General features: G+C 41.4%; 2 long non-coding RNA genes across 2 annotated transcripts; one reads left to right on the top strand and one right to left on the bottom strand.

Annotated features, from left to right (window-relative positions):
* Nucleotides 1–61889: 61889 nt before the first annotated feature.
* Nucleotides 61890–70054, bottom strand: LOC142873794 (uncharacterized). Its single transcript, XR_012921769.1, has 7 exons — nucleotides 69910–70054; nucleotides 66674–66753; nucleotides 65932–66016; nucleotides 64158–64211; nucleotides 63122–63288; nucleotides 62351–62479; nucleotides 61890–61985 (listed from the first exon to the last, which is right to left on the bottom strand). It is a non-coding gene; the product is annotated as an uncharacterized LOC142873794 (long non-coding RNA).
* Nucleotides 70055–73932: 3878 nt separating this feature from the next.
* Nucleotides 73933–143796, top strand: LOC142873793 (uncharacterized). The gene is made up of 3 exons (XR_012921768.1): nucleotides 73933–74303; nucleotides 75010–75209; nucleotides 143605–143796. It is a non-coding gene; the product is annotated as an uncharacterized LOC142873793 (long non-coding RNA).
* Nucleotides 143797–144179: the final 383 nt, after the last annotated feature.

Here is a 144179-nt window from a genome sequence, read left to right as displayed (position 1 = left end):
AGCTATACATATTGTAATTGGTATAATATGACAAATGCTAAAGGACTTCCCTAAGCAAAAATATCTCACTCATGAGCCCTGCTATCATGTTTAAAACTCCTCCAGTATTAAATCTTTGACTAGGCTTCTTAGGTCTCTGCAAAATCATAAATATGGCTTGGAAAGGATAACACAATAGGCCATTTTTAATCACTAATGCATTAGCCCAAATTTTCTTATTTTTATGGTCCAAATTATTACATTTAAAAACTATCTGGGTTAGTCCCTGCATACTATAGGTGCTCAATTTTTTCTGATTAAATAAATACTTTTCCTGGGCTCAGAAAGTATGGTCCATGAGTACTTAAAGGCATAAACTATTTTATAGAAAGACTCCAGTAAGTTGTAAGAAAACTCTCCTTCCAAAGCACAAATTACTTCCTGGGTAGAGACTAGCTACCTGCTCTAAAAATCAAATACCTGTCTGTGTTCAGAGCACGTTTAGCACTGGAGGAGGTGGTAAGGAACACACAGCAGGATTAGGCACTGTGCATTCAAGAAGGTTGTAATCTAATTAATCAAAATTAACAACAAACTCAGAGAAAATTACAGTGTGTACATAATTGAATGTGAAGTAATGTGGCACCTATTTAAAGTGATGTAGGAGTTCAGCAAAAGAGTCATCCAGAAAGGACTTCCCATGGCCAAGAAGGCTCCTTAGAAGTTTAAGACAAAAAAGGACCTGGCCCTTCCATGCAATGTGTTCAATGTGCTCTAGATGCAGTCCAAGAACAGCCGTAGATTCTGTGAAAGAATACACAGGACCTAGAGGAAGGCCACCTTGTGGAAAAGATAATTAAGCATAATCACTGTTTGGGTTATAAAGGAAAATGATTGTGCTGACTCCTCCCTTGGCTGTTACCAAAACCAAATTCTTTGGGACCGTCATGGTCGGAAGGGATTCGTTTATGTAGTTTGATTACCTCGTCTCTTTGTCCTACCTGTTTCCAGAAAAGGGTTTGAAGCTCCACAGCATCATTAATACCACTTCTATATTATGGCTGACAGACTTTCTAAAATCTAGGTCTGCAGACATTTCCCTGCTTGAAGTCCATGAGAAATTCCAGTGCCTTCTCTTGGCATGCAAGGATTCCACAGCCCAGCCCTGCTGCCTCAGCCTTCTGCCTTGCCGCAGCTGTTTATGCCCTGGGCTCTGGCCACACAGCTGTTTTCTGAAGCTCCCTTTCTATAGCCATGTTGGGCCCACAGTGTTTTTCCCTTCTATCTAGATCAGACTTCTACCTGTACCAGAATCAGCTCAAGCATCAACTCTCTAATTATACATTTGTGTTTAACTTCCAGAAGGAATACATTTATTGTACTCTTCTTTGAGTCCTCACTGCACTTATAAAAACTCGGTATTCTAGATCGCTTTGTTTGCCCCCAGGCTCATGGTTCACCTCCTATAATACATTCTCCTCTGTGCCCAGGAAGCTGACCTAGATGGACTTTTGGTTCTCTTGTCCTCCAGCTCCTGGTGGGGTTCGGCTGGTAGGAGACATCAGCAGGAGATCAGAAAGGAAGAGGGGAGAGTGGGGGTATTGATTGTCCACCTCCCACCCTCCCTGGTGGCTTTGGTTTGTCTGGACCTTGCTACCAAGAGCTACATCTCCCTCAAGGCATCTGTGTCCCTGTGGCTACCCACTCCTGTTCTGGTATCCTTGCTCCTTCTTGCTAAGCAGCAGTTCTCAGGTGCTGCTGGCATGGAGTATCTCACTGCCCTTATTTGTTTCCTGAAACCCTGGCCATGCCTTTGTCAATAGCATCTAATTTGTTTCCTGAATTAGCCAATATGAGTGGACCATCTGTATCCTATACTATTCTGACAGATACACCGAGTTTGCAGAATAGATCAAGAAGTTTATGTAGCATTTATAATCAGATAATTTGGTGTCTTTCTTCCAACATGCCATCTGCACTGCTGCTCTGAGCTGTCTAGTGGGTAGACCAAGCCTGATAACAACCCCATAAAACATTATTCTAAGCCTCCTATCACTGTACTCAGATGGGGAGTTTGGATGCCATGTCCATTCACCGAATCTATAGAGACAAACCTAATCGATTCAGCTCAGGAAAACTCTAATGTTAGACCTTTCGTGGCTGGGTGTACTCCCCCTTCCACAGCAGATGAAACATTTATGTGGCAAATGTGAGGCAGATATAGAGAACCAATCCTAATCATCCAGTCCCACCATAGGGTAAGAAGGCACCCATTCAATTAAGTAATAGGTGTTTGGATTAATTATCTATGGCAACCCAAATTACAAAGTGGATGCTCAATAAATGCTTGTAAAATGCAATTAAATTAAATGATTGCTTAAGCCACAAGCATTGTGGGGCACTGACTTGAAACCAGAACTGAATTCCTGTTTGAACGAGCCAGACTTTCTGAAGGCACCATGTCCTTCCTTGGATGTTGGTGGCAGAGCTGACATCATGATCCATCTGTGGGGTGCCTTGAGTGGGGAAGGCCACCCAGTAGTCTCTCAATTGCAAACCAAGAGGAGCAATGCACTGTAAAGTATATTCATCCCTAAGTATTCAAGGGGGATCGGTTCCAGGACTCCCACAGATTCCAAAATCCTTGATGCTCAAGTCACTGATGTAAAATAGTATAGTATTTGCATACCAGTACTGTCCAGAAAGTATCCAGCCATTGTTAACATAATGAGAACAGTTTACATGGTTGGATACTTTCTGGACAGCCCTCGTATAACCTATACACAGCTGCCCGTGTACTTTAAATCATCTCTAGGTTACTTATAATACCTAATACAATGTAAATGCTATGTTGTTGTACTGTATTATTCAGACATTTAGATAATAATGACCCAAACAAGTCTGAACATGTTCAATACAGATGCAATTCTTTTCTGAATATTTTCCACCTGCAGTTAGTTGAATCCATGGCTGCAGAACCCACAGATACAAAGGGCCAACAGTTTTTTGCCAAATGATAATGGTAACCAAACATAAACTTCAGTGTATGGAAAATTACATGTCTGAGCCAGAAACAGTTGTACATTTAAAGGTTAAGATCAGTAAGGAATCTCTCTAGCTTTCCTCTCCCACACATCCCCAGGTTCACACAGGCAAATGCATCTGAGCCTCTAGGCCGGGGGTCTGGAGAGGCAGGCATGCCGCAGAGAAGGAGTTTTTCATGAGTGATGCTTGTGGATGAAAGCAAAACCCCTGACTTGTGTGCCCAGGGGCTAAGATCTGAACTCCTGGCTTGAAAGAGGGGCTCTGTTGAAAGAACAGTAGGCCTCCCTATGCTGAAATTGGTCAGTGGGATTTTTTCAATTTGCACCTGGTGTTGGGCGGGAGTTCATGAAAATCCACAGAAAGGAATGTTTCCGAGTCGAATGATGGAAGGGAAAAAAAAAAAAAGTTGAACGGTAGTCCTTTGGAATCATGAAAAACACTGATTCAATTTGTGAAACGGAGACTTAAGTCTTTGCTGGGGAGAGTGTTTCTAGGCCAGACTTGGAGGTCTGGACTCTGTTCTCCACAAACATATGCAATGGAGTATTCGCTGTCACCTCATCAGTCAGCCTTTGAAGGGAAGCTGAGATGCTCAAAGCCACCCAGTGAGAGCCAGAAAGGCTACCCTTTTCTAACCAGAAGTCTTTCTCATCTTCTCTTTCCTGTACAGAAGGCTCTTCCCAACCCACTAAATATTTAAAACTAATATTCAGTGACAGCTATTTCTTTACTAAGTTGAAGATTTTTGGCATTTTCTAAACCTAGTTTTTATTTTCAAGAGGGCCAGAATCTTTTTGTAAAACATGCATTTTATTTCACCTAAAATTTTTTCTTTCAGTAGTATGAAAAGAATAAATGATGTTCATTACCCAAATTTTGAATGGCAATAAAGAGAATAATGCAAAAATATGTCACCCTTAATTTTACCCAGAAATGACCACTATCAAAAGATTAGAAGACATTCTTTTAGACTCTATTTTTCATGCATTTAGCAATATGCAAGGCATGCATGCGTCTTAAACATCATAATAAAGAAATGTCAAAACAAAGTTATGTAGTGAATTCTCTACTTCTATGCAAGGGAATGAACTGCTTTTCTGATAAGTATAAATGATCTAAATGATCTCATTCTTGGCACATTGCTAGTTTTTGAGAAAGCTAGTTTGGGAAACTTTCAAATGACTTGTCCTAAAAATATTCAACAGGACACATAGTAGGGAACTTTGGAGTGAAGTGATTGGGGCAAGGTACAGAGAGAGTGATTCAGGTTAGAACTTTTTTTCTAGGGCTGAGTCCACACTAATGATGGAGAAAGATGGTACTGTTAATCCAAGCGATGTAGAAAAAGCTTCACTCTGTTTCACTGAAGTGTCCCGTAATGTTTTACAGAAAGGGTGGTTCTGATATTGCAAGCTCCTGGTTGCCTTGTCAGATGAGGCTGCTACACTCAGCACTCTGATTTTAATTCCTATTAAAATACTTAATTTGCTCCCAGGTTGACTCACCTCAGCCTCAGTCTTGTTTCTTTGGAGCTCTGCCTAAATGTGCTTGAATTCATCGATGTGCTGGGTGAAGGCAGTGGTTCAGAGTTACAGTAATTTGCTGATAAATTCAAAAACTCCAGAAATGCACATTGTACTTTCCCATGCCTTTATGAAGAATGGAAAATTTTGGACATAGAGAGATAATGATAATGAAAAAAATTTGAGCCCTGACCCTATACCACACATTGTACCAAGTGCTTTGTATGCTTTATCTCATTTAATTCTCCACTGACCTTATGAGGAAACTAAATTAATTATCCCCAGTCTACAGATGTGTAAACAACAGCTCAGCAAGGTTAATTATCCCCAATTTACAGATGTGTAAACAGAGGCTCAGAGAGGTTAAGTCACTTGTCCAACATCACCCTGCAGATAACGTGAAGGGCCTACTCCAGAACCTTAACTGTTGTATGTCCCAGCTTCCCCTTGCTATGGGGCATTTCTCATTGATTTAACCCTGTGATGACATTTCAGGCTAGCAGGGGATTTCAACCCTGGATGCTCATCAGACTCACTGGGGATCTTGTAAAATATACTAATCCCAAGCCCAGCCCCAGAGATTTGGATTTAATTGGAGTTGAGGCTAAAACCGAACTCTTCAATTAGGTAGAAGACAGTGTTGGTCTTTTGAATAAGTGATTCTAAGGCACTGGCAAGCCCTGGATTAGAGACATGTTGCTCTGGCAAATGGGTACATAAACTGGGAGCTTCATGGCCTCCCATTATTCTTTTCGCCTTGCTTTGAATGCTCATGACACATCGCCCACTGACACGCCCGCCCAGCGAGCATCAGCTCCTCTAGAAGTTTTCTAATCACTCCCTTCCTTCCTACTCCCTAACCAATTTCATATTCAGATACTGGTGTGGTGAATGCCTTGTGGTTAGATTTTGATCCATTTATGCAGCTGCATCTTCCCATCCAGGTAATTTGGCTAGTCCGGAAGGGCAGAGCTAAGCCTCTACAAGTTCTATTTTCCTTAAAACACCCTGACAGTGCTGAAAGTGCTAATATAACAAAAATGCTGGCTGAGTTAGTGGCAAAAGTGCTGTGGGATTTCAAACCTGTGAGAGGGAGTGCAAGGGGTGAAGAAGAAAAAGAAATCAAGTAATGGCACTCTTGTTGTTATAATAAGCCCATTTTATTTCATTTATGTATTCAATATTTATTGGGCACTGCCTGAGCGACAATCTTGTTTAGTTTGCTGCAGATGCCAGACAGTCCTTGCTCTCATGTTGCTTATATTTTAGTGATAGAGACATAGAATCAGCACGTAAATAAATGTACAAACAAGTCACTTCAGATACCATACATATCTTGAAGGAAATAAAAGAAGTTACAGACTGAGAGAGAAAGGGGCTGTCGGGCAAGCTGGGGAGGGAAGGCCTTGGTAAGAGCAGAAATGTTTGAGGCTGAAATCAGAGAAGTCAGCCATGGAAATTCTGGAGAACGTTCCAGACAGAGGCCCTGGAAGTAGGCATAAGATTGGTCTGTGTGCTTGAGGAACAGAAAGAAGGTCAGTGTGGGGCAAACATACTGAACAAAGAGGCCAGAGACAAAGGCTGTGCCAGATTCCACAGGCCTTGTAAGTCACGGTAAGAAGTGTGGGTTTCACTGTGGGCAGAATGAGATTTCGAAAATTACATGTAACTCAACTGCAAATCAGTCAATTGTTGATGCAAATGCAGACATCTATAGGCTGCCCTAATTATTTCATACATTTGGATGGGGGGCTTAAGAAATTCTAATAGTGACCTTTAGGGTAGGGAAAGGGTTATGCATTGGGTTCCATTTGTTTTAACAAAACATGTCCCTTGATGCAGTATCTTAATGCCTGAGGGACAGATGATAACTCGCTGTGTTTTTTTTCTGACTATGCTGAAAGAATGAAAAGGCACACGTACCCTTGATTAAATGTTTCTCGTTTTGTCCTGGTGGTAACTCAACACTAGTGAAGTTGTGGCTCATTGTACCACTTAATAACAACATCAGTTGACTGTAGAACTCTGCTTTCTTTTTCACTAGTTCAATATGAAACTTGTAAGTAGGAGAAACAGTTCTGATAGACACATGGTGTTAGTTATCTATTGCTGCATAACAAATTACCACAAATGTAGCAGCTTAAAATAATACACATTTGTTACCTCAGGGATCCTGTGATTCAGGAGTCCAGGCACCACTTAACTGAATCCTCTGCTCAAGGTCCCCACAAGGTCACAATCAGAGCATCTGCTGGGCCATATTCTCATTTGGAGGCTTAACTGGGGAAGAATCTGCTTCCAAGATCACTCAAGTTGTTCATCTTTTTGCAGTTGGAACATTGAGGCCCCAGCTACTTGCTGGCTGTCAATTGGGGGCCACCCTCAGTCCCTTGTCATGTGGGCCAGTCTCACATAACACAACATAGACAAGGAAGTGACAGCCTTTGCCATATTCTGTTGAATTAGAAGCAGGTCATAGGTCCTGCCCATATTCAAGGCAAGCAATTACACCAGGGCGTGAACACCAAGCATGGAAATCATGGGTCCACACTTCGTTTTATTTAAAAAAAAAAAAAAAAAAAGACATTTGTCTTTGGAAGTTAAAGCCTACTAATGTAATAAAATTCAGTGGTTGTTGATAAGCAGGTATCTCAAACATTTTTCTTTTATACATTTAATCTTTGTTCTCCAAGGGTATCTTCTAGAGGTAGAGAGGGAGGTGCATGTTTTAAAACATTAGTTTGAAGCTGGTTTTTAAACTCATAAATGACTGCACAGTTATTGATTTTTATCAGTCCAAGACTACCTCCTATCTTTCTGAGGTAAGATCGCTCCAACCTGTCACATACGGACAAAATAAATCTACTGGATGTTTCAACCAAACTTTCTAGGAGATGGCCTTCCCTGGATATTTGCAGCGTGAATGTCCTCTAAACACACACACAAGATGCTCTGTCATCTTTGGGAAGAAAGCCAACATTATAAAACATTGCCAGGAAAAAAAATGGATCATAGCAAAACAACCTGGGCATTTAACCAGCCTGTGAGTTTGGCGTGCTGGAGGGCCATCCCTTCCTAGCAAAGATTTGTCTTTCATTGTCACCCTTTGCCTAGCTAGTGCTTTAGTGGTTCCTGCTGCTTCAGAAGACTTCGGTCCTCGAGATATTAGCTCCCAAGTGTGGTGTTGTCAAGTCAGAAGCAGTAAGGAGTGGCTGTCGAGCTTCCCCTTACCACCATATCCCTCCCCCTCCACACTTCACTCTCCATTGACCCTGGCCCTGCCTTGACATGGGTGTTTTCTCAGTCCTATGTGATTTGCTGTGTCAACAGGGCTCCAGGACAAGACACCTTCATCCACATTCTTCCACCCAGGTGGCTGCCCCCAAGGCTCTCCTGTTTAAAATACTGGGGCTGCTCCCATTTCAGGTGAGCTCCATGAAGAGAGATTTGGAAATGCTTCTTTTTCTTCACCTTTGATAATTCAAAGGTGGAAAATATCATTTTAAATTCTGTCTAAGTGAAAGATGCAAACACACTACTTCCCAGACTCAGACAACCGGTTTGGTTTGGTTTCTTCTGTCAGGGGTGGCAACTGCCAACATCTCCAGGTTTCCTGGGTTGAAGAAACAGAATTTAGAACCTGTAAGTGTCGACTAAGACAAACGCCACAACTTTGATCAGCTAAGTGTGAATAAATCAGAAATTCATGGCTTAAATTCCCTTTGAAATACATACACACTTGGAGGTTAAGGAGAGAAAGCATTTGGCAGAATTCATCTGAGCAGTTGCCAACGATATAATGCTCGGAAAATAGCCAGGTATAGTTTGCCAAACCTGAAAGTGGCCAGGTTTGCTGATCTCCACATTAAAGAAACATTAAAGTTTTTATCTATTGACCTGAACCTACTAAAGAAAAGGGATTTTCAGAGTTGAGACTAAAGTTTTTTTTCCCCAAAATCACCTTTCACTGCCTTATTACTGCTGAGATCTCAGTGTGATATTGCATATTTAATGTATGATTTCCAATAATACACCCTTGTAGAGTTCGTAAATAAGTAGAGGGCAGGGACCAGTTAGCTTCATTAGGTCGAGCAAATATAAGAAGTAACAGCCTCTGATGGCAATAGGCAAAAGGTAGACAAAATGTTAGATAGAGATGACCTCATATAACAAGCAAGGCCACAGCTGCCTCAGGACATGAAACGGCATATGAAGTATGATATGGAAACAGCCTAAAGTTCTCAGATAAAAAGTATTCAAATAATGATTAATATGATGATAATTTATGTATTCATTTATTATTACCATTATTATTATAGCTACCATGTATTAGATTCATAGTATGAGCTTAAGACTAGGCTAGTTTTTGTGCTAACCCCTTTACATATACTATTTATATATTTTCCCACAGCCCTTCAGCATAAGTATTTAGTTTGTGCAAAGACATCTATAAAATTCCTGACCAGAATCTAGAAGACAGGTCGTTGTCCATCTGAACCTTAACCTTAAGCCTCTATGGAAAGCTGGAATGCCTTATACTTAGAGGTCCTTGCAGATTTCCAACCATTCAAACATAGTGTTTTGCCCATCTGACTCAAAGTGATTATATGAAGCCTATCATTGGACCCCGTAGTCATTATGAGGGATGGGTAGCTCAGATAGTGTTCAAATTTGCTAAAAACGTGTAAATATTATTTCTTCAAGTTAATGGAACAAGTGGGTTTCTTGGATCTACCCAACTGGCCAATTCTGCACATATGATATGCAAGATAATATTTATCAAGAGCTTATTATATACCAGACACTGTTCTAATACTCTCTTTATATAGTAACTCATTTAATCTTCACTACAACCCTAAGATACAGTTTTTCGTCAAGAGTGACTCATACTTTGAAATAGTATTAGAGTTGGCTAACATCTGTAACAAACATCCCCCAAATCTTAGTGCCTTCACACAATAAAAGATTTGTTTCTTGCTGACATCACAATGTGATGATTAGAAGACAAATTTTTACACCACACTTCAGGGAGGCAGCAACAGCTTCATGGGCCTCTGAACCCTCTCCTGAATCTTCTGCAACTGGCCAGCAGACAGTGAGTGGAGGGAAAGGGCATGGAGGATCTTGCGGGAGGTTTTTAGGGTCAACTAAGTAGTGTTGTAACCACTTCTGTCCACATTCCAATGGGCAGAGCTAGTCATGTGGCCCCACCCAGAAGCAGAAAGGGAGCAGGAAATGTAGTTTTCCTTTGTTCCTAGGAAGGAAAAGAAACAGGATGGTAGGCATGTAACAATGTTTCTGTCACAGATGGGTACTATTATTATCCCTGCTTTATAGCTGAGGAAATTAAGGCATCGCTACTCAAGATCACACAGTTTGATACCCCATATCATACAATCAGTAAGTAGGAGAGGGATTCAAACACAAGCAGTCTTATTCCTAAACCCATGCTTATAACCATGACTCTCTTGCCCCTCAATTATAAGTCAGGGTCAGAAACATCATTCTCAAGTCATCACTATCATGTGGTTTGATAGTTTCACCACAGATCTAGCCCAAGACTGTTATTTTTATATTTTTATGGTTGGGTAAGTGTGTCACTTATAGAGTCTCAATCGCAGAGCATATGGAAGCCATGCTCTGGCTTCAGTCAAACGGAACAAGATTCTAAACTCTGTAGGAACATTGTACATTAGCTTTCTACCCCCATGCCCCATGTTCTTTCCCAATCACAGACCCACCCTCCTACTTACTATCCACCACTACCACACCCCTGGAAAAAAAGGATGAAAAAGAAAAGAAAAAGAAAAGTTCTGAAAAAGCTTTCATAGCATTTGAGAAGGTCAAAGAGAGTTGAGTGAGTGAATATCTGCCTGCAGCTGGAATTAACCAGACATTTGGCTCTTTTCCTATAATGGATGGCTAAGAATATCAAACTATGAGCTATGACTGAATTCAGCCCAAACTTCAACCTTGTGCTCAATAGCAAGATGCTCCATTACTTTCCTTACCCACCACTGCTATGTCTCATGTGTCCAAAGACGTTTGAAACCATATCACTGTGGCTCCCCTGTGTTGCCTTTCCCTGAAGTCTTGCAGACAACCTCAGACTGGCCTGGTCAGACTGTTGGAAAGCTTCAGAATCCTGGCCGTCAGATGTGCACATGTCAACACACCACCTGTTCTGGCAGGAAACCAACTTTCTTTTCTATTTCTTCTTCCCTTGGGAAATGGACCTGTGTCTGGCATCTGTCCCCACTGATCCTGCATCTTACACTGAAACAAAGAAGTCATTTAATTTCTTAAGTCATCTCTCCTGCTTTTTGAAAGTTTACTTGAGTTTTCTCTCAATTGTTGATGCCTTCAGCTTCCTACTCTTTATATATTAGAACTATTCTTGTTTTCTTCTATAATCTTCTTTCTCATTTCCTTTAGACTTCTCCTAGTTTGTTTCTGTTTAGGGTCTTAATTATATCTCTTCTTACGACTTTTGATTATATAAAAGAACCTCTCTAAATAATAGAAGATGTCTTCATTTGAATTGGCTGTTGATCTGCTATTTTGGAATCTTTTGCCATTTCTCTTTCAACAAATTTAACTATTTTCTTTTCTCCTACTATCTATACCTTAGCATAGATAGTACAAGTGGGAAACTGTGACAATATTAAAATATGGGCTTTACCTGAGTGAGGTGGCATGCACTTGTAATCCTAGCTACTTGGGAGGCTGAAGCAGAAGGCTCTCTTGAGCACAGGAGTTCCAGGCTAAGTGAGCTATGATCGTACCACTGCACTCCAGCCTGGGTGACAGAGTGAGCCCCCATCAATCAATCAATCAATCAATCAATCAATAAAATATGGGCTTACACTATTTATCTGTACTTTCAGAAACACTGCTTTCTAGCTTTTTGAAAAAAGATTGGGCTTTCACTTTTTTCCAAAATCCTGCCATCTCATTTGTTTCAAACTTTTGGTTTTCTTTGGAGAATGAAAAGAAATAGGTTTCAAGAAGGTTGCCTCACTAAAGTGTAGGCAGGTCAGATGGAATTTCTTCTTCCTACAGAATCATCCTGTGATCTTGAAAAAGTGAAGCTGCAGGAAAAAAGTATATTTAAAGAAAGATATTATGGGACCGGAAGCTTGGAGAATTTAACTTTACTTTGGTGACTCAGATGCCTCCCATTTTAAGCAAGTCATCTGAACACTGTGTACTTTGGTCTTGCCTTTTTATAAAAAGGAAACCAATAAAAGTATAGCACCCCAAATATAGGCCCCTAACCAACTTACAATAAATGGCTCATTAAAACCCTCTTCAAAGTAGTGTGGGTGAAAAATTAATGAACTTACCAGCAGGTTTGTTTCCTAGGAATTGATATTTTGTAAACATTCCATGCTTTCCTCCTCCTTCTGCCAAACTTTCAGCCAGTTCTTTGTGGAACATTCTTTCAGTGAGAAATACTTGGATTTACCTGATATGTTTCAAGGGGCATACCTTCTTGGACATGATATGGATTTCCTTGTCCACATTCCTCTGTATTTTCTATAAGAAGACAACATAGAACAAGTCCGTACACTTATAAGTTGTCTTCACTCTTACAAGGCCAAGTTGAATATATGGGCTCAAATCCTGGCTGCATGCCTAATTAGTTGTGTGATTTTTAGCAAGACCTATAATCTCTCTAAGCCTTAGTGTCCTCATAAGTGAAGACCTAAAAGCATGATAATCCCTTAACATAGTGCCTGGCATACAGTTAACATATAACAACTTGCTCTCCCATAAGCTCAATGGATAATATTTTTTTAAATGTTCAATTAGTCACTCTTATTCCTCCCTTCAAATATTATTCCCTAGAAAGTCCTGTTTACCTGGATTTCTTTGGCCTTTACAGTTGATTGCCACAGGGAAAACAGAGGGTAGGCACACAGAAACATGGAGGTCATCATTTAGTTCTGAGTGAGCCAAAAAGCTGATTTTTAAGCCCATAGTGTGACGAGCTTTTGAAAAGGACAAGAACCTTCTATGTGGTAAAGCTTCCCTTTACTTACTAAGAGTCAAGCCTTAACCACATTAACAGAATGAAGGATAAAAATCACATGATCATCTCAATAGATGCAGAAAAAGTATTTGACAGACTTCAATATCCTTTCATAGTAAAAAACTCTTAACAAACTGGGTATAGAAGGATGGTACTTCAACATATTAAAGGTCATATACTGTAAGCTCACAGCTAACATCATACTCAATGGCTTTTCATTTAAAATAAGGAATAAGGCAAGGATGCCCATTCTTGCCACTTCTATTCCACATAGTCCTGGAAGTCCTAGCCAGAGCAATTAGGTAAGAAAAAGAAATAAAAGATATCTAAATTGGAAAGGAAGAAGTAAAATCATCTCTGTTCACAGAAGATATTTTATGTAGAAAACTCTAAAGACTCCACAACATACTGTTGGGACTAATAAACGAATTCAGTAAAGCTACAAGATATAAAATCTGCTGGTCTTTGGAAATGAAGAACTTAAGAACAAGATATGGTTTGAGAGAGAAAATAAAGAATCTATATTTGCTTTTGCACATCTAAATGTAATATATAAATTGTTGACCCTTACACAAAGGTAATTGAGAACTAGCCTCTTATCAAAGCTTACTTTTAGTTTGTTCATGTATAAAGGGGCAGGGAGGTGGGTAGTATTTTGTATAGGATATCTAACTACCTCACAGAGCCGTGGTGAACAGAGAAAGCCACATTTTAAAAAGTAAAATTTGAAACTCCACAGGATAGAGGTGGTAATCTGTTACAATAACATATTATTGTTTTTTTCATATGAGAGTGGGTTAGTTAAGGGCATCCACCAAAATACCCACACCTGTAGACACACCGGCTACTTAGCCATAGGTGTAGTCCTAAACAAAGTTTATGAGCCTAATCAGATGTACCTCACTGCTTACTGCCTGAAGCACTCCCTGTTTGGGGTTGAAGTAATCTGACTAAAAATATACCTACCAATCAACACCTCCTTGTTGTTTCTAGCTGCACGGATGCTAAGGGTAGAAAAAAAAAGTCTCCAAATATACTTCAAAGAGCCCACAGTTCTTCAGGACAGTAATTCACACTAGTATTGTGTAAAGCAGAATAGATGTGTAGCCCAGTTACCAATAATGTCAACACATTCAAGGTGTTAGCGTGTGAAGTGAGATTGTTATTTTGATGACAGTGATTATATCAACTGTTCTTCCTTACAATCACAGGGTACTTTTAGATCATGGATGCTAAAATTACCAACCAGTAATTTGAAGATCACATTTACAGCAACCGTGACCATTCAAAATAAATTGGTCATTTCAACTCAGTGGCATTAGGCAATAGAAGGAAAATAAGAAGTTGTCAAATTGGTTTGTACCACATCTTTGCAGGCCAGGGTGATACAGTTCTGGATGGATGGTTCTTTCAGACATTGCTCAACTAGGGAGTGATCTCTGCTGTTGTCAGAATGGAAATCCGAAACACATATTTTTGAGTCCATGGGCCGCGTGCATAGTGCATTCCAATAACTCCAAAAGCTTCACTGTTAGAAAATTCCTTATTTTGTAACCCAAGCTCTCCAACCCCCTGAGGAGTCACTATATCCTTGAATGTCCATCAATCTTTGTTCAGATCTCCATTTTGGATATAACAAGTCCTTTCTCCTACTCCCTGGATGGCTTACATTCTTTTTGGCTGCTTATTGTATTGTTAGGAATTGAGTCCAGCTACATGTAACAGAAATTCAACTGTCATGGTTTGACAAAACAGGAGGAGGGGTGTTTTTCTTACATACTCAGAGTCTGGAGGTAGGCAGTCCAAGGGCACTGTAAAGTCTCCAGTGTTCCATTCCCCTCTCTTTTCCTCTATCCTCAACACATGGTTTTAGCCTCATGCATAGTGCCTCATGGTCACAAAATGGCTGCCCCTTTTCCAAGCTCATGTCCTTGCTCTCAGCAGAAAGAGGAAAGGTCAAAGGACTAAAGGAAAACACCTGAAGCAGGAAGGCAAAACTTTCCCAAAAATCCCTAGCAGATTTTAATTACATCTCAATGTCCTGAAGTGCCTTTCCTGAAGCCCTGGAAAGCAATGATTGCAGTAAGGAACATTCGTTTCTATAATGAAATATGAATATGGTTGGTAAGAAAAAGGCAGGGTAAGTACCAGGATGAGCACCCAGCAGTGTTCACCACTCTTCCCACTCCCCATCTTGAGCCACTCCAAACTAGCCATGTCTGGCCATCTCCTAATTGCTGGACAGGAGAAATCTAAAACTAGATCCCGGGTATGAATGCCTTGGTGGTGGCCTTACCTCTTCATGGCTGGGAGTAGCCTCCTGGTCAACTTCTTCCTGATCCTCCTGCCAGACAGCATATTGCTGAGACCACTTTTTTTTCTTTATTCATTCAATTAATTCAATTCATTCAATTTCTGAGCAACTTCTATATGTCAGGTACTGTTTTAGACATTGAGAATATGAAAGGCGCCAAGATTTCAAGACCCTTACCCTCCAGGGAACTCACATTCTAATGGGACAAACTGGATTTCAGCCCTCAATTATCCTGTCAGCTGGGCACCATGGTGGAGAGCACTGCCCGCATCACTGTTTATGTGATCCTGATCATTCTCCAGGATCAAGGCTCCAGCCTTTTCTCTCTCCACAGAAAGAAAAGAAAAGAGAAAGGGAAAGAAAAGAAAAGAAAAGAAAAGAATAAAGGAAAGGAAAGGAAGAAAGGAATAAAGAAAGAATCAGTCAGCAAACATTACTTTTGTAGAAATAAACCTATTCCAAGTCTTTTTCATTGTCAAACAGGATATTTATCATCTCAGTCTGAAGTACCTGCCTTTAGGTAATTTGTCTAGAGCTTCCTCAAGAAGAATGTTTTTACTTTCTTCCTGCATGAGAGATCTAGTTAAACACAAATTCCATTTTTTCACCTGGAAGCCACCAAGAGTTCAGAAAATGTGGGCCCTCATGCGTTGGAGCATCCCATCAAGCTCATGTATAATAAAGATTCTTCAAGGAACAACTCATGCCCATTGACAGTGACTTAATTTCCCTGCACATTTCAATTGAAGGTCTGTGTGCTTTCCAAAGCTCCTTTATAAAGCTCAAATTCAGTGTTTACTGGAATGTAGTTGATCTGCTGCTTTGAACCTCTACTTTGGTTAGGGAATGGGGGTGAAGAAATCTCAGTTCTGATGAGGTCTTTATCTCTCTCCCTTTCTGACAGAGGGTCCCCATATATACAGGGAATATGACAATGCTGGAGTCATATCCAAAGGTATTAGAAGTGGATGGAGGTCTTTGAGGTTCTGTGTACAGGTTATCAAGGGTAATGTGGTAGAATCTATGAGTTTCTAGACTTCTTAACATGTAATTCATTACCAAACTGCCTCATCTCCAGCTATCATACTCTGTCTTGTGTTCTCTCCTCCCACTACAAGTGGAATTTTCCTTCTCTCACCTCAGAACCTTCCCTCAGGTGCTTCTCCATACTCTCTGCCAAGCCAGCTTCTTCATACCATTTCCCAGGCTATTCCTCCTTCTTACACTTGCCACATACTATTCCACCCTACCTGCCCTCACTCTGTTCTGCCAGACTCTCCTTCAGCACTTGTATGCAGCACAGCCAAGTCCAACTGCCCATCATTCCACCCCTTTACTCTTGCCTGTTCTGGTTCTTCACGAAATGATAAACTCACAGAAGGGGCATCAGGGTCTTCTGTATTCTCAGGAACTCCCCACTAGACACTGTGTTACTCCTTGGCCAGAATAGACCATCTGTTAATGGGGCCGCTGCAGGTTTAAGACACAAAATTTCTCTTCAGCATGCTCAGGTTTTTAGGCAATTTATATTTGAGGCTGCAAGGCTGCGAGTATGTAACTGCTTCCAACCTTCTCTGGGTGGTGATGCAATCAAAGGGAGGCCATCTGTGTTTCCTCCATCTGTTGAGCTTCTCTGCACCTAATCAAGTGCAATGCACCTAATCAAGTGCAATGCACCAACTCAAGTCTCACCTTCACAACCAGCCTTTTCTGACTGAACAACCTCCTGCCTCCTTGGAAGTCCACCGAATGTGAGTCTCCAGATCAGTCGATATGCAGATGGGCCATAGCTCCATGCATGTGCTCAGAAAGGATTGCAGAACCTCTGAGAATCAGTTTCCTTATCAGTAAAATGGGATGATTATATATTCTTCATAAGTTTGATGTGAGGATGAAATGATAAAAATGTCAGATTAAACTCTCTGCAAATGGAAAGTGTTCAGCATATATTATCCTCTGCCCCCTGCCTGTCATGATTTCATACTGGGATAACGATTGTTTATTTGCACAAAGTATCATTTCCCTTCTATTATTATAAACTTCTTCAGGACAAATTCACATCTTATTTTTCTTTACATTAAAAGGGGTAGGGATATTAGAAAGAGCATTAGGAATAATGAAGCCACTGTCCTGGTGATCCATCTGCCATTTATTAACTGTGTGACTTTGGGCTGGTTCATACATCAGAAAACAAGGGGTTTTGTTTGGAGGATTGCTAAGATCTATGTGTCTAGTGAGTGATTGGGCACCCAGGAAGCATCATTCCCAAGACTCGTTCCTTGTTTAATAGGTGAACATGTCCAATGTCTTCAAGGCACTATTGTTCTCGCTGCATATTCCTTTCCAATGGGCTCATCCAAGTCCAGCAGACTGGAGCCGAATCATGCTGTAGCTCCTCAGGTCCACAGAGGGAAGGTGTCCCTTGGAAGTGAAGCCCCATCCCAGGCCAAATTCTATGCAAGCCAAGCAAGTCACATGGTTTCACACACTCCCCTAAACTACATCCATCCAACCACTCAGCAAGGGTGATATAAGGCCTGCTGGTGGGAGTGGTAGATTGAGGGATGGAAGTCTATATCCAGGCTTTGCAATTTCCCTTTTGTTTCACTCAGACACTGATGCTGGAAGCCAAGGTACACAACTGGGGAGCAAGTGTTTTGGTACCTTCCCTATCCACTGACAAAGTAATAAAGGTCAGTGTTGTTGCTTAGAATTTCTTTGAGATTATCAGGAAATAAATGCTGTATGGGTCAGATTATAAAATTTCCATGAATATCTATTACTATAAATATTTCTATAAAAGGAGACTCAAGGTTTTTTTTCCTGCTTTGGGCCATTTATTTAAAGTTATACCAAAAATGGTAAATTTGTGGTATAGCCAGTCAATTTAGATGGTACCTTTGAGGCTCCATTAAACAAAGCTAGGATGAAGGTCCCTGTTCTTGTCATCTTCCTGATACCATCACAAGAATATCTACCATATTTATTTCTAGTGAGCTAGTTTGGACACATACTTGCTGAGTACCTTCATGTGTACCATTCTTGTTAATACCCAGGGAGAAGGAAAGGGTGGGAGGGGAATAGCCCTGAGCCCCCTTTCGTGTGAGTACTGTGCTCAGTCCTGCCGTACTTTGTCTCATTAGATAGCCAAGGCTCAGAGAAGTTAAGGAACTTGACCCTGGTCACACAGCCTGTATATGGCACAGCCGAGATTCAAATCAAGACCTTAACTCCAGCATCCATGCTCTTAACCACTGCACCCCTGTGCCTCTCTGGGTTAGGAATTGGGTGAGATGTCAGCTAATCAAATATGCAAAAATGTAGACAACACAAACTATAGGGTCCCTCTAAAATTCTTTTTCTCTTTTCCTCCGTTACCTCTGTTCCATGCCAGGTGTACCTTGGTGATTAATGCTTCTGAAGCTCTGGGTGTGCCCAGATGATATGCTATCTACAGCACACAAATGGGAAATTTCAAGATGGTGTTCTCTAACAGGCTTGCCACCAAATGCTGTCAGAAAACTAAAATTGTTCAGGCTATTTTGAGATCAAACTCAAACTTTTATCCAGCTTCTGCCCGAAGTAAATTGATGTGCATGGATCTAAGAGCTGTTTGCCCAGAATTTAGGTGGGGGTCACATAGCTAGAGTTTTTGCTCATTCAAATTCATGTCCCTATGTTGACCTTAATCTTCTTGAAAAGCCCAGTGGAACTGCAGGGTCTCAGATAAAATCAGGGGTCTGCATTCCCTAGCTTCAAAGTAAAGAAAAGGCAAGAGCTGACTCAAGCATGAATACAGTATGAAGAATAAAATTAGAATTGACCATTTAGTGTTTACACATCTCATAGGCTGGGAGTGGGTGTAGTTTGTTTACTTTTTGAGCATAAATTGCTGAGTTTTCCCACCTTGAGATAAAAACCTGACCTGTGAGACAACATTTTCTTTCCTTCTCTCCTTTTATAACAAATAGGAATGGCTTGGTGAAATGTATGCTGGTTTTTATTCCAAGTGAGAAAGTAGAAGGGAGGCTGTAAATTCTAAGTAATGTATCTAAGAGGCATCTGAGTCTGGACCAGGCATTAATATAAATTGTAACAAAGGCTGGAAACTTTTTATCTCACCCATCCACCCATTATTGGCTCTTGATGTTTGGCCCTGGGTCCTGGAGTCCTTTGGCCATGGTGCAGCCTGGGAAGTAATGCAGGATGACACACGCGGAGAATCCTTTCCTGGAAATGGGTTTAGAGGATAGCCTATTATAAACAATAAGCCCTGTGTGTGGGATTGAAAATAAACTCAGATGGTGCATGAGGTTACGGTTATGTGTTGAAAGGCAAAAATCCACCACCTGTCCCCTGTCCACATGCCCTGATGGGAGCATTTGCCCCTGCCTGGAATCCCGTTCCAGAAACTCTGGCTTAATGAGCAGACTTATCCCAGTGACTTAGGCATAGACTCTCATGGTATGTAAACTTATTTTTAAAAACTCATTTTTTTAGTTCCTTTTAAGAAAAGAGGCAACGTTGTATTAGATGGTCACATGATCATGTTATCTGTCAACTCATTACTGGTTACCTAAATGTCACAGCCCAAGGGACTATTCTGGGTCAGCTCTCATATATGTCTCTCCATTAATTATAGGTGGTACTTTTTAGTCACAGCATGTTTGTTCGCCCCAAGCTGTATGAATGAAAAAAATGTCAAGCTCTGAAACTTCATCCCTCCAATACAGAAAAACCGCATAGTTTTCTATCACTGCTTTTGATTCTGTACTAAAGTTCTTGTTGAGCGAATGATATTTCTGCACCAGAAAACTGTATATATGGGTCAGGGTGTTATCTCCCCTTCCCCCATGATGTTCATTTCAGTTTAAATGTTTCCTCTCTCTGTCTTTCTTTCTCATGTTGCACAGCTATAGCTCTGGAGTTAACTATATAATTTCAAGAGGATATTTTTCTGTCAACTCAAAGCACTTAAGAGGACTCAGGGAAAAGTATTTTGGCAATTACTTAGGGGGAATTATTATGCTGGTTGCAATAACATTTTGGAAATAAAAAAGTGTCTTTAGTCTTGTGATTACATAAACTTCTACTTGGCAAACAAGGATTGTTCTGGCACTGGGGAATCTACAATTTAAGACATCATCTTTTTCACCTAAATTCCTTTTCCATGAATCTACATTGTTGGTGAGGACACAACCCAGGCAGATATTGGCTGAATTCCAGTCCTCAAGTCTATGGACAATCAAGGGTCTAGGAGAACCCAAATCTCTTAAATCATCTTTGGGGTAAAGGAGGACTAGTTGGCCCATATGCAGATACCAGAGGAAGCTTTAGGAAACATACAGAAAGTGTAGCTCCTGAGTTCCCATAACAGGCTCCCTAAAATGGGAACATCTCAGGTATTAAGAGTCCCTGTGACAGCTTAATTCTGTAAGAAGAGTTAGAACATTTATCCTAAGGGTAGGTTCCCAACCCATGGACTGTGGACCCCTAGCAGGCTGCAGCTTTGTAAAGGGTTGGGGACTTGGGGGTGGGTGGGGATTCACAGGTGGGCAGAAAACAGCCTGGATACTATGTCTCTCACAGGTGTGTCCTAGGCCATTTAACACATTGATTAAGGCTCTGGAGACTGACATTTAGGCTCAACTGCTGGCTATGCCTCTTACTAGCCACGTGGCTCAGAGCAAGTTATACCTCTGACTGCTTCAGTTTCATCATCAGTAAAATGGGGGTAATGGTCATAATACCCCCTCATAGGGCTGTTGTCTTAAATGAATTAATAGATGTAGAACAGTCCTGCTCACAAACTTAGGTCTCAGTACATTTTAGCTATATTGTTTGACGGAAATATTTCTAGCTGCTGTCATGACAAATTAAAATACATTCATTTAAATATGATTTCATTGTTACTCTTTGTCAATATATACTGTTTCAAATGATGGAAACCAAGATCAGAATTATCAGCATGTAGGAGGATCTCATTCTCAGAAAGGAATGAAGGAAAGAAACAAGTGTGGCTGACTTATCCAAAATTAGGGAAGAAAATATATCTGGCCAGCAAGGCTATCTTTTCCATTAGGCATAGCAGGCAGAGAGTCTAGGGTCCATGATACTTTTAGGGGCCCATTAAAATGTTTTAATTTTCTTTAGAATTAGAAGAAAAGATTAACTTTGAGGTAAAGTGTTTTAATATATACAAATATTAAGACATTTGCCTTTAGGCAGTATGTATAAATGTGAAATATAATTTTTAATATTTTTATGGAAGAAGGGGTGGATGGAGGCAAAGTATTAAGGCCTATAGAAGTCATAATGTGGCCAGACTGCAAGTACCCCTGTCATATTTGCTCATGGACTTTCCTTTCTGTGTTCCCAACTGAACAGGAAGCTCTTTGAGAGCGGAGATTGCATCTTGTTTGCCATTGTACATACAGAGCCTAGCACGGTGCCTGGCACATCATAGGCAACAGATAAATATTTGATGAAAGAAAGAAATGATTAGCATTTTAAGTCACATGCAACAAGCCCTGGAATGAGGGCTTTTGCTAAGTCTCTGAGCAAATCAATCTCTGTCAGCTTAGATGTAAGTGCATTTGAAAGTGGCATTCTGTGTTACATGGATGACAAATCAAAAGAATGAAAAAAAAAATCACTGAGCAGGGCAAAAGAGAGAGCCACATTCTGTTGTCTCTGGATTTGACTCTAAAGCAGATTTTGTATAAAAGGCTACAAATTTAGCTCCAGGGAGGGCCCGGCCACTGGGAAAGGAGCCCTCGAAGGTGAACCCTAAAAGAGTGAGGCTGTCCTGCAGCAGAAAGGCCAAATAGGGAGACTTAACCACAGAGATCTAAACAGGAACAAAGAACCCCCCACACACACACCTCCCCTCGAGCTCTCTGGGCCTTCTGCTGCCCTAGGCCACAAGAAGTATGGGGAGGAAAGGGAGAAAGGCCTCCCCGTGGGAGGGCCAACACCTCAGGGAAACCAAGGTGAATGTAGTGGCTGAGAACCAAATCCAGTGGGAGAAAAATCAAAATGCCAAATTTCTGCTGCCCAGAGCTCAACTGGAGCTGGATCCGCTTCACTGCCTGGGGGGTAGGATGGATTTATTCAGGAGGGAGCAGAACTGGGGAGAAGCATGAAAAAAAAAACTTGAGGTAACTGCAGTCAGTGGGGGAAAAGCAAAATATTGCTACATTGGGTTTTTAGGTCAATTAAAAATCTCCTTTTGCTTCAATTCTTGAAGTAAGAAATATTTCAAATAAACTGTGACCTATTTACAATAGGGAATATGATACAGAGATCAAAACACACAACAGGGATGAATTTTACCAATAAAATATTCAGTTTAAACAGTCCTAAAGTATTACATATAGTGTGATACTCTAACAATTTTTTTGTGAAAAGTTAAACACATATAAAATAGAATGTTGTATTTCCCCCATGTATCCTTTCCTCAGCTACTACCTTGGCCAATCTTATTTCATCCATGCATACCCCTTACCTGCTTCTCCCTCCCTTATTATTTTGAAGAAAATCTCAGACATCATAGAATAACATTTTTATATTATTAAAAACAGCTAAAACATTTTAAAATATTTTTCTTTAAACAAACACTACATGTACTTGCTATTAAATCAGAAGTAACCAATGAGCACACATGTGCACAGAGGGAAGTAAAACTCAGTGGAAATCAAGCAGGGGTTAGGGGGTAGGGGATGGGCAAAAACCTACCTAACTGGTACAATGAACACTATCCAGGTGATGAGCACACTTATAACCCTGACTCAAGCATAACAAAATTGATACATGTAACCAAAAACATTTGTACTCCCATAATATTTTGAAATACTAATTTAAAATTTTTTTATGAATACATAGATGCAGTAAAGCCAAATAACAAGACTTTTGAAAGGATGATAGTTATCGTAGATGTGGGGAGGGTTACATGTAGATTAGCATCTGATTCTGAGGTTTTATTTTGAGTGGATGGTTCTGGGCACTTATTACCTTGTTACAAATAATTGATGAAAGAACTAACTAAAAGGAGATGACTCAAAGACCAATATTAGAGTGTGCATGAACTAAGGATTGTAATTCATCCAATTAATTGTGTGTGTCTGAAGCCCCATTGGGCCCCTTTTCTGCCTGAGTAGTTACAGAATTACAGTCATCCCTGTCTTTCTTTTCAAAGGTGACTAGAACATGTGGGAAGGCAGTAGAGGTCACAGAACAAGACTTTGAATCCAGCTTGTTTGAGGTTCTGGTTAGAGCGGCTGCAGACTCGGAGTCCCTGTGTCCATGGGGACGTGCGCGTCCTACTTTGCTTTAACCCTCTTCACTTTGCCTGTTCCTGCCTGAATTCTGGGCCCCAGAACCACAGCTTGGTAGAGGAGGCTGCAGAATGATTGCATCCTACACAGGAGAGGCACATTCATTCCAGCCAAATGTGCTGTGGGGGCTCCAATAAGATGCCTGTGCAGCAAGTTTTATTTCTGGCAGGAGAGGTTCCAGAGCAAGGGGGAGGACAGGGAGAAAGAAAAGAGTGAGAGAGAGTAGAGAAAGGTGTACCAAAGTCAGAAAAAGAAAGAGTGGGGAGAGTTTGCTCCTAGCTATGGTATAGATTTTTTTTTCAATCCAAGATGTATTCAAATTGATTCATTTGAAAGACTGTTCCACTTTCAGCATATGTCCTGACTTGGGTTTTGAATTTCAATACAATTACTATAGGTTGAATTGCTTGATTTAATTAACTTCCCTGTTTTAGGCAACGAGGTGGGGCAGAATGCATTGAGTGCATTGAGTACATTGGGCAGAGTGCATTGAGACACCCTCTGTTAACCTTGGCTCTGACCTGTAGAGTGATCATGTAAACTCTCTGATCCTCAGTTTTTACATCTGTAAAAAGAAGAAGCTAGGACTAGAAGATCTCTAGGGTCCGTGTTTCAGATGTAACATTTTGTGATTTGAAGTCACTTGAACAGACCACAAATAGCACAGAAATGGGTATTTCACAGGGATTGAAAAGAACAGCAAATTTGGTCTCTGACTCCCCAGATAAGTGCTCAATTTCTACACATGCAGTTGCTTAGGTCTTGAATTCTCATGTATTTCCACATTTCCTTATGACCTGCATACCTTAAAAGAAAATTAAAGTTGCAAAAATCTTTTCCACAAAGTTCCACGTCAAATGGAGCAAAACTTTTCTTGAATAAGGAAGAGTTTTCTGAATGGAAACAGTTATGAAGATAGTCTCAGAGGATAGATACTCTCTCTATTCAGTAATACAAGTTACAGGTAGAAAATATCTCTCTGGTTTGGAGAATCACAGGGTACATAGAAATAGCTCTGGGACACACACACACATACACATGCACACACACACTCATAATTGAAGGAAGCATTTTTTTTTAGCTTATCCATTCTGATTTGGGACCCAGAATCCATGGCTCTTTTACCTAGATGGGCACAAGTGACAAGACATTCGGTGCTGTTTCAAGTCCCTGGGTGCCACAGGAGAGTGAGGCTGAGATAGATGTGGGTTCCACCCTTTAGCACCTGGGTGGTCATGGGGTACAAATGGGAGGAACCCATAACTGGAATCAACATTAACATATAAAAGGAAATGAATAGAAAGCCTGGAGTCAAATTCCAATCTCTGTAGTACTTAAAATATGATGAAGATCAAATTGGTGGAGAAAATGCATTATTTAATAAACTATGCTGGGGTAACTGTTTATGCATTTAAAAAACTTCAAGTTGAACCTTAGCTCACATCATACACTTACACACATTCCAGATAGATAAAATAATTAAATATTAAAGTAAAACTGTAAACTAGATTTAAAAGTCTACTATTTTGGATTGAGAAGGATTTTCTAAGGTGGAAACTATGAAGAAATAGGTTGATAAATTCAACAACATAAAAATTTTATATTTCTATACTTCCTAAAATTATAAACAAAGTTAAAGGCATAGGACTAACTGGAAAATAGATTTGCAAAATGTATAATAAAGAACCAATATCCCCTTATGGCAAGAGCTCTTATTAGTCAACTCAGATAAGATAACCACCCCCTGCCAAAATAAATAAATAAATAAATAAATAAAGTAGGTATTGACAACAAGTAAGAAAGAACTGGAAAAGATCATGGATAGTCAAAGTAGTATAAATTAAAACAAGAATATACTGTTTTGCTCATAGATTCAAAGAGTTTAAAGACTGATGATATCCTTAGTAATGGTGTGGTGAAATTGGCACTCTAAGATTAGGTTTACTCCTAATTCTGATTTTAATATAAAATCTTAGGAAAATCATTTAAACTTTATGAGCCTCAATTTTCTCATCTCTAAACTGGGGATTATAATAGTCTCACTTGCAGAGTTAGTTTGAGAATTAGATGAGCTAATGAATTTTAAATGAATAAAAGTCATATACACATATGTATAGATAACAATGGATCCTATGGGCAAAATGGACCTGTGCTGTGCCTCAAAGAACAAAGAGAAGACAAGGGGGTAGGTAAACCTACTTCCTTGATGCCATCTTTAAGACACTGCACTAAGCCATTGTATTAATAGCTTCGTTAAGCTGCAATCTAGAGGTAGCACTGAGAAGAACTGAGACACCTGGATATTGTTATAGGAGCAGCAGAAACTAAGAGGGCACTAAAACTGATGGTGGCAGGAGTGAATGCCCACCACTCATTGTCAGCAGCCATGACACGAGGTGAAAATGGAAGCCACTTCCAAAGGCAGAAACTATCCCAGTGAACCGCCTGCTGAGAAATGGTACCTGGAGGGGAACTACGTCCAAGCAGTGGAACTGCTATGAGTGATTTCAGTAAGCCTAGCAGGAATTACTCTCAGAAAGGCATAGATCAGAGATTCAACTGGGGAGATTTCAAAGGATGTGGAGACCACTGGACTTTAGTGTGGTGGTTAAAGCTTGTTGGATTCAGAACCATTCTTCTTGGGTTTAAATCCTGACTCCACCAATTGTGCAACCTCAGGCAAGACACTCTGTGTCTCAGATTTCTTATTTGCTTATGTAGATAAATCACATCTAATTCATATAGTAGTGTGAGAATTATATAAGTTAATACAAATAAAGCATTTAAAGATTTCTGGAACATAATACTACCTAGTTAATGTTAAGTATTACTATTGTGGTGGTGGTCTTTAGCAATAACACTACTACCACTTCCACAATCTTTCTTTCAAAAAGAATAACAGTTTCTTACTAGTGGAAACCTGGCATTGCTGGAGGCTTGAAAATTTTGATTAATACCTCCATGCAAGCCCTGGAGCTCAACCCCAAGTTTCCAAGGGAAGGAGGTGTAATAAAATAGAGTTTCAACCATAAGAGTAGGTTATTCCTCTTGCTACCTAGAGAAGTGTTTATCGATCATTTGTCTCCATCTTCTCCTTCCCATAGAAAGAAGAGAAATAAGAGTCTTCAGCTCACACTCTGGTGGTAGCGTACAGCATTCTCAATGATGCAGCTTCCTCTCACACCAAACAGAGACCTCGGTCAGGTTTACAGCCTCAAATCTACATTTGAAATAAGCACCCCCAGTCAGAAGGCTATTACTGTGCTCTGGCAAGAGAGAAGCCAAATATAACTTCTTGCTTCATGTATTCAAAAGGAAGTTCAAATATTTCAACCATGAATATTTCCTAGAGAATATTCCATGATGCTTTTGGAATTGATGAGTGTGGGTCAAACTCCACTTACCAAATTACTCTGTCTTGCACTTTCAGGTCAGAGTGCACTTCATTCCCTGATGTTGAAGGTGCTTTAAGCAAAACTTTCTCCCTATGTAATTTGTAAATAAAAACACTCAAGAAATAAATTTCTATTTTTTATTTCAGAATGTTATGGGGTACACACGTTTTAGTTCCATAATTTGCTTTTGTATAGTTTCAAAGTTATAAATGTGTCCTATACCCAGATAGTGTGTATTGTACCCATTATGTGTGAATTTACCCATCCCCTCTTCCATCCCCTACCTACTTGATTTCCATTGAGTTTTACTTCCATGTGTGCATATAAGTGTTAATCAATTAGTTTCAATTTAGTATTGAGTACATGTGGTGTTTGTCTTTCCATTCTTGCGATACTTCGTGTAGAAGAATGATCTCCAGTTCCATGCAGGTTAATACAGGAAGTATTAGTTCACCATTGTTTTTTATGGCAGAGTACTACTCCATGGCATACATATACCACATTTAATTAATCCATTCATGTATTGATGGGCACTTGAGTTGTTTCCACTCTTTGTTATTGTGAATTGTGCTGCTATAAACATTCGAGTGGAAGTGTCTTTTTTATAAAATGTCTTTTTTCTCTTTGGGTACATCCCTAATAGTGGGATTGCTGGATCGAGTGTTAGGTCTACTTTTAGATCTTTGAAGTATCTTCATACTACTTTCCATAGAGGTTGCACTAGTTTGCAGTCCCACCAATAGTGTATAAGTGTTCCTTTCTCTCCACATGCATGCCAGAGTCTTTTGTTTTCAGACTTTTTGATAAGAGCCATTCTCCTTGGAGTTAGGTGATATCTCACTGTGGTTTTGATTTGCATTTCCCTGATGATTAGAGAAGTTGAGCATTTTTCATGTGTTTATTGGTCATTAGTCTATCTTCTTTTGAAAAGCTTCTGTTCATGTGTTTGCCCACTTTTTTGTAAAGTTGTTTGATTTTTTTCTTGCTGATTTACTTGAGTTCTTTGTAGATTTTGGTTATCAGCCCTTTATTCAATGTACAGCATGCAAATATTTTCTCCCATTCTGTAAGTTGTCTGTTTGCTCTCTTGATAGTATCCTTGGCTGTGCAGAAGCTTTTTTATTTGTTCAGGTCCCATTTATTTATTTTCATTGTTGCCATGATAACTTTGGGGTCTTCTTCATAAATTCTTTTCCTAGCTGATATCTGTTAGAGTTTTTCTACCATTTTCTTCTAGAATTCTTATAGTTTCATGTCTTAGGTTTAAGTCTGCTATCCATTGTCAAGTAATTTTTGTGAGCGTCAGAGGTGCAGATCCTGTTTCAGTCTTCTACACATGGCTATCCAATTTTCCCAGCAAGCCATTTATTGACTAAGGATTCTTCCCCCACCCCCACCTATTTTTTTATCACCTTGTTACCAAATCCAGGTAAGGGCACACAATAAAAAAAGAAAACTACAGACCAATATCTATTATGAATATGAATACAAAAATTCTCAATAAAATCTTAGCAAACTGAATTCAGCTGCACATCAAAAAAAAAAAATTCATCATGACCAAGTGAGCTTCATCCCAGAGATGTAAGGACGGTTTAACATATGCAAATGTATAAATGTAATTCACCACACAAATAAAAGCAAAAACCAAGACCATATGATCCTTTCAATAGATCCAGAAAAAGCATTTGACAAAATCCAGCACCCTTTTATGATAATAATGCTGAACATAATATGCATAGTTGGGACTTACCTCAAAATGGTAAGAAGCCATATATGACAAACCCACAGTCAGTATCATACTGAATGTGGAAATATTGAAAGCATTCCCACTTAGAACTGGAGCCAGACAAGATTACCCACTACAACATAATGCTGGAAGTCCTATTCAACATAGTGCTGGAAGTCCTACCCAGAGCAATTAGACAAAAGAAGGAAACCAAGTGCATCCAAATGGGGAAAGAAGAGGTCAAACTATCACTCTTTGCTGACAATATGATCTTATACCTAAAAACCCTAAAGATTCTGCCAAGAGATTCCTGGAGTTGATAAATTCAGCAAGTCTTAGGTTATAACATCAATGTACACAAATCAGTGGCTTTCATATATACCAACAACAGTCAAGCTGAGAATCAAATCAAAGATGCAATACCTTTCACAATAGCAACAAAGAAAATAAAATGCCTAGGAATATATTTAACTAAGAAGGTGGAGGACCCCTATAGGGAGAATATGAAACACTGAGGAAAGAAATTCCAGAGAATATACTACACTTGATCTTAGCCAAAAGGCCAAGAAGCAAGAATATAAACAGATAGAAAAACATATCATGCCCATGGATCAGCATAACCAACATTGTTAAAATGTCTATACCACCCAAAGTGATTTACAGATTCAATGCAATCCCAAAAATAAAATACCAATGTCATTTTTTGCAGATCTAGAAGAAATAATTCTACACTTTGTGTGGAACCAGAAATGACCCCAAATAGCCAATGCAACCTTACATAAGAACAAATCAAGAGGCATCCTTTACCAGATCAAGCTATACATAGGCTATAGTAACCAAAATAGCATGGTATTGGCACAAAAATAGAGACATAGACTTATGGATCAGAACAGAGAATCCAGATATGAAGCCATTCTCATATTGCCATCTGATTTTTGACAAAACAAACAAAAAAAATCTTTAAATACAGCATTTGAGTGAGTGTGGTCAGTGGCAAGTACACAGTGAGCCTGTAGGCAGTGATGTCTGATCCTCCCTCTCCCCCCAAATCGGTGCTGTTTACCCTAAATACCATTCATAAGCATTCCCATTATAAAAGGACTCTCATTGAGGCATGTGTTTACAATGGTAATTGATTATTCATGTCATGAGAGAGATAGGTTTTTGTTTTGACTCATAGCTCTTGGTATGGAAAGAGTAGAGGCTCAAGAGGTGGTCTGGGTCTGCCCCTGCCATCAGCCACACTAGGTACCATCACCTCTGCTCTAGAGATAATATCAGCAAGGTTTCAGAGATTAAATGACTTGCCCAAGATTACTCCTCATCCATACTCTGTCTTCCCCTAGAGAGACCAAGGGTCACAGCTATCAATGGCTACAGAATATATACCAAGACATCTTCAATCATAAATTCTAAAATAGGCATCTAGAGGAAAAAAGAGTGGAAAAAGAAGCAAAATGCTTGGACACTCAAAATGGACAGAACACATGAAGCCTAGATGTTGAATAGGCAGGACCTTAGAAGGTGGCTGTTCTACCTGTGTTGTTAGGGATGAGTTGAGAGCTGAGAGAGGGTCCTAAGAGTTGATAATGCAATCCAGCGTGTTGACTTCTCTGAGAAGCCACTTGATTTTCCTCTCCTATCTCTAGCTAAAGAAATACTGTTAATTTTTGGGTTTCTTGGGTGATACCAAAAACATGTTTCTTTTTTCTCTGGGCAGTAGAAAAATCATCCTGTGGAATAATACAGGCCACTGGCTTGGCTGACTATCAGTGTGAGGACATGTTTGCTCATCTGTAAAATGGGAATAATAATGAGAGTAGCTATGTTGAAGAGCTATTACAAGAATTAAATGGGATAATATTTGTGAAGTAGTCAGCATCAAACCTGGCATATGATTCTTTCTTAACAAAGGTTAATTCTCTACATTTTTTTGGGGGGGTGGCAATAGAAGTGGGGGCAAAAATTGGCATCATACTCTCTATTTGCCTTTTTTTCTTTCCCTCTTCTCTCCTTTGAACTTGAAGTAGAGGGCCTGGACTTAATTATTTCCACTCCTGATGTAGTTTTTTTTTTTTTTTTTTTTTTTTTAATTTCTTGAATTGTGAGATATCACAGCAACCAACAAAATAAAATTTCAACTCATTACCCTTTTGCACCTATGCAAGCCTATGATCAGGTAAGACAGTGGTTACATATCCTTAGTGGCAAAGACTTATAAAAAATGGAATGCTATTACTGTAAACTTATCTAGATATTATATCAAACTGTATAAGCAAACCAAGAGATCAAGTTATGGTGTTAATGTGACCAAATACAAAGTAAAGACAGCAGAGTAGGAAAACACATTCTAAAGCAGGAATGACATTGAACATTTAACATATTTAACATCAACACCTCTGAGGTGCTGGGACTAGGAATAGCCTGTTGAGGTTTGCAGAGTGCCCCAAGTTGTGGGAGGCACATTTTGCCCTCTGTGGTTTGACTTGAACAATAGCTGATCCTGGGTGTTTAAAATGAGGAGGGTCAACAACCAGCCAACCCTGAGCTGAGACTTATAAGAAAAGTGCATTTTAATTATCGAATGGAAGGAAGAGGTAGGGCTAGATTAGTTAAAGTGCACTCACCACAGTGGAAGCACAGACATGCCAATGCTACAAAGCCTTGGCTGGGGCAGGGAGCTTGGAATCATGAGCTATTTCAGTGAAAGAGGGAGAAAAAAGAATCCAAAGTTTCCTATGGAGGGAAAACTTCAAAACACGGTATTTGTATTAGTTGGGTTTCTTAGTTGGAGACAAATTTTGGCCAAATTTATTCAAAACAACAATTTCTTGAAAAGATATTTAATAGATTCATAAATACCTGGAAGATGGAGAACCAGAAACCTAAATAGTCCAGGACCAAACCAAAACCATACCATGGGAGTTTTCTGATAAGGATGGTGTATTAGTCTGTTTGAGCTGCTGTAGCAAAATGCCACAGACTAGGAGGCTTAAACTGTGGAGACTTCTTATCTCACAGTTCCGGAGACTGGAAGTCCAAGATCAAGGTGTCAGCGGAGTGGGCTGTGAGGGAAGGATCTGCTTCAGCCTCTCTCCTTGGATTGTAGCTGGCCATGTTCATGTACACTTGGCATCCTCCCCGTCTCTTCTGGTTGTTGCTCCTCTATCCATGCCTCTGCTCACCAGAATGACCTCATTCTAACTAACATGATTATCTCTGCAAAGATCCTAGTGCCAAACGTGGTCTGCAACACTCTGAGATGCTTGGAGTTAAGTAGGTAGCATTAGAATTTAGGGGGAGGGATACAAAATTCAACTCATAACACTTAGCCCCACTGGATCCTCCTAAGAAGACATTGTTTCCTGCTGGTGTTGTTAACCCTACTACCTTGGGCACAGAGCAAAGAATGCTCCACTGTCCCAGGCAGGAACAGATAATTGGCTGGGCTTGGCCCCATGCACGCACCACCCTGCCAGTGAGGAGGAGGAAACCTAGAATCTGGCTTTTTCAGTTTCAAGAGTGGGAGGCAGGTTCTGCTTTGTACCAAGATTCATGCTGTGGGAGTACCCCAAATGGAGAAAGGAGGTTCAGTGGGTGAGCAATCAAAAACCTAATGGGGGGAAGAGGGGGGCAGGTGTACTGGCTCATGCCTATAATCCCAGCACTCTGGGAGGCCAAGTCAGGAGAATCATTTGAGGGCAGGGGTTCAAGACCAGCCTGGGCAACATAGTGAGATGCCTGTCTCTACAAAAGATAGAAAAATTAGCCAGGAGTGGTGGTGTGCACCTGTAGTTCCAGTTATTCAGGAGGCTGAGGCAGGAGGATTGCTTGAGCCTAGGAGTTCAAGGATACAGTGAGCTATAATCACGCCACTCAACTCCAGCCTGGGCAGCAGAGTGAGACCCTGTCTCTAAAAAAATAAAAATAATAAAAAATTTTGAAAAATCTGACAAGGAGCCACATCAGCACTTTTTAAACCAACTAGTATCTTCAAGGAGGCATGCTAATCTATAGAAAGAGGCCTAGAATAACATTTAAATAGAGCAGGGGTCCTCAAACTTTTTAAACAGGGGGCCAGTTCACTGTCTCTCAGACCGTTGGAGGGCTGGACTATAGTTTAAAAAAAACTATGAACAAATTCCCATGCACACTGCACATATCTTATTTTGTTTTTTAAAAAAACAAGTGGGCAAAAACACCCACATGTGGCCCGTGGGCCATAGTTTGAGAACACCTAAAATAGAGGGTCTAGAACCAAGCCAGGTGATGAAGGAACTCTAATGATTAATGGCAAAACCCATGAATTGTAGTCTCTATCTCATTCACATTGAGAGAGGCGGGATCATGTGGAGCCTTTCTACTGAAACGATTAATTTCCACCTAATAGTCCCAAAGGGAATCGAGGAAAGCACCCCAGACCTACATGTCCCTTGTCATCTCTGACCTGACCAGCAGTCATCTGTGATGAGACATCCCAGTGCCTGGGAAGGGAAGGCCAAAGCTGCTTCTGATTTGGAGAGAAGCAATGCTGCCAGAGCCCTTGGTCAGAATCAAGTGGAGCAATAGACATCTGAGCCAGGAGGGGTCGCTACAAAGACTTATCTAGAGAGAAGAATGTCAAGGAAAAGGGCAGTTCCTTCCCATGAGAAGGCAAGAGTTGACAGGATGAGCACCTGAGAACGAATAGCTGCTGCTGGGGTACAGTCTGTGGCTCACTACGCCTTCCGCAGAGCTCTCTTGCCTACTTGCAGGCTCATTTTCTACTGAGCACCTGTGGAGCCAGACACTGTGCAGGGGGATTGGTGCACTGAGGAAGGTTGGTCTTCGCCCTAAGGAGATCCCAGTGCAGTGGGGAAGACTGGCATGCACACAAAGAGATAGAAAGCAATGTTTTTAGAGCACATATCAGTATGTGGAATAGTGTATATTTTGATGTGTTTACTAATTCACTCTCTGTTCCCCATCACTAAAATGTGATGGGCTTTTTACATTCACTGCTGCATCTGCAGTGCTGCAGCACTTAGAGTCTAGGGAGTGTTAGGAATTCAGTAAATATTTCTGAGTGACTTTCATGATGGAAGTATATCAGAAAGAGTGCTCAAGTATGCTGGGAAGATCAGGGAAGGCTTCCCAGAGGAGGAAACCCACATCATCATTATTCAATCCCACTGTAGTGGATTGCTTCACTGTGGTGGATTGCTTGTGTTATTGGACATGGGTTTTGCATACATCCCTGCATTCATGCCCTTTGGCAGTGGGTTTGGCCACGTGACTTATGTGGGCAATGGGATGGTAGCAAATTTGATGCAAGCAGAAACTTAAAATGTGCTTACAGGTTTCTGATTTCTCTCCCAGAACCCTGCCACCACCAGAAACACAAGCTCAGACCAGCCTTCTGGGAACAGAGGAGTGGCCTCAGCTCGAGGCTGTCCTAGGCCACCTAGCCTCAGGTGAGTGGCCAGATGATTGCAGATCCATGGGTGAGCCCAGTCCAGATAGGCAGAACTTCCCAGCTGACCCACAGAGGAAGGAGAACACTAAATGGCTGTTTGAAGTCTCTAAGCTGTGAGGTGGTGTGTTACAGTGTTATCATGGCAGTAGATAGCTGATATGCCCGCTGTCTCACTCAACAACTGTGAAATAGTAGTTTTTATCTCCACTTCAAATATAAGAAAACTGAGGCTCAGAAACAAATTTATAGGAGGAAATAGAACTTCACTTGAGTCTCTTGAGTCTTTGGACTTCAAATCTAGTATTCTCTTCTTTAGACCATAGCTGCGTTTATGTCTGAAAACATGACCCTGATAGATATGGGAGCCTATGAATTAATTATGTCAAAAAGTTGAAAGAAAGGAGGGAGAGAGGAGGAGGAAGAGGGAGGAAGAGAGGGAGACAGAGGAAGGGAGGAATATGTTTGATTCCCAAGCCAGTGTTTGCTCCACAGGTTTAGCCCCACAGGTAGGGCTTAGGGAATTCTAAGTGATGTCTATGTACATCATAGGCTAACTTAAGAAATGGGTTAAAAAGAAAGTTTTAAGATGAAAAGGGGAAAGAGAGGTAGACAAGACAGGACAGGATGAAGGACGTGCATGTTTCTGGGAGACAGGTGAAATCATCCATCCTACTTTTGGCTGGGTGGTCAGGGAAGGACTCCCTGGGGAGGTGACATTAAATCTGAGATGTGAATAGTCAGAAAGAACCTGGGGCAGGAAGAACAATATTTCAAGGCAAGAAAACAGCTATGGAGAAGGGCCTGTGGCTCAACTAGGCTGGCAAGATCAAGGACCTGCAGGAGGGCTAAGGCACCTCAACTGATGTAGTAGGGGGTTCTCAATGACATCTGACATATGTTTTAAAAAGATGATTCTAGAGAATGGACTATGGGGAAAATGGGGTTTGCGGGCAAACCCCATTCCCATAGAAATGGGAAGTCAAGGTACGAGATTATCACAATTGTCTATAGAGGAGACAATGGTTGCCGTACTGAGCCCACGGCCTTACAGATGATAAACAGCGACTTTCTCTTGGAAGTAGATTCAACCAGATTTTCCAGTGGATTGGATATGAGGGGAAGGTAGGAATCAAGAATGACTCAAGTTTTTGACGTGAACAGTTTGGTAGATGGTAATGCCATCTACCAAACAGGGACAATCACAGAAAGAAAAGGAGTTTTTTTTGTTTGTTTTGTTTTCCAGAGTGGGGAGTAATAGGAAAAGGAGAATGAAGAGAAAAGAATAGAAATAAAGGTTTAAAGATACAGCGCCCATATTGGGGAGACACAGGGTGCCCCCCTCTAGAATACCACTCCAGCATCAGTGCCGCAGGCTGTGCCCCTGAGCTAGTGTTTTAACGTGTATGAATGATCTAGGAAGGTTTGATTGTTATAGAATAAAAACAAACAATTAAAAAATTAAAATAGAACCACAGCACTGCTGAGGAACAGCTTGTTAGTAAACAGCAACAGCAAAAGGCAGAGGGTGCAAAGTCTGTTTTTCCTCCCAACCTAAGCACAGCACACATGTGAGGCCAGCACTACTCAGTGGTGAGTCGTTGGGTAACCACCTCCCTTTCCACACACCCCCCTCCACTGCAATGAAACAAAGAGACTGTTGGGTCTGTTTTCTAATGTAGCTCACACTTTCATAGCACTTCAGATAGTTGCTGACAACAGCTCAGTGAGGTGAGCAGGAGAGGTGTCATTATTCCCAGTGCTTAACTGAGGAATCTGAAGCAACAACAGGGTCATATGATTGTAAGTGGTAGAGCTGGGAGTAGAACCTTGGTTTTCCAATGTGCTTCCAGGGCTTAAGGCCACCCTTCCTTCCCAAGCCCGACTTTGTATCACTGTTGGCCAGCCCTCTATATTTTCCATGCCTGTTCTCCCACCCCTTTGGAAACTTCTATTGTCAACTCCCTCCTTCTCCCTGTTTTCAGCACCCTCCTTTCCTCACTCCTTCTCTACCCACCATGGATTCCATGGTTCGCCCTTTCCATCATTCTCTTGCACACTTGACAATACCTCCTATAGTCATGCAAATGCAGCAGGCTGTGTTTGGTTGTCGGCTCCCACCTTCCATCCAGCCTCCATGCTCATTTCACTAACCTAGTTAGAACAAGGCTCTCCATTCTATGCAACTGAATTTTTAGATCCCATGCCTACGATTATGGTAGGATTTTGCTCTACCATCAACTTCTTTTTCCTGTGCTCTTCATCACATCTGGATGCCGACTGTCCATCTCTCAGGTTCAGCACCCAGGCTGCTGAGTGCTGTGGGAGGAGCTCACCAACCAGTCAGACTAGGCCAATTCAGCCTCTCCTGAGCCAAGGCACGGCTCTGCGATCCAGCACCACCTCTACTTTGCTTTTCTACACCCTGTGTCAAGTCTCTCTACTCTCTTCAAACTTCTGATCCTTCACTCTAAGGAGATAATGTGACTTCCTACTTCACAGATGTAAGAGAAACTGTTCTATGGAAACAACCTCAACTTTTGGCCATGAGATCTACAGACTTTCCCACATCAGTTCACTGGCTTTCCCTTCCTATCACAGTGGAGGAGGTCCTTCTCTATTCTAAGACCTCTCCATCCACCTGTGCTCTAGATCTCATCTTCTTCTGCCTTTTAGTTTGCCTATTTCCAACCTTCCTCTCAATAAATTCAACTCTCTCATCAAAAAAACAAAACAAAAAACCTTTCTAACACCCCCATTGCCTGCCCTAGCCATTATTTTGTCAGTCTTTCCCACTTAATAGCAAATTTCTAATGTTTGCCATATTTTCAACTCTTATTTATTCTTCAGCTGTCTACCAAACCTGGCTCCCTTCCCTACTACTCTACCTAACTTGTTGCACTGACTAAGGGATCTCCATGTTGCTATGTTCAAAGGATACTTCTGCATCTGACTTTATTTCTTGGAGGCATGGAATACAGTCAGCCATTCCATCCTCACCCTCAGGAGAGAGTCTTGACTTTGATGGCCCCTTTCCTACTAGGTTTCCTTCTAACTAGCTGACTAGACCTTTTTTTAAACTCTGCTCTGCAGCCTCCTCCTTTTCCTTTACTCAGATATTAAATTTCATCTTCTCATTTGACATACTTCTTAGATGACCTCATCCAGATCCTGTTCACTGATAGCTCCCAAACCTTGAACTACCCCCACCAAGAACTTTCTACTGAGTATCAGACCCAGGTATCCATCTGCCTACTTGACATCCCTGTGTAAAAGTTTAATAGGCCTCAAAAACAACATGTGCAAATCTGAATTTGTGATCTTTCCCCTAATACTCTACTCTTCCCTCAGTGAATGACTCCCCACCCACTCAGTCATGCCCATCAAGTCCTGGGAGCTACCTGTAATAAGGCCATTCTTTCCTGCTTATTATCCATTCACCATGATACTGGAAATAGCTCCTCAAATTTCCTTCCCTACTCTACGTGTATTTACTCCAGATGGGACTGATTCTACCCTTTAGCTCCAGGGATAAACATGTTACCCAGGACTAGCCAGTGATACACCTGTATTATTGAGGCTCAATTCTAGGACATTTCCTGAAAATATTGAGAGGTGCCCTCCTGCCAGAGTTGCTAACCTCTCAGGATGTGAGTCTAGAGCTGCTATCTTGCTACCACAAGGAAAGAGCTCTCTGGAAAGGATGAAACAAACATAGCAGATAAAGAGTTGGAAAGAGAGCTACTCCTAAAGACAGCATCTGAACTCCTGATGCTGCCATATCTGAAGTATCCAATCTACCTCCAGGACTTTTCCTGAACTGGAATCAATAAATTTCCATTTAGGCTTAAGCAAGTCTGAACTGGGCTGCAACCACTTGTCTGAAACTGTCCTAACAGCTTGTATCCTCCTTAGTGCCTCTCCTTCCCTCACCTCTCCTAACTCCTCCAGATCCAGTCAGTCCCCAAGTCCTTTTGCTTCCACTTCCTAATTAGCTAAATATCTCTAAAATCACTCCTCTTTAATCCATTCCAACCAGCACTTTGGGCCAGGCTATCATCTCTCGGCTGAGCAACGACAGTGGTCTTCTAACTGTTTCCCTGTACGCACTCCTGTGTACTCTTTACACACTAGTCAACATGACCTCAGTAAAACATAAATGTCATCATGTTTCTTTTCTACTTACAGCTCTTTGTTACTCGCTGTCACCCATGTAGTCAAGTCCAAAATTGTTCACATGGCCTGTAGCCTCTGAGCTGGCCTGTGCCTTACTTCCCAGCTTCATCTCGTTCCATTTCCCCCCTTATTCTGTTTATTCCAGCCACGCTAGAAACTACCCCTAAACCTCAGCACTTTGGCAAATGCTGTTTCCACTGCCTGAAACAGTCTCCTCATTCTCTTCCCCTTCACAAACTCCAATTTCAATGCCATTCCTTTGAAGAAGGCTTCCCTAATAAACCAGACAAAGAACCTTTCTTCCCTCGGCCCCCTCTCACACCTAGATACTTTGGATTCTATACCTTGCCTTCTCAGCATTTGTCTTTGTCATCATTTAATAAAGCATTTAACATCAGTGATTAACTTAAGGTTGAACTCACCCACTAAACTGTAAGCTCCATGAGCACAGGGACAGTGCCTTTTTTGTTTTACCACCATAGCTTATCACAGGGCCTGACACAGTTTTGACTGATTTTCCTTTGTTCTGGGTTGAAGGGACAGGCAGAGTGGAAACTTAAAGAAAAATAGAGATGTTTTCCAGGCTTTTAAGCAGGTTTACAGATTTCATTTTAGACTGAAAGTTTTACATTTCAGCAGTTGACCATCTGTTATACCATTAAGGCAGTATCTCTTGCAGGTGAAGATAAAGCAGAAAGTTGGGAAATTTTTTTAAAAATCTGGTTTATGTAAAGAACAAAACCTGAAAGAAAAAACAAAGAAAAACACACAAAATCTCAACCTTCCCTGTTTTTTTAAACAAGGAGTTTCATGAAAAAAACAATAATGGAAGGGAAGAAAGCATGCCAGATTAAAGAGCTTTAAGGGACAGTATACTAGATGCAATGCAGGGCCCTAGGTTTGAGTTTGGTTTGGATAAACCAACTGCAAAGGACATTTTGGGGACAAGCAGGGGAAATTTGAATACAGACTGGGTTTCAGATAAGATGAAAACTTATTGGCAAGGAAAGCTGGAGATCATTAACTAAAAAAAGCAGGTTACAAACAGCATGTACAACATGATCTCATTTTGGTAAAAATATGTATATGTATATTTATACACGCATAGAAAAAGCTTTACAGATATACACACAGGTGTTAACAGTGGTAATCTATGGGTGGTAGGAATATGGTCCTATCATTCTCTTATTTTTCCTTATCTGAATGTATAACTTTCTACAGGGCACAAATGCTGCTACACAAGCATAATAAAAATTAAAACATGAATTAATTTTTTAAAATCTTAAAGTAGGCTTAAGAAGACCCATATTTTTACTGAAAGCTGTGCAGAACATTTTTTCTAAGTCCTCTACCATAGAAATGAATAGCATGTCCCAACTTCTGAGTAGGTCTCAGCATGAAGGATTACAAATTTTAGCAGTGCTTGAACTGCAAGTGAATCGATCAGATATCGAGCATGCATACATTTTCCACTGGCAATGTCAGTAAAGGACCTCCCCATCAGTAGCAGAAAAGGTTGCAAGAAAGCAACCCTTACAAGGAGGTGCTCACACAATTACCAGGCAACGTCGAAGCAACCGTTTCCCCCTCTAATGGAAAAATCCACAGTTCCTCAACTGCTAAGGATAGTAAGTACATAGAGAATTTAAAAAATGCTGAGTTCCAAAGCTATCTGGGGAGGAGAAGGAAGAATTTTTTGAAGACAACTATAAAAGACTGGAAAGGTCTCACTACTGTTAAGATGAAGACCAAGAGACTTGTATTGAAGCCCCAGCCTTATCCCCAAGGAACTGGAAAAGTTCACAGCCTGACTGGTCCTCATATTCCTTATCTGTAAGATGAGGTCTAGATAAAATCTAAAATTGTAATTGCTTCACAACCATGATTCATTAAATAATAAAATATTATGTTAGACACTATGTCACAACATTAAATATACCAAGAGAATTTTGCTAACATCCCCTTTATGGATTCTTACACCGTGGAGGAAGTTGCCTGTAGAGGGCACTAGTCCATTAATTACATCTCTGAGTCAGTTTGACTCCAGAGCAGTAAGGGACCTTAAGGATCAGATACCAAACCCCTCTTATAGAGGAGGAAACAGAGGCCCAGAGAGATCAGGTGACTTGATCAAAATCACACAGGTAGCCCTGCAGAGAGGGATATTCTGTCTCAACAGAATAAAGAATTCTGATTCATGTTTAAAACAAAGAGTATGAAACAAACTTACAAAGGTCTGAAAAATTGAATTGCATTTAGTTGTTCATTTAATGAATCACCTTGCTTGAAAACCATAATATCCCTGTCACCATCAAAAAGGATACCATCCCAGAAAACCTACTCTTTAAGATACTTTTCTAGAAGACACTTAATTCCAATGTCACTCCTGTCTACAGTGTTATTCTGTGAAATTCCCCTGGCCTGGTATAATTTTGTTCATAGCCTTTGCTGTCTAAATAATATTCCTTTGCTAAATTTACATAGCCCTCAAATTGCACCAGGGATAGGATGGTGGGTGTGGGGGTGGGCTTATTCTTTTGCTCCCAGCCCCATCAATTTCAGTTACGTGTCAACTAGTGGATTGAATCTACTTCATTCATTCGTTAAGATTAAGCAAACCACTGGACTGGCAATGTGGTTTCCTGGAGTCCGTGTCTGGTTATTTCCGTCATCCTATGGTCAGATTAGATCTATCACTACAAGATTCTCCCTTCCTTGCCAACGTGCCACAAAGCACTCCATCTGTTCAAACACCCCACATGGACCCGGGCTCTGTAAAACCATGACTAGAATGTGATTGATGTGTTATCTCTGGGTTTTTCTGTTTGTTGGTATTGTGAGAAGCAGACGTGTAGGTGGCAACATGCTATGGTAGAGGAATAATCAACCTCAGAGCCGCTAGACAGAGGCTTACCTTCTGCCTCCACTTCTTTATCAGCTGTGTCTGTGTGTCACTAAATTCCTTTGACTCTCTGAGTATCACATTTCTCATCACAGTATTTATCTCACAGAGTGATGATTAAAGGAGAAAATTTATACCAAGTGTCTAGATCAGTGCCTGGCACAGTGTAAGTGAGTCTCCCACTGGAAGAATATGGCCAGTTTTCAGAATTAGGAGAGAGTAAGCTGCAGAATTCCACAGTGGAATGAATGCCAGGTCATGGCCATTAAAGCAAGGCATTGTTTTTAAAACGGCCCATGGAAAGTAGATTAAACATTCTAGTGGATGGGCTTCAGAAAAGTAGTTTTTAACCTACACCAAGCTAAGTACCATGGTGCTCTTATTGCTCCTCTCCTTTCACTAGCTGCGGCATTACTAACCTACAGCCCGAGTCATCAAACATTTCAGTGGAAATCCAAGAGCATGCTCAGTTAAGAATATGGGTAGAGGAACGTACAAGAGTTAGTCACCTCTCCCTCCACAACATTTCTAGGCTGCAGAGAGATTTCTGCTTCCTTTGGAACCCAGTATTTTTTTGGAGTTTATAGAAAGGAGACTGCGGGGAGTCCCCAGAAACATGCTAGTTTAAGCATATGTGCACCAGTGCAATGACATTTTTTCATAGTTTTGCACAGCTGATTTACACCCACTGTGAGCCTATTATGTCTAGGGCACTAGGTGTGCATTATTTCATTCAAACTCTACCACAGCCTGATGAGAGAGACACTATTATTAACCTCAATATATGAGTGGAAAAACTGAGATTTGGAGAAATGTGTTGCTGGCCCAGGCCACATGTAGTAATAGTGTGGTGAAGCCAGGATGGGGCCCCTGTGGGGATGCCTGAGCACCTGCTCCTTCCTGCTGCCTCTTTGGACTCTTGTGGACCTTACTGGCTTTTCTGAATGCACTAAGGCCCATAAGAGATGAAAATGGCAGGGGCAAAAAAAAAGCAAGGAATTTAAGGAATCTACTGAGATCCAAAATCGTTTATAGCCACACAGTCTATATTAACAATACTTTACTATTTCAGGGTCTTCATCAGCATAATTTTACTCTTCCAGAAAACTCTTGCTGAGGAAGGTTAACAGTGATAGCAATGACTTTATTGTTTATTCCAGGAATGTCCCAAAAGACCCATCAACTCATCAAAATATCCCATCAATTCATCAAAGCATCAAAGGAAAATTTTTAAATTTCAGCATTTTGGAGTCCTGACATCAAAGTCTGTACCTTGCTCTGTCCTCCAATCCTAAACTATTAAATTATCATCTGCACCCAATCCTAACCAGACCTGTCTGGTTCCCACTCAAAAAGATATACAATGAAGAAAAACCAGGCTTAAAAATCTCAAAAATATTCCCAACTTTGCCCTCGCCCTCAGAGTCTCCCATGACTCTTGCAAAGTAGTGTTCTCCATTACCTGTGAGGCATTGATTCTCAACTGGGGATGATTTCACCTCCTGGGGGACATTTGGCAATGTCTGGAGGCATTTCTGATCGTGGTGATGGGGGGTGCTGCTGGCATGTAGTGGGTGGAAGTCAGGAATGCTGCAAACATCCTGCAATGCACCAAGACGGCCTCCTCCCCAACAAAGACCTGTCTGGTATCAATACATTATTTTGATAACACTTTGTGGGAGCCAGCATTTGAACCGCTAATGAACAATGTCTCAATTAGTGCTGTAAAGAAGTTTCCCAAACTCTGAACCATCCGGCTACGTCCCTGTTCTCTGCTGCCCTTGATTTCCAGTGTCCTGGCCATTTGGTAAGCCCCAAATCCACGATACTCATTCTTAAGAAATTTTATCCTGAGAGTCTGGATTGAAGACATTTACCTGCCTTTCTTTTTATGGTTTTCTATCTTCAAAGAAAAGATCACCTAGTGGCTCAGTTATCTTTAATTTCTACACGTTGTATTGTGTTATGAGCTGTTTGAAGTAATGGAATGGAGACCACAGCTTTTTTTAGATGCTCTTAAATACCTTTAACAAAGGCAGAGTCCCCGAAGCTGTGAGGATGACATGACTTTAATGAACAGGCAGCATGTTTTCTTTGTAGACAAATGGCAGTAATTCATATCATTTATAACGTAATAGAGAATATATAATACTGTCTCTTGAAATTAGCACTTTTATTTTTACCTTTTCTTCTAGATATCTCCACTGATAACAAAATTTCCTTGGAAATCAGCATTTTGGGTTATAAGATCAATTTGTAATTCCAAAATATAAACAGTACACCTTTTTCCTGCCTGTGATGAATAAAAGGCAAAAGCAAAAAGAAAAATGAAACCTAATATTACTTAACTCTTGAAATATTGTGCAATGATTTCCTGAAGGTAAGTAAGAGGCTTTGGATCTTGGGGACTTGAAGTTAAACACCAATCCTCACGCTGGGCACAGAAGTCACGGCTTACATTGTTGGCCTGAGGCCCAGGATGATGTCAGCCTGTGCAGAGACCTGATCCATAACCCCACAGTGCATTTGTGTTAGGTAGAGAAGGGCTTCACTGAACCTTCCTGAAGCTCTCAAGCATGTTATAGAAATACTGCCTATCTCAAAACTTGCCCCGGGAAGGAACCAGGAGATTTTGCTTTTTAAAAGTTCTTGTGATAATACATGTCTTGGGTCTTATTAAAGTAAAAACATTTGCGCCAAAGAAGATACAAAAGAAATCTTATCCGAACTTTACTTACCTGACTTAAGCAGAGCTTCCAGAAATTACAGCTGCCATTTATCCCCACATGAGGGAGTTTCCTGGAATTCAGCCACTAGGGAGATAGAGTGCCCATTCCCATTAGTATCAAAAAGCTCAATAGAACCTTCAATACCTTCTTACTGAAGCCATAGCCCTTTACCCCTTTGTTAAGTTTGGTATATAAACCCTTTTATCTCAAGCTATTGAGTAAGTTATTCATTACTGAGGACTCCTGCATGTATGTGTAAATAAACGTGGTTTTTCTCCTGTTAATCTGTCATCAGTTAATTCATGGGCCCCCGACCACAGGACCCAAGTTGGAAGAGGAAAAGTTTTCCTAACAAAGGTTTTGGTGACAAGGAGGGGATGATTGGGACCCCATGCTCCTCCAGAAACTGCAGCTGAGATCTCAGTGTCTCTGACCATGCCCACAAAGATAAATTTCTTACCAGCCAGATTCCCGCGTCTCTGCTCGGGGGTCCAGTCGAATGAGAGTGGTAAGAGTCTCTGTTTGTGTTTTTTCCCCAAGATTTAGATTAGTAGGAGAAAACACTGTAGAAATGAATTCTTTATGTATTGTGCCTTGGTTGGAGTGCTCTTATTATAGATCCTTTCCTTCCCAGGGATAGCTGTGATGTCCTGTCTCATGTCGTGTCCTGACGGCTTGGCTCATATCCAGAGAAAGTGCTCAGGCTCTGACTTTCTGCATGCTGGGGGGCACAGATTGTCTAGTCTGTGCTCAGAAGCAGCCAACTGTCAAGTTGGGGGCTCAGAAGTTTTAGTAGCCTGGGTGGAAATGTGGGCATCCTGGGCACCCCATTTGTAGCTGGCATCATACAGGCTTTTGCCAACTCTCAGAGGGTTTGTCTTCTAAGTCTAAAGAAAGAGTCTCAACCCATAATAATCTTTATCATCTCCTTCCTGCTGCCTTGCTAGTGGTGGGGAATCCCATCTCAGTATTGCCTGCCCTGAGCCATGGATTAGTGGGTCTACGATTGGAAATGTATCACTTTCGTGGGAGACTAGAGATAGAAATTTTAATAAACACCATTCTTATTGCCAGTAGCAAAGGTGGTCTTTGCTTTCTTTCTCTTTGGCTATCTTTGGTAATGACATTGGATCATGTGATCTGCATGTTCTGTACCCCTTTGGGGGATGTCTCTTATGTCCATGGTTAAGCCATAAAAAGGCATATTGGTTTTGAGTCACGTTTTAAAACAGGCATACCTTTGAAGATACTAAATCATTAATAGCCAGACTATAGATTCTTTGATTTGGAATGCTTTTATATTTGAAAGTATTTTCATAGGCCTCTTACCCTAAACAAATGCTCCGTTATCAATATGGGAGGATGAGCATAGAAGAAAGACATTAAAAGAAAGTATCACAACTAGCCTAAAAGATTCCCTTAATGAAATTAAAGAACAGAAACCAGATTTAGAACAGAATTAAAATCCACACCCACCATAAACTCTCCTCTCACCACTTTCCTCCTGCAAATGGACAGTTGGAGACTGATTTTCAGGGCCTGATAGGAACTATTAAACAAGCCTTCCCTCTGAAAATTAATTGAGCTAAAGTGGAACAGTACACTCACAGGAAAGGAATACATCCTAAATCCTTTGTCCAGGGATTTACAAAAACATTCCAAAGGGACATGGCTCTAAATCCAAAAGCACCAGAACATAGGAATCTCTTGGTTTCCACCTTTGTTGGAAATCTTCTCTTTGATATAAAGTAGCAAATTAAAATGATATAGTTGGATAAACAGGCCAGCTTCTTGATGTTATTATTGAGGCTGCCTGCTTTGATCTGAATGTTCGTCCCTTCCAAAACTCATGTTGAAATTTAATTGCCACTGTAATAGTACTAAGAGGTGATTAGGCTGTAAAGACTCCACCCTTATGAGTGGGATTGGTGCTCTTATGAAAGGCAAGTTCAGTTCCCTCTTGTCCTCTCTCTCTCACCCTCTCTTGCCCTTCTGCCTTCCCCCCTCAGCCATGGGATAATGCACCAAGAAGGCCATTGCCAGATGCCAATAGCTTGATGCTGGACTTTCTAGTCTCTAGAACTGTGAGCCAGTGAATTTCTGTTTATTATAAATCACCCGGTTTCAGATATTCTGTTATAGCAGCACAAAATAGACTTTGAATTCTTTAAAAATTAAAACATACTGCCCTCTCCTTACTAATCAAGTCCTTACAAAAACAGTAATATGGCTCCAAGAATACCCCAAAGCCTACCCATATATCTTACCAATCTCAAAGCCTTTTTTATTTATCTAAGATGCTTGCAGATACTTTAAATCAGGGCATTGGAAAAAGGAAACATCATCAAATAAGAAGAGATACTTAACCTTCCCTGTGTTATATTTGTATGGGTAAATGTACTTCAGAAAGTACATTTGTGCATGAAGATCGTATAACTCTCATCAAATCTTCAACCACTGCCATTTTAAGTCTTTTGTCATTTCACAGATACTATTTTATTCTGGTGCTTTCCTGAAAGGTCTTGCAATCAGCCACAAGCCAGAATCCTTCATCTCCAACAAAAAGGATGTCTCAGAAACCCGTGGAAAGGACTGGTAATCTGAGTACAGGTTACTGATGGCATTGCATAAATGATGTTGAGATCACACCGCTAGACTGAGTAAGGATTTCTAAAACTCTAGTGTGAGGAGTTCATAAAACTGCTAACCCAAGATGAAGCAGAACAAGAATTAATTACATAGGACAGAATGAACAGATGAAGAATGAATATAACTTTTGTATATGTGTATATTTGGAATGTTGCCGGTGGTTTATTAATAATACTCCATTTTGTGTATATAAGGAAACTTTTTGTATTTTCTCTTAAGCTATCCATAATTCACAACAATTTAGTAGATTATATCTTATAAACAAAAAAGAAGCGTTTGTCTTTTTCTCTCTACTTCATCCCTCCAGAATTCAGAAATTCATATTGAATATTCTTATTTTCATGGCAATATAGTTTTTTTGCATAATATCAGTAAGAATCAATCTGTTCTCCTTGTAACAGGACATAGTTGGGGAAATTGGTTATATTACCAAGGCTTTAACTGAAATGTCATATTTGAGAATGATGTGTATAGAATCCAACATGATCAGACAGTTTTAAGGAACTGAGGTTGACTTTATAGAGTCAGTGCTTACAAAGCCCTCTTGGAAAAACTGGCCTGGTATCTAGTTTACAGGGTTCCCAGACTTACAGATGAGTAATGAATATCACTTCCTCCTAGGCCCAAGAACTTTAGATTATTTTGGGGACCACAAGAGGAGGGGACTTGACCCAAATCTATAGATACTGCAGATGAAGTATGATGACAACTTCTTGGCTCAGTTTCCTAGCTGCAAAAGGCTTTTAAAAATCTAATCTGAGATTCTTTATGAAAGTTCCAGCAAAGCAAACTTTAAAGGCCAATGTGGTCAATTACTATTCTTGCTGCATTTATGTAAATGATCATGACAAATTTAATGAGACTAGACTTATTTTGTGAGCAAGAGTGATCTTCCTTTGTGTATATTTAATGAAAATAAAGGTGATTATAGAGAGAAATTTAATGTTTCAATGGAAAACTATAACCCACCCTTGTGGATCATCAAATTCTAGTCCTGTCCATTGTCTCTGAGCTATTTTTCAACTCCTTGTCAACTGGATTCTGCCATCTTGCACATTTTGTCAGTAATTAACATTTTAAAGTTTTTCCCACTCTCCTGACTTGGCATCACTGAGAACTAAAACTAATTTTTTTTCTTATGGCCCTGGGTGCTAAAGCTGGACAACTTGATATAACTTCAAGTGTGGGGCACCCAGAGAGTTTACCCAAAACCTGCATGTTCCACGCTCTGCTCCAGCAAATAACCATTAATGTGATGTTACCACTACCATGTTCTCTAAAGAGGCTTCAAACTCAACCTCCAGAAAGTGGGTCCACTCTGCTCCAGCTTTTAATCTTTGTTCTTTCCCTTTGCAGATCTCTTACCTTGTAATTTCTAATCTAAATCTCTCTGCACAGCAATAAACCTAGTTTGTGTGTGTGTGTGTGTGTCTGTGTGTGTAAATGAAAATTCTAGAACATTTTCAATGGGGGGAAATGTGGGGAACCACTTGGACTCCAAGACTTGATATAAAGATAATTTTTAGAATGAAAACATTTGCGCTAAAGAAGATTCATAAAGAAATATGATCTCATATTCCCATATCTGATTAACTTAGAGCCTCTAGAAAATATAGCTGCTATTAACCCTCTTCTAAGGAAGCTTCCTACAAATCTAGCTGCCATGGAAATAGACTGTCCATTTGCATTAGCATCAAAAAGTCCTGTAGAATATTCCTTTCCTTCCCTAACTGCCCCCCACCCTTTGATAAGTTTGGTATATAATTTTTTTTATCTCTGGCTAATGAGTAATTTACTCATTGCCGAGCATTCCTGCCTGTAGGCATAAATAAACCTCATATTTTCTCCTCTCGATCTGCCTGTTGTCAGTTAATTCATGGGCCCTCAACCACTGGGCCCAAGTTAGAAGAGGGAAAGTTTTCCACCCCATAGTCTCTCCTGCTGCCTGTCAGCAGCATCCACTGCCACGACTCCAAAATCAGCTCTTCCTGTGCGTGTGTGTGCACAGGCTTGTGTGTGATTACAGGGATCTGGCAGCCCAGTGAGACGTGACTGGACGTCTTTAGGAATTGCCTTGGGGAATCGAGGCTTATTAAAGTGGAAACACTTCCCAGAAGATCAGAAATCTATCTTCAAACCAAGCTCATTCCCCGGCTTGTTGCCTCATCAGGCTAGGCAGCTTAAAATAAATAATCTATTAAAAGTGAACCAATTACAAAAGTCACCTTTCAACTCTCAGTTTTGGGAAATGGACTGGAAGGACTCCTTCAACGGTAACTTGACCATGCTCTGCCTGATGACATCGTCTTGGAATGTTGGTAAACTTCTTTTGGTATACTTCGGGGAGAAGACAGTTGTCTCAATTAATGACAATCCTTGACAGTTGTGATCTTTGGTGTCTGGTTCACTGGGATCAACTCCTAACTCAATTGCTTGTTAGTTTTGTGCCCTTGAGCAATCCTCTAGCCTTTCTGATGCTGCCTCAGTTTCTTCATTTGCAAAGTGGGAGAAATAATATTTAACTTGAGAGATTTGGGGGAGGATAATATGAGATAAATGTATATGCAAGTGCATCATTTTCTTTCTGGCTTCTTTCAAGAGCTTTTGAAATTCTTTGGGCCACAGAAATACTACTTTGTAGGCAACAATGACACAGCTATTCCCCACATTATGTTAATATATCCTATTCCAGTTGCTTAATATTCTTCACCTATTTTCCTGCTTTTCTTATTCCTGAGGAAAAAGATTGTATATGCTTTACATGGACAGAAAACACATTGAGTTTTTCCTGTGAAAACCAAATCAAAATAAAAAGAAAAGCAGAATATAATGTTTATTTTTGATCAATTTCTAAGTTAAAAAAAAATTTCCCTGTTTAAGTTCATGAGGATTTTCTAGCTTTCCCCCTAGCTTGGGTGAGGTGGGCACAAGCTGATATGGAGTCTGGATCTCTTTCTCTGTCCCTTTTCTTCATGTATAAATCTCATTATAGCTGGCTCTACCCACCATGACCTGAGCCACCCTGAGTCTGGACTGACTGCATTGGGCAGTAAGCAGGCCAAGATCTTTCTGGTCAGAGCTTGGCAGCATGAAGGGAGGAGGATGCCAACATTATTGCCAAATGGATGGCTCATATTTTCCATCTTTGTCTTTGTGGATGCCAGTCATGTGTTCCCCGTGGTGCCCAATTGTGCAACAGACGTCAGCGGCCCTGCGCCAGCATGAGGGCTTAGGATGGGTTGGGCATGGGCCTGAAGTGGGCTAGCAGATATGTGTTCAGCCTGAATAGTCAGCTAGGGTGGGCTAGACCGAGACTTGCTTATGTGTGGAGAATCAGTAACAAAGGCTAAGGGCGAGCTAGGCATGGCAAGATGGCATGGGTCAGAGGGCATCCTGGTTGGCCCAGACCATAAAAGTGGAGTATGGCCACCAGCCTGGGCTCAGCTTGAGAGAAGTTGAAGAATCAGGTAAAGCCACAGCTTGGACATAACTAAGATAGTGACTAAGATCTTTCCAGATGCTTCCCAAGGGACATGTGCTGGAGGCTTCCATTTACCAAAGTGTGGCTTAGAGTTTCTCTTGGTAGCTCCTCTGTGGGGCAGCTGGTCCATCTGTTTTCTGTAACACCTAGTTCATGGTGTGTCAGGACAAGGATGAAAGGAGGACATTGGTTCCACTGGAACAAAAGCTGAATATTCTTTGCATCAGGACTGCTGGGTCTGGGTAAGCAGTGCCCTCTCCTGAGCTGAAATCTGAGGCAAATCTGGATTTTTGTCCATTCACAGGGGTTGGAGAAAAGTTCCTGCCATGGGACATCTAACCAGAATCTCTATATGAGGAAATTAGTAATTTAGGAAAAGTGTTCTTCAATGTACATCTGTTTCCATGTGAGAGAGATATCTCTGGTGACTTTTAGGACTTGTACTACTATCTAAGAAACACATCTACTATACTGAACGCTCACCCTGTTTATAACAACTTGTACCCACAGTGCTCCAGAAGGCATGAAAATCTCTATCAATAAGAAGTAGGTATCACTGTTACAGAGTAGATCAGCAATTATAAAAACCCCTTGAGGTCCCTTACTCAACTTACCAGCTTCCAGACCTGGATCTTTTCTTGACCTGTGGTTGGTCCCTCAGCCTGGTTTACTGCTTACAAAACCCCGGGATTGGCATAAAGTGGGGGAGGGGCAGCAAGCAGGCAAATGATGAGGAGGCACTCTCATGGGACCTTCAGCCCTCTGCTGAAGGGGTATGTGTAGATCTCTGACACCTTCCAGAACTCTTCAGAACTTCTGCAGCTCTTCTGAGTCCTCTAAGCATCATCCCTGGGAAGGACCGTCCTGGTCTAGGCAGCAGGTAAGGTCCTTCCCCTGCTAGAGAGAGATGAGATCAGGAAGCTTCTATGACTTCTTTGGTAGTGAGGTCCACACAGAGAGTGAAATGAGGATGTGAGCTCGAAGGAGTCAGGGCTTGGATGTCCTGCATGAGTGCCACATCCTTCCCGAGAGCTGCCTTCTCTCCTGACACTGAGGTGGCCATCACTGGCCTGACACTATGTGACTCAACCTCATCCCAACCAAGTGTCATTCCAGAGGGAGAGGCAGCCTTCTTGAATGACCACAGACTAGTTCCTGGAGGCTGCCAGCCTAGCTGAGTTTTTCCTTCACTGACTTTCATGAGATTCTAGGACACATTACACATGCTAAGTACATGAATTAAAAGTCTCATGTGATAGTCTCTCAATTGGTAAATGTGCAATTTCTGTATCTGTCCCAGATACAGAAAAATTTGGCCTATAGTACAAGTGAAAAAAAACAAAGCTGAGACTAAAACAAATAAACAAACAAAAACCCTTGGCTTCCTCAAGCTTTGCATATAAACATGTGACTTTGCAATTCTCTGCAGAAATGTCTTATACACATCAAAGCATGATTTAGGTGCTGAAAGCTTGTAATGGATACTGGAATATCTTCTGAATATGAGGTTACCTGCAATGTAGGGTGAAGGGAAATTTTTAATATCTCTGGTCCATATGAAAATGAGCTCATCTCTCTGGATCATCTCCACCCATAAACCACTTCTTAGATTGAACTATCCAGGTGATTGTGTTATCTCTCCACCACACTTTCCATGGATAGAATTTTCTTAACACTAAATACTGTGCCATATTTTAAAATTGGACTTGAGCTCCTATAGCATTTTGTAGATCTATACTTTGACTTATATTTCCTGGAATTTATTTTTTGTAATGTTGTTTTTAAAAGAAATTCTCGGAGTGTTGATTTGTGAGGCTGAGCTCCCCCAGGAATAGGCTGACCTCCAACAACTCCTCATTCCACCCCCTGTAGGAGCTTGAATAATGACTGAGTGACAAAGTGTCCCATTCAGTTATTATTCAACTATATTAAATTGCTAAAGTTGGTAATTGGAGCATATCTTATTACAAAGGCAAAAGTTCAACATTTTTCCCCAGGCACAATAGGCTTGCACATTTGAAAACTTCTGGTCTGGTAAGGAATAGGATGTCAGGGCATGGAGCATGCAACAAATTAAACAGGGGAAAATACATTAACCAAACTCAGGCAAAATTATGAAGAATTACCTTGGAGGTATTTACCAATTTCAAGCTCTTATAATGGGGGCAGGAGAGAGAAGGTAGAAGGGAATCTTGGAAATACATCAGTAGTCACAAGCTCGATGAGGCTTATCAAAAAACTATCATTTAAAATATACTAGGGGATGATATTTAGACAGCAAATGCTAATGTTTATGACATACTGCTTATCCACTTTGGTTGGTACCTATGCAGTATCAATTATTAAATATTTTGAAATCTCACCTGATTATATGGAAACCAATTTGGATCCAAAGTTACAGGCTACTTACCAGAAGTATCATTTGAGTTATTGCTGAGAGGTCTGATTTTCTCTAAAATGGTACTACAGTGAAAATGTTTTACTGAGACAATAGGAATTTTGGGTACCTGCTGAGATGCAGTCCCCTAAGTTACTGCTTCAAAGAATAGTAAATATTGTGGGAACTACAAAGACCACACCCTATGGTGATATTCCCCAAATGGACCTCATCAGAAAACTCGCTTGGGGCATGTGTTTAATAATTTAGATTCCCTGGAGATTATGATTATTAGGTCTGGGACAGGGCTAGGAATCAGCATTTTTAATAAGGGTCCCAAAGATTCCTGTGATAAGGCAAATTTGGGCAACACTATTGAACTATTGACACTCATTCATGATACTCTTGTTCATTCATTCTTTTAATTATTTAGCAATAACTATGGTATTTTTCAAAGTATGAGCCTGGATGCCCAACGTCAAAATCACCAGGAGTGTTTGATTAAAATCCATATCTTGGCCAGGCATGGTGGATCACACCTGTAAATCCCAGCACTTTGGGAGGCCAAGTGGGAGGATCACTTGATTCCAGGAGTTTAAGACCAGCCTGGGCAACATAGTGAAACCTTACATCTACAAAAAAATGTTTAAAATTAGCCAGGTATGGTGGCATATACCTGTAGTCCCAGCTATTCAGGAGATTGAGGCAGGAGGATCACTTGAGCTCAGGAGTTTGAGGCTACAGTGAGCTATGATCATGCTACTGCACTCCAGCCCACATGACAGAGCGAGACCCCATCTCTAGAGATAAAATAACATCCAGATCTTAAGACCCATCCCAAACCTACTTACTAGATAGATCTCTAGAGATAGGATCCAGAAATCTGCATTGTAAATGGGCATCCTGAGTGATTCTTATGTAATAAAGTGTGGGAACATTTGCTATGTGTCAGGCACATAGCATGTCTCTTGGAGTTGTCCATTCCCAGTCAATGGGCAACAAACACTTATTTAAACACTTACTGAGACAGGAATCAGTGAATGATTTGTGTAGGGTGGTGTAAAGGGTGAGGAGAGAGAAGCAGCTCTTCCTGCTTTGAACTGGCAGTCCACAAAACTTGTGGGAGCAAGAAGGGAGGCTGCCCTGCAGATGGAGTGGCCAGATTTGGGGAGACATGGGAAAACTGAGTGAGGCCCAGGCCCTTTGAACCTCTGCAGTGTGTGGATGTGGCCAATCGCATGCCTGGCTGAAGATGGTCATGCAGAGGCTCCGTGACCTTAGGGTCAAGTGCGAGGGCACTGCTGAGAGCTCTCACTTGGAATTTCCTGCCAGAGCTCTAGCCCTGCAGCACATAAATATACTTTACTTTTCTTCTTTCTTCTCCCATTTCCTTAGTTTTGTTTGTGGAACAGTAATGGAACTTGCCCAGGCATTGTTTCATTTTGACACCATAACAAGGTCTGTGCTGAATTCGCTTTCTCAGTTAGAAGCCCATGGAGTGTTCATTGTTCCTGTGGACTTTTACTGATATGCAACTGTGTTTAAAATAACTTGTCCAAAATATGTCTGGAAAATAATAAGTAAATTTATTTTAAGCAAGTTTTGGCAGATAATTCCAATTCTGATTTCTTTGATTGCTCATATGAATGGAAGTTTAGGCAAATGCCTCTCTGGTTTTGAATGGTAAGTGTAATAATAACAATAATTAATACAGTTCTCAGGACCCTCGTGGTATTGTAATTCTAGCATAGGATTTTAAGTAAAAAATCTGAGGGCCTCGTTTTCCTTATCTGCAAAATGGGAATAATGAGACCTGCCCTTGTTATCTCACTGAGATGCTGAAAGTCCAATAAATTTTTAGCATTAAAACTTGATAAACTGTACACAAACTTTTTTACTTTATATATACACAGGTTGTAGGTTTTAATAATTGTTTTTTCTTCACACCTTGTCCCCTTCTAGCTTCAAATGTCAATGAAACATTTTTAGACTGTATGGGTCAACCTAAAATATAGTACTGAAAAAACACAAGAATTTGGGTAAAAGGTGCTTACCATTGCAACTCCCTCCACTATAGAGACAATTATTTGGACCAAGATATTTTATTTGCTAAGGTCTGGGAAGGCGGAAGTATGACCCAAATAGCAAAGGTCCCAGTGGCAAATGAAAGGCACTTGGAAACTGTGGTGCATTGTTCTGTTCTTCTGGAAGGCAAAACACTGCCAGGATGAAGAGGGAGCCATTCCAAGTGAGTGATGAAATTTACTTTATTGACATTATCAATAAGGATGTATTTATGGGAAACAAACGTGAAGCATAGCTCACACTTACGGGACTTGGCGGGTAGCAGAGGGAAGTGGGCTATCTGATTATGAAGTCCAAACCTTGGTGCTTATTTGGCATTGGTTTCAACTCTGGGTAGCTGAGTGATTTTTAGGTATTTTCCTTCTTGAAGCCTCAACTTTCTCATGCATAAAATGGACATAAAACTCTTGAGTACGTATTATAAGATCACAGAAGATAATATTTTTTATTCAAAGTGAAAGGTCATACATAGTTTATCCAATTGCCAGATAATGAATATTACTTCTTTCATGTGGCTTGAAATCCAGAAAGATATGTAATGGTGTTAGAAAGTTACAGAGTAGAACACAGGTCTCTGTTTAATATTTTGGCTTCTGCAATATAAATGTCTTACTTTTGCCTTTCTGGTTTGTCTTTTTAAGTAAGGCATATATATCTACCCTGCTGTTAGATCATCAAAAGGAAAAAACACACCCTCTTTAGGAATGTAGTTTGAAAAGGAGCTTTATCATTCCAAAGTACCCTCTCTTCCCACTTCCCAGAATTTCCTGAGAAGAAGGATGACTTTAGTACATTACATGCAAGTTCATAAAATAATTATGGCTGTCTCTTAAATTCATGCATATTATTACAAGTTGATGAATCATTGCTGGTTTCTGTAGAATTTTTTACTGGAAAAAAAGTTAATATATTGATTGTTAAAGTTGCCAGATTGACAAATCCAGAGAACAAAGACCTTTTCTTCTAGGAATAGGAGTAGGAGTCATAGCATGTTTACAGCCTGAAGGGACCTTCAAACCCATCTGTTTATAGATTAGAAAGCTGGTGCAAAAAGGTAAGTAGTGACAGTAATAATAATAATAAATATTTATCATGCCTTATGTACTAGATTTGTCCTCAATGATTTGCATACATTATTTCATTTAATCCTCCAAACAATCTTGGACATAGGTGCTCCTATTAATGCCATACTAGAGATAAGGAAACTGAGGTTTAAAGAGATTAAGCCACTTGCTCAAGGCTAAAGAGCTTGTTGATTCTCCTGAGCTGCCTTGATGAAAAAATTATTACTTAATTTACACAATTAACATTTATTGAGCACATATCATGTGCTTGGCACTGGGGACACAAAATTTACCAAAGAGGTTTGGTCCCGTCTTCGTGGTGTATACAGAGCAGTGGGGGAGACAGACATATGTCAACTGTCACATGAACACATGGTTACAAAGTAGAATCAGAGGTTTTTAAGGCAACGCACAGGATCTGTGAGCAAGCAGGGAAACTTTTCTAGTCTGAGAAGTCAGAGTGGCTTCTCAGAGGACGTAACCACTGTATTGAGATCTGAAGGATTAGCAAGAGTTAACTAAAGGAGGTGAGGGGCATGTAAGAGTGTTTCAGATTGGGAGATTCAAGAGCACAAAGGGCTAGTGGGTGGGAGGTGGTGGAGAGAGATGAGAGGTAGGCAGGGGCTGATTTTACAACCTTGAGATGCTTGTTTTTTATCATGAGAACAGTAGCTTCTACAATTATGTTCACAAAAGGTCACTCTGTGACCTGCTATTTACCTATCATTACAGCCTTTCCCAAGGTTCCTTCCTCCCCAAATGTCTGGAGCACCTGAAAGCAATAGCCTTGGGTCCTGTGGTCCCAAAGTTCCCGGGTTACCTATGGCAGCAGTCCCCAACCTTTTTGGCACTAGGGACTGGTTTCATGAAAGACCATTTTTTCCATGGGAAGGGATGGTAGCAGAGCTCTGCAGCCCAGTCTGTAACAGGCCACTGACCAGTACCGGTCCACAGCCCAGGGGTTGGGGACCACAGCTCTAACTCTAAGGTCCACCAAGAACCTCAGGGTCTTTCTCTGCCCCATTCTGCTTCTATCCCCTTAATGTAAGAATACAGTAAGCTCTTTAAAAGTATGCATGCGTTTATCTTCTCAATGTTCATTCTTGCTGATTTTCCCAAATGCCCAAATCTTATACTTTGTATTGACTTCATTTGGTGAGGCCACTGAGAGTCCTAGAATACTACCACTTTTTAGAAACAATATGCTTGTCAAACATGTAGTTTTATGTCATATTTATAGATATATTTTCATTAATAGCTTCAAAACTTCTATGCTATTACAATCTCACTTGGGTTGGGAAGACATACCCTCAGTACCACCATCCTTGCTAACAAAAACCATCTCTTACCTATAGTCTGGCTGTTGAAATTCCTGTTAGAGCTTCTTTCTTTATATGAAAGCATTATCCAGTCTGTTAAAACAAATGGATAATCTGAAAACATGTAAGACTTAAGTTATCAATCATTCATACCATTATGGAAATGACTTTCAGATCTTATCCAGTGGGCAAGTTTGGATAGAGAGAAACAGAGGGAAAGTGTAGAAGGTTGTTGAGCTGCTGGCTTAGGAGGGAGGAAGAAAGCTGGGGAAAAAGGTTTGGCTCTGTGAAGTTGACAACTTTTACAGTGTCACTCTTCTTTCTTTCTTATTCCTAAACACTGTATTTATTCTTTGGTAATTATCCATTACAGTGAGTAAATTTCTGGTTAAAATTTGTGCTGTGGTTTCCTTTAGGCTATAATTATTGGAAAACTTTTGATTAAAAATAGTCACTTGAAATACAAACACTTAACCCTGGCTATGTAACCAGCCACCCAAACAGACTTGCATCTATTCACATTTATTTTCTATTCAAATATAGCACAATATTTTAAAGGAATAATGTGCCAAAAGGTGTCATCTGGCTAAATGGGAGATACTACATTGGAAAAAAACATTAGTTAAATTCGACAGCAGCATGATTCAAGAGGATTGACACTTGAAAATGGGCATCCAAGTTCCTTTCATGAATAGCAGGGGGAGTTTGGCTTCAACTGAACATTTACTTATCAGTGTTTGTGCTACTGGTTTCTAGGCAGTGTATAAATTACTGCTCGCTTGCATGTGGTACAGAAAATCAAGGTAAATTCCTTCTTCTGGGAGGCAACCAGCTTATACCTGATTTGTTAGATAGGGTAACATTTGGCCAACTTGTGAGAGGGATCATATTGAGCCTTGACAAAAATGGCAGCTTTGTGCTAAATGAGGAAATCTCTGGAATTCTGCTGGTACATTGGGGCTCACTGCTCAGCTGGAAGGAAATATGCTGTAGTGGTTAGAAGGAAATGGTCTGTCTGTTCCAAACCTGTATCTCTGGCCACTTTGAAGTGGTTTGTAAAGTTATATTTCAGGCTATGCAGCTTCACACCAGGTGTTAACCCAGGGGTAACTATTCGTTAAGTTTCCTTCAAAGCCTGTTCAAGGACTTTGAACAAGTGGAAAGTGTCTGATGTTTGGGGACTGCCTGCATTGTTATGAACACAAAGTGATTCATTCCCCCTCAGGAACAACCACTTCTGGACAGAAAGAGGTAAAATGGGTCACTGTGTCAACGACAAGCTAGGAACGGAGAGAAACTCAAGACAGAGCTATGCAGATGGGGGGCAGCTGGAACACGAGGGTGGTAGGAAAGTGTCGCCCGAGCTCTGCTTGGCTGGTGCGCAGGGGGCCCGATGGAAGGTGGACAACGGTCATGGGAACGTGAGACATTAATCCTTCTGTCTTTCTGCTCCTTAAAGGGAGATGTTAGATCAAAGGAAAAAAAGTCCTTCCTATATGTGGAGAGCTGGCCAGTTGTCCCGTGTCCTGCCAAACGGAGCAAAGTGACAGCTAATTCGTGCGGTGCGGAGTGCGGTGGAGGTGGGATCGAGGGTGGTCTGATCAGATAATCACTCTTGAAGGGAAGCTTGCTCGGTACATTTGATCAAGATTGTACTGATTTTAAAATCATTTTCCCCTTCCCCCACACATCAGTCTCCTGTTTTGCAATCAAAGCCATGTGACCCAACCAGAAATTTTGCTTGAGAAGCATTTAAAGAGGCAAAGAGGCAAAGAGGCCCGAGGCGAACAGCAGGGGAGTGCCTGAAGGCCCCGGGCCTCCCAGAAGGCTTCCCTGTGCATTTTACGAAGCAGATCATCTCTGGAGGGGAATCAAATTCCTGTGAATCACCAATAACTGCCCTGACTTTGTTAATCATACTGCTCATTTGCTGGTGCTGGGCCGCAGCAGGCAGCACCGGCAGTGAGCGCGGGCGCGGAGCCCGAGCATCGGGAAGCCCCCGCGGTACACGCTGCGCAGGCGCAGAAGCCAGACTGAGCCGCACACAGGCCGCTCCTGGCGGGCGGCAGCACGTGGCGCTATCCACCGCTGGCTTGCCTGCCCTCCTGGCCTTCCTGTTACGGCTGCCTGCATGGCTTCACCCCTCCCTCGCGAAGAAGAAAAAGGAGCCGGAGCTTGTGAAGAGGTGGAAGTGGACCTTAATGGGAAGGGACTCAGTGAAGCGCCTCAATGAAGAGGAAGGAGGCAGGGGCAACACCGGGAGGGTCTTCACTGCTCCCAGTGACTCCCAATGCTCTTGAGCAATGTGCTCCAGGCTCGAAAGATCCTGCCTTCCTCCCATCGCCCCCCAGAAAGCTCCCATGGGTAGAATTTACCCTGTCTTCATAATTTAAAAAACCTCTAGTTACTGCTTGGAATGGGACAGTTGAAGTTCAACCTGCAGTTCCTACTGTTAGGGAATCAAAAGTCTAACCAGCAGAGACCTCTCTGCATCAATGTGGAAAGAAAGACAACTGGTTTACTGTTGAGTGCACACAACAGAGCACATGCATAGAGGTGGCTGGCAAGAGGCGACAAAGTCAGGATGAAATTTTGTATAATTTTATGCAGCGAAGCACAAGAAATAACAATAAAACATCTATCTCTTCAAGAGATGGTTACAGCTTGAGATAGGCTCCCAGGTTAACGCTAAAGGTTTGAGTTTGCATTTTGAGGGGTTATGAGGCCCATGACCTTGAAGACTTTGGCTGCATCTAAAACTGGAGACTGGGCTTATCTAGCCCCTGGAGAGACTCATTTACATTCCAAAAGCTTAGAGCAAGGCTTTAAGCTCTGATGTTTTCAAGGAGGTTCTTACTACGAAGAGCAGCAATACCAGGAGGGATCTTAACCACTTGGGTACAGCGCACACACCGGCTGCAAAGCTTTGCCCACAGCCGGCACTCATAGTCCGCATGATAGCTTGTGCTGTGCATTGACAATTAATCCGTTTTGCTCTTGTGTGATGAGGAAAGCTTGAAAGCACTGAAGGCTTGTTTTACTTTACAGGCAGCTTTACTTGTAATGTAAATCAGAATAGGTAACATATACGTATATGTTTTCATTACGTTATTTTTAAATGTTCATAATTTTATTTTGATACAGGAAAAATTAGAAAAGTCATATCATGGCTGTCGGCTAACGTCTCTGTGCCCATTCATCTGTGGCTATCGACTATAGTCAAGGCTCCTACTGAAGTGGTTAAGCATAGAATCCACTTCTACCCCTCTCATAACTAAAGGGTATCCTGTTTCTTTTCATATCTCCAGCCCTGAGGCTGCTTGTGGCCCTTCCTGGCTTTTCGGGTTTTTTTTCCATCAATGCAACCCTGTCTCTGAGAGCTTCTGTGTAGAGTGTGTGGTTGGGAGTGTGGTTTTCCCCGGTGACACCACCCTTTGACAGAAACAGCTCCTTTAGAGATCAAGAAGCCCATTTCCTGAGGGCCAGGGTCTCAGCAATCAGAAAGAGGAAAGCAATTTGAACAAAGAAAGCCACCCTAAACCATGGCTGATGGCAGCCCTTCACCCTGCTCACTAGAGCTTCCAATGCAAAGAGGTAGGGAAGATTCCTTTTAATCCCCTGAATCACATGTTAAATCAGCTCTAGAAACTTGGATACAGAGAAGTATGTGAGATCTTCTTCCTACCACTTGCTTGAATTTAACTCCAAACACCCACCCAGTGCATCTCAAACTTATTGGATGCTTGTGATGCCTATTTAAAATGCCCACTTCTGTCCCCCTTGTCCAATTCAGCAGCTTTGGGGAGGAGCCAAGGAACCCAGACTTTTATAAAGCATTCTCGCTGATTCTGATGCTAGTGGTACCCAGAAATATTGACCTTCATTGTGCTGATACCAACAGCTACACAGGAGTCCATCTGCCTAGCCAGGGGCTCATGGAAGGTTGAGGAACATGTGCCCACCATGACCAAAGCCCTCTTATTTTTTTTTTTTTTTTTTTTATTTTTAATGTGCAATTAGAGTTGCTAAAAGCCCTCTTAAATTGTACATCTTGGAAACGTTTCCCAAAGTGTACTTTGCACGCTAGGGATCTGATCCCATGAATACTAATAAGTATTAGAGGATATAACATGTCAGAAGCTGAGTTAAACCAAATTTTAGCAATTGTTTTTGCTGTGGTACTTCTCACACTCTTTAACATGTTAATACGTTATGATTCTCAAGGAGAAGTATATAACATGTAGAATGTTTCAAATTGCTATGGCCACAGAAACTTCTGCTAAATTTGGAGCACTTCCTGGGAAAGGGTGATCTATGCATCTTTAGAGATGCATCAGGGAAGCTTTCTGTTTTACATAAATGGCTTCTGGAATGCTTGGTTTTGCTGTATAAAATAATGTTAGATATGTAAATGTGTGTGGGCTGCATCATGTATAATGAGTGTCACATACACTATCTCATTTAATCTTCCCAATAACCCTCTGAGGTGGGCATTATTCTTCCTATCTGATGGTAATGAAACTGGGGTTGCATGAGCTTAAGTAACTTGTCCAAGATCACACAATTAATACACAACAAAGCTGAGGTTCATATTCAGGATTCAAACCCAGTTCAAAACTCACATTCTTTTCCTTATAATCCACTGCCTCCCTGGCAATCTAGTATTCATTATGGTGGAATCTCACTTTCTATGGGGTTAGGCTGGAAAGTCAGATGCGATCAAAGGTAAATTAGAAAGACTCTTAAGTCACTCATAAAGTACGATTATACAAGATTCGGGCATGTAACCCTGCCTGGTATTATGTTTTTATAAATAATGTGTATATGTACATAAAATATAATTTTACAGCATTTTTATTTTTAAGTATGTAAAAGAGACAGAACTTGTATAGTTGAATTCATGTAAGTTAAACACCTATATAATGTCTCTCTACATATGCACATCCCTAAATGTGTGCCAGATTAACAGTGGTAACATCTGATAGAGTTATACAACTTTAGAGCCAGAGGGAACTTCTGTGATCAACTGATTTGTTTTACATTTAAGGAAACTAAGGCCCAAAAAGGCTGTCCCTTGCCCAACTTCACATCTACTTTTATTGCCAATAAGTTTTGTGAGCCCGAATACCCACAGCTAGGAGGGAAGTAGAGGGAACACAGCCTTCCATACTTTTGCCTGTTGTGGCCCTGGCTGATGTGATAAATGAAACACAGGGAGCTGCAAGGTGGTTGAGGTCTGGGCGTTACGTCTTGCAGGGAGGCAGCTCCTTTCTGAGGGCAATTGGCTGCAGCTTCAGCTTTTTACCTCAGAGCTGTCTGCCCAAGGTGAGGAGGTCCACAGCCAGCTATCTCTTCTCCATGCAGTTCCTGGGATTGTCCAAACTCGGGGGGGGTGGGACTAGGAAAGGGCCCAAGAGGTATATAAAGGGCAGGGCATCTGTAGCTATAGAGCCCAACATGCCCCTTACACACACACACACACACACACACACTTGCCCTCATTCCTTTGAGACAGGAAGAAGCCAAACTATGTGATGTAGTCAGCTGTTTGGACTTTTAATTAGAGAGTGTTGAATCTAAGTAACGGGCAACTTGGCGGGAGGACAGGGACAGTTCCAGCTCTAATAGTAAGGATGAAGGGAGTAAGGATGGAGTGAGTGAGCAGACCTGGCCTTGGCATGTGAAACCACCATTGCCCGGGTGAGATTGCTGTGCGATCTCATTAACCCCTCCCCTCCCATTATCCAGGTGTTGCCTCCTTACCTGCCTGGATTCTCTCAGTCAGCTGCTGGGGTTCCTAATTCACTGCTAAGACAGCAGATGACAAAGTGGTCAAGGTGCACCCTCTCAGGGATTTAGTCCTTCAGCTGGGCAATCTCACAGTCCCCAGTGCTTCCAGAGCCAAAGGAAAGCCATAGAAAGATGAAGAGTCAGGCAGACTGGAAAGACTGGGCCACACACCTTTGCGATGCTTTTTAAATCATAACCCAGGCCATGTCTGTTACTTTTGTAAGGAGGAGGAAGTCTGGGTGGGAAACTAGTGAAAACACCTCACCATCTGTCCTGAAGAACCTTCCATGCCCAAACTTTGAGGTGTAAACTGCCTGTCTGAAACACAAATCCTTATTCTGTTCTCATTTTCCAAAACCTTTTTATGTATGAAAATCTTTAGTTTTGCAGAACCACTGGGCCCCCGACATATGGCCCAGGCCACTCAAACTTATATATTCTCCTCCTATGCTTTTCCTCAGGGTAATTCATGCCATCCTGGGTGTCCCCACCCCCAGAACCTTCACCTGAGGTTGTTGCAAGCAAACTTTCTAGTTCCTTTTCAAAAATAAAATGATAATCGTTAAAAGACACGGTGGCGAGCCAAGACACTAGGGTTGCTAGCTTTCATTTGACAAAGAGACTTTCAGCGTCAGCTCTTTTCATTTTATTTAGCTGGGATGGTGACCTACATCCCATAGTATGAAAGGCCCAAAGCAATGTTTCGGGAAGGATAATCCTAAGAATTACCGATATCAGAATCACCTGGGGATCTTGTAAGCATGCCAGTTCCTGGGCTGAGAATAGGATTTTATGGACACTGATGCTTTAGAACTTCTGGACTAAACGTTGCTTTTTCTCTTGAAGTGGCAGCTCCATTCCAGTGGCAGGTTATCCTGTCAGTCATTACCTAGAGATTATATATAAATTCCCTGCGTAGCAGGAAAGGCCACCACTCTGAGGACATTGAGGGAACAGGGTGGTGGCAAGCCTTTGTTCATTAGGAGGGCTCCTAACCCTGTGCAGTCTGAGGACCTCCCACCCACCCTTCTACTCAGCTAGGGACACGAAGCCTCATCCTGGCTGTAGGTAGGCCGGGGGGCGGCTTGGCTCTACAAGGGTGGAGCCAGCCTCTCCAAGAATTCCCCAACATCCCGCTGGTCTCTGCTCACCCCAGCGGCACATTAGGTTGACTGAGACACGCCTGAGAACATAAGGCATCCTCAACGGCCTAAGACTTACCATCATCATCATCAACTAGTTCTAAACAAGATCATACTAGGAGCCAGTATGGCCTGTGTACCAATTTCAAATCTGATATAAATAGCTGTGTAGTGTTAGGCAGATTATGCTACCTCTCTGTGCTTGTACTTCCTCATCTGTAAAAGAGGGGTAATGAAAGAACCTGTCTCTTAGTATTGATGTGAGAATTAAATGAGACAACGTGTACCAAAATCTTAACACACAGTGTGGCATATAAGTGCTCAGCAAACAGGGCTGCAACTAGTGTGCAGGATATCTTTGTGCTAGTTAGAAAAATGTGTCCTTTGGGAAGACACATTAGAAGAAGATGCCCCTTCCTCTGGGATGGTGCCTGGGCCCCTGTCTTGGGAAGCGGCGTACCCCGCCCCCAGCTGGCCAGGCTTTGGCTGGTAAGGGCCCACAAAACTGAAAGCAGAGGCCTGGTCAATAAATGGTCGCTATAGTAAGTACAGGTGAGGGTGGGACCCCCACCAGGACACAACACAGGGAGCTGGTGCCCTCTGACTGTGGGGCCCGGGAGGGGGTGGCTGACTCTCACTTCTCGGAACCGCAGTGGTGGGTGAGTTCAGCAGACGCTCATCTTGATAAACCTCTGCAAGCACAAAGACATGAAGACACATTGAATTTTCCTTTATCTGAGCTTGGTACCAGCTGATCATGCTTCCTGTTTCTCTAAGGGCTTCCCTGACATAGGCGACGCTTGCTTCTTTCAAATTTGGTCATGGACATCCTGCCTTCTTCCTGTGTGAGTCAATGTGGCCGCACTGATGCTGGCCGCCAGCTGGGCTGCTGTCTGCACTGTCTGTGCCCCGGCTGTGGCGGCAGGTGATCCCCCTGGGCCCGCCCCGGGGCGAGCGTCCCCGCCCACGTCCCCTGCCTGGAGACGTGCGCGCTGGGGCAGTGAGTCACAGCAGCCCGCCTGTCTCCTGCATCTGAAACTATTATTGGAATGCCTCTGCACGCAGCACACGCCTGCCTCCCCGATTTCACAGGCCTGTGCTCAGGATCGGCACACCACACTCGGGCGATCACGAGGTGCTTTGCCCTAAGCAGGAACGTTTCTAGGAAGCAGTATGCACGGTGTCTCCAGCCTGTGCCTAGCAGTGTGCCTGCCTTCGCGGCTGCACAAAAGAAATCATTCTGGAACTCTGGATTGAGAGTATGAGCAGTAAAAGGAATAGCAAGAATGAGCATAGCAAATAAGAGATGTGGCAGGGAAGAGCTCTCTGGGCCTGGGGAGTTAAACCTGGGAAAAGACGGGAAAAACAGAAGTCTGGGAGAAGGAGCATGGAGAGGCAAGCAGCTCGAACAAAGATGCAGAGTAGAGAATGAGTTGGACTTGTTTACAGGAACCTAAATGTTGAACTAAATTATAATTTTGAAGATCCTTCTCTTTTTCCATGCTAGAGTGTTTAATAGCTTCCATTGTCAAAGTGTTTACTGTTGCCAGACAGTAAACCTGCTATAAACCCTGCGAGGTGTACAATTCCTGTTTCCCTTTTACAGAAGAGGATAACTGAGGCACACAGAGGTGAAGTCCTGAGCTCACAGCCACGCAGCCAGCCAGTGGTGAAATGTACACATAGGCTGTCTGCCTTTTAAGCATCAAGCTCTGTGGCCTAGGGTATGAATATATTTTTCCCCCTCCAGGTGGAGATCTGAAGGGGAGGAGGTAAAAAGGTAAGCTTAGTTCATTGATCCTTCTGTGAAATCCTAAAGCAGATCACAGATCTTGCCTCTTGTATGCTAGATCTTGGTTTATGCCCAGCTGGCTGGAATCTCAGGAAAGTTCTGGTGCTTGTTTTAGGTTGGATAATCTTGTGGATAAAGCATAGGTCCTAAGTCCAGCCATCCTAATTCCATGTTGGTCTGGCACTAGCTGAGTTCTTGAGAGGGACAGCAATTAGCTTCTTCATTTTTCCTGTTTGACATGGACATGAGTACATGAGAATAATAAAATAAAAAATTTTGGCTACACCATTTTCAGATACTAAGAAAACCAAAAAGGGAAAAGTAGCTTCTGGGGCAAAATGGAAGCAGATCCTGGAAGAGGGTGCAGGTGGGTGTGTGTCACAAGTGCCTTAGCAGTAGAAGTGCAGAAAGAGAGAACACAGGAGAGCTAAGTCCCTCCTTAAGCTGCAAACACATAACGTCCCAGGATGCCTGGGAGCCCCCTCTGCCACTCCCCCCCATGACAATGGAAAGGAAAGAGAGCCTGTGACTCATTTCACCTGGCAAAGTGGTGCTGGTACAGGGCATTTCCATGCATCAAGACAGATTGATCTTATTCTATTCTTAGCTGCAAGTCTTACCCGGAGGCTCTCTCCTTCTGCAAGAGAGGCCACATCTTCAAAGTGAAGAGAGCGCTGTTGCTGGGAATGCACAAAGGTGCAGCTGCTGTGGAAAACAATATGGCAGTTCTTCCAGAAATTAAACAAAGGGTTACCTTAGATCCAGCAATTACACTTGTAGGTATATACCCGCAAGAACTGAAAACCAGGACTCGAGCAGATATTTGTACACCATGTTCATATACCAGCATTGTTCACAGTAGCCAAAAAGTAGAAGCGACCCAAGTGTCCATGGACAGATGAATGAATAAACAAAATGTGAAATACACATACAATGGAATATTATCCAGCCTTAAAAAGGAAGGAAATTCTGACATATGCTACAACAAATGAACTTGAGAATATTATTGTCAAGTGAAAAAGACTAGTCACAAAAAGACAGATACAGTATGATTCCATTAGTGAGATATCAAGAATAGTCAGACTTATAATGGAGAGGGAAATGGGGAGTGGTTGTTTGATGGGTACAGAGCTTCCGTTTTGCCAGATGAAAAAGTTCCGGAGATTGGTTGCATAATAATGTGAGCATAATTTACACTACTGAACTATAGACTTAAAAATGGCAAAGGTGGTAAATTTGATGTAATTTTGATTTGATGACTAAATTTCTTAAAATTTAAAAAGTGAAGAGAAACTTGGATTTTGTCTGCTACTTGAATGCAACTATTTGAGTTGACATGAAGGAGAAGGATTAAGTTTTCACCTTGAAGATGGGGCCAGTATGGAGCTTGGGACATAGGCAAAGGAGAAGTGGAGATTGGAAGTTCCTCTCTCTTTCTTCATCTGAAAGAGAAAACACATTTCCGTGGTTGTGACAAGCTGAGGGAGACTGGAAATTTCCCCAAGAGGGGGTGACTGAGTTCTCTCCCCACCTCCTCTCACAACTATAGGGTCCCCCTGCCCCGCCAGTCCAGCCAAGCCCTGGCCTAATGAACAAAAGGTGTCTGTCTGGTCCTATGATAGTCACATTGTTTGCTTACGGACATTTACTAAGGGCATTTTCCAGTCGTAATTCTCTCAGTCTCCTTTTAGGGAGGTCCTGTCACTATGCCCATTTTTTTTTTTTTTTTTGGTTGAGAAAACTGAGGCATAGATAGAAAAGCCTTTGGAATCCATTTTATTTAAAACCTACTTTAATAGGCCTCTAGTAAATCCACATCTTCAGAGATTAAATGAATTTTAACAAAGATGAAACAATTCAGTTAATTGTAATATCCAAATGACCAGCTCTATTGGGATGAAGACTGAAAGGAATGGGAAAATTCCCATTCAGTGCAGTGTGTGTGTGAGTGATGAAGAAAGGTGAGAACCAAAGGGAAGTGTTCATTTTCCAGGGCATTTCATCGAACTCTTTTGTGGTCTAGAAACAGTGAATTAGAGCTACTGAACCAAGTGGGGAAGAAACACTTAAAATTACCAGTAACATTTAAAGAGCTCAAAACCACCACACTGTTTTTGGCAAGGTAATATAATCCTCAAACTCTGCTAAAAATTAGCCATTTGGTGAGGGGTAGGGACACCCCTAAAACAGCTTTTCTGCTGGCACTTCTCCTTTGTGTTCTGCTCTTCGGTTTTATGTATCTCCAAGTTGCAGGAAAAGCTTTGCTCACATACTCCTGGATATTTCAGACTCTTCAATGTGACCTCCCTGAAAACCTCCCCCACCAATCCCTCCAAAACACAGAATGGGAAACTGTTTCTGCCATGTTAGTTCAAAGTTCACATCAGTTAAGTTTTCGAGGGTGAAATGGCGTGCTTTGTGCATTAAAAAACCATTGTAAAGGTGATGATTTTGAAAACTTTAAAAAAGGAGGATCTGGAATTTTTCATTCCAAAGTGGACTGACAAACATTCTTTCAGTTCATCTTGTTTAAATAATGAACATTAGAAGCCTATTGTTCGGTACTTTTCACACACACACACACAAAATGTAGCATTCCTGAGGTTTTTGTTTTTGTTTAACAGATCTACTTCACACTCCAAATATTCACAGACCTTCCCAAGGCCTCAACAAAACAAAACTATGAAAAAACCTTGACATGAACCCCAAATAAAACCAATCAGCAATATTTTTAATTGAATTTTGAAACAAATCAAAATGGGTTCCTCTCCAAAAATACGCCAATAAATAGCCAGAATCAGAACTGTATTGAATTAGAGTAAGTGAGAACACCTAAATATTTTCCAAATTCATGTTCCAGTTAGTCCAAGTTTCTTAGTTTCTCTCTGTTCCACATCAAACACGAAATTGTCTCCTGAGTCAGTAGCAAGAGCTTCAACATCTCTACCACTATTCACACTAACGGACGTGGCCAGAGCAGGGAAGGTGGCCATAAGGTGATGCTCCTCCAGCGGGTGCCCCCCCAGCAGGATGACCCCACGAATGCTGCAGCGTTATCCTCTCGACATTGGAAAGTTGAACCTTGGCTTGGATGATCACCTCTGCTCGCACACTATTGAGTAGTCACATATGACAAAAGGAGCTACTGACGATCATGGCTTTCTGGGCAAACTCTGGAAGCAGAAGTGGCTTTGGAACACAGCAGGGCAAGAGTCAAATGGTTTGGAAAAGAGTTTTAACTCTGAGGTGACCTCTCTTTGCTTCTGTCACTCTTCCACCCCCTCCATCCAAAAACAGGAGAACATAGCAAGTGAAGCCATAATGAGGATTCATATTTTAAACAGCCCTGTGAATGGGGCTTGAAGAATCAGAAGCCTTGGTTTTCAGGCCTCCTTCTGCTTCGCAGTGGTCTTAAAAGTTCAGGCAACTCAATTATCTCGCTGGGTCAGCATTAGTATCTGTAAAATGGGGATAGTAATATCTGGCTTACCTATACAGGGCTGTAAAATGAGAGATGGCATGGTGTTACTGTATGTCTCACCTTGGCTATTTTCAAACCTGGTTGATAGCGCAACGCTCTCTGCTTCCTCTTGAACTTTTCTGCAGAGAGGTCTTTTACACCAAGCATCATTCTCCCAATGAGAGAAAGTGCTAACTAGACAATGAGGAAGACAGGTTGTGTGTGTGTGTGTGTGTGTGGGTGGGGTGGAGGGGGCGGAGTGGCCAGGGGTGGGGGAGGGGTTGGAGCACAGCCAATGCAGAAGCCGTCATTTGATTCCTTTAGAAAGGTGAGCAGAGGCATTTTCAGGATTTCAGGGGACAGGATAGAGATATGCAGAAACCTTCTGAGTCAGTTCTTTATGGTGTGGTTTCATTATTTAGCACATGCACATTCTCCTCCAAGGTAAAATATATATATATATATATATATATATATATATATATATATATATATATCTGGGAATTTTCTAGTCTTTGGATTTCCAGGTCTCTGCTGGCCTCTGTCATCCCAATCATTAGGAGGTCATGGGATCGTAGGACATAGAGGCAGCCAGGGGCATGAGAGACTCTTTGTTTGAACCTTTTCATTTCACAGAGGAGGAACTGAGGCTCAAAGACTCAGGAGAAGGGCCCAGCTTAGGGAAACAGACTTCAGATCAGAAAAATCGAAAAGGAGTGTCTCCTCTGCTAAACAGCCTTGAAACTGCTTAGCAATATCCTAGTTTTTTTCCCCTCGAGTTTCAATAAGGGGAACTATCCAGTGCCTTCTGGCAGAAGCCCCAGATGCTGCTGCCTCAGAGCAGACGCTGCTCCCCTGCCTGCCAGGCCCAGGGGGAGCCCGGGAGGTGAGCTGGGGTGCTGCCTCCTAGCAGAGGAAGACAGCCAGAGTGCAGCCCCGGATTTGTTTGTGTGAAGGGGCAGAGATTGATGACCCATACTGCTCTAGCTTTTGCATTTGCTGGAGAAAAATATCTTGGGAAAAACAATAAGAACAGCAGCCTAAACACAAGGAACAAATAGCATCCAGTCAGAGACCGGTTCCCTTCCAACCCCCCCCCCCCCCACACACACACACACACACCATGCACATTTCATACCCAGGCTCTCGCCTGACACTCTGCCTCCAGTGCCTATTTCAGCAGACTGAGAGAGTTCCACAGGACGCTGGCGTGTAGGCACACTGTTCAGTCTTCCTTTTGAAGCTGAGGGGAGCCAGGCAGAAACTGTGTTAAATTAGACAAGATGAAGAAAGGGAGAGGCCCCCAGGCCTTCGCTCAGGCCCAGGAGGAATGCGTCACATCTGGCACAGGAATCACCCGGAAGGCAGGCCCCGGGCAGCCCACAGGCTTCCGAGGCCCTTGTCCCGTTATCAGCGTCTCCCTGGCTTCTGCCTGAGCTATCAAGAGGCCGCAGGCAGCCTGGACATCAGGGCTGTGCACACAGGAGCTTCAAATCCGATTAAAAAGGAAGTTGGGTGCCTTCTTCTTTTCTACTGGGGCCTGTTTGGAGACCATTCTGGCCAAGATATGAGTGTGATCACTATGGGTCACTTAAATCCTTCTGCCCTTGCTTACTGCTCCCCCTTCCACTTCCACACTCCCGCACACCTTGTGACAACTAGCTGGAAATAAGTTGGTACTCATAACTAAACAGAACACTTAAAAGTGCAATGTCCAATCTATTTTTTCTTCCACCTGATCCTTCCTGTGATGATTTGAGTTTTAGTTTTGTATGAGAAAAAGTTCCTGTGGTGTGCCCCAGAATTTCTTAGTATTTGTTAAGCAGATGGTCCCTTTCAGCTTGCAAACTAGAAGAACGCATTAGGTGCTTGCGTGGTTAAATGTCAAGGGCCAGCCTTTGGTGTAACAAAACCTACTAAGCACCTGCTATTTGCCAGTCCCTGGGGTACAACTCTGGAGACACAAAAATAAAGAGGCACACACCTGCCTTCTATAAGTTTAAATTATTTCCAAACTTCCACTCAATGAGAGAACACAAATAATTCTAATCAGTGTTTAATTCCCAAATGATTTTTTTAGAGGGATAAGGGTGCCTACGAATCTGTGTACAACTATACAAGCGTCAGGGATCTAAACGTGTAGCTGACAGCACTTACCTGAGAAGAACAAATCTGCTTTACCCAACTGTAAGCCCTAAGCTCTCACAATGCCCAGCTTTGAGTACGTGCTGTATATATTTCCTAAATACCTACTGTGAAGTGTGGAACAAAGCAAGCTGTATTAAATATATGAAAAATCCGCCCCCCAAGAAAATCCAAACAGTAGGAAGAGTATAAAAAGAGGGAGCAAGATCCCTGTGTCGCCTTGTGGGGAGGCAGAAGGGATTTGGGTAGGGAGTTACTGAGCAGACCCGGGAAAGCAATGAGGAGACTGAAATGGAAAGGCAGATTGGTGATTGCTACAGTGGCGTGTAAAAAAAGCAATATAAGATCTTCCGTTTATATTTATGCTTATTAAAAAGTAAAAAGCATTAAACTTGACTGATATTTAACAGAGCGTCAGTAGTACATGTGCATTTTATATATAAATATATACAAAACACAGTGGAGGAGCATGACTACCTGAGTTTGTGCTGTGCAGAAGCCTAAATTAGCCACGTGGGTGAACAGAAGCCACAGGATGAGCATCTGAGCCCCACACAGGTGTGCGAATCCGCCTTGGATCTTTCCGCCCAGCTAGCCACCACCTGAATGCAGCTGAGTGTGGGAAGCCGCCAACACCGTTGGGCAGAGAGCTGCCTGAGCCCTGCCTGAACTCACAGATTATGAAAAAATAGTCAATTATTGTTCTAAGCCACTAAGTTTTAGAGTGTAGTTTGTTTCACGATAAAAGATAATAAAACAGTTATATCTTACAGTTCAGGAATTAGCTCTGGAAACAAACATATTTATCAATAATTCTCTTTTTACACGTCGCTACCTTAGACAGGAAAAACAAAATTCTGATGGCCAAGAGTATGTAGTTAGTGAAATCTTAGGGACAGGCTGAGCCTAGAAGACAAGGGATAGCCACCACCAATTAACAAAGTACTGTTATACAAGAAAAATTGTAGACGGGTACAAAACCCTTACGGATTAAGGTATTTTACAATAACCAGGAATCCCTGCACTGGTGATCATTTTGCCTCTTCATTTAACAAAAGTTTTCTCCCTTTAAGCATTTGGGGTTGCTTCTTTAGCCATAAATGCAAGCTTGTCTGCTATGCTCTTTCCTTTTTTGTCGGGGGCTGGAAGCCTGGAAACTACATTTCCCAGCATCTTTGCCAATAGAGTTCCCAGTCATGCTGACATGAGATTTAAAAGGCACAAGAGAGGCAGAAGCCACATTATGCTCCATTACAAAAGAGGACAGATGTGTGGGTTTCAGCAGATACCAGATTTCATATTGGCTTCCAGACATTTCCCTGTGAATCATCCATGTCAGTGCTAGAAGCAGACGGTATCATCACCAACGGGTTCCTGAAGTCCCTGACAATTTCTGTCTCTGAAAGCTGGCAGGAAGTTTGAAAGCTTGTGACTTTCCCTGACCTTTCACAGCCCTTCTAGAAGTTTGGTCATATGAATCTTTGTATGAAATTGCTTCCCTGTCTGAAATATCTATAATGGTTTCTGTTTTTTTCCCCTGATTTCTGTAAGTCTAATTTAGACTTAATGAAAGTCAAAATAAGGTAGAATATCTCTTTACACACACACACACACACAGGTACACACGCATATTTTACAGACAGCTACAGATCTTTTCCATAAACTTTGGAACACAAACACACATAACACAGTATGGAGGGAGATGCATATGAAGGAATCATTGAATAGAAAGAAGGTCTAGTTGAGGTTCTAGTGCCAGGATAATTAGCATTTCTTTCTTCCAATTTATCAAAGAAAGTCTTATAGATAGGGTCTCCAGATTTAGCAAACAACAATAGGACAGCTGGTTAAATTTTAATTTTAGATAAACAATATTGTAGGCAGAATAATATCGCACAAAAGATGTTCTAATCGTGTTCTAATCCCTGGAACCTGTGAATATATCAACTTACTTGGCAAAAGGGACTTTCAGTTGCGATGAAAGATACAGACCTTGGCAAAGAATATCCTGGATTATCCAAAGGCCTGATCTAGTCAAATGAGTCCTTTAAAGTGTGGAACTTTTGCCATCTACAATCAGAGGGGGATGTGACCAAGGAGGAAGGGTCACAGAGATGTAACGTTGTGGCTTTGAAGATGAAGGAAGAGGCCACAAGCCAAGGAATGTGGATGGCCTCAGAAGCCAGAAAAGGCAAGCAAATGGATCATCCCCCGGTGCCTCTAGAAAGGAATGCAGCCCTGCTGGCACCTCACTGTTAGCCCAGTGAGATCCAAGTCAGACTTCTCAGCTACAGAACCGTAAGCCAGTAACTTTGTGTGGTTTTAAGGCAATAGGTTTGTGATAATTTGCTACAGCAGCAATAGAAAAGTAATACAGACCACAGATAACTTTTCAATGCAAGTTTGGCCCATGCAATCTTTGGGACATACTTATGCTAACAATTATTTCTATTTTGAAATTAAAGTTGAACTGAGTCCTGTATTTTACCTGACAACCCGTTTTGTGGGAAAGTAGGATCCCAGAGCTCTTTTACATCTTTATTCATTTACATCTTTATTCATTCATTTTTATATCAAGTTTAGGAACTAACTATATGTGCCAGGCAGTGAATATTTCCTCCATTTCATTGAATTCTCCCAACTCTTTGGTGTGGGCTTTATTATACCTAGTTTATAAACAAGCTAACTGAGTCTACGGAAAGTTAAATAAATTGTTCAATAATGACAGGCAGTGGAGGAGCTGGGGGGGCTCAGGCCTGTCTCGTTTGCTAGGCCGTCACTCATTTCTCAGCTTGTTTTCATTGCTGGGATGCCAAAAGGTAGCTTCCACTGTTGCTTCCACTTCCTCCCCACCCACTGTCCCCGCAGATCAGACATCTGATGTCTGCCCCCTCCCCTTCTGCACCGTGGAAACTGCTTCCTCAAAGGTCATTGATGGCTCTAATCTGTCATCAGTTCTTAGTCATCCTTGTCTTTACCTTCTCTGCAGCATGTGACTGTGTTGTCCCCCCTACACACACGCACACTGGGCTTTTAGGCTGTGCTATGGAACCTCCTCTGCTGCTCTGATCGCTGCCTGCGTCTCTTTAGCCCACTCTTCCTTTATGATTGTACCGGGCAGCCCCGGTTCTGTTCTTCCTCACTCTCGTTTTGTCATTTAAAACTCCCATGGAAATTGCATTCATGGTCACAGCTTCAACTTCCATCTCTGCTGATGATTCTCTGGTCTTTTCTTCAGCCCTGCTTTCTCTGTCCCCAGCTCTCATCTCACATCTCCACAACTGCTGGCTGGACGAGCGCGGGCCCAGCCCCCGGCCCCCGGCCCCATCTGGCTTTCCTGCCCTGCTTCCCTGGTGCACGAAGAGTGTAGAGCTCTCCAGACGCAAGGTGAGGCCTGCCTGTGTCCTTGACTCTTGCCTTTTCCCCTGCATGAAGTAGTGTTTTGTTCCTCGTGGCACCTTTTGTGTTCCTTTCTTCCTCTCCGTCACGCTGCTCCTGCTGGCCAAGCTCCTGTTGTGCACATTTGAAGTGGGGCCACCTCCTGTCTCAGAGGTCCTCGACCTAGTAGCACACCTGGCAGATGGTACAGAAGCCTGGGGCTCACCCTCGGAACAGATCCTGCCGCTCTGGGATGGGGCCCAGGCAGCGAATGTTTGCGAGTCTTCCCCAGGTGTGTTAGTTTCCTGTGGATGCTGTAATAAATTACCACCAATTTAGTGGCTTATAAAAAAGAACACAAAGTTATTCTCTTGCGGTTCTGTAGGCCAGAAGTCCAAAATGGGCTTCATTGGGCTGATATCAAGGTGTTGCTCCATCTGGAGGCTCTAGCAGAGAATCGGTTTCCTTACCCTCCCATCTAGAATCTGTCCAGTTCCTTCCTTCATGGCCCCATCACATCACCTTTTCTTCCACCTGCTTCCCTGGTCACACTGCCTTCTTCCTCTTCTGGAAGTCACATCTCCCTCTGCCTCCCTCCTCTCGGGACACCTGTGATTGCATTTAGGGCCCATCTGGATAACCCAGGCTGATCTCAACTCAGGGGCCTGAGCAGCATCAGCAAATGCTCTTTGGCCATGTTGGTTAATTTTCGCAGGTTCCCAGGATTAAGCCATGGATGTCCTTGGGAGCCACGGCCGCCTATCACACCAGGTGATTCTGGTTTGCAGTCACGCCTGACGACCACCCTTATAACCGAGCAACCTGCCCTCGGGCCCCTTCCTCCAACTCATCTCGCTCACCACCGTCCTCATAGCCCATCTCTCTGTGACGTGCCTCTGACTCCTCACAGACCAGGTATGTTCTGCCACTCTCCTGCGTGGACACTTTGCTTCAGGTCAACTGGTTTTCCCGGAATATGCCTGATGTTCAGGTTGACTTGTTTGTTCTGTTTTATTGGCTTGCAAGGCTTTCCTCATCCTCCTACCCTGGCATCAAGCTGCATGAGCGTCCTCGGGTTGCTGTCACACTACCACAGGCTGGATGGCTTCACAACAGAAGTCAGTTGTCTCACTGTTCTGGAAGCTAGAAGTCTGACACCAAGGTGCCCGCAGGGTTGGTTCCTTTTGAGGGCCGTGAGGGAAGGAAGTGTTCAAGCCCTCGCTCCTTGGCTTGCAGATGGCCGTCTTCTCCCTGTGTCTCTTCACATCACCTTCCTTCTAGGTGTGTCTGTCTCCAAATTTCCCCTTTTTATAAGAACATCAGTCCTGTGGGATTAGTGCCTACCCTCGTGAACTCATGTTAACGTGATCACCTCTGCAAGGACCCTATTTGCAACTAAGGTCACATTCTGAGGTCCTGGGGGACAGGACTTCCTCATGTGAATATGAGGGGAGGGGGACACAGCTGAACCCGGAACACTAGCCTGTCACAGTGCTATTTGGTCAGCCTCCTCTGCACCCTTGGCCGAAGGTCCCTCCCTCATCCAGATGATACAGCCATCCTTGTCCGTTCATTTGGAAAAAAAATAACAAACCAAAGCTCGATTGCATCTCCTCAGTTGTCATTAGACAATTACCTTGTGTGTGTGCGGAGGTGCACGTGTGTGTGCTCTCCCCAAATGGAGCTCCTTGAAGATAGCTGTTGTGTTTTATTAATCTCATCACACTCATGATACCTGTGATACATCAGTAAATGTTGACTTTTATTTCAGAAAACTTGAGAGAGTTTAGTTTGGGGCTGAGGCATGGGCAGAGGTTACCCCAATCATGGGAAATGATCTGGGATCGCAGGGCACTGGATGAGGGGTCTCTGCCATGCCTCCATTGGAGAGAACCTAGAGAGTGTTGTCAGTGGCCTGATGCTGCCAAGCCTTGAGCTGACCAGAGGGAAAGAGGAGGTAGATATTCAAACTGATTAACCTAAAACTGGGTGAGCCTGGGTTCGCAGCATTTGCATCAGCTGCCGCACCCGACCCCTCCAGCGCCAGCCCCCTCTCCGGTGGCAGTGCTGTGCTTGGGAGCCTTGCCTCGCTGACGCAGCCACCCTGAATCAGGCGCTCTGCCCACGCCTTGCTGGGGGGCCTTGCCTCTCCCGCCCCACCAGGCAGGGAAGCTCTGGTCAATTCTACAGAAACAGCATACAAATTAATGAGTGGTGACCACCAGGTGAGAAATGTATAGGGTTGCCAATGCGGGAAGTGTTTATCTTCTTAGCACGAGAGTCTGGAGCTCAAAACGGGGGAGTCTCCTGTACTAAAAAGAGGCACCAGAGCACACGTGTTGTCATCCCTGCAGAGAGGAATAAATGTGAGCCCCATTAAGAAAATGATAAAGCAGAGACTTGAAGCAATTACTATAAATAAACTCCCTTTACCTTGAAATAGCCCAGAACTGTGAACACCTGTATTTTACCTGTGTGATCTGGACAATTGCTTAGTCTTTCCACCTTGGTCTCCATTGGACCACATTTATTTGACATTCCTGGGCTCTAGTTCCTGCTGCTTTAGTCTCAGCTTTGTTTCTTGTTATCATGCCCAGGTCACACCAGCTGTCCCTCTTGGTGTTGATGCTGGGAGAGAAAGGAGCCTGCTCCAACTTCACCCCAATTTCCCCATAGGTGGGGGCTTTCCAGGGACGTTTTTAGCTCGATGCCCCTATCACTTTCATGCCCTCCCGAGCAGAGCCCGAGTGCCCAGGAATGGCTACCTCCTCTGCTGCCATTCCTATGTGTTTACCAAGACTTCTGCTGGCCTCCTCCTTTCTCGCTGCAGCTGCCGTACCCAGAGAGAAGAGAGGAATCTTCGGGCATCAGATGCTTGCTTGAGTGGGCTGCCTTTCCCTCGCAGAGCTGAGTGTGGGCTCAGGCTCTTCCCTGTGGCCTCTCACACTCCTGGAGCAGCTGGCAGTTATTTTTGCAGGAAGGGCATGAAAGGAACAAGGAGCGCAGCTGCCCAGGGCTTTCCTCCATGTGGGATTGCACAGGAGGTCAGAGGTTAGGGTGGAGAGGGGCAGGCTGAGCCAGCTCGGTGGAAAGTGAGCTGGGTTGTTGTCGGCCGGGTCCACATACTTTCTCAAATGCCCTTCCATCGACTCTTCCCTTTCAACCTCTAGGCTGATTCCCAGGAGGCCATGGGTCTGGATTACCTCATTTTAGCTCACCAAGCTGTTCAAACAATTCTTGACATTTGACCTTCAAGGGTTTATTTGAGCCGATGACCTTCCCTCGCCCTCTCTTATGTACATTTGGAACGTATTTCCATTCCTGTTGTCTATCTAAGGGATCTACCTGGCCTTAGCATGCATGTGCTATAAATTCTTTATCCATTGATAAATGTGATACCTCTTTTCATATATTAGTATATCTTTAGGTGATCATCTATATCACTGCTATAAGCCAGAAATCTAAAAATTTTGCTTCATACCAAATTGCATTCTGTAATTTTAGGTTTTTGTGTAAGGGACAGAAAAATACCAAATTAAAGGAATTTAAAGAAAATAGCTCAAGAAAAATGAGTGAACATCTCTCATGTAAAAGAGTAGAAGAAAGCAGTGCGGGCCTGGGATGGAGGATTTGCTCCAGGAAATCCTTAGAAAATAGCTCCCTGTGCTATTACCCCTGTGATGTGACCTCATCTGTATGGTCCAAGGTGGCATCTGTTTCCAGGCAGCAAGAAGGTGAAAGTGGTGAGAAAGAAAAGGCAAAGAGCATGTGCGTGCCAACTCTCACGTGAGGGTCTAAAAAGCCACTCTAATATTTTTATTTATTTTTCATTGACTGGAGCTTAGTCATATGATTACACTTAGCTGCAAGGGAAGCTGGATAACGTGGTCTGTTTTTAGGGCAATCATGTGTCCACTGACAATTGTATTACCAGTAAAGAAGTGAAAAATGGATAGTAGAGGACAACTGGCAGTCTCTGCCACAAGAGTCTATTTTAAAAATAGATTTTGGATGGCTGTGGTGGAATGGAAGGTATGTGTTCCTAAACAGCACACCAAAGATTTGTCCCTAGAGTGCAAATTGTTACCTGTCTAGATATGTATATACAAACACACACATTTATATATGTCAATACTTGAGAAACAGAATTGTATCTTAAGTAGACGGAGTAAGGAAATGTATTGGGAACATTTTGAAGCTTTTTCTGTAAACAGGAATGACTTGTTCTGGAATGTTTCCTCCAAGATTGCAATAATCCTTGAGCCATTAAGTTGGTTAGTGACCTTGAGCAGCTTGGCCAGGCACTCAGATGGTGAAATCTCTGAAATCACTGGGGGCTTAGTTGCCAGAATGATTTCAATCTAATGCTAGGAAACAATAGCCCATGTACTACCAAGGCTGTGTATTCTTTTACAGGGCCATAGGTAGACTTTAGAATCCCAGGCTCAGCAAGCTGCGGGGAAAGTGTGTATGAATATGTGTGTGGAGACATGAACAGGCTGGAAATCTGTCTGCAAGAATTAAATGGAATACCAGATGAGACAGGCACTTAATAAAGAATTTTTGGTGCCCTTGTGGGCAAACATATCCCTTGAATATTGATATCCACCCAAGAGAAATCAAAATAATCTTTTGGGCTTTTAGGTTAACTTTTTAAAGGGGCATGAAATATTTTTACTTAGTTTTGTTCTTTTCTCTGTATAAAGCAAATGATTTATTCCTTTTCCTCAGAGGTACTAAAATGCCACGAGGGAGCAGACCCTGGCTTGATAAGAAACATAAATTTGAAAATAGTTGGTTTGCAGATATGTTAAGTAAAAAACGTGATGTTAAAAAGCCATTACATTCTGATGTTTTTTTTTAGTTTATTTTATCTAAGGCAAGAAAGTAAATATATACCAGGAATACTTCTTAGCAAAAAAAAAAAAAAAAAATTCTTTTTAGCTACAAAGATCAGATGCCTTTATAAGGCTTATTCTTCCACAGTCTCATAAGAGTATGTTCTCTGCACTACATTTCTAATAAATCCCCAAAAGTTAGTTTATTAATGATGCCTAGACAAGAAATCTATTATCCAGGCCAGGTAGTTACAGGCAAAACAATAAACTAGGAAGGTACTGTGCAAACATGGATATGCTCTCTGAGGTGTAGTATGTAGGATTTCTGTGACAGTTTTAGCTTGATTTTTCATACATGCGACTACGTGCAATGCTGGGCATGAACTAAATACCTTGTAGTTGAATTCCACTACTGAATTTCCATGTCTGAATTTGCATTTGTGTTTCCATCCTTTAACATTACTGAAAACCAAAAGCCATCATAGCATGCAGAATGGGAGAAGCGTCAACAATTTAAATGGGGAAATTGAATAGTAGAGATCAAATACCCTCAGCAGTTGGCAGCCTAGCTTAGCTCAAGAAGACCTCAGTCGTGGCAGTCAGCACCAAGATTGTGTTGCCAGGAAACACATTAGTGGACACTCATCTTTGTACTCAACCGTGTGGAGCAATTGATGAGAAGGTAGTACAGGGAGTTATAAAAACACAATGGAAAACTTCCTATTAAGTGGAATTTAATGGTTTTTATCCCCCTACTATCACATTTTGGTACACAGTTTTAAATGGCCCATCAACTTAATAAACTGATGGTTAAAAATGAGTTAATTTTTTTAAACAAAAAATAACAATGACTCAATACTTTATCAAAAGCAAAAGAATCAAGTCCAAAAAATGAAGCATAAAGCATGCAAATGCACCTTTTTAATCATTAAATCCAATCTAGATAATTTAGTTTCAGGGAAAACAAAGTCATCCTTTTCATTAAATTATTTTTTACTAATTTGAATTTATAAATTTTTATCAAGTTTTGTAACTTACACATTGCTTTAGGATTTAGAGTTGCATGACAGGTATCATACATAGGTTCAGTACCTATAATTATTATAATTATTTAAGTAAAATGATAAACACTTCTCAATGCTAAAAATCTTGAGAATTTTATTTTTTCTTTAAAGAGGGACCATAGAAAAGTTTGCAAATCACAGAATCAGGAGGCAAGTTTTTAGTGTCCTCCTCTGTCCACATTTCAGCACCATCTCCCACTAAAACTTGCCCATCTGTCCCCTTTCCTGGTTGTTCAGCAGCCTGGTTGAACCCAACTAGCCTCAACCTTACTCTACTCAAAGTCACCCTTTCTGCAGAGGAGATAGTCTTTCACCCTAATGAGAACAGTGAAATGTCAGAAGGTTAGTTCAATAAACAAGGTACATTGAATGAAGAACATTAATTCATATTCAACACCAGAAAGCAAAGGTGGAAGAAGTGTCAGCTGGCAGAGGGCCAATCCTGTAGAGCTAGTAATTAATGAATTGAACTGGAATTGTCATTGTAGAAATTGGGGTATCAGAAGGTCTCTTTGGAAAGTTTCTGACAATCAAATTTGATGTGGCCCATTATAATTTTGAATCTTTCCTAAGGCTCATAAATGGAGTTTGTTACCCATTTGTATGTATATTTTACTACCAAACAGTTTTTCATTTTCCTTGACTTTAACGGCTCCATCCTCCTCTCATTCTTTGCCTACATCTATCCCTACCTCTATTGTCCCCAAAGCCCATTTCCTCTATATGTGTACACTAAGACTCTCCCTCACAGTCACACTTGCACACGGTCCTTAGGGAAGGAAGGCATTGATAAAGTAAGTAAAATATTCAAAGCAACAACAAGAAGCAAAACAAAAACTGGAGGCAATATGAGAGAAAAAATTGAATGCATTTTGTGTTCTTTAGGTATCAAGTAGAAATTTTTAAACATCACTCTGATTTTAGTTTATGACTTTGTATTTCTTCTGAGCACAGATGTGATTGTTGAGCAGTTTTCTCTTCTCTCTCTCACCTTATTTACATCCTTTCATAATACAACCTTCAGCCCACCACTGCAATGCCTACACTGTCTCTTTTACTGGAGGAGATCTTGAGTCATACGGGTTATGGATTGCAGAGCCAACATGAAAGAACAGTTTTTTTCCCCCTCAATCTCTCAGGAAGTTGTTACATTCTGACACTAGGAAGGCTGATTTATGTAAGTCTGTTGGGGAGGGATGCTTAGTTGACAAAGACAAGTGGAATAAACAGAATTTGGCCCATGACTTGGAACTGAGTTTTGTAGTGAAGAAAACAGAATGTTTGTGTACCTTCAAAGACATTCCCAAGACACATTATCCCATAAATTTACAAGAGAGTAATTTGTATTCTCAAAGGCCCTCTGAGGAGTGATCTATGGAGCAGCCTTCAGGGATGTGAAGGCAACCAGGGACAGGCTGGATCCTTCAGAGGGCACGTGACTTCCTCAGGACTTTATCACGGTCTGTCAGGACGTGGGCAAAACCTCCCCAATAAGTTAGCTCTTCAGTGTAACTTGACTTTTGTTTCTTCCTTTCAACGTTCTAAGGTTACCTTTTAAGCAAAAAATAAGAATAATTTGTAGAAGATTTTTCAAGCTTCACATTTTTTAAATCTGCTTAATTAGAGGCAAAACAAGAAGGAGTTTGTACATAAGTATAATAATAAAAACCTACAGTTCATGGCAAAGGAGCTCTAACATTTCCTATGGTGACAATTCAATAGATTGGTCTACTTTATGCAGGAGAAGAGGAAAGGGAAGTCACTGAACTTCTATAAGGATCATCTGTAAAGTGAACGTGGTATCAGACTCAAAAAAGGCTGAGATTATGTTAAGTAAATCATTTCAGTATTGGCACATATGCACAACTATTATAAATATAGGTGTATCTGGGAGCTATTGCTTACTTAGTTGTTGAAGAAAACAAGCCATTTATTTAGCTTATTTAGGCTGGGTTCAGCTAAGTGGTTCTTCTGGTTTTAGCTGGGCTCCCTCATGAATCTTGAGCTAGTGACAGATAATCTAGGTGTATCTGCTTCTAGGATGTGTCTGGCTATTTCCTGGGACAATGGGACCAATGTCCATATACCTTTCATCCTCTGAAGAAGCCTATCTGGGCTTATTCACTTGGTGGCTTCAAAGGCCCCAAAGGAAGAATAGCATGCAAGGCCTTGGGGCCTTGACCTAGCACTGGCAGACTGTCATTTCTGCTGTATTCTATTGGCCAAAGCAAGTCATCAAGCCAGCCCAGGTTTAAGAGGTGATACAAAGACTCTCTACCTCTTTCTGAGAGGAGTTGAAAAGTCATATGGCAAAGGGTATGGACATAGGAAGGCATGAAAGTTTGTGGTCATTTATGTAATCTCTCTATATTAGTTGTATTAGGTATTTCTTCACACTTTATTGTGCAATAACTTTAGTAGCTTATAGAAAACACAATGGTATGGTAATATATACCTAACATATTAAAAATATAATTAGGAGTAATATGAATTAGAGCAGGAGGCCCAAAATAGGGTTCTTATAATGAAGAACATGCTAGTGTGAACAGTGAAGTCTTCGTGGAGCTTTCAAAACCTTGAAGGGCCAGGGTTGGCCTTTCAAATGCCTATTAAATAAAACAGTGACAAAAGGTGATAGTAATGGAGCCCTCAAAGCACTGTCTGCATAGCATATGTTGGGACTGGGCCAAGAGCTGAGGAATCACTGATGTAATTGTCTGGGTCCCTCTCTCGAACCCTTTATTGCTTCTACTCAGGCAACTCATATGAAACTTTTGTGATGCAGAAGAAAGGGTTCTGGATCCAGAGAGTCTGGAAGAACATCCCAGTTGAGGAGCTGGGATTTGAACCTTGTTCTTTGTGGCCTTCTTACTTTTCTCAAATTAAGGCTCATCATATGTTCACAGGAACATATGTCCTGTGAAGAAGGTATCTTAGATGTAAGTAATGCCACTTTCCGCCTTCTGGTTCTTTGCCTTGTCTCCCAAGAAATGTGAACATCTCCCCTTCAGAGGATTGCTTCTCATGTTCTCATCCCTAGCACAACATATTCATACAATTGAGTGAAATTGGCAAACATTCTGAATCTTGACCTCACATGAGATTTCCAAGAACAGTTTTCACAAACAAAGCACAAAAAATGGTGCTACCCAGTACATGGAGGAAGGCCTTCCATTCCTTCAAGCCTTTTGTCTTCTCAGGTCTCCAGGTGTTTCTAGGCCTTTGGGACATTGAGAGCACTTCGTAATGCAGCAGTTCCCTTGGGAGTGTATGGCGGGGAGTGGGGGGGCGCGGTGCTCTTTACTCTGTGGCCTGGTGAAGCTACACCATTTGCATCTGTCTCTGGGAAAAGACAGGACCACACCACAAGAAGGACTTTCATGCCGTGACTGAGTCTTTCATTTGTGTTTTCTATGATCCTCCTATGTGTGTTCCAGGCTCTGGGGATGTGAGCAAGAGACAAAGTACCTGCTTTTATGGGAACCATCTATGACTTACCTGTTATGGATTATAGTTTCCATCTGTGGAAACCAAGGGGAAAGTAGATAATCAACAATTAAATATATACACAAGATGCATTCAGATCATAATAAATGGTATTTTTTAGAAAGCATGGTGTTGTGATAGAGTACGATAGTGTTGCTGGGAGAGGAGCTGGGAACTGTTCTATTGGGTGCCATGGCACGCCTCCCTGGTAAAGAGGCCTCATTGGAACTGAGATCTAAACAAACAGAAGGAGCTGACCAGATAGTGTTTTCCAAGCAGAGGGACAGCAAGTGCAAAGACTCTGAGGCAAGGAGAAGCTTGGTGTATTTAAGAAACTGCACAGACAGCTGACTGAAGGCACGGGATGGCAGTGAACAGGAGGAAGAAGCCAGAGGTGGGCAATAGTCAGATCATGTGGCTCCATCCAGGCCATTAGAGACTCAGTGAGAAGCTAGGATTTTCTTCTTGGTAGTTTTTTTTTTTTTTTAAATTGGAGGGTTTTAAGCAGGGAAACTAAATAATTTCATTTGTACTGATAAACATAGTTTTGAAAAAGGCACTTTCTTAGATCACATTTAATCATTTTTCACTTTATCCAGAGAACTGTATGTTTGTCTATGTTCTGGTGAGAAATGGAAAATGAAGATGAACGTAACCCTAATTCTAGCCAAAAATGTGATGACAAAATTCCAGGAGCACAATGTGGTGATTGTTTATGACATCAGAGAAGACCAGTGCTGCTTTATTTTAGAGAAGATACTAAGGAGAGAGGTTATTTTGAGACAAGAAGTTATTGAGGAAATCCAAAAATAAAAGCCTACTGGGGAAGAAAAAGTCTTAGTGCAAATATATACATTTAGCTCTGAGTTTCAAATCTTTAGATTTGAAGATAGCTTTTTAGGTGTAGTTTCCATTAGTGACTGACCCTTTGGTCCAAAGCCAGAGTGTATGAAAGCTTTGTCTTCCTGAATTAAATTTCCAGTATGCACAGCTAATTCATATATGATGGAAATATTTTAAATCATTCCTTGAAATACTGTGGAACAGAGGACCACAGGGCCTAAGTGATAATAGTGACCACTCTGCTATGGGGTAAATCCAGTATAATGATAGTTGAGGACCCAGCTGTACTTGTACATGATCCGAGACTTCAGAAATGTTCCCTTTGCTCTCAATCTTCTTTCCCCTCCATTATTTATCAGGAAATGAATACTTTTTAGTACAAAAATCCTGAGTGGGTGATTTATGTCAGTGACAGTGTATGCACGTCTCTATGCCATTTGTTACACATTGGCTTGTAGATTCAGATACATTTGCAAATTTACTTCTCACCACTAGTAAGCTCTCCTATGGTAAAATCGGTCTTCTATGAAAATATAAATATCCATTAGGAATTGTGGGGGAGAAAAATAAAAGCAATAATCATTACATACTTATTAGGATGGCCAAAATCCAGAACATTTACAATAGCAAATGTTGGTGAGAATGTGGAGCAAAAAAGGCAGTCTCATTCATTGCTGGTAGGAATGCAAAACAGCACAGCCACTTTGGAAGACATTTTGGCAATTTCTTACAAAACTAAACATACTCTTACCATATGATCCAGCATCATGCTCCTTGGTAACTTATATCCACACAAAAACCTGCACAGGAATGTTTATAGAAGCTTTATTCATAATTCCCAAAACTTGGGAGCAACCAAGATGTCCTTCAGTGGGTGAATGGATAAGGAAACTGTGCACATCCAGACAATGGGATATTGTTCAGGACTAAAAATAAATGAGTTGTCAAGCCATGAAAAGACATGGAGGAGTCTTGAATGCATATTACTAAGTGAAAGAAGCCAATCTGAAAAGGCAACATGCTGTGTGAGTCCAATTCTAAGACATTCTGGACAAGACGAAACTATGGAGACAGTACAAGGATCAGGGGTTGCCAGGGATTGGGGGAAGTGAGGGATCAAAGGTGGGACACAGAGGACATTTTAGGGCAGTGAAACTGTTCTGTACGATACTATAGTGGTAGATGTATGTCATTATATATTTGTCAAGACCCATAGAATACACATCAAGAATGAATCTTAACATAAACTATAAACTTTGGGTGATAATGATGGGCCAGTCTGGGTTCATTGATTGTGACAAGTATAATACTCTGGTGCAGGATGTTGATAGTGGTGGAGGATGTACGTGTGTGAAGGCAGGGAGAATATGGTACATCTCCAAACCTCCCCTCAATTTTCTGTGAACCTAAAACTTCTCTAAAAAATAAAATCTCTTTTAAAAGTAAATGAAAACTATACTTATCAGTTTTTATTGAGCATCTACTATGAGATAAGAACTGAAAATTCATGTTGGGATTCAATAATAAACAAGAAATTCATAACATAATAGAGGAGACCAGAAAAAATATGTCGCAGTCAGTAGAGGACTTTACGCAGTAAAAGGTTCCCAAGTGATATATAAAGAGAGATCTGTGAAATAAAAAGGAGTTTGGCAATGCAGGGGCCCAGGGAAAAGGGAAGCAGGCCTGTTGGAGGAGAGCGCTCAAGGCAGAAGAGGAAACGCGGGTGAAATTGTAGAAGGGGGTTGGAAGGGGGATAAAGATCAAGGAACTGAATGTAGTTCAGGTTGGCAGGAAGTATATGAAATAAATATTCATGACTTAGTGCTAGGATTTCCAACCATTTGGGAATTCAACATCTTTTCATTGTTTAATTTTAATTTTTCATCTCCTTTATGTGTCTCAGAATTACATACTTATTTCTCAAATATTAAGTGAGAGTAAATGAGTATATATTTGAGGATGCTTACACATGACTGGGACACAAATCAAAGAAATGTATAATGCTGTGGTCTCCAACCACCAGACCACAGACCAGTCAGTGGCCTGCTAGGAACCCCGCTGCACAGCAGGAGGTGAGCAGGTGACTGAGCAAACAAAGCTTCATCTGTGCTTACATCAGCTCTCCATCCTTCCATCCTCCCCCTTACTGCATAAGCTCCGCCTCCTGTCAGATCAGCAGGGGCATTAGATTCTCATAGGAGCCCGAACTCTACTGTAAACTGCGCATGCGAGGGATCTAGGTTGCGCACTCCTTATGAGAATCTACTGCCTGATGATCTGAGGTGGAGCTGAGGCGGTGATGCTAGCGCTGGGGAGCGGCTGCAAATACAGATTATCACTAGTAGAGAGGTTTGACTGCACAATAAATGTAATGCACTTGAATCATCCTGAAACCATCCCCTAACCCCAGCCCATATAAAAATTGCCTTCCACGAAATTGGTCCCTGATGCCAAAAAGGTTGGGGACTGCTGGTGTAATGTAGGTACATGAGATGATTGAAACTGAGATGATGAGACTGAGTGATGTACCCAGTGTCACACAGGTTCTAAATGGAGGAGCTGGAATTCAGACTCCGTGCATCTGGCTTGAGTCTGTGCTCTCAAGCCAGTTTCTACGCTGCTTCTGAAGTGTTGAGGTCAGAAATACAACTGCAGCCTATTCAAATCTCAACCCATATTCCCTAGAAAACAAGGCCTGAGTCAAAAACTTGTATGCTAACACTTCATCTAGAAGTGAAATCCTTATTGAGCTGCCCAAAGCTCCCAGGAAAGGTACTGCTTGGTCTGAGAGGATGTCTTCTGAGAAACTGCAGCGAGATACTGCATCTTTGAATGCTCCATTCAATGGAAAGAAGGGAGGAGAACTTATCTACTGATTCCCGGCCCCACTGGCCAAAGTTTGTCCCAAAGAGTACCGGGTAACTCACCCACACCTTGTAGGTTATGCACACATGGATGCCAAGTGGGTCCCAAGGTATCCAATGTCTCAGCAACAACAGAACAACCCTGGGGCATGAGGAAAGAGGCCTGAAGTGTGGACAGTGGTAAGGTGCTGGTGGGCATGCCTGCGAGCCATTGAAGGTCTGGGTGAGCAATCACTGAAGCAGGCTCTGCAGTCTGCAGTGGGGGCCCGAGGCAGCAGTGGCCTGGTTCTGTGAGCATAAGCTGTTGCTCCACTCAAGGGCAAACTCAAGGTCAAAATCAAAACAAGAGGGCAGATCTGGGATGATGCATGAACTAGACGGAGGACACTTATCTTTCAAACTTTTGATGGCATTAAATGGTCATGCTTGAAGCTCTGACTCGAGGGGGGAGGAGGGGCAAGGGCAATACACGTAACCTTAACATTTGTACCTCTGAAATATGCTGAAATAAAAATAAATAAATAAATGGAAGGATATCAAATAGTATATTCTACACTTATGTATAGCAGCATGGATAGGTCAGATCTGGACTTATTCCACAATTCGCCTTCATTCTATTGGTAATGGAGAAGGGTTCCATAGGGTATTATCCTTCTTGACACAACCGACCGTACAATTGCAACTTGACTAGGAATACTGGTAAACTGAAATTTGAGACCCAGGACTGAGGCTCCTGATGAAGTCAGAATGTAGATTGTGAACAGTGGATTATCCCCTAAAGCTACTTCACAATCCTAGGAGGTCATAAATAAAATGATTGATTTAATCTCTTTATATACTCCCATAACATTTGTTCCTTATATGATCCTTAGACTCTGCCTTATATTCAAATTACTTAGAATCCTAGAATGTAAGCCCCTTGAAGGAGGCTCTCTTATCTGTTTCATCTTGATCAGTCCTCATATTGCTTGGTAAAATCATCACCTCAATGTACATTTGAGGAGTTGAATGCAATTTTGTATTCAGGGCCAGCTACAAAATTTGCAGGGCTCAGTGCAAAATGAAAATATAGGACCCATGTTTAAAAAACAGGAAGAGAGTGCCATTAAAGGCAATAAAGTATAAACCTTTTTCTTCAAAAAAATATTTTACTTATAAAACATAGGTGTAACAGTGACATGTGAGTAACGACAAAAACTTTCAAATTGCAAAAAAAAATAAGAAAACTTTTTGGTACCATAATTTTATTTAAGAAATAACTACAATAAATTAATATATCTTCATCTGAAGATTTTTTTGGCTCAGTTTCCTACAAATTTATTAAGTCATTTATACTTTTAGAAACTTCATTTTGAATCATATTGAAAAGTCTGTCAGTCATCTTGACAAATTCAAGATTGAAAATAATTTTTGATAATTTTGAGAAGAATCTGCTGATGCAACTGTTACTGGAGTTAAGAGTATTTGCGAGACTATGATAATGTTAGGATAAACTTCTTATAACTTCAAAATATAAATAGTTTAGCACATCTGATGGTTTTTGTGGAACAATTTTTCTAAAAAGATTTAATTCTTCATATAAATCAGTTATGTTTAAGTCTGAATTCATACATGTAAATTTATATAATAGACTTTTAATGTTTCTTTTGCTATTTCCTATAGCTCGTGGAGGTCATATAAAAAACCACTAGTGACTTCATGATTTGTATATAATCAAACACATATTTATGCATTCTATTACTGCATCTTTAATTACAAGGAAAATTTTAATTTAAAATTGATTTTCTCCTTAATAATTGGTTCATCTAAAGCTTTGTATGAAAATAGTGGTTAGTTTGTTTGCTTTTCTCATTCAACAGTATAATATTTCTATTAATTTCTATTTCTAAGCCTGTAAAGATTTGCTTTGCAATGTTGCAGCAATGTTCAAAACCAGAGACTCTAGATGCTTTGAAGAATTCTCATAAATAAATCCCTGATGTGCTTTATTTTGACGTTCCTGTGTTCACTTTTGTTTTGTAATAATTTACTGTAACATTTACCACATTCGCACCAGCAGTTCCTGTTCCAGCGCTGAAGCGGAAGAGTTAATATTTGTGCAGGCGCTGCAGGGTCAGGCTCTGGGGACAGATGAGCAAGCTGGCCTCCCACCACGGGTCTCCGGGGGCTCAGCTGGCCCTGCCCCTATGTGGTGGAGCTCCTCTTTTTTCCTGGGGCTGTGACGCTGGTGCACCAACTTCTGCAGGTGCTGAGATGAATCTGAGCTCAGGTCGTGCTCCCATCCGCCCCTCCTCCCGCGGTGGTGCCCCAACTGCCTGGAGGCTGCTCGAGGGCTGTAGACCAGGCCACCTGCGGGGCATGCAGCTTGCGGTGGCCAGCACAGCTGCTGCAGGACCATAATTTTGTGTGCTTTCTCTGCTCACTTGAATACTCAAAGATAGAATTATTAAGAATTCTATTAAATGCAATGGTGAAAACAAAAGCATTAAGCCAAGTCTGGGCCTTTCCAAGTGCAGAGCCTCGTGCAACTGCACCGATCAGCTGAACAGGTCTCACGCCCATGAAGCTGGCCCTGGTTTTATCTTAATTTTAGAAAGACATCTGTCAGCTACCAAAAATATGGGCTAGATCAGTGGCATCCAAATAGTTTTGATCACAACCACAGTAAAGAGTACGTTTTATGATTTCACTCAGAGTATACACATACCTATATATCTCTGAAACAAAAGTTTCCTGAAACAATACTTCTAATTAACATGAGAGGCTCTTTGATATTTTCTGTTCAATTTTTTTTTTTAAGGCTGCTAACAATTCACTGAATTGATTGCACAGCCTGTTAATCAGTTGTGACCCTGCAGTTTGAAAATCACTGGGTAGATGGTGGTGCCTTTCGATAGCTCAATGATGATAATAGTCTGCAATTTTACATTTTAAAACTTTAAAATATAGTCCATCAACTAACTGAAAAATCTTGATCAAAGGCAGTTGATTGTAAGGATAGTTGTAAATAGGAGAGAAGTATTTTGTAATGCACTATGGGGCCCGGTACTCAGCCCGGCCTGGTTGAACATGTTCATCAGTGATTTGGATAAAAACACATTCTCTTCCCATTCAACATACTGAGTACAGCTTTTGTGCTGAGTCCCGTGTTCTGGCTGGGGTTGCACACAGTCAGGCGAGCCCAAACATGTGAATCAGTGCGAGATTAAGTGCTGTGGCAGAGGTCACCACCAGGACTATGACAGGTCACCACGAGCGCTATGGCAGCATGCAGAAGGAAGGGTGCACTCTCGGCAATGCAGACCAGTCAGGCACTCATGAGAACTTTGAGGGAAATCCTCCAAAATATGAATTATAAGTACAGTCAAAATGGGAAAACAAACTTCACATGCTTTTGCCCGTCCCTAGTACATATAGACCAAAATGCCCATCAAGTAAAACAATGTTCTAAAACAAAAGATAACAAAAATAGTTTGACTTGACAAGCAATTTAAGAGGCTCAGAAAAGACTTAGTCCAAAAAGAATCTCCTTTCTTCTCTTGATTTCTCTATTTTTTTCTACTGGGGTTTATATAGCATTTTTTTCCTATTTACAATGGTTAATTTTATGAGTCAACTTGACTGGGCAATAAGGTGCCCAGATATTTGATCAATCACTTTTCTAGGTATTTCAGGTGGGTCTTTTTGAATGAGGTTAACATTTAAATCTGCAGACCTTTTTCCTCCCTAATGTGAGTGGGCCTCATCCACTTAGTTGATGGTCAACTAATAGAAAAAAAGGGCTGTCCCTCCCCTGAGTAAGGGGGAATTCCTCCTGCCTGACTGCCTTCAAACTGGGATGTCAGCTTTTTCCTGCCTTTGGACTCAACCTGAAACATCAACTCTTCTTGGGTCGCAGACCTGCCACCCTTTGGACTGGAACCGTTGGCTCTCCTGAGTCTCCAACTTGCCAACTCACCCTGCAGATCTCAGGACTTGTCAGGTTCCATACTTACCTGAGCTGATTCCTTGCTCACCCTCAATCTCTCAATTAATCAATCAATCTCTCTCTCTCCCCCTCCCTCTCTCTCTCGCTACATATATATATACATATATATATATAATATTGGTTCTGTTTTTCCTGAGTACCTTGACAAATACACTATTTTAAAAATGTTTCAAACTAAAGTTATTTTAATGTTCTTTTTTTTTTTTTTTTTTTTTTGAGACAGAGTCTCGCTTTGTTGTCCAGGCTAGAGTGAGTGCCGTGGCATCAGCCTAGCTCACAGCAACCTCAAACTCCTGGGCTCGAGAGATCCTTCTGCCTCAGGCTCCCGAGTAGCTGGGACTACAGGCATGTGCCACCATGCCCGGCTAATTTTTTTATATACATATCAGTTGGCCAATTAATTTCTTTCTATTTATAGTAGAGACGGGGTCTCGCTCTTGCTCAGGCTGGTTTTGAACTCCTGACCTTGAGCAATCCGCCCGCCTCGGCTTCCCAGAGAGCTAGGATTACAGGCGTGAGCCACCTCGCCCGGCCTTAATGTTCTTTTTTATAAAAGCAATGTAACTATTGAAAATGAGTGGGCCTAGTACAGTGGCTCACACCTGTAATCCTAGCACTCTGAGAGGCCGAGGTGGGCGGATTGCTCAAGGTCAGGAGTTCAAAACCACACTGAGCAAAAGTGAGACCCCGTCTCTACTATAAATAGAAAGAAATTAATTGGCCATCTGATATATATATATGGAAAAAATTAGCCGGGCATGGTGGCACATGCCTGTAGTCCCAGCTACTCGGGAGGCTGAAGCAGCAGGATTGCTTGAGCCCAGGAGTTTGAGGTTGCTGTGAGTGAGGCTGACACCACGGCACTCACTCTAGCCTGAGCAATAAAGCGAGACTCTGTCTCAAAAAAATAAATAAAAAATAAAATAAAAAATAAAAAATAAAAAAAAATAGAAAATGAGTAGAAGATAAAGATAAGCAAAAAAGAAAGAAATGAAAGGGAAAGAGAAACGAAGGAAGAAAGAAAATAACAAAGTCAATAATTTTACCAACTTTAGTAAACCCCTGTAAGAACCTTGGCATATATTCTTCTAGATTATTGTGTCTGTGAATATGTTTATTCATATATATAGTGTCATGAAATTGAATTATATTTCTCTATAAAATGTTCTTCATTCACCTAGTAGCATGCAGTCAGCCCTCCATACCTACAGCTTCCACATCCATGGATTCAAGCAGCCATGGATTGAAAATGTAGTTAAGCCTACAATGCTTGTGTCTCTGCTGAACATGTACAGACTTTTTTTCTTGTCATTATTCCCTAAATAATACAATATGACAAACATTTACATAGCATTTACATTGTGTGAGACATAAGTAATCTAGGGATGATTTAAAGTGTAGAGGAGGATGTGCATGGGTTATATAAAAATACCACATAATTTTGCATCGGGGACTTGAGCATCCACACATTTTGGAATCCAAGGTGGGTCCTGGAACCAATTCCCTGTAGATAAGGAGGGACAGCTATATTTTCAACCTGTTTCTGTGTTAGTAAATCTTCATCTTCTACATCTCTTATGGCTAAATAATAATCTAATTTATTATCTAATTTTATGTTGATATTTAGATTGTTTCTAATATTTTAAAAATATAAATACAAACATCTTTAAAGCTATTCTTTGCACATGTCTGTTATTGTTTCCTTGATAAATTCCTGAAGTGGAATTTCTGGGACATGAGAAATGAACATTTATAATGCATTTTGCCTCTCTTTGGGGAAGCACGAATTGCCTTCCAGAATGAGTGCCTCAATTTACACTTCTGCCAACATGATTTGAATGCCTAACATGCTTTCTAAATGTGTAACATCTACAGAAAATACAAACTACGAGAAGTAATATATTAGATGACAGAATAAAAATGCCCCAAAATCTCAACAGTTTTTGTCTTGAAACTACTCAGATGAGCACTAACAGAAATAAGTAAAAGCTCTTTCATTTAAATTTATAAAAATAATTTTTGTGTATGTAGGTTGCAAAAAAAAAACCTGTTATTCTGGTTATCTGTTGCTGCATAAAAAAAAAACACCTCAAAATTTAGATGCTTAAAACGACATTTATTTTGCTCACGAATCTGCAATTTGGGCAGGGTGCGGTGGGAACAGCTCATCTCTGCTCTACTCAGCATCTACTGGGCGGCTTGCAAACTGGGGGCTGGAATCATCTGTAGGCTCTCGAGTCACGTGTGTGGAGGTTGATGCTGACCGTTGCAGGGTCTTCAGCAGGGCTTGCCAGTCAGAGCACTTACCTTTGACCTCTCCGTGTGGCTGCCCCATGTGCTCACAACATGATGGTTGGGTTCCAAGGACAAGTGTTCCAGGTGGTGGAAACTCTATCACCTCTGTGACTTAGCCTTAGAAATCATGTAGCGTCACTTCCGCCACAGTAGGCACAGGCCTCTTTGCATTCAAAAGAAGGGAACATAAACCCCTCACTTCTCGGTGGTGGATTGTCAACATCATGTCTTAAGCAGAGCAGGTGGGATGGAATATATTGGCGCAGTCATCTTTGGAAAATACAATCTGCCACATGTCCTGTGAAGAACGTGTTTTAGCTTCAAGAACAATGTGAACATACATATTCTGTATACCAGATATAATTTTAAGTCGTTCTGAAGTACATGTCCCTGAATAGGGAAGCATTTATTTTCCTCTAAAATTACTCCTCAAAAAAGAGAGAATCCCTTGTATTTGAATCTTTCATGTAATGTGGTACTTTATCACCATTTGTGTAAAACATACAAACCTGAAACAAATTCAGTATTTGGGAATGTTTAGAGAGGTCATCTGATAAGATTAGAGAAAAAGAAAAATTTTGAGAAGTTTTAGTCATTAATCTTGAGTTGGGACTTCACAGGCATAAATGTTCTAAGCCACTGAAAATAAATATTTTGAAGATCATTTTAAAAAGTCAAATAATAAGGAAAAACACTTCAATGTTACAGAAACAGGCACCCGTAGCTTGGGATAAAATTTCTAGTGTCAGTATCATACATTTATCTCAAACAATTTGGACAGAATTGAACATGATATCCTCTAGAAAATGTGTAAGATGATTCAAATTGGCCTAAAGACAAAGTCAGTGATATCAAAAGTGGATATAAAAGATTCAAATAAAAGTATCTTATATAAGGATAACAAGGTTTCTAAATTATTTTATGTAATATATGATTGGGATATATTATAAAATTAATAGTATTAGTAAATAGCTGGCTATATCACCTATATGTGTATATAAATATTTGCCTCACATTCCAACAAATACTTTATATTTAAAACAATATTAGAGAAAATTCTGAAATATTTACAGTTTTAGTTTATTGCTCTCTTTTTCTATTCTTGACTATGTTCGATGTTAGATGATTTAAAATATTCCAAATGGCTTAAGAGCAACTAAATGTAGATTTAGTTGCTATATTTCAACTAACATCATCTTTGTGTCCTTGGTGCCTGAGACATACTGGGCCCCTGATAAATATTTGTTGAACTTGAATGGCTTTGTGATCATCTCCTTGGTCCTCCCTGCCATTTTGTAATTAGTCTGCAGAGCGAGGAAGAATATGAATGAGAGCCAGCACCAACTGTTGAATGCTTGCTTCAAAGAGTCCACCGCCAACATACTGCACACCATGCATACATAAAATGCAGGAAGAAGAAGAATGAAAAAGAATGTCACACTAACCTTTTGGACATTACCTGCCGTGGACATAAAAAAAATATTATGACAACCTTTTGGGGTTCAGCCCAAACCTCTGCCAGGTCACCCCTCGCCTGGAGGGACTACTCTGGAAGACTCGGGCATACAGGCCAGTCCAAGGAACACATTTGTGCAGCTTCTTGAATTTTTTTGAATAACAGACACTCAAGGCAGCAGGCTGGTGGTTCACCTGACAGGGCCACTGTGCTGTTACAGGAAGCTCACATTTGAATTACCTAAATTAGAAGCATCTCTGCTCTTGCACTTTGAAGGCTATTGTGTAGGACTGCTGCGAGGCCAGAGTGGCCAGTGTTACATGCTGCCAATACAGGGGCAGCGGATCTAACACAATCTGCTGGTGAGAAGCCCAAACAGGTACCTCTAACAAATAATACTGACCAGTGCTGAATGTGGAAGTGACTCTGAAGTCTGAACTGTTACAAACCACCTGGGATTTTTCTTTGTAAATCCATACTTGGAAATTCTTAATTTCTATTTTGTATTGAGTCCATGATAACACCTTCCACCATGATTTTTTATTTCCTACAATTTCAAGCTTTTGAAAAACTCTTTATTACCTAGATATCAGGCACAGGGGAGTGTGAACTTGGGAAAATAAAAAAATTTTTCTCTGAATGACAGAAAAGATGTGGATTTTTATTGCAGTTTGATAGACTCTCAAGGTATGGTAAGGTAATATATGATAAGAAGTATCGTTTCGTAGGACATACTTTGAAATGCTCCCTCTAATAAGAAAAAAAGTACCCAGTAAAATGAAGGCCAGTCCCATATAAGGTTATTAGTGGGGACAGGTCTTTGATATGGTCCCTGATGGCAGTGGTATAGACATTGCAGTGGCTCCTAATATATTGATACATATGATTGTATATATGTGTGTGTGTGTATGCATGTGTGTGAATGTTGATTTTCTTTGTAAGCTACAAAGCAAATACGAAATAAAATGTGTATAAGGAAAAAATTAATGATATTATTTACAATACCCCAATACCACAGAGTAAGCAATATTAACAGTTTACTGTGAATAATTCCATATACATCTATACCTTAGTTTTTTCCAACAGAAATTTACAAAAAAAAAAGTCTCCTGATTTTCTCCCTTAGCATGGACACAGTTAATACTCTGTGGTCAATACATGGAACTCCAACTCCTTGTAACACCTACATAATATCCATGGTGTGCCTGTACCATATTTGAAATTAGTCTGTTTTCAGTTGTTTTACTTTTGAGTAATGTTCTGATGAGTATTTTTGTAGCCACATCCTTACTACTGACATAGCATAAATCACTATGATGGATTTGTAACTGAAAATTATATATATTTCAAATTTTACTGGAGACTGCCTTTCTAAAAAGTTTTAGCACTGCACATTCTCATCTGCATTGTTTTTTTGTTTGTTTGTTTTTGTTCTTTTTTTTATTTTGGCATATTATGGGGGTACAGATTTTAAAGTTTCAATAAATGCCCATTCCTCCCCCCGCCCCCACAAGTCTGAGTCTCCATCATGACCATCCCCCAGATGGTGCACATCTCACTCATTATGTATTTATATACCCGCCCCCCCTCCTCCCTCCCACCTGCCCAATACCCTATTACTGTAGTACCTATGTGTCCACTTAGGTGCTGCTCAGTTAATACCAATTTGCTGGTGAGTATATGTAGTGCTTGTTTTTCCATTTAGAATGCATTGTTTTTTAAATGCTCATTTCCCCTACCTGTCACCTCCACTGAATGTTTTAGATCTTTGTTGTTTAATATAGTAGGTATTGGCTATATGCAGCTACTGGGCACTTGAAATGTGGTATGTCTGAATGGAGATGTACTGTAAGTGTAAAATATGTACCAGATTTCAAAGAGAAAAATATAAAGTATCGCAATAGTTGTTATATCGATTATATGTGGAAATAATATTTTAGATGCATTGGATTAAATATAACATTAAAATTAATTTCACCTGTTTATTTTTCCTTTTTAAAAAATATGGCCATGAGAAAATTTAAAATTACATATATGATGCACGCTTGTGGGTTCCATTGTATTTCTATTGAAGAGCAGAGCGACAGATATTTAAAATTTTGCCATGTGCAAAGAATTTGAACAGAAACTTTTCTAAAGAAGACAGAAAAATGGCCAACAAACATATGAAAAAATGCTCAACATCTCTAATCATCAGGGAAATGCAAATCAAAACTACAATGAGGGGCCGGGCGCTGTGGCTCACGCCTGTAATCCTAGCTCTTGGGAGGCCGAGGCGGGCGGATTGCTCAAGGTCAGGAGTTCAAAACCAGCCTGAGCAAGAGCGAGACCCCGTCTCTACTATAAATAGAAAGAAATTAATTGGCCAACTGATATATATATAAAAAATTAGCCGGGCATGGTGGCGCATGCCTGTAGTCCCAGCTACCCGGGAGGCTGAGGCAGAAGGATCACTCGAGCCCAGGAGTTTGAGGTTGCTGTGAGCTAGGCTGACGCCACGGCACTCACTCTAGCCTGGGCAACAAAGCGAGACTCTGTCTCAAAAAAAAATAAAAAAATAAAAAAAAACCACAATGAGATATCACTTAACTCCAATGAGAATGGCCTTTATCAAAAAGTCTCCAAACAATAAATGCTGGCGTGGATGTAGAGAGAGAGGAACACTCCTACACAGCTGGTGGGACTGCAAACTAGTTCAACCTCTCTGGAAAGCAATATGGAGATACCTTAAAGCGATACAACTGAATCTACCATTTGATCCAGCAATCCCATTGCTGGGCATCTACCCAAAAGATCCAAGGACACTCTACAAAAAAGACACCTGCACTCCAATGTTTATAGCAGCACAATTCATAATTGCAAGGCTGTGGAAACAGCCCAAGTGCCCATCAATCCAAGAATGGATTAATAAAATGTGGTATATGTATACCATGGAGTACTATTCAGCTCTAAGAAACAATGGTGATATAGCACATCTTATATTTTCCTGGTTAGAGCTGGAACCCATACTACTAAGTGAAGTATCCCAAGAATGGAAAAATAAGCACCACATATACTCACCAGCAAACTGGTATTAACTGAGCAGCACCTAAGTGGACACATAGGTACTACAGTAATAGGGTATTGGGCAGGTGGGAGGGGGGGAGGGAGGTGGGTATATACAGACATAATGAGTGAGATGTGCACCATCTGGGGGATGGTCATGCTGGAGACTCAGACTTGTGGGGGGAGGGGGAAATGGGCATCTATTGAAACCTTAAAATCTGTACCCCCATAATATGCCGAAATTTAAAAAAAATATGAAAAAAATATTTTGCCATATGTCGTCAAATCATTGTCCTGAATACATTTTTTTTACTTTATTTTGATTTAAATTTTGAAAAGGTAATATACATACACAGCACACAATTCAAAAGGAAAAAAGGGTATAAGAAATGCCCATATTATTAATAGTTTTCTATGGCTGCTATAAAAAGTTACTACAAACATAGTGGCTCAAAACAGTATGAATTCAAAATTTAATTTTTAATTCACCTTAATTCTGTCTGTAATCTTAATTCTCCTTTGCCAGATAACCTACTATATTCATGTGTTCTGGGGATTAGGATGAGGACATTTCGGGGGGGCATATTATCCTGTCCATAGCAGTGCTCAAGTCCACGGAATGCCATGCAAAGCAGAACTTAAGTACCTTTCTCCCCAGAGACAACACTGTTACCAGTGTCTTTTGTGTCTTTACAAGATATTCTATGTGTATGCAAACATATATATGGTTTCCTTATATACCAATAGTATCCTATAACTTATAGTATGTACTGTATATGCTGTCTTGCACTTATGTTCTTTAATTCTTAAATCTATCTCAGAAATTATATTCTTTTCTTAAGGATGCTTTAACACATTACTATAAACTGAGTGGCTCAAAACAACAGAAATTTACTCTCTCATGGCTCTAGAGGGCAAAAATCCAAAATCAAGGCGCTAGGGGAGATTCTGCTCTTTGCTTCTTCCCACTTCTGGGGACTCCAGGCATTCCTTGGCTTATGGCTGCATCCCTCAAATGTCCTTGTCTGCCTTCATATGGCCTTCGCTGTGTGCTCTCACTCTCCACACTCTCTCTTCTGTCTCTTAAAAGGACATTTGTCATTGGAGTTAGAGCCTGTGGGAGTCAGATAATCTAGGATGATCTCATCTCAAGGTCCTTAACTTAATTACATTTACCAAAACCCTTTTTCCAAATAAGGATCACATTTACAGGTCCTGTGGTTAGGAAATGCACAAATCTCTTTGAAGGCCTCCGTTCAACCCCCTACAGAGATCATTCCATATCAGTACATAAGGCCTTATTCTTTTAAACAAATGCATAGTATTTTGTGATGAGAATGTAAAACAAGTACCCTATTGATAGGCAATGGGTTTGTTCTATTTATGGCTTTTCTTTGTAGTTCGTTGTCAAAATATTCTGAAATGGCCTACAAAATTTCATGAAGGTGTAAACTTTAAGAAAAAGGAGGGTTCCTATAGACTGGGATATGGGTAGAATGACACAAAGGAATGTGAGGGAGACTGTCATGTGTGCCCCTTGCTGCCGGCTTGGAGATTCTCTTAGTGAACGAGGTGCTGTGTCTGGAATGTTCCTCAGGCTTGTGAGGGGACCCGAGGCCACTCTCTGGCCAGGGAATAGGGGAGATTCCTTGATGGCTCTTCTCCTGGGATTCGCAACCACTTCCGGGAGCATGTGCTTGCCCAAATAGTGAGGTGACACAGACCGCTTCGGGGAACCCTTGGCGAAAGGGGTGCGGCAGCCAGGAAGCCTCCCTCCAGGGACAGCCGCGTCTCGTTGGGAAGGACAAGGACAGATGTCCTGGAAGCCGATGGCCCTTTAACCTGGCACTCGCCATTAGGACACACGCCCTGCCCACACGCCACACGCTCTGTGACAGGGAAGTATGCTGCCTCGTGGAAAGCAACATTTGATTAAATCACCTTTTGCGTGTGATTTCAAGTGCTTCATGTGCCTGTTGCTTTATACCTTTGCAAATTTTACCAATGAGAATTTTACAGGAAAGTGAGTTGCAATTTGGGATTTACCTACTTCCCTTCCCCCTCAACATTCACACACGCACCCCTTTAAAAGAAATCATGTCAGGTAAACTTGGGCTATTGTGTTTCTCAGGTAAGGCTTTTTAGATAAAACCCAAGGTGAGACTCAGCCTGCTTACAGTGGCTTCTAGCCCAGAGGCGGTTTGCACAGATTACATTACACAAAGGCATAATTCAGGCAGGGCTCCCAAACAAGGGCGCATTGTGTCATCATCGCCTTGTTGGGAGTCCTGTTAATGGTTTACCTGCACCATGTCCTCCAGTTTAAACCTATACAGTCCCTTTGGTGGGGACAGCATGAGGATTTCTTCTGGCCATCTGTGTAGACTCAATTAAGGACACCTTAAAACTTGGGTCCAAAGGACCCTCCCTTCCCTTCCCCCCAGCTCTCCTTATTCTTCCACCGTCTGTTCCTTCCTGCTGGAGCCAGGTTGAATTCTCAGGTGACTCTGGGCCTTGGGGCCCTCCTCAGAGCTCAGATCTAGCTCAGCATCAGGAGGCCTGAGAGGTGGGGGTGGGGGCACCCCAAACCTGACAGTCCAGAGCAGCACCCTCCCCCTCCCCCAAGGAAGTAACTGCTTCAGTGGCTGCTAGGTGTGACTTTCTAGCTTTTCGAGAGCTAAGAGGAATTGTTGTATGTTCCCTACAGCTTGCCCAGTAAGACTGGTAATAAAATAAAGCACCGTCTGGTTCTTCATGCTGCCCACAGGGGGACGCAAACAATCTGCCTGCCTTCACACAGGTGGAGGAAAATCTCCTCGCCACTGCACTGCATTGTGAATAGGGTCAACATGAATATGACGCAAGCTAACATTCAACGAGTGTTCACTAGCTTGTCCCTCCAAGACCAGGGCCAGGCTCTCTTTGGGGATTGTGGGAGTCAGTCCCCACGAGAACCCTGTGAGGTGGGTACCATGATTGGCACCGTTTATGCAGAGGAAGAAGCTCAAAGCACAGAGATATCAAGAAACTCGTCCAAGGTCACATCCTAAGAAGCAGCTTCAGGGCTAGCGCTCACAGGGTGACGTACAGACAGGAGAGGAGTCTGGCCTCACCACGAGCAGCCCTGGTGTCGCCGTTGCCCCTGCTCTTCTTATTGGCCCAAACTTGTCCTGTCTGGGACCCTCTGACAAGGGCTTGGAGGGGGAGGTGGATGAAGGAGGGTGTTTGATTTGGGGGCAAGGGGCTGTCTCTCTGATTAAGTTGCTAATACAGAGTGAAGTGCTCCCTCCTTGCAGGCCCGTGCCTGTGAGGCTGGGTGGCAAGGCAAGTGCCACAGAAGCTAGGAGGGACCACCGGTCTTTTCTTCTCTTTGCAAACGGGCCACTAATATTGAGGCTGGTCGTTTCTTTATCATTGAGCATATATGAAAAGAAAGTAAAAATGTGTCAATTTTAAGGTGGACCCAAGACCCTCTCTTTTTGCTGCCATATCGGCCTTGTTCTCTCACAAGTCAGCACTGTCAAAAGCCTTTTCCTGAGTTCTTCATGTGAAGAGATGGGGTCCAAATGAAGGTCGGTCAATTATTATTTGAGCTGGGCCTCCTGGGAGACTCCCAAGTTTCCTTCCTGTAATCATTTATCTCTTTGGAATTTTATCCACTATTTGGGGCAATGACTAGCACCATTAATAGTCAGCCAAGTGCCGATCTAACCTGCTTCTTGGATCAGAAATTAAGGTATTTATGTACAGAATTGTCTACACGGTGTGAGCTAAGGAGAGTTGGGAAAGTCCTTTGTTCCTACATATTTCATCACTCCTTAGGGGCTCTAAGGCTCCTAACATTCCACCATTAGAGATGATGTTTGGGTTAAGCATTTTCCTTCCCAGGCCTTTTATCAGTTAAGACTGAGTTTGGTTGCATGTAACAGAAACCCGGCTTGAGTTGCTTAACCGAGTTGCTTATTTTTTTTCTTTTTTATGTAACAAGAAATCTGGTCATAACTAGCGCAGAATGGTGTACCAGCTTGAGAAATCACCAAGTACCCATGCCCCTCCCAGCCTCTTATTTCAGCACCTTTTGTGTGTGGTTTTTGGCCTCAAGGTTGTGAGATGGCTGCTGTTCCTCTTCCGCCCATCAAATCTGCATTATCCAAAAGAGAAGAGGAGAAAGAACAAAAGCAGCAAAGCTAAAGCCAGCTAGGTCTGTCTACTAGGCAAGCAATTTCCAGCCCCAAACCTCTATTCCATCTCATAGTCACTTCTAACTGATAGTTTAAGAGGATCAGTACTTTTAGCTGGGCACGATGCTTCTCCTTAGACAAAGTTCTGGTAGCAAGAAAAAAATGGAGATTGGCTGAGAAGTAGGAAACTGGCAATGTTGGCCATGCCATCTCTTGGACAAGAATATGTTTTGGAAAGCTAGCATATTAAGTCATTCCTATGTAATATAAATTGGGGTGCAGTACGCAAATATTGCTTTCCCTTGACTAAAGAGATGAAGTGCAACACAGGGACCCTGGACTCTTCCAGAGTTGAATTGGTGAAAGGAAAAAGGTTAGGAATAGGAAAATAAAACTTTATTCTCTTTACGAATTTGCTTAGGGGTGGCCTTGCTTCTAGGGCATGGTTAAGCTTCCTCTAGGTTTCTAATCCTCAGCATTATTGACATTTTGGATTGGATAATTTCTTTGGTATAGGGGCTGTCCTATACATGGTAGGGTGTTTATCCTGTCTTCTACCAACGAGAGGCCAATAGCATTCCCCATCCCACCCCCGCCGGCTCTGATAACCAAAACCATCTCCAGAGCTTGCCCAATTGCTCCCCATTGAGAATCACTGCTCTACTCTGTTCTACACCACAAAAGACTGCTGACACAGTCTTCTCCTGATTTTGAGTAAGTGTGGAATTCACCTGCTTAGCAGCAATGGGCCCTGGCCTAGTGGTACAGTGTCAGGAGTGCTTCCCAGCAAAGGTTGCCCTGCACATCTGCATAGCAGCTGGATTAGGCTCCTACTAGCTTGGCAGGGTTGGCACCTGCAGTGTCACCTTCTCAGCCCCTTGTATTCAAAGCCCAGCACTCCATGGGCGGGACTGATGGGAGCCAGAGCAGGTTGGCCACAAAGTAGGGTTGACAGATTTGGCAAGCAAAAATGTAGGATGGCCAGGTAAGTTAGGATTTAAGATAAATAATAGATAACTTTTTAGTATAATTATGTCTCATTCAACCCTACATAGGAGCTGGATAGAAAATTGGATACAAAATGTATCCAATTTTCAGTGTGGATAACTCCTAAGATTAGCTTCTGCTGCCAGATTGCACGTCAGTTTGCACAGTCTAGCAAATACTTCCTGTTCCTATCACCAGGTATGCTGGTGGCCAAAAGTTCTGCCGGAAAGTCATCAGACATCAAGTGTGTGCTCTGACCTTGAACCCCAGGTTGTGCCAAGCAAAGTCGCCTGGCACTCAGATTGCAACGCTTACTTTTGCTTTTTCAGATCTTGAATGCATCAAGCCCCTTTCACTTTCCCTGAGTAAGTGACCCCCTGGCTGTGTGCTGCTCCTTGTTCTCTGTATCTGGGTGGCACAGAGAGAGTGTTACCTGGGCAAGGAACAGGACTCTGTTACCAGAGAAAACCCAGGTTAGCAACAGATAGTCCAGAGCCTAGCTTCTGGCAATGGGGTTAGAAAAGTACTTTTCCTTCTTCAGATGGGAGCATTGAAGTTCCACCTGAAAACACTCTGAAAGTGTTTCCAGAAGAGTGTCCCAAGACGATTAGGCTCCCTGGGATCCTGCAGGGCAGAGTGCCTGTGACTGCCATGCACACTAGACAGCTTTCTTAGGGAGTCACAGCGCATATTCATATGTTAAAATCTGGAGAAACCCTGCCTTCAACAAGCCTATCTGACTTCATCTAAACCAGGGTTTCCCAAAAATATCTGACTGAGAGTCTTTTGCTTGCCAAGTAACTACCACCAGAATAAACTTGGGTGTGAATTGCCCACACAGATAACCAAAGAAGTAGCAGACATTTGGCAAACACTGATTGTGTGTATATACTGCGCTGGGCTAAATGCTTGGGATACGAAAGTTTTTCTTTCACATTTGTAATTTTTAAATTAGTTGCAAATACTTAATGAACTATAGTTATTTGTTTAGCATCTCTCTCTCCAGTAAAAGCTCCAGGGCAGGGAGGGTGCGACTTCTTACCGTTTGCAGCAAGCTCCTGACGGTTCTTGGCCATTGTAGATGCTCAGTAAATATTAGTTGAATAAATGGGAGAAGGATACACAGTCTCTGCCTTTCGTAACTTCCTGTCTACTTAGAAGGGTTTTCATGGGACTGCAGAGCAGAATCACAGGAGGAAATGTTTTAAAATACAAATGTCCCATCCCTACCACTGGAAATGATGTGACAAGATCAGGAGATAGCACTCGATAGTTTAGGATTGAGACAAGGCCCTTCAGTCACCAGGAAGCACACACAGACCACACTTTGATTAGAGTCCTTTGTCGAGGACTCTATTTTGTCTGTAAAGACCAGCAAGTCTAGGCCTGGGTTATACCCCAAGAGGCCTCGGGAGAAAAGCCACTTGACCCAAAAGCTAGGTGCTCACCAGAGGGCAACGGGCTTCTCTTTTCAGGGGACACGAATAAAGCTTATTTAAAAACAAAATCTCCTAGAACACATTGGTGTGGTGGAGATGGAATAGGAGGTATTTAGCATCAGCTTCAACCTGCCTGTTCCTTTCAGAGTTTCCTCACCCCTCACACATTCTCCTCTTAGGAGTGCTCAAGATGGTCGTACAGGGTGCACTTCTAGTTCTTGGCTTTTCTTGAAATAGGAAAAATACCTATTCCAGTCTGAGGTAGGTTTGTGTCTTCCCTGAGTCTCACCTCCCATCTCTGCCCCTCGTTGAACCATAGACGTAAGTCTAAATATAACTGCATCTCACACCAAGAATCTTGGATATATAGAAATTTGAATTCATTTATTGTAACAGGATTTGGTTTGCTATACATATGATATCTAACAAGATAATTTCAGGGGTTTTAGGTATCTTTTTACACTGTATTTTAGTGGGGATGCATAACTTCTTTGTTTACTGATGTGTGTATTTCATTATGCAAATATCCAGTCATCAATTTTCTGAAACATGAAGAATTATTATTACCTTTTAACTTGGCTTCTGAGTCCATATGTCCTCAATAGCCCTCTTCTTTGGAAAGGGGTAATTCTTGTTTGTTGTTTATTTATAACTGTCTCTTTCTTATACAATTACAAAAAAATAAATAGAAAAATTAAATGTGTTTGAAGCAGTCACTAAAAAGCCAGCATTCCCAAAATTTCAAGGCATAGCATTCCAGCAGTAGCTTGAGTGAATGACATAATGTCTACGTAAGTGATTTGGAGCAGGCATTTGATATAAACTAAAACATTTTTCTGTCCACCACATTTTGTTCCATTCAACTGCCCTTGTTACATGAAACATGAAAATAATTCCCACTAGTTTAGGTGCGTCCTTCTCCTACTTCTTTTTCCTATTAATGCTTTGTCAACCTTCAACACTGACCCAGCACTCTCTCTGGTAAGGGGACCCGACCTTCAGTTCCCACAGACTCTGTGCTGACTCCCATCATAGCACCTTGCGGCTGAATCACAGGCAAAGTGTGGCTGTCTCTCATAATAGATTGGCAGCTCCCTGTGGACAGAGTACATTTTGTTTGGGGTTGCTGAGGAAGTCCTCTTGCAGCTGTCCTGGTTAAGACCTATACTTCTGGCTACCTTCTTTCCTGGGCACCACCACAGAAGACTGTGGCAACCCCAGACACCGATGCTCAAACTCTTCTTTCCTGGATGACGTCAAGGGAAGAATCTAGCCTCATGGAATCTATTGACCATTCTAAGGAAATGTTAGCCTTGAATTCTTCAAAGTATTTCAGAATGACAGAACCGATAGCACAGTAAGTGCTAAAATGGGGAAAGCAATTTTCTCCGGTACTGTTTTTCTATTTTAAATTGTATTGATTTCTGCTTTTTATTATATCCTACCATCTTCTTGCTTTTAATTTGCTCTTATTTTTCTAATTTCTTAGGGTAGAAGCTTTGAATACCCAATTTGATAACTTTTCTTTTTTTCTAATATGAGCATTTTAGTGCTATAAATTTCCCTCTAAGTAGTACTTTACCTGTATCCCATATATTTTGATATGCTTTGTTTTTATTCCATTCTGCTAAAAATATTTTCAATTTACCCTGAGAATTTCTCTTTGAACCCTGGATAATTTAGAAGTAGTTGCTTAATTTCCAAATATTTGTGGATTTTTCAAATATCTTTCTGTTGTTGGTTTCTGGTTTAATTCTGTCATGGTCAGAAAATGTATTTTGTATGATTTTCTAGTCTTTTTAATTTGTTAAGGTTTATTTTATGACCAAGGATATGGTCTCCCTTGAATGGTTCATATGCACTTGAAAAGAATGTCTATTCTGCTGTTGGTAAGTGGAGTGTATTCTATAAATATCAATTAGGTCAAGTTGATTGATAATGATTTTTCAGGTCATCTTTATTCTTACTGATTTTCTACCTACTTTTGTGTTAATGAGAAAGGAATGTTGAAGTCTCCCGGTATAATGATCAGTTTCTCCTTTTATTTGTGTTTCTGATTCATGTATTTTGATGCTCTGATGTTAAGTGCATTCAAATTTAGGACTGTTGTCTTTTTGGATAACTGATCCCTTTATTATTATGCAATGTTCCTCCTTATCCCAGAGGTAGGAGGGTTTTTTCCTTACCCCAGTTGCAATGGACTATCAGTGTTTGTTACCTCCTCCTCCCTTATATCTGTGCCACTTGCCACCCTCCCACCCCTAGAATTTTATACTGTCTCATTAGCTCACACTTGTCCACTATCCGTCAATTCATTTTAGCTGAATCCTTCTTACTGATGGGTGTCCAGTTGCCTCAGCCCTAGGTAGGGAAGTATGCAGATCTCATCTTTCCTTGCAGTCATTTTTCTTCCTTAGATCTCAAGTTAGTTGCTCTGTGACCTCAGCTCTGTGATAAATTTATGAAAAGTTATGAATACACAATTGTCTGGCTTTGTGTTGTAAGGGTAAGAGCAAAGCTTTTCTCAGCTTTCTATATCCCACATGTAAACTGAAAATATGGATTATTATTTTATTGAATACTCCCCTGCTTTCTAAAAAGGAGTTTGAAATGGTGGTCTTGAGAATATCTTTCTGGGATGCAACCTAATATAAGATCCTTTTTCTTGCTTCTAATACTATGACCAGAAGCTTTCTGAAGGGAGAAAAGAAAGAAGAATAACTTAGCTAGTAAAATAATTTCCTGCTTAGCTTTTTCTCCTCTCCTTGATAGAGGTTGAATGGGATAACATCAATATTTCTCTGAGACTTACTGAGCTAGAAAAGTTAGGCAATACATTTGAGCCTAGAAAAGCTAGACAGTATCTGGTGGCCAGAGAAAAGTGGAAGAAATCTTTAGCTACTTCTGAATGAAATGAAGATTCTGTCGAAACCTCTTTAAGAAATTCCAAAATTTAGGAGAAGAATTAATAGTACGTATTTTGTCTTCTTTCCATCCTTATCCGCAACCTCTGCCCAATGCAATTAGAATCCAAATCCACTACCTCTTTGGGAGAGGACCTTGAGTCAGGTCAAGAGTGGAGGATGAAACATTGTTCATTCCTGCCGTTCACTTCTGTTAAATGGCGGTATCCATCCCTTGGCCATGTTTGCATCACAACATACATCATCAGTTTGCTTTGACCCTGACATCATTTTATAGGCTTAATAATAATAAATCTATGTCCTGAAATAGTTTCACAGATTATAGCAATCAATCAAAATTCAAGGAACCCAAGACCATTAATGTCATCAGCAGTGATGCAGCACCCTGGGAATCCATCTAAATCAGCCATTACAACGGAAAACACACCTTAAGAGCCTGAAGTTAGAGGGAGTTAGATGGAAGAATAAATTGCAATTCTATTTTTATCAGCCATCAAGGGATGATTTTCTTGGGGAGGTTTTGCCTGTTCCTGGTAGGAAATGAAACTAGGACTTGCTGGTTCCTATTCCAAATGATAAATTGTGAAGATTTTGCTGGCCCTGGAACTATGAGTGCTACAATGCAGCCTGTAGTAGCCCACAAGCCTAAGCACTTTTGAAACTCCCCCATAAGCTAAATCAAGGTGCTATACTTCATCTTCTTTGTAGATGGCCCAAATTGCTCTCACATTCCCTTTGTCAAGACAAATCCTAAAGGAACACTTGGCTGAGAAGGACTTGAGATGCAGGTATGTAGATGCTCCAGACTACCACATTTGGTGGTCTGTGGTTCATCATTAAACCTGTGAAGAATAAGAGGTAGAGGAGAAAGACTAAATTCCATGTTAGGCCTTCTATAGATTGAATCTTTCTGTAACTTCAAAAATTTATTTCTTGTAAAAATTGTATAGTACAGTGAAAGCAACTGAGATTGAAGAGACAGGAAGACGGAGTTCTAGAATGGGTTCTTTTACTAGCTAGTTTATGACCTTGGGCAAGTCATCTCACCTTTATGGATCTTATTCCTCCATCTGTAAAATGAAGATACTGCTCTGAATCAGTCATTCTAAACCAGTGAGCCATGGACCAGATCCAGATGTGCTTTTTGTTTGGTTATGCCTTGGGGTGTGTGTGGGGGGGAAGGAAGAGACAGAGCATTAAATAATGACAAATATATTAATATTTTGGCTCATAGTTCTGGAGGCTGGGAAGTCCAAGAGCATGGCACCAGCATGCCATGCTCTTGGACTTTCATGCTGTATCATCATCACATGGCACAAGGCAGAAAAGCAGGAGAACAAGAGAGCAAGTGAGTAAGAGAAAGCCAAACTCAGTTTCATAATAAATGCACACTCATAATAACTAACCTACTCCCATTATCATTATCAACCTGATTCCCATGTCATTATTGACATTAATTCATTCATTTTCAGAGCTCCTACCTCTCAACACTGTTGTGTTGGGGGCTGAGTTTCCAACACATGAACTTTGGGGTACACATTCAAACCACAGCAATAAGTAAATTTCACATACAATCATTTTATCTTCTGAAAATCAGAGGTACTAGCCATACTGGGCCGTATCCCTCAACATGACAGCAATGGTATTGGTGAGTAACAGGTACCTCTTGTGGTGGAGCCTGCCTTCCTCTCCAGGACCCCCAAATCCCCACCTATGGTCCCATTTGCCACTACCACCGTGACTCTTTCATTTTAACTGCCTGACCCCTGTAGGTGCAGGTGTTGGCAACTCTTAGATGAGATGATCTATATAAAGAGTAAAGCAGTATTTAACTTTAATAAAGCAAAACTTATGTTAAGAGACTTTGAAAATAAAATCTACTAAAAATATGATGGAAGGTGGAAGGCTCAAATAATCATGGGGTTATCCAAATCCCACCTTTTCATTCTCTGCAAATAACCAAAATGAGTACAAGCAGCAACAGGTCAATAACTAATGGCTGGCTTCTCAGCTCACAGTCGAAAAATAAGAAATACTTTATTTTTATAGGCTCTTCTTTTTTATGCTTCTTCCTCACATACTAAAATGCCTCATCATAGGCCTGAGGAAACTGGCCAAAAAGTTGGAATGTGGAACTTTTCACTAAACATTGATTCTTGAGCCAACAGGATCATGGGACTACTCAGGACCACACACATCTTACTCTTCTTCCTCTGTTGGTAGCATTTACTGCCTAAAAAAATACATTTAGTCCATATCCTCAGATGATTAGATGGGCTCCTCTGGCTGCTTCATGTGTGGATATTTCTTCTCTGAATATAAACTCCTTGAGAGCAGGGAGCAGATATAATGCTTTTGTAATTCTCTTCCTTTCAATTTCAGTGCCAACCAGAGTAGAGCTACCGTAAGTGGTCACGGAGCACTTCAGTGGTAAACTGACCTTCTTTCGCAGTACTGACTGTAGTGAGAATGTTCTTTCCAAAGAATCAGCAGAGTCCAGGGCTCTTAGCTGACATTCATTCAAACGAAAGTTGAAGGTGCCCTGACTATGGACAAGTTCTAAGATTCCAGGTTCACGTGCAAATAATCAAAGCCAGAACCCTGGAGACTAACTGTGGGGTTGATGATTGATGATGTTCCTGGACTTGCTGGGTCATTTTTCTGCCTCCTGGGGCTAAACTGTCTCTAATAGGTAAGTCCCAGTCACCTCATTCCCTTCTTCCCCCGCAAAACCTCCCCTTCCTCTGTCTGCACTGTGAATTAATAACAGCAAGATGCATGGAAATCTCCCTCAAATAGATGCACATAAAGATGAATCATCTGCCCCTTTCCTTTCCTTGCCCCCTTAACCATTGTCTCAAATGGAACACACGACCCTTTATGCCCTTTCGGATTAAGACAAAGATTGATTCCACGGCAGGGAGTGGTGACCTAGACAATGTCAAATAATTCAATACACCATGAGGTGCCAGGCCTGTCTATTGGGTTCATTTGCAGTCACTGCCCGGCACCATTTTCCCTGTGCAACGTGGCTGTTGAGCAGGACCAAGGTGGTGGTCGTCCATGCAGCAAGTTGCTGAAGAAGCCTTTCAATTTCATTTTTAATAGGAAGATAAAAATCAGTTACTGTATCAGCAAAAGCTTTTCAGAAAAATCAGGTCATTCTATGGTCCATGGCTCCTTTATTATGATCGGAATCATGTCACTAAGTACACATATAATAAAATGCTGCTTCATGGAGCTGGGGAAACAGGCAAGAAAGTTCAGTTTCAAAAGTTTCACTAAATATTACTTTCTGGAGGCAACAGAACAGTGAGAGCTTTAGGAAGAGAACAGCCTTGACTTGACTAGGCAGAAAGTTGAAGCTATTAGGGTATCTTCTGTGGAAAGAAGAGAAACGAATATTATAAAAATATGCAGCCTGCTTCCTCTCGTTGGGAGATCAGGCCATTGTACTTGGCCCATTGCTGTCCCTCTAAATTACACTGGCCACTAGCTCTTTACCTGGGCTTGACATTAGGCCCATTTGATTTTGCACCTGGGCTGTCCCACTTACTAGGTGACCTTGGGCAAATTACTTAATCCTTGTCGAGTCTCTATAGGTATTAAATGAGATCACACTTATAAAGTGCTTCTCACAGTGTCTGGCTCAGAGCCAGCAGTCAATAAATGGTAGCTGTGATTAGTATCATTATTATTACTGGGCTTGGTCCTCGGTGCTGTAATTATCTGTGGGCCCCACCCCCTCAGTGTCTTTCTGCCTCTCTGAAAAGCCTTCTCTGTGCCCAGGTTTCACTGCTGGGCTGTTGCCAGCTTCTCCCCTAAAAAGCAGTGAGGGAATGGCGTCCTCTTCCTTTCTCTGGGTTGTAAAGTGATAACCTCTAGGCACTTTCACATTCCTCGAAGCAGAGCTGTAATCTAACAACATGCGCTCCCTGAACTGTGGGCACCCAGAGCCCTGGGGCACCTGGCAGAGCCCAACCTGGCTGAGCACTTTGGACCACCAGGGTAGGAAATGACAGATCTCTGAGCCCACCCAGGAGTCCCCAGCCTCTGCAGGGCAAATTATGGCACAGTAATTCTTTGTTCCTGCACAGAAATGTGCTTCCAAGGTACACACAGACTTTCTCTGTGATACCTCTAAGCACCTGCCAGCACTCCTTGGACATAGGGCTCCAGACTACCCCAGCTGCACAGTGATCTCCTGGTGGCCAATCCGGGCTGCTCCCAGCCTGAGAATGGGAGATGTTTTGTGTCAACGTATAAGTTCTTTGTTATTGTTGAAATTTGAATTGCCAACATTAAAAATAAAGATTGTTCACATGTAAGTTGAAATTTGGGATTTTCTTTAAAAAAAAAAAATCAAGATCTGGCAACCCTGGACCAGTGTCATTAATGGTAGAGGAAAGAATAGTGATCCTGCATGTTTAATTACAAATAAGGTACTTAATATGCAGGCATCCTACTTCACTCCTTTATAGTAACTCCCTGCCCCATTGAATATCTGAGTTTGCAAATCCTGAACTAGAGGTTACTTTACTTTCATCATAAATCGTAACATCTTAAAACTGGGGAGTCCCTAGGATTGACTAGTCCAGGAAGCTAGTCCCAGAGAGATAAGAGGCATGTCTAAAGTTCACAGAAAATTTGTGGCAAAAGAGAAGCTGAGGTTTCTGGGCTCACCACCCTTTTTCAGGACAACATGCTTTCTCTGCATTTAGAAAAAAATATCATGGGACCTCTGGCTTGGGGAACCTGTTCTATAATATCAATCCTCTGCAAGTCTTCAGAGTGTGAACACAAAGCTCTGAAAGAAACACTCAACCCATAGTCTCCCTCCCATCTTCCCCAGAATTCCTGCCATTCATACTATATCACAATGTTCGTCATTAAGTAGCACATTTTACCAGGTTAAGACATCATTACCTCAGAGTATATTATTGAGAAAACGTACCAGTCAGAATTTTTCACTGAGTAGAGAATAGGGTGCACAGAGAATACACTCTGGACAGTTGCAAGTTGAGGCAGGAGTTGTAAAAGAGGGACTGGGAAAGTGGAAAGGATGTCAGTTGTGGGTCTGTGCAATTCAGTGCTCCCTTGTACTCAATTCCCCACGATGTAAAATGGGGGCATTCGACGTGATGACGTCTGAGGACCTCCGCAGCCCAGGCAGCCCATGATTCCGTGAACAGAAACGTGCAGAGCGATGGTCTTCCTGGTCTGGAAGAGCAGCACAAGAAAAGTCCTGTGAAGGCCAAAAGCTATGTGATTCCAGGATCTGAGGGCTGAGGGCAGAAGAAGGCTTGCCCATGTGGGCTGAAAACAATTATTTCAGGGGGAGGAGAAAGTTAGGCTTATAAAGAAGTAACTAAGAAATGCACTCTGATTTAGGTAGGGAATATAAAGAGGACATTGCTAATTTTGAAAGCACTATGATATTGTAGAAAATACACTGGCCAGTGGGCTACAACACTCAGGCTCCAATTTCCTCCTGTGATGTGTAGAAGACATGATACATGAGACAGTCAGAAGAGAGGCTTTCGGAAGTCGCTCCCACACTTGGAATCTAGGCAAGGGCCCCAGTCATAACTGCAAAGTCCTTCCCATAGCAAACTTATTTTTGATGTGCATGCCCTATTGTAGGAAGTTTTCAGTCTTCAAAAGTAGCCACAAGAAAATTACAAGGCTATAGCTAATGCTGACAGTTTCAAATACAAGAAGATCCTTGTAGATAGATTTACGGTTGTAAAGTGTGATACAAACGATCATTGGAGAGTCATGACTGGCTGGGAAACCTGCCTGAGTCTACTGAACAAAGAAATGTCAGTTTCTCAAGGATTCCACTGCTCCTATGAGCATGTGTGTGTCTGGCCGGACAGAGGGCCACAGGGATGGGAGGAGAGGGCAGAGGCACACACTTGATGGTTCTGTCTTTGCACACGGTGGTTCTGCCTTGGCTCAGAGCTGAGCAGCACCTGAGGCCTGGCATAGACGTCTTCCACTGTCACAGCCCATGCAAACGCCCAGTGGAAAATCTTGGCTTTGGGGGCACTCATCTCGTGGCTTTCAGCTGATAGACCAGGTGTTGGTGCCTACATTCCTAGGGCAATGGTGGATCATACATTCTTCTGGACAACATTTTCCAAAGTGAAGACTGGGTACTCTTGGCATTAACTCTGAGTATGGTTTCAGACCCTCCTTACAGCTGCCATCCTATGTTGGCCACTTAGGGCTTCAGAGTCACTATAATTTATCAAAGCTCACTCGATCCACCGAACAGTCTGGCTCACTCACTGGGTTTATAACATGCCAGGGCTCTAGCTCCTGGGCAGACGTAATGCCTGGCTTACAGACAAAGCTCCTTTCTGGAGGACTCAGTACCCAAGTGACCTGCTGTAAACTCAAACTCCTGGTACTAGCATCACATTTTTTAAGTTGTTACCAGAAGTTTGAATCAACATGAGAGATTATTACAAATATCTGTTTTTTAGGAGTCTCCCATCCCCAAACCTCCTTAGGCTCATGAGAACCTTCTCCATTTTAAGCATCTCTAGAGAAAAAAAGTTTTACAGATGTTTTCATGGACCTTTTCTGGTACTGAGCAACCTTCACATCATTTTCTCTACTTCTGGGCCTCTATGAAGATGGAGAACTGTTTACCAAGTCTTATCAGTGACAATCTTTCATGTGCTTAGAAATGCTATCGTCACTACTTCTGTGGTTTCCTCTAGTTATAGAAACCGGTAAATGAATCGATGGCATTTGCAGGCTAGAGAATCCATTGTTTCCCATAAGCCCAGAGATGTAGGAAGCAGAAGAGGTGGCATGATTCTTGCCTTCAGTGACTTTTAAGTTCCACTGGCCAAAGGTATATGAATACACTTACATCAAGAGCTGAATACAGTTGGTTTCCCATATCCGTGAGTTTCATATTCATGGTTTCAACCAACTACAGATCAAAAATACTTTTTAAAAAATTGCATCTGTATGCAATCATGCACAGAGGTCCTTATTCCCTAAACAATGCCGTATAATAACTATTTGCACAGCATTTACATTGTATCAGGTATTATAAGTAATCTAGAGATGATTTAAACTATATGGAAGGATATGTGGAGGTAATATGCAAATATTGCACCATTTATATCAGAGACTTGAACGTCCTCTGATACTGAACGTCGTCTTCAGTATCAGGGGAGGTCCTAGAACCAAACCCCCCATGCATACCAAGATACAACTGTTACTTGTAAGTACCTCTTCACTATAACCTGGAAATGAAATAAGTCAAGAAGTTTTGCTATGTAGCCTTTGGTGAGTAGGAGATAGTTCTGACAAATCACTCTAGAGTTTGTCTAATTATTTCCATTTGATTCTTCTTAAGTGAACTGTGGCAACATTGCAGGGCTTTAGTTGGTTGCATTTATGGCATATAGGTGTGCCCAAACTAAACAGCCTTCGGCACACAGCTTATTCATACGTCCACTACCATGCAAACTCCAGGAGGGCAGGGATGTTTGTCTCTGGTTCACTGCGTGGCCCAGTGCCTGCCACAATGGCTGGCACAACAGAGGCAGCCAATAAATAGTTAATGGAGGAAGAATTGGGAAGGAGAAAGCTCAAGCATAGATCTTCACTCTGCTGGGCTGGTGATAGCCTGGTTCAATTTCTTTGCCACCTGAAAAAATTAATAATGAAAACCCAGCAAAGTTCTTTCTCTCCAGATTCAACTGTATACATAAGAAAAGATGAAACCACTCCCACAAGTAACCCTTTACATCTATGTTGCCTTTTATTACCCGTTTTTTCTTTTTTGTTTCCTTTTGGGAAGCATTTTTTTCTTCACATGAAGCTATTTTACCCCCTACTATGATTTCTTGCCAGAGGCAATCCACTTTAATGTGCAATCTTATCAAATGCTTTTTGAAATTTCAGGTAAATATAATCCTAGGGTTCCCCCCCAACACACACACACACACACACACACACACACACACACACACACACACACACACACCACCTTTTATCTCCTATAACAGTAATTTTTCTAAAAAAAAAATAAAACCAAAACAAACCCAACAAGTTCTTTCAAGCCAGGCCTGCCCTCACAAATCCACACTGGCTACATCTTATCAGACTCTGTTACTGCAAATCCTTTTGCAATTCCACAGCACAAGTGGCTGCTAGTGTTTTCTTAGCCAATCTGATATACACCCTCTTCTAATTCTAACAGTTTGGTAATAAATGTGTTGGGCTCCGCATTCACTCCTTCCTAACTCTTGGCCTTTCCCTCCTCCTTTGCCATTGGCTGGGGAGGCTTATTAGCTGGAGCTGAGCCCTGGGGTGCCAAGTCAGGGCAAGGGGTCTCCCTCGAATGGAGTGATGAGCTTGGCTGGGATTACCAAGTTTCGCTCTATTCCAAAGGCAGTCATTTATAACTGCTCTTTGGGCAGCAGTCTAGGTGAGGGTCTGACAATTGGGAGGAGGCAGGACTTGGGAAATCAATTTGGAATTTGTCAAAATCAGTCCTACTTCCCCCCACCCCTCCCTGTTTTCACAGTCTCCATGCTCCTACCTTTCTCTTCCACATTCCAGAAGCCCCGTGATAATCCTCATCTTGGTTGAAGTTAAGTGGTGCTTTAGAGTGGAGAAGACCTGCACATGAACTCTGACCTTGGGTGGTATACATCACCTCTCTAAGCCTCAGTTTCCCCACCTGCCAAATGGGGATAATAGTAATTTCTTGAAAGGGCTGTTATGAGAATTACATGAGATATAATGGATATAGACAGCTGAGCACGTAGGAGATACTAACTGAAGAACAGCTGTCATAGTATCTCTTTTCAAGTCCATAGCCTCCATGAATAGCAATAGCAACAATAACATGGATTTATAAAGCCCTCACTATGTGTGAGCCACTGTTCTAACTGCTCTGCCTGCATTCATTCATTCAATCCCAGCTACTGTTGTTTACAGTGATCTTTCCCACCTCTTGCCCCAACTCTTCTTGGATTTGCTTCCTTTCCATTATTTTCTTTTGAAAAAGCCCTTTCTTTAAACTTCTGTGGAGATTTCTAGGTTAAAAAAAAAAAAAAAAGACCAAAAATATAAGCTGAACTTGCTCAGATCAAGGTAATTGGCCCAGTGCTCTATTTTATCCGGGCACGTGGCCGTACCCCCAGCCCTAGAGCAGTGGTTCTCCGCTGCGGCTGTGCTTCAAAATCACTGGGGAGCCCTTCAAAGTCCCTGCCACAAACCCAGACCTATCAAACCTGTATCTCTGGGAGTGGGACTAGGCACTGCCTTTCAGTTTAACGTGCACGAGAATCACCTGAAGATATTGTTAAACTACAAGTTAGTTCTGCCTTTCTAACGAGCTCCAGGAGAGGCTGATGCTGCAGTCTATAGGGGACATGGCCCAACCAGACCCCACTCGCTCGCTGCTCATGGCCTCCTACTAACTCAGTTACAGGCTCTCTCTTGACTACCATTTCTTGTCCTCCTCTGTCAGTCTGAAATAGACTCTGACTGTGCTTGACTCCCAGTCCCCACAATAGTAGATATGACCAGGGCCAGAACAAGGTGGTAGCTCAGACATGTAGACAATCCAAACTTTTTCTTTTAGGAAATTCATCCAGAATCCAGGGTTTGGGAATCAGGACCGCTACCTGGAAACACTTAAAATAGGCACACTTCTCAACCTAGGCTTGTTACTAAATCATGGGTAATTTTTTATGGGGCCCTTAAAAGTAGCCCATGAGGGAGTAGTGAATTCTGATTTTGTGGCTATGTCATTTTCCTGCAGCAATCCATGCCAACATTACCCTTATTCTGACCTCCTAACTGATTTTGACAGTGACCACCCAGTTCACCCTCTGTGGCTCCATGTCCAGTGCTGGATTTGCTGCCTGAGCACATATGTTTGCAAGACTTCTTGAGTCATTTAAGTCCTACAATGGGAAGCAAAACTGAATCACCCCTAGGGAAATGGCTAGAAAGAAGGATATGATGCCCTCCCTGCCTCAGCTGCTTCATTGTAACAAAGGAAGAAGCTGGTCAGCTGATTGCTGAGGAGTCATCCACCAAACACGTCTATGTATTTTGAGCTGTGATCAGGGCATCTGTCATCTTTCAGAAGCTTAGACTTCGAGGGCAATGATAATTTCCCGGATGTACATTGCCCGGTTCTCGTCTCTCTTAAATCAATCTTATCCTTAAAGATGACAAAGAGGTCTCACTAGATAGAAAAATGGTTCTCCTGTATCACCATTGCCAATAATACGGGAATCTTAGTGAATGGGGAACTCAGGTTGCAGAAAGAGATTGATTCCAGTCCTAATCCAGTTATAGAAGTGTCCAGAGAGGAACAAAATCAGGTTTTTAATAAATGAAATTATTTTTCTCTTCATTAGAACTTAGAGGTCCCCACTAGGCAACAGCTATAGTCAGGTAAAAATAAGAAACAAAAAACCTACAGAAAGAAATTCATGCTACATGTTAACTATACTACCTATTGGCCTCTCCATTTGGGATGGTTTAAACAGGAAGATAATAACTTATTTCTCCTTCTGTCTTCTGTTTACCAGAAGAGCAGCAGCTGTGAGGAACATTTGCTATAGGATGAATCTAGACTGTCCTGAGGAGCTAAGATTTAAGTCCACTCTTTCAACATTTCCATAGTACCCGGTTTGATTTCAGCTTCATGCATGTTTAATCTTGTTCAAAACCAAGCTCCTGGAAAAGATGGGAAATGCTGGGAAACTAAACTCATATTTATTTTGGAAGCAAAGGGCCACTGCATTCCAATTTTCATGGCAGGGAGGCAAATCTATATAATGTTGTAACACTGTAGTTATGAGTGCAGAGAAGGAAGAAGAGGTATTTCTGCCAATTTAGCCCCTGGATTGGCCTCAAGTTGTTTCACAGACTGAGCTTTCTGATAGCAGCAACTATATTGTGTGGGTTTTTTTTAAAGATACACAATGGAGACTTAATAAGTAGGTGTTGATTTGATTTTGAAGCCTTGATTATAAGTGCAGCCACTTTTTAAAGCAAACTCTTTCTATTATCTTAGCAGTAAGTACAGCATTTTTCTGACCACTCCAAGTTTTAGCAACCTTTCCACCTTCTCAGAGCCTACCCCTCCATCCTACACCCCTCCATGGTTAGCAACATAATGGAAACGTCTATTTTACCATTCGGGTATTGTGGTTTGCCTTGGTAAAGAAGAAATGGTTGCCTGTAAGATTGCCTTGAATAATATTAAGCATTGTTAGTAAAAGCAAATAATTTGACATAGAGGTGACTATAAGAAAGATTCAGATATGGCAATTTTAAATTTTAAGTTATATTTTAGGTTTTGCTTCCACTTTCAGAGGCCAAATCCAAAGTCAATGATAGGAAATCCTATGCCCAGAAAACTAAAAAACAAATAAACAAACGAAAAAACATTTTATTCTGCTTATATGTTGGTAGGTGGGAGGGCAGGAAGAATACTCAAGCGTTTTAGGTTTCAGTTTCCCTTTTCTCAAAATGAAGATAACAAAATATTCCAGTATGTTGTATTGGTAAAATGTCTTACTTTCCTTTAGTTAAAAAAATTATATAAATACATAGTTTTAAAGATTAAACTTACAAAATTCATGATCTGACTGAAAAGTTTAGAAGGGTTATTGAGAGATCCTAATTCATTCCCTGCATCTAGTTTGAATTGCGTTATGACAGAACAGAAAGAAAACTGCCCATGTGAAATACACAGTCTATGAAGTGACTGGAAAAAGAATTGAAACCAAATCTTTCCCAATCCTTATGGTCGGAAAAGTCTTTATGTCTCAACTCCACCCATCCTCCTGCCACTGAAGTCCTTTCCTTTATTTAGGTCTTCTGTAGGGTGAACCAGTGTGCCCTGTCACCCACACAGTACACACTAAGCACCCTCTTCCCCCTCTAGTTTGAAGTTAGGGCCTCCTCAAGAGTTCTTCTCTTTTCTATGCAATGGCATCCCCTCCTACATTCCTTCCAGGTGGGACTGGCTGCTAAGCCCTTTCCTCCCATTTGCACTTTCACTGTCTACTTCCCCTGCTCACCCTCTGTGTGGGGCCCAGGTAGGGAACACCGGCAGCCAATGAAGGCCCAACTGGCTAGAAATAGAGATGAGTCCCTTGTGACTCTAGCAGCCCTCTAAATAGGCTGCTGGGGTGGGGGCTGGAGCATGGGCAGGTGAGGAGCGGGGGAAGGAACCAAATGATCTTGAGAGATTTTTATTGCTTTTTGTTGAAAAAATAGTAATAAAATGTAAAAATCACACTGTTTTCTGAAATGCTGATCGTGCATGAACGTGCACAAGCATGTACCAACAGCATAAAAGGAACTGAAACATTTGATCCCTCCCCAAAAAAGAAAGAACCTCATCTCCACCGCAAACACACACACAGATCAGCCTGAAGCCCTCCCCTCCCCCCCACCCCCTAGGGAGCCAGACGCCTTGATTTGCATCTCCCACCACGCCCCAGTCCATGTGAACACCGTGTTTATTTGAATGTACAACCAACAATGGTTCTTTCTCTTTTTATCGTCTGTGCCAAAGACAACACATGCAAATGGTGAGGTATAATTGGGATAAGAGGCACCCAAATAAGGGCTGGGAGAGCATTAAAGTTAACTGCCTATAGGTTCGTCTCCAAACAATCAGAGGGAGGCAGGTACCTTACAAAAGCTGTGCAGGCCATAAATAAAGCTTTTCTGACTTTTATGCATGCAAAGTCTCAACCATAAATGTTACGTTCATATTGTTTTTGCATAAGCCATGGGAGACAAGTTACTACCCTAAAACTTTGTCCTTTTGTTGCTTGTACCTAAAGGCACCTGGAATCAGACTTTGACTTAAAGTTTTGAAAGTCCTTAGAATTGGGTAATTATTGGAATATTGGGGTAACTTAAGGGAGGGTGGGAGCTGGAGAGGCTGGTGGTCAGACAAAGAGCTAAGACAGAAGTATCCCAGAAACTACTGGATCTTTTCTCCACCCTGCTGGGAATACCATCTCTTTTCATAGAACTTATCCATGCTATGAGCTATTGTTTTAAAAGACAAGGCATTACTTTAAAGCTGAGAGACCCATGGTTTGTTCCATAATATGCAAATTAAAAGAGGAATGAATATGTAGGAAAAGCAAGGTTGGCTCTCTGGCCAAAAGCTTGCTCTCATAGTCATAAAGACACAGGCAGGTAGATCTATCATTTTAATTAAAAATGAAAATCTCTTTAGAAACGGGCAGAGGCATTCAGCCCTGGCCAAATGGATTTGAAAGGACAGTGATGTCTCCTGCTGTCAGCTGGCTCTGGGAGAGTTGCTGCTGGCAGGCCCATTCATAGAAGGATGTGCAGGGGCCACCGATGTACCATCACTCTTGACCTTGAAAGAAGAAGGTAGGGAAAGTTGACAGGAGAATTTAATATTTGATACATATTATATAAGGTATGTCACTTGCATTGTGGCAGTAATCAGAAGAAGATAGGTACTATAACTAGATTTTATAGATAGTGTATTATTTTCTTGCTGCTGCTATAACAAATCACTACAAACTTAGTGGCTTAAAGTAACCCAAATTCATTATCTTATAGTTTGTAGGAGTCTGACACTGGTTACACTGGGCTAAAATCGAGGCTCCAGAAGGGCTGCATTCCTTTCGAGAGGCTGTAGGGGAGGATTGCTTTCCTGCCTTTTCCAACCTACAAAAGTCACTCCCATTTCTTGGCTCGTGGACCATTTCCTCCATCCCAAAAGCGAGCAAAGATTGGTTGAGTTTTTCTCACGTCACATCACTCTGACCTTTCCTGCCTTCCTCCTCCATTTGTAAAACCATTGGTGGTTACATCAGACCTACCTGGATAATCTAGGAAAATCTCCCCATCTTGAGGCCAGCTGATTAGCAACCTTAATTCCATCTGCAACCTCAATTTCCCCTTGCTATGTAACCTCTCATGTTCACAGTTTCTGGGGGTTAGGATGTGGACATCTTTGCAGGGTGAGAGGGACCATTATTCTGCCTCCACGGATAGCAAAGGAGGAGTAGAGGCTAGTTGGTAGCAGGCCTGAGGCTAGTTTTGAGCCAAAGCCTTATCCAAAAATAGGAATAGAATCAGGGGAAAGAAAGAAGAGAGAAATAAAGTTGAAAGGAAATTCTCCTACGATGGAGAAAATAGACTTTTTTTGGCAATACATGTACTGTTGATTATGAATCAATTGATAAAGGAAGAATGTGTGAGCTGAGAGCTTGCCTTTGCTAACCATTTTCCTCATTCTTCCACTTAACCTATAAATAGCTTGCATAGATCCTAGTTCACCAAATAGCATTGGCCTCACTCACAATACTGGTCTTTCTGGTGTCAAACACACAAGCGCACTGAGACTGACGTCAGGACAGAGCGCACGTAGCCGCACAACACCAGCGTGGGGTGTGCCAGTGTGCACGGACACATGTGCCCGGCACCAAAACTCCTCAGCAGGGCGCAAACTAAGCAAGTGGACTTGCTCCATAGAACCCTAGTGGAGAGGATTTAAATTAATAGTGAAAGGCGCAAGGAGATTAATGTCGAGACCAGTTCTGACAGGAAGGGCAACGAGCAATCCAACAATGAGACGCTGCCTCGGGGACTACCCAGCAGATGCTGGGGGACCCTTGACTCCACCACCGAAAGCTATTCACTGCGGATTCTCCTTGGGGACTTTCACCCCTCGCAAGTCTAGAAGGCACATGCAAGGAAGGCATAAAAGAAAGAAATGGCTGAGGCTCTTCAGTAGATCCCCTGTGACAGGTATTTCCTATGGCTCCTCTCTTACAGGAGTGGAATGACAGTTTTTTCTTTAAAAAGCAAACAAACAAACAAACTGTGATTTCAAATGGTTCAGCTCTCTCTATACAGAGTAGAAAACTGAATTTCAGGAGAACTGATCCCATCAGAGTCACAGCAGATTTCAGCAGAGTTGCATCGAACATTGGGCATAGGTTCCAAAGTCCAATCAGCAGGCAAAAGTCACAGGAAATTTGTGTTAACATCCCCTTAGGAGGATTCCACGCTGGAGACTGAGGCATGCTTTCTTGAAAACTTCAGCACAAATAGCTTTCCTTCCAGTACTGGAATAGATGACTCTTTCCTTGGTGCATTTCCAGGGCCAGGTTAAATGAAAAATGCATGTCTTTAAATGTGAAAACCACTTTTGGTCGAGGGAGATACCCGGTCACAGGCACTTAGGAACTGACACTGCAGCGGGACTGGTGGATACGCAGCCCTACCTCACACACACATTCAGGCCACACCACCCCTGGGTGGAAAGTCACGTTCTGGAAAAAGATTTGCAGTCATCGTAAGATACAGTATACAGAGCCTCGGGATTAGGAAAAACGAACAATTTGCCTTTTTCATGCCTATTTCTATGGGTTCTAAGAGACTGTACAAGTGGGATCAGTTTCTCACCTGGTCTCAGGGGCTAAACTGAAGGACTACGTCTCCTGGGAACTATCAGGTCTGACCTGGCAGGAAGGTGAGCCAGACTGGGAAGGAGAAGGTCTTTGACATGCCAGGTACAGAATCCTGTGGCAGGGTAGCCAACACCAAGATCCACTCCTTTTCCTGGCCTTTATCAGATTGCATGGGCAAATGTGTGGTTCTCAAAAGATCCCAAACCTTGAATTTGCAGTGATGCCTCTTGTATGTAAATGAAGTTGTCAGGTTGAGAATTTACATTTAATTCATTGTTCTGTTCCATTTAAAAAAAAATGCTTATGATGAGATTCCCAGCATTTTGTCATTTGTTGTATAAAGGTGAGTATTTTATGTTTCTCTTGCTTCTGATTCTCTTACCTCCCTTCTCACTGCTCTGCCATCAGATCAGCACATCTAAGGCAAAGAGGAGCCTCCCTCTAGGGCCGATAATGGCATCACAAAAGCTGTGGCAGTAGGAGTGTGGAGATAGGTAGGGATTGGCCTTGGAGGGTCAGCAAAAAGGGAATTCAACAGGATCTCAAAGAGGAATTTAATGGGATCCCACTGTGATGGGGATTGGTGATGTCAAAGGCCGTGATGTCATCGGTGCTCAAGGCATGGCAGAAGCAAGCTTTCCAGTGAGGCAGGGCCCCAGACACAGGGGCCGATTGTTACCCAGCAGAAGCAGAGATCAGCCGGCAACCCAGCAGGAGAAACTGCTGCGGGTGGGTGAGTTCACTCTTTCCTTGGGCCTCACATTATGATGCAATTGCCTGCCCATTAATGGTGTCTGCATAGGAGACAGCTGCCTCCTCGTCCACAGAGACTGGTAGAAGGATGGGCCTTCACCTGAGCGGGAGGTAAAGTGGGGTCAGGAGCTCAGGGAGCCTGCCCACCCCTGCCTGATCTCAGAGGTTGTGGGCTCCTCCTTTAAAAAGATGGGAGACCTGAGTGTCAATGGTGCAGCTGCTGAAAAATAATATGGGGGTTCCTTAAAAAATTAAAAAGACAGACACATGGTCCAGCAATCCCACTTCTGGGCATACATCCAAAAGAATTGAAGGCAGGATCTTGAAGAGATATCTGCACTCCCATGTTCCTAGCAGCATTATTTACAATAGTTAAGAGGTAAAATCAATTCAAACATTCTTCAACAGACAAATGGATAAAGAAAATGTGGAATATACATAGAATACAATGGAATACTACTCAGCTTTAAAGAGGAAAGAAATTCTGGCACATGCTACAACATGGATAACCCTTGAAAACGTTTGAAACCCTTGAAACCTTGCTAAGTGAAATAAGCCAATCACAAAAACACAAATAATATATGAGGTACTTGGAGTAGTCAAATTCATAGAAACAGAAACGATGGGACTAGAAGGAGGTGGAAATGGGCAGTTGTTGTTCAATGTGTACAGTTTCAGTTTGGAAAGATGAAAAAGTTCCAGAAATGGGATGTACAACAATGTAAAGGTACTTAGCACTACTGAAATGTGCACTTAAAAATAGTTAAGATGATAAATTTTGTGTTTTTTCACCACAATTAGAAATTTTTTAAATGACAAAAAATAAATTTTAAAAAGATAAGAAACCAAACCGTGATAAAACAACAGCTGCAAAAATCCCTAGTCTTAACCGCTTTGAGATCAACTTCCCCTCCATTTTCCCGGGAGAGAAGGCGTTTGGGAATATCAGCACATAAGAAGGATTTCTTGGAGTGCCTGCCCTGAAAGGCAGTGAGTCCATTTAATCAGGTTATTCTGGAAGCCAGCCAGCATATAGAAGTTACAATAGTTTAGATACAAATGCTCTGTTATGTTTCCCTCTTAAAAGACAAATGAATGAATGGCTAAATAAGTAAAAGGTGACTCAAAACTCCCTGGCCTGTTTCCAGGATCAAGCCTGAGCAACTGCACTAAAGGGCCTATTCTGAGTTGTACCCCACACCTACACACTTCTGCGTTCCTGCCTGGCGCTAACTAGGAGACCTGGGAAAGTTAGCACGTGAATGGACGATGATGGATAAAGGAACCAATCTTTCTCTTCAGCTTCGAAAGTACAGCTCCAGCTTCATGCTCTCAGGGCCCCTGCCCGGCCCCCTCAGGCTGCATTAGCCCCTGCTATGTGCACCTCTGTGCTTCTGCGCATGCTCGTATCCCAGTATCTCCCCTGCCATATTGTTTTATAATAACTTGGTGTGTCTCTCTCGCCCATGAGTCTGTGAATTCCTTGAGCGCAAAGGGTTTTTGACGACTACCGTAATGCCTAGAATATGATTGATGCGTAATAAGCAAATGTCATATATTGATGACATCAGTGATTGATTTTGCACTCTCAGGATAATGGCCTTTTTGCACATGGAATGTTCTGGCCCCAATGCTGTGTCCACGCTCAGAACTTCTTTGAGCTTCACCTTCCATGACCGGCCTCCTTTCTCCAATCACTCATCCCCTCCCTAAATATGCGTGTGTGGTTTCTATTTGATTTGTTCTGGGGCACATATCTTTATTAGTCATGTGTGGGTATTCCTACGCCTCTGTTATCTTCTGAGCTTCTCAAGGACAAAGTATCCAACACATTCTTTGCGTTTTCCCAAAGCATCACACACCGAGACTAAGGTTAAAACCCATTAGAGGAGTGTCTGGCATGTTGAACTGCTGGGTTGACACCTCCCCTGCGTGTTTTGCCAGGACCTCAAAAGGCAAACTCATCTTTTCCCCATCAACCAGCTCATTTTTCTGAATTCCTTGGGGAGGGGGTGGTTTATATGTTTTCATTTTTTGCGAAATGGTGCATTTCTTAACTGTGTAAAATATTTCACTTCCTACAACTTGAAGCACTACTATGATCTTCCACCCTGACTTTCTTCATGCTTGCCCTGTCGTGCCCCCACCAAAAATCTAGGTCCTGACTGCTATTGATTATTGCCACAAAATTTTCTGAGTAGCCCCTCCATTTTCACCTCCATCGTCATTGCCCTGTAGCAATTGGCACCTAGACCAAGGCTTTTGTGTGCCAGTTTCTATCTGTCAGAGTGGCTGTCTAGGTAGAGCAGAGTTTTGAAAAGATTTGGATGCTTGTCTGGGATCCGCAGGAGGGACTACTTTAATCAATCAGAGATGTCCATCACGGGTATAGGGAAGAGGAGTTGTGGTCCAAATGTTGAGATTCTGTCACCTCTGGCCAAGATAAATGCAACAGTCTTGTTTTTTTTTCTCTCACTCCTCATTCAGTGCATCCCATACACTGACCCACATTTGACACCTTTAATACAGCACTATGACATCTTGCCTCCTAAAGAATAAGTGATTCCCCATTGCCTGCACCAGCATCTGTCAAACTTCCTGCCAATCATAGTGAGAGCCTCCAGTGCCTTTCCGCCACCAGGCGCATTCATGCCTAGGAGCTGAGCTGGTCTGGATGAAGAAGGAAATGTATCAGCAGCCTCAGCCCCTCCAGATGTGGGGCCTGGAGTTTATCTCAGCTGCCCACAGACCTGGTATCTGCTGTGCCTAGCGTTAGCCCTGGGTGCCAATTTAGCCTCCAGGTCACACCATTTGTTATCTTTTTCCCACTTCCCCTTTGCCCACACCTTCAGACCCCCTGGCCCATGCATGGTTCTGAGCTTCTGCCAGGTTACTGCCTGCTCTTACATTTATGCTTTAAGAACGACCCACTTATTGGGGTTCTCAGGAATTTAAGAATAGCCCAGGCTGGGTTCTGGCTGTATGTGAACAGATTGCCCAGAGTGACAATGAGGATTACAGGAATCTCCTACTGGGTGGGCCACATCGAACTAATCTCCTTCTTACTATTATGAAGGACAGCGTAGACCCTGGATGAGACTGCCACACACTCTGGACACTGTGTATGGGACCACTCGACTCAGCCTAAAGAAGCCAACCATTTCCCTACTCTCCTGGCCCACATTCCTTCCTTCTCAGCAGACCTAGCTTATCCTGTGCTTGAGCTGAGTAATTATGATGGTATCATTTATTGAGCATTTGTTACGTGCCAGGCCCTTGAATAAGTACTTTGTGCACATTACCTCATTCTACTTTCACAAGGAACCTGTGAAGCAGGCGCTTATTATGCCCATTTATACAGAAGGAAATCAAGGCTTGGAGAAGTTAATTTTGCTTTGAGGTCACCCACATGGTAAGAAGAGCTAGAATTTGGACTTAACACTCTCTGAATCTAGAGCTTATGCTTTTAATCACTTTTAGACATTGCAAACTAATAGCCCATGGTAAAATGTTGGTTACAGTTATTCTTGGCCACCAGAGTATTTTTTTGTAATAATGTCCAATACTTAATCTGAAGATATCACATAAAAATTCAGATGTGTGAATTCTCTACAATATCGGAAGGTCTGGCCACATCGTTTCCATATCCTATAAGGCAAAAATCAAATGAGCTAAGAAGTGTCTGCCCTTGACATGGGGTGTGAACACACCAGTTTGCCTCTGTTTTCACCATTCCTTATTGCAGCAGTTCTCAGACCTTACTATCAATCAGAACCATCTGGAGACTGCTGGACCCCGGCCCAGAGTTTGTGATTTAGTAGGTCTGGATAGGGCCTGAGAATTTGCCTTATTAAAGTCCAAGTATCAGTTGCCATTTCTCATCACACTGATGCCATTGCTATTTTCTCATTCAGTCCACTCACCCACCCACCCACTTCTTTTGCCTTCATGCTCTTTTAGGCATTTGAGTTTGCAACCCAGGCAGTATGTTACATGAACACCAAGGAACTCAGGGCTTCCCATCTCTTCCTAAATTCCCACTAATCGCTGACATGAATCTTAAAGCTCATCTGGATTTCTTATTGTTATGACTACTTCTTTCAACTCTTTTAAAAATGTAATGTACCTTCTTTTTTCGATTGAACAAAGGCAGTAGAAGACCTAATAAAAAGTATTAAAGCAGGCATGTTACAATAGCTTCTTCCCCTGAGCTGGAATGGACCAGCAGAAAAGAGACATCTCATGTTTATGAAAGATAAGAGCTTCTGCTGACATAAACCCTTGGCAGTTTTAAAAGCCATAGAATTCATACAGAAGCAGCCACTTCATTCATTCTGTTTTTTCAGTAGCACCTGCTGCGTAGTCTCAATAAGCTCTCTTCTCTGGTTCTAGAAAGTCAATCTAACTATTTCAGGAGAAATCTATTTGGACAGTTGTTTAGGAACTATAATGCATCAATTCAAAATTAGGTTTTCACTCTGCCTGGAATGCCCTACTGTAATCTTCAGGATCTATCTCAGGTGTCATTTGTTCAAATGCCTCCCCAATTAGGTTAGGCAAAGATAATGACTTCTTTTCTCAGAACTTAGATATTAAATATTATGGCCATTCCCATGACACTCATCCCATACCTTGCTGAAATATAAAATAGTTCTGTTGTTCCTATATCTCCCCTAAGAGATGATAAGCTCTTTTAGAGCATAAAATGGGACCTACACAATCTTGCCGGCTGCGCTATGCCAAGCACAGTGCTTTGCTCTCAGGCAACATTTAGGTCAGACTTACTGGATATTTGGACTTGAGCACAAAGTAATAGAAGGGCAAAGAGCAGAGCAAAAGTTCAGAGATATTGGACCCCTTGAAATTCTCAGTTGTTAATTGAGCACCTATTATGTGTCCAGCACTAACTCAGCTACTGCTAAAAATAAGAATAGAAAATAATGGTCATGGTAAACCTTGCAAGAGAACTACACATGCCAAAAATTGGGAGCCATTTACAATGTGAGTGCTAAACTATGTGGTGGTAAGTAAGAAATAAATGAAAGAGAGGTGCAGAGCAGGTCAGATATGTACCTCTGAGCCAGATATTTAAGTAGGGGTGATGCTCCAGTTTTCTGCTGCTGAGGTCATGAAAATGTTCTCTTTTGTTGTCTTTTAGAAGCATCATTGTTTTACCTTTCACATTTGGATCCATTATCCGCTTGGAATTGTTTTCATGTATACTGTGTGACATATGTCAAGGTTTAGCTCTTTATGGAGATGCAACTGACCAAGCATCTTTAACTGAAAAAGTTCTCCTTTTCTCCCACTACAGTGCTGTGGCCTCTTTTTAGTAAAAATGTTGTCATGTATGTATCAGTCTGTTTCTGGATTCTATTCCTTTCTTCATCTATTTTTCTATCTTGCACCAATACCACACTGTTGTTTTGTGTTTTAAATAACTGTAGCTTTGTACTACTTTGATATTTGGTAGCTTAAGTCCTCCAACTTGCTATCCTTCAAGTTTGTCTTTCTCTACTTTTAGTCCTTTATATTTCCATATAAATTTTAGAATCTACTTCAATTTCCATAAAAAAGCCTACTGGAATTTTGACTGGGATTTTATTGAAACTAAAGATTAATTTAAGGAAAATTAACATTTTTCTAATATTCAGTAGTGCAATCCAAAAGCTAGTATATTTTCATTTACTTAGATCTTCTTTTATTCCTCTTAGTGATGTTTGGTATTTTTCTCTGGTGAGGTTGTGCATAGATTTTATTTAATTTGTCTCAATATATTTAAAATTATATTATTTTAAAATTTCGTCTTCCAATTGTATCTTGCTAGGATATAGAAGCATAATTGAGCTTTGTATATGGATATTATATGTAGGGACCTTGCTAAATTAACTTATTTTTTGTAATATTTTATCCTTTGTATTTTATTTTTAGTTGACAGGTAATAATCGTACACATCTATGGACTACAGAGTGATATTTTGATACATGTAGACAATTTAAAATAAGCAAATCAGGATAATTAGCATATCACTTCAAACATTGATCATTGCTTTGTGTTATAAACATTCAAAATTCTCTCTTCTAGGTTTTTTAGAATATACAATAAATTATAGTTAACCATATTCACTCTACAGTGCTGTAGAACACCAGAAGTCTCCCCCTATCTAGTTGTATTTTTTTTATCTGTTATTATGTGGGTTTTTTAAAAAAAATATTCTTTATGGATTTAAGGAAGTGCCTTCTATTCTTGGTTTACCAATTTTTTTAAAGAAAATCATGTTTGAGAATTAAATTTTATCAAATTCTTTGTTAATCTACCAAGATGATAATCACATAATTTTTCTTCTTTATGCTATTAATGTGGTTAATTTTATTGTGTGATTTTCTAGTTTTTTCAAATTTACATTCTTAGAACAAGCCCACCTGGTTGATGGATTTAATTTCCTAATATTTTCTTTAGGATTTTTTGTTTTCTGTTTGTAAGAGAGATCAGATCATAAACTGTCCTAAATTTTGGGCATGAGGCTTTGGTGGTCTCATAAAACTAGTTGGGAAGTGTCAATTCTTTTTCTATTCTTTGGGAATGTTTGTGTAGGATTGGGATTTTTCCTTAGATATTTGGAAGAATTCACTGGTGAAGCCATGTGAGTCTGGAGTTTTCTTTGTGGAAAGATTTTTCATGACAAATACAATTGCTTTACTAAATAAATTATTTTCTATTGCTTTTGCTGTCGGTTTTGATACATTATATTTTTCAATGAATTTTTCCATTTTGTCTGAATTTTTAGATATATCAGCATACCATTATTCATAAATACTTTCATCTTTGAAATATCTGTATTAATATCCCATATTTAATTTATTTTATTGATGATTTGTGTTTTCTCTTTAATTTTTCTTGGTCAGTCTTGCTAAACATAAAAGTTGATCAATTTTATCAATATTTTTGAGAAACAAGCTTTTGGCTTTTTAAATTTCTCTATTATACATTTTTTTTCTACATCACTGATTTCTATTTTTTATTGCCTTCTTTATGTTTTTGGATAGTTTAATTTGCTATTTGTTTTTGAGCTTCTTGAGATAAAAACTCACATCTTTCTTCTTTTCTAATACATGTATTTAAAGATATACATTTCCTTCTGAGCACTACTTTAACTGTGTGGTAGATTACCAAAATAGCTACAGATTTTTTTCTATCTTTTTCTGCATGTCCTATTTTCATAGAACTTTGCAGTTTCCTTCATCTAGAGGTGTCTACCCCTGAGTCTAGGTTTGGGCATGTGATATTAACAAATAGGAAGCAGAGACTTGAAAAGCTTTTAAACGTTGAAGCTTGTTTTATCTTTTTGTGCTTGAAAACTTAAGAACACCATGTGAATGAAAGCTAGCTAGCTTGCTAGAAGATAAAAGGCCACATGGAGAACTGAGACACCCTGACTAAAAGCCTACTAAGTGCTAGACATGTAAGACCATCCTATATCTTCCAGTTTCTAGTCAATCCTCAGCTGACCCCAGACACAAGATAGCCCAGCAGAACTCAGCCAAGTCAGAACAGAAGAACCATCCAGCTGACCCACAGAATCTTGACATAAGTAAAATGGTTGTTTTTATGCCACTAACTTTGGGGATGTTTGTTACATAGCAAATGCTAGCTGAAACAAGCTATAACCCAGAAATTTTGATATAAAGTATAATTTCATTATCATTTAATTAAAAATGCTTTCTAATTTTCATTGTAATTTCTTATTTTGATCAATGCAACATAAGTAAAAGTTTACTGTTTAATTTTCTAGCATTGGACTTTTTTTTTTAAGTGATTTGTGTGTGTGGTTGATTTCTAGCTTAATTTCTTGTAAGATCAGATAATAAAATCTGTATTTCTTTCAATTCTTTTAAATTTGTTGAAACTTTTACTATAACCCAACATATAGTCAATTTCAGGAAATGTTCTATATTCACTTAAAGAGAGTGTTTATTCTATACTTGTTATGTGCAGGAATCTCTATATGTCAATTAGGTCAAATGTACTATCTTGTTTTTAAAATCTGTATCTTCACTGATATTTTAAACTACTAGTTCTACCTTTTTTATGAGAGTTTAGGATTTGTCTCTTTCTACTTTTATTTCTATCATTTCCACATGTATTATATAGTGGATGTTATTAGATTCATACAAATTTATGCCTTTGTCTCTTATACTTCCTTCTTCAAAGTCTACTTTAACTGATATAATTACAGCTCCCAGTTTATTTGGCTTTTATTAAATGGTTTATCTTTTTTCCTTCATTTCTTTTCAATCTTTGTCCTTATAAATAAAGTGTGTCTTTTATAAGCAAAATTAATTATGTTTTTTACCCATAGTCATTGTCAATTAATTATTTAGCCATTTACTGACATGTGATTATTAACAAAATTTTGTTAAAACTGGCCATGGTACTCTTTATTTTCTATTTGTTCTATCATATGTTGCTTCTTTATATTATTGTCCCTTTTGAGTTAATCATTTTTATTATTTCATTTTTGTCCTTTGTTATTTCATAGTTATACATTCTTTTTTCTTTTCCTCTTACCAAGTTGTGATGTGAAGTTACACATTCTTTTAGCTTTTTTTTTAGTTATTAGCATAGAGATTATAAGAAGATATTTTGAATTATTGTAGAATAATATAAAATAGTACGTGTTCTACTTCCTGGACAATGTAAAAACCTTTCAATCTTCCAACACACTAGCTCTGCTTACCCTCTTTTATGCTTTTTGTGTTATTTTTGCCATGTTTTTTAAACCACACAAGACACTATTACTGTTTTTGCTTTAAATAATCAATATTCATTTAGATTTACCTATGTCTTTACCTTTTAGAGAGCTCTTCATTCTTTCTTATGTTACCATTCTTCCACCCTTAAATCTGGAATCATTTTCTTCTGCCTACAGAACTCCCTTTCGTGTATCTTTTCATGTAGGGATGTGATTACTCCTCTTGGGTTTTGTTTTAAAAGTCTTTATATCATCTTAATTTTTGAAGAATATTTTTGCTGGGTATAGAATTTGAGAACAGCACTCTTTTTTAACACTAAAATATTATATCATTATATGCTGGCTTACATTGTTTTTGTATAAGAAACAATTGTTAGTCTTTTTATTGTTCCTCTGAAGATTATACATCTTTTTCCTTTTTTCCTCTTGTTGTTTTTTAAAGAGTCTGTCTTTCCCTGTCTTTATTTCTTCCTCCCTCCCTCCCTTTTGTAGTATTATTATGATAGGCATAGCAATGGTGTTCTTATAACTTCTAGTTCTCTGGCAAAATTCCCTGTCTTTTCATCAATATTTTTGAATATATTAATCATAGTTATTTTAAAGCCTGTGTCTGATAACTATAAGAGCTAGATCACCAATGAGTCATGTCTATTGTATATTTTTTCCTTAAGTGTTTTGTCTCTTTTTCTCTGGCATGCCTAATGATTTTTTTTGCTGGTATGTCTGTTCTATTGCATCCTGGAAATTATATGTAAAAAATTACAAGGGGTTTGGATGATGCTATGTTCCTCCAGAGAGAATTTGTTTCTCCTCTGGCAGCCAGAGGTAATCCTGAAAGATCATACCAATTCAGTCAAGGCCCAGTTTCAGGCTTTCTGAAGCCGAGTAGTATAATTTGTGTTACTCTTGGGCATATAGCTCTTTAAGAATTTCAGTTGGACGTGTGTGGCATCAACTGGGACCATTCCTCCTTGGCAGGCTGTGAACAACAGTTTTCCTCTCCAGTGAGACTGTCAAAATCTCTGTTTAGCATTTTAACCTCTTAGAAGATGCCTTCTCTTGGTTTCTCAGCGCTTGCCCTACAGGTGTATTTAATAATCAGCAAATGTTTCCAAAGGAGATAAAGGGAAAATATCAGGCTTGCTTCTGTGTGCCTTTTCTCTAAAATCTTGGCACATACACCCTTGGTAGCTTCGAATTCCAAATTTTTATCTCTCCAGCCCAATGAGACTGTAACAATCTTTAGCCTATAGTACTTGCTCTTCAGCAAATATTCTGAGAGGAAAAAAAACTTCAGTGAATGAAAGACTCACTTCAATGCATTCCCCTTTTTTCTAAGACTTTGAAGTCCTAGCTGCCTTGGTTGCTTTCTGATTTCTTCAAAGAGCTGTACTTTTTGGTATAATTTTTATGTAGGTTTATATATTCTCAAGGTAGGATTAATCTGTTACATGTTATTTCGTCATAGCTGAAAGTGAAATTTTCCTATCTGTAACATTTTCATATCTTTTCAAAAATATTCACATATTTCTTATGAAATTTAAAAAGAAATTGGTAAGCATGATCAGATCAGCCTGACTGGAGCAAAAGGTGGGTATAAGGGAGTAGTGGGTATGCATTTTAAGTATGCCATGTGCCAGTACATATTGGTGATGTCGGCCTAGAGTTCTTCAAAATAATCTTGCTTTGATGCAAATTAATGAGATCATGAGCTCAACTGAAGCTTTATATATATATATATATATATATATATATATATATATATATAAACCCTTTCAATACCTTTGTTTTTTAGTTTTGGGACCATTCCACTCAACCTTATAAAATACGTCAAATCATAGTTACCTTGAAGATGAGGCTCAGCCACAGATCTCAACAGCAAGAAGTAACTTGGGAATGACTTACTGATGAAAGCCTAAGGAAATTCCTTTTGTCAAGTTGTAACTTTTTTTTTAAACCTTAAGCAGCTGGTACTATTTATGACCATTAAACTATCTGATAATTTATTTATTATTATGATAATTTGTAATAATTATTTTTTGGGGGGGAGAGGGCAGAGTCTCACTCTGTCGCCCAGGGCCAGAGTGCAGTAGTGTCATCATAGCTCACTGTAACCTCAAACTCCTGGGCTCAAGTGATCCTCCTGCCTCAGCCTCCCAAGTAGCTCGGACTACAGGCCCAAGCATCACCACACCCAGCTAATTTTTCTATTTTTAGTAGAGACCAGGTCTCACTCTTGCTCAGGCTGGTCTTGAACTCCTGAGCTCAAGCAATCCTCCCCCCTCGACCTTCCAGAATGCTAGGATTATAAGCATGAGCCCCCATGCCTAGCCGTGTAATAATTTTAATACTGTAAGGTTTTTAAACTTCATTTCTGAAAAAATAAGAATTTCATTACCCAGAGTGGCTAAGGGTACAGAGTGCATTTTATATATTTATAAAGCTTTCTGCAAGTCATTAAAAATAAATACAAAAACCTGCAGAATTTTGCTTTGAATTTATAATTTTTATATAACAATTCTATTTTAATGTACTTATAATAAGGAAATATACATGCAGAAAAATATATAAATAGAAATAAATTTTTAGTCCTGTTTATAATAGCAAAATACTGGCAATAATATTAAATAATTTTAAAACATCCAACAACAGGGCATTGTATTATAAAAGTTTCACATCCATGGGATTGAATTATATGGTAGTACCATTTAAAAATATTATTCTAGAAGAATATTTAGTGACATAGCAATTTGTAAAGTGGAAAACAAATCATTTTAAAGAGCCACTTGGTGTTTGAACTGTTGGGCCAGGACAAGGGTAGGTTCCTTTTAGATTGAGACTTTCCTATTGGTTTAGAAAAACACCTTAAAGGGCTTGTTTCACTTTGCAAATTGTGGCCTTCCTCCTGGGCATATCCGGGAGAGAAGACATTTAGACAAAGAAGAATTCTATCCTACTGCTTTAAAAAGCAAAGAAATTTGGAGGTGGGATTTGGCAGCTCCCTGGTAGGAGTCAGAAAGGTTTAGATGAATACAAGAAGAGTGGAGTGCGTTTGGGTGGGTGGGGTGGCTCCCTAGTGGGAGCAGGTGGGGCCCAGGGAAAAAGTTGGCCAGTGTAAATTTTCCTGTGGTGGGTGTAGCCAAGGGACTTTAGGACATGAATGTCTAATATTAAACTTTATGTTGTTTTCTATGCTGGAATGAGAACCACACACAGTTTGTTCAACTGTTAACCTAACTATCACCAACAAACTACAAACAAAATAATGTAGTTCTGATGTTAACCCTTACTCTCTCTTCACCAAGTCAGTTGGTAAAAACCCCAAGCAAGTTTGGCTTCAAAAGCTGTCTCAGCGCTGGCCTGGCCTGCAGCCTTCTCTTTCATCCTTCTCATTGTCTGACACTATTCTTTCCTGACCCGTTTCTATTCTTCATGGCCCCATGGAATTTCCTTATTCTGAGACTGTAACACCCATTACAGAGAACTCTCTTTCCACCTGCAATCATTCAAGGTCCACAACGTGTAGCATTTTGCTGCAGACGATCTCTCTTTCTTTTTTCTCTTCTCACTTGTGTACGTGCCGTAGCTGAGAAAGAAATTATATCCTGTGCTTTGGCTTTTGACTGGAGGGAACAGCATTCAAGTTCAATCCATCCCGAAAAAGATTCTTTCAGGAGTTCCCGACTCTGTGCTTGTAGTGTAGCACAATCAGATATTCCCCTGGCTGCACTCCTTTGTGCTGGTCTCGTGAGCACAGAGAGCATTTTAATCCAAAATCATTTTTGAATCAGTTATTCAACTCTAGGCTCTCATTTCCTTTCCTATTTGGACTTCTCTATTTCTGATCCCATTTATGCTGTAGTTAGTTACTGCAGATGCTGGTGCCGGTGAAGCCTTAGCCTCTCTTTCCTCTGGAAACATTCAGCTGCTGCCTGGGCCTGAAAGAGAACGCTGGGAAGAGTCAATGACCGAGACCCATAGATAGATGCAAGGAAAGGTGCTTGGAAGGAATGCCACTTCTTTTTTCTATTATCCTTTGTTGTAAAATACTACAATCACACCCCACATCACCACCTTGTTTTCCAACAAGAATATTTTATTTAACATGCACTGATGGTGTCCTTGCTAATTGAACTCTTTTCAATGACAGAGGAAGTTTAATTCATCGCATCATCTCTGCATCCAGTCCCCACCATGTTCTCCCTTTCAGCAGCCCACTTCTCAGGGTTTTTTGTTTGTATTTTTAACTGGATTCTGCTTTATTTCTTTTAATGATTTTATCATCAACCTCCTGATTATAATTCTGCACGCTGCCCCGCTTTTCAGCTCTCTCTCCTTAAATGTAGTTCAGACACATCCCCAAGTCACCAAACAACAAACAAGAGTAAATATCCTGTAACTGGTAATTCACTTTAGAAAAATCAATTGTTATACAAAGGGCAATTCCCCCAGAGAACTTCATTTGAATGAGATCTGAATATGCATTTCTCAGGATATAAAGGCATCACCTCAGTAACTTAGCACATCGCCTTTGCAGCAATCCATACCCAACACTGTTGACCTGTTATTCCTTTGAGATTTTTAATAGCAGAAGCTGTCACTATCAGGCAAAAGGACGATTTGTAAAGTCTCCATTTGCAGGGAATCCACTGGTATTTAATGTATCAAATTAGGTTTCTAAGTTTCAAGTATAATTTTTAGGCAACATGCCGCCTTTGTGCAGCTTGTCTAACATCGGAGGGTTTAAAATGCTTTATGGACTGTGGCTCGAGTATACTGCCAGTGAAGAGTTAGAGAGCATATTACACATTATTGATAATTAATGTGCTTTCAATAACAAAAAAGCATCTACTATACAATAGACACTGGGCTGGGTACCAAGGCCAGAACTAGCTATATGATTTGCAGGGCCCAGTGCAAAGTGAAGTGCAGGGTTCCTCATTCAAACATTAAGAATTTCAAACTGGCGACACCAGAACTTTGAACCAAGGCGAGGGGACATTCTAAGCACTGGGCCCACGGGACTGCACAGGTCACTTGCCCTTGAAGCAGGCCCTGACTGGGGTTATGGTTGTAAAGTCCTCAGGGGATCAAGTACGAATCAGATTAGTTCTTGCATACTAGACTGGTGGCATGCAAAGTGTTCTAGAATCCATTCCTGCAGAGTCCTTAGGCGGCCATCTGGCTGTGGGGTTTACACTTTACAATCAAAGTAGGCCCTCCCCTGTCTGTGGTTTTGCTTTCCATGGTTTCAATTACCCGTGGTACGGTACAATAAGATGTTTTGAGAGAGAAAGCGAGACCACGTTCATATAACTTTTATTACGGTATGTTGTTATAATTATTCTATTGTATTAGTCATTGTTAATCTCTTACCGTTCCTAATTTATGAATCAAACTTTATTATAGGCATGTATGTCTAGGAAAAAACAAAGTGTGGGGTTCGGTGCCATCTGTGGTTTCAGGCATTCACTCACTGGGGGTCTTGGAAGGCATCTTCCCAAAGATAAGGGGGACTATTGTAAGTAAATCTAAATACTAATGGATATTATCTGGGGTTTAAAACTTTCTCTTTTTTTAAATGTTAAGCAAAAGTCATAGACTCAAAACTGCCAGAGGTGCTGTTCCCACTCTCCCAGCCAGTCAAATTAGCCTCTCTCACTTTCAGGCAATTCATTGTATATAATGGCTTCAGCTTGAGAATCTTGCTTGAAAGCCTTGAGGGTGTCATTATCTCCTTTCCTTAATTACCTGGCCTTGGAAAGCCAGGTGGTCTCCAGGAGCTTGGTGAGGGGCAGGGGTGTGTTGCCTCCTAATCCAGGTGTATCTGCTAATTGAGCCCTTACTTGGCCACAAATTGTAGAGTGAGTGAGTAGAGTGAAGCGTGGGGAGGTGGCACAGGTCGGTCCCTTCTGCTTCTCCAGGGGATTTGCCATGAGGGAAACGAACATTGCAGAGTAAGGGCGCTAGATGAGCTGCCTTTGCCCCTGAATGTCACAGGAAATGGCCTCCTTATAAATCAAAGCTACCACTTATTATATGCTTGCTCTGAGCCAGGCGTTGTGCCAACCTGTGTCACTGTAGTTACTCTTTATGGAGAGTAACTGCAGATCCTACCCTCTCTCATCATACCCGTTTCCATAGAGGGAAACAGGCTGAGCGAGGTGAAATAGCCAGGTGCTTCCGCATCAATGCCCCTAGTCTTCGCCACCACCCAGTTCTCTTTGCTGATGATGGAGGGGAAGCTGGGTGTGCCGGGGTTAAATCCCCCCTGCCGAGGTGAGGCTCAGTCCCCAAAATGACAGGAAAGCAATTCTAGCACCCGCTCTGTTGTTGCTCTCCCCAAGTGCAGAACACACTCTGGACAAGACATTGACTAGACAGGTGTTGGCTGTCACGGCTCTCTAGGGTGAGAGTTCATGGCGCTGGGCTTCACCTGCAAAGTGAAGTACAGTCATCGCACGGACAGCCAGGGCTCTGGATGAGGGCAAGGAGATGAGATGGCCCTGGTGGCAGAGCCTAGTGAGGGGTCCTGGGGAGCCTTCTCAGAGAGCCGGCGGAGGTGATGTGCCTGGTGACCACAGCAGCAGGACGTGAAGGTAGGTGACGTGCCTGGTGACCACAGCAGCAGGACGTGAAGGTAGCAGGGCCAGCAGCAGCCTAAGGATGCGCCGAGAGCACCAGAAGGCAGGGCCAGAGAGGGGGGGAGATTGTGATGGACTCGGCTTGGGAGAGCTTATCCAAAATTTGGAAGTCAGGAAGTTTAAAATGATTTTATTTCAGTTGCAGCATACATGTGGGTTTTGTGCTTATGTTTTATAGTTTAGTAGAAGTTTAATAAGCCTAAGTTTATTATAAAGTATATGGGGTATGGTGGGTATTAAAATCTTATTAGCACCTGGGACTCCAACGGTGTTCACCTGGTCCTGAACACCCGGCAGCCCTTTCTATCCTATCATCCATCAGCTCACACCACATCCCTCCTTGGACCGTCTTTGTGCCTAAAACCCCACGTAGAAATCCCTCTTTGAAAGGTAAGAACTGTAGCTAGTACTTCTAGGGTGATAATCAGCTCTTGGTAGTTAACCCAGTTTAGGGGAAATTGTAGCCACCACAATTTTCAAGCTGCAAGCGAAGGGCCTGTGCCAGTAGGGGCCGGGCGGGGCAGGAAGGTGCTGTCCTGGGCGGTAGCGGCGTGGCCACGCCACTGCCTGGAGCGGCCGTGAGCACGTGCGCCAGTCTCATCCTGCAGTCTCAGGGCCTGCTCCTTAATTCCACGTGCTTTACCCCAGTGATCGCCCCTCCCCTGCGGGCGAAACTCGGATTCCTACTGAATGCAGACTTGATTCCACCTCTGACCTGCGTTTCCTCCCACACACCACGCCCCCTCCAAGGGGGCCGTCACATACACTGAGAGTTGTCATTTGTGGAGGACATAGAGAACTTCTTGAGTATGATAAGGTTGTGCTGAAATGATAATGTCTTTTTTTTATACTAATATTAAGAACTTGACATATAATAACTCACTTAATTCTCACAAGTGTTGTTTGAAGTGGATGGGTACGCTTATATTCCAGACAGGCAGGTTGACAAATGCAAAGGTAAAATGATCTGCTCAGAGTCACGCAGTCACCATGGCTGCAGGTTCCCAGTCTGGATTCTCTATGGCTATCTCATTTAGTCTCTGTGTCCTCCACGGTGGGCTATTTTAAAACGTTTCATATTCATCATCTGATTAATTCTGCACATGAGCCCACTGGGGATGAATTATTAACCCCATTCTACAGATGAGGACACTGGGCCCAGAAGTTTAAGGCTCACTATTCATCGTACAGTACATTTTAATTAGGATTTTGCTATAGAAGAGGAGAAATGGGAGGGGGTGGCCCATGAATATGAAGGAGGACAAGGCAGGTGCTGAGGAATCAGTTCAGAAGAGTAATTCCTTACCACCTCGCCTCCACCCCAACAGCAGGGAGGGAATAAAACCTAATCATCTGTTGTGAAGAGCTGTTTTCAACTGCAGTGAGAAAGGCTGCCCCCCCTGGGAGCAGAGAACTCTCAGGAGGATTTTGCAGAATTAATGAAAAGGTATTTAAACGGGAGGATAAGGGAGATAATGAGGAAGAAGCCTCCATCAAAGTAAGCTTAAGCACTGTGTCTTGCTTCACAGAAAGCCCACATATATATTTTTTGAGTTGAATTGAATCCAGTTCTTTGGTATGCATTTTCCTCTTGAACAATCTAATGCCCATTCAGAAGGAAAAGAAACAGCCTGCTTTCTAAAACGTGTAGGTTTTTGCAAGACTTAAGGTCCTTCAGACTCCTATAATTACCCTCACATTATTGCTACATACCAATTTAGTGTCCAGGTTGAAAAATGGAATAAATGTTTACCAGAAACCTATTTACTTGTCAACTTCAACAATGAATCTGGGATGAGAAACAATATTCTCTGAGCTAAGGGGTGTAATTTCACCACCCAATGCAGCTGTCAATGTTTCATCAATTGAAAATCAATAAACTTCAATCAGTTCCCTGGATCCTATTACCTTAACCTCTGGGCTCCTGAGAGCTGTGGGTTTTGCCTTTTTCATATAATCAGCAAAGCTCAACCTGCTTCCTGATTGAAGAAAATTGCTCAGCAACCCCTGGCAAATGATTAGAAAGTGTTTTCCAGCTTCCAACAATGACCACGGGAAGTGAATGCAATTGGAGGAGGCCAGGCTCTCTTCAGGCCCTTGCTGTTCTTCTTTTTCCCGGTTTATTTTTATTTTTTAAAACTTTTCCCATGCTTACCAGGTGACTTGAAGTTACCTGGGCTACTATCTCCTCCTCCTAGGGATAGGGTGGCCCCCGATGGACACCTGCTTCAGCAAAAACCTTGCATTGCAGCCACCAAATACTCCATTGTCGCCAGCCCTGTCCTCAGCCCCTGCCGCTCCTGCTCAAGTTCAGATGGGCTTTTCCTTGTGGCAGCTAAATCTTGAGACAGTTGGTTCTTCCATCTAAATGCTCTTATGTATGCTGTTTTGCCAGAATCTTCCCAGTTGCTGGCCTAGTTGATAGCACTCTTTAACAGTATTCTAAAATATGGTTTTGGAGATTTCCGTAGGAACTTGGGAGGAGAGGGAGTAGTTAAATATGCACGCTCAAATCGCCATCTTAGAACGGAAGTCTTGACATCCTTTTCAAAAACAATTACTAATACAATTTATAGTCCTGTTTATGGCATAAGAGTAAAAAGCCCATGAAACTACTCGGTACTGTAGGAAATGAATGGTTTGTTAAACTGTTGACTGTGCTCTAATCCTGGCTTCAGAATGATTAACTAACAAATCCATCATCTGCGGGAAAGCTGGCTTGGCAGAGATTAACTCTTAAACTATTCTTATTTGGGAGCATTGTCGTTTGGATTTTATTTGGGAGAACTTACAAAATTGTTAAAGAACGTTGCATGTGTTTAGTTTTAAAATTAAAATAGAAAAAAAATACTGTGTTTTATACATGACTATAGATATATTCAATACATTTTAACTGATTTTGATTTTTTTTTTAATAGTGAAAAGGACCAGGATTGTAATAAGAGGTTCTAAAGATATTTCATTAGTACCAAAAGAGGGCAGGTGTTATCAGTTAGGGTTCCATTGATGGCAGGTACCAGAAGCCAACTTGTATTAACTTAAAATTGAAAAGGGAGTTTATTTGACAGCTATGATGGGGATTGGCAGGAGAGGGAGGAGATCTCTGCACACACAGGTGAGACTAACGAAGGATCTCAGTTAAATGTTTTCAGCTGCCAATCACAGCTACCTAGATATAATGGACTTCTTGTCTCAAGCAAGTCCAGAGGTAGGAAGGGCTCTGGGTTGGTTTGATTTAGTAGGTCGGTGATGTTATCGGGCGTCTTCCGGCTCTCCACTTGCCTTTCACAACACCCGCTTCATCCTGGCCCCAGTTCCCACAGTCACACGAGAGCTACTGTTGGGGCCAAGGGAAAACTTCCCCTTTGCCCTCTGAAGGTTTTCTAAAAATCACTGACAAGAGGCAGATTAACAGGAGAAAAGGCATACAAATGTATTTGATCATAGTTTTACTTGACACAGGAGTCTTCAGAATGAAGACCCAAAGATGCAGGGGAAATTGTCCATTTTTATGCTTAAGTTCAACAAAGTATGGGCAGCCATGTAGAGAGATGATTGGACAAAAAGGGTATTGTCTAATGCTCATGGACTGAGTGGGGAAACCCAGCAGGGCCTGTCCGTCTAGATTCTTCTTGGCCTTTCTGAGCATGCATTCCTTCCTTCGGGGTGTGGGGCAGGACCCTCTCTGGAATGGGGGGGGCCTATGACCTATGGTCAAACAAGGCAGGTTGAATAGTTTCCTTACAGTCAGTTTTTACACAGAAAGGTTGGGAGAAAGAATAATATTTTTAGGTTTTATGGCTGGCTTTGGGGACAAGGGGTTCTGGTTTCTACGACCTGCCCTGGGAAGAGGGATTAGGGTTTCTATGGCTGGCTGTGGGGAGAATGGGACTGAGACACAGGAGGGCAGAGAAAAAGCTTTGCTTCTGAGGCCTTCATTTTGGGATATTATTTTCTGAGTCCCAACACGACCAACAAATTGTGAGGTTGTATCTTCTTTGTCTGTCTTAGCTTGGGTTCTCAGAGTCTAAGGCAAAAAAACTGATCTGTTAACAATTAAGGACCAGAGTGTGATTTGGGGACAAAGAAGAAGGAGGTAGGAAAGAGAGAGCAAATACAACAGGAGACCTTTAGAAAGTTTGCTACTGTATCTCAGGACCATCTGTGTGGGTGCAGGGATGGAAAAGCATTTGTCCATTAGAAACTTCCTATCTTTGGTTTTCCACTAATCAGAGTCACTCCCATGGAACCTAACTCCCTCCTGCTTTCCAGTTATATCCCCAGGTCTCTCCAAGCAGCTTCTGGGGAAGCCAGAGACCCCGCAGAAGCAGAGGAGCCAGCACATAGGCACAGCTATCTCTCTGCCAACTTCTGCATCTCCAGCAGCAGCAATGGCAGCAACAATGACCTGGGCTCATCATGTTGAGAACAGCACAACTGTTGCTGGAGCCTTTTCGTTCTATAAACAAGGCAAGTACGCAGATCTGGGTTGCCATATAAACTGAGCCCACTATATTATCCCCACATGGGGTGGAGGGTCTTTTCCAGAAGCTGCCATAAAAGTAAGCCTCTTTCCTTGTGTCCCCCAACAATCATCTTACCCTGTTTTATTGGTTCTGCCTGGAGCCCCCTTTCATCTCCAAACCAATACTTGTGCCTTGGCAATAGGGTCATGAAGTGCACCAGAAGCCTGAGGCTCACCTCTTGTTGAGCAGCATGGTCCACCCAATCTCAGATTGCCATTGGTGGCAATAGGTAGGTGACCAGGAAGGATAATACACAAACCTGCCCCTACTATAATGTGGATATCAGAGTTAAAACTGAGGCAGTTCCCAAAAGAGGGAAGA

The sequence above is a fragment of the Microcebus murinus genome, chromosome 11, assembly GCF_040939455.1.
Source record: "Microcebus murinus isolate Inina chromosome 11, M.murinus_Inina_mat1.0, whole genome shotgun sequence".
Classification (NCBI taxonomy): domain Eukaryota; kingdom Metazoa; phylum Chordata; class Mammalia; order Primates; family Cheirogaleidae; genus Microcebus; species Microcebus murinus.
Note: the sequence above shows the minus strand (reverse complement) of the source record. Positions and strands in the feature narration are given on the sequence as shown.